Source organism: Coregonus clupeaformis, unplaced genomic scaffold (genome assembly GCF_020615455.1).
Source record: "Coregonus clupeaformis isolate EN_2021a unplaced genomic scaffold, ASM2061545v1 scaf0651, whole genome shotgun sequence".
Classification (NCBI taxonomy): Eukaryota; Metazoa; Chordata; class Actinopteri; order Salmoniformes; family Salmonidae; genus Coregonus; species Coregonus clupeaformis.
In genome coordinates, this window is record NW_025534106.1 from 147,788 (window position 1) to 277,799 (window position 130,012).

A 130,012-nucleotide genomic window follows, 5' to 3' on the forward strand; every position below is an offset into this window, starting at 1 on the left:
CAATGCTCCCAGTCTCCTTGACAGGGATTCCACCCACAGTGTGGATCTGGTCAATGCCCCCAGTCTCCTTGACAGGGATTCCACCCACAGTGTGGATCTGGTCAATGCCCCCAGTCTCCTTGACAGGGATTCCACCCACAGTGTGTGGATCTGGTCAATGCACCCAGTCTCCTTGACAGGGATTCCACCCACAGTGTGGATCTGGTCAATGCCCCCAGTCTCCTTGACAGGGATTCCACCCACAGCGTGGATCTGGTCAATGCTCCCAGTCTCCTTGACAGGGATTCCACCCACAGTGTGGATCTGGTCAATGCCCCCAGTCTCCTTGACAGGGATTCCACCCACAGTGTGGATCTGGTCAATGCCCCCAGTCTCCTTGACAGGGATTCCACCCACAGTGTGTGGATCTGGTCAATGCCCCCAGTCTCCTTGACAGGGATTCCACCCCCAGTGTGGATCTGGTCAATGCCCCCAGTCTCCTTGACAGGGATTCCACCCACAGTGTGGATCTGGTCAATGCCCCCAGCTCCTTGACAGGGATTCCACCCACAGTGTGTGGATCTGGTCAATGCACCCATCCTCCTTGACAGGGATTCCACCCCCAGTGTGGATCTGGTCAATGCCCCCAGTCTCCTTGACAGGGATTCCACCCACAGTGTGGATCTGGTCAATGCTCCCAGTCTCCTTGACAGGGATTCCACCCACAGTGTGGATCTGGTCAATGCTCCCAGTCGCCTTGACAGGGATTCCACCCACAGTGTGTGGATCTGGTCAATGCCCCCAGTCTCCTTGACAGGGATTCCACCCACAGTGTGTGGATCTGGTCAATGCTCCCAGTCTCCTTGACAGGGATTCCACCCACAGTGTGTGGATCTGGTCAATGCCCCCAGTCTCCTTGACAGGGATTCCACCCACAGTGTGTGGATCTGGTCAATGCCCCCAGTCTCCTTGACAGGGATTCCACCCACAGTGTGTGGATCTGGTCAATGCCCCCAGTCTCCTTGACAGGGATTCCACCCACAGTGTGTGGATCTGGTCAATGCCCCCAGTCTCCTTGACAGGGATTCCACCCAGTGTGTGGATCTGGTCAATGCCCCCAGTCTCCTTGACAGGGATTCCACCCACAGTGTGTGGATCTGGTCAATGCACCCAGTCTCCTTGACAGGGATTCCACCCACAGTGTGGATCTGGTCAATGCCCCCAGTCTCCTTGACAGGGATTCCACCCACAGTGTGTGGATCTGGTCAATGCCCCCAGTCTCCTTGACAGGGATTCCACCCACAGTGTGTGGATCTGGTCAATGCCCCCAGTCTCCTTGACAGGGATTCCACCCACAGTGTGTGGATCTGGTCAATGCCCCCAGTCTCCTTGACAGGGATTCCACCCACAGTGTGTGGATCTGGTCAATGCCCCCAGTCTCCTTGACAGGGATTCCACCCACAGTGTGGATCTGGTCAATGCTCACAGTCTCCTTGACAGGGATTCCACCCAGTGTGTGGATCTGGTCAATGCTCCCAGTCTCCTTGACAGGGATTTCACCCACAGTGTGTGGATCTGGTCAATGTCCCCAGTCTCCTTGACAGGGATTCCACCCACAGTGTGGATCTGGTCAATGCCCCCAGTCTCCTTGACAGGGATTCCACCCACAGTGTGTGGATCTGGTCAATGCCCCCAGTCTCCTTGACAGGGATTCCACCCACAGTGTGTGGATCTGGTCAATGCCCCCAGTCTCCTTGACAGGGATTCCACCCACAGTGTGGATCTGGTCAATGCTCCCAGTCTCCTTGACAGGGATTCCACCCACAGTGTGTGGATCTGGTCAATGCACCCAGTCTCCTTGACAGGGATTCCACCCACAGTGTGTGGATCTGGTCAATGCCCCCAGTCTCCTTGACAGGGATTCCACCCACAGTGTGTGGATCTGGTCAATGCACCCAGTCTCCTTGACAGGGATTCCACCCACAGTGTGTGGATCTGGTCAATGCACCCAGTCTCCTTGACAGGGATTCCACCCACAGTGTGTGGATCTGGTCAATGCCCCCAGTCTCCTTGACAGGGATTCCACCCAGAGTGTGTGGATCTGGTCAATGCGCCTAGTCTCCTTGACAGGGATTCCACCCACAGTGTGTGGATCTGGTCAATGCCCCCAGTCTCTATGACAGGGATTCCACCCACAGTGTGGATCTGGTCAATGCGCCCAGTCTCCTTGACAGGGATTCCACCCACAGTGTGTGGATCTGGTCAATGTGCCCAGTCTCCTTGACAGGGATTCCACCCACAGTGTGGATCTGGTCAATGCCCCCAGTCTCCTTGACAGGGATTCCACCCACAGTGTGTGGATCTGGTCAATGCACCCAGTCTCCTTGACAGGGATTCCACCCACAGTGTGTGGATCTGGTCAATGCCCCCAGTCTCCTTGACAGGGATTCCACCCACAGTGTGTGGATCTGGTCAATGTGCCCAGTCTCCTTGACAGGGATTCCACCCACAGTGTGGATCTGGTCAATGCCCCCAGTCTCCTTGACAGGGATTCCACCCACAGTGTGTGGATCTGGTCAATGCCCCCAGTCTCCTTGACAGGGATTTCACCCACAGTGTGTGGATCTGGTCAATGCTCCCAGGCTCCTTGACAGGGATTCCACCCAGTGTGTGGATCTGGTCAATGCGCCCAGTCTCCTTGACAGGGATTCCACCCAGTGTGTGTGGATCTGGTCAATGCGCCCAGTCTCCTTGACAGGGATTCCACCCACAGTGTGTGGATCTGGTCAATGCGCCCAGTCTCCTTGACAGGGATTCCACCCAGTGTGTGGATCTGGTCAATGCCCCCAGTCTCCTTGACAGGGATTTCACCCACAGTGTGTGGATCTGGTCAATGCCCCCCCCTTCTCCTTGACAGGGATTTCACCCACAGTGTGTGGATCTGGTCAATGCCCCCAGTCTCCTTGACAGGGATTTCACCCACAGTGTGTGGATCTGGTCAATGCCCCCAGTCTCCTTGACAGGGATTTCACCCACAGTGTGTGGATCTGGTCAATGCACCCAGTCTCCTTGACAGGGATTCCACCCACAGTGTGTGGATCTGGTCAATGCACCCAGTCTCCTTGACAGGGATTTCACCCACAGTGTGTGGATCTGGTAAATGTGCCCAGTCTCCTTGACAGGGATTCCACCCACAGTGTGTGGATCTGGTCAATGCCCCCAGTCTCCTTGACAGGGATTCCACCCACAGTGTGGATCTGGTCAATGCGCCCAGTCTCCTTGACAGGGATTCCACCCACAGTGTGTGGATCTGGTCAATGTGCCCAGTCTCCTTGACAGGGATTCCACCCACAGTGTGGATCTGGTCAATGCCCCCAGTCTCCTTGACAGGGATTCCACCCACAGTGTGTGGATCTGGTCAATGCCCCCAGTCTCCTTGACAGGGATTCCACCCACAGTGTGTGGATCTGGTCAATGCCCCCAGTCTCCTTGACAGGGATTCCACCCACAGTGTGTGGATCTGGTCAATGTGCCCAGTCTCCTTGACAGGGATTCCACCCACAGTGTGGATCTGGTCAATGCCCCCAGTCTCCTTGACAGGGATTCCACCCACAGTGTGTGGATCTGGTCAATGCCCCCAGTCTCCTTGACAGGGATTTCACCCACAGTGTGTGGATCTGGTCAATGCTCCCAGGCTCCTTGACAGGGATTCCACCCAGTGTGTGGATCTGGTCAATGCTCCCAGTCTCCTTGACAGGGATTCCACCCAGTGTGTGTGGATCTGGTCAATGCGCCCAGTCTCCTTGACAGGGATTCCACCCACAGTGTGTGGATCTGGTCAATGCGCCCAGTCTCCTTGACAGGGATTCCACCCAGTGTGTGGATCTGGTCAATGCCCCCAGTCTCCTTGACAGGGATTTCACCCACAGTGTGTGGATCTGGTCAATGCCCCCAGTCTCCTTGACAGGGATTTCACCCACAGTGTGTGGATCTGGTCAATGCCCCCAGTCTCCTTGACAGGGATTTCACCCACAGTGTGTGGATCTGGTCAATGCACCCAGTCTCCTTGACAGGGATTCCACCCACAGTGTGTGGATCTGGTCAATGCGTCCAGTCTCCTTGACAGGGATTCCACCCAGTGTGTGGATCTGGTCAATGCGCCCAGTCTCCTTGACAGGGATTTCACCCACAGTGTGTGGATCTGGTCAATGCCCCCAGTCTCCTTGACAGGGATTTCACCCACAGTGTGTGGATCTGGTCAATGCCCCCAGTCTCCTTGACAGGGATTTCACCCACAGTGTGTGGATCTGGTCAATGCCCCCAGTCTCCTTGACAGGGATTCCACCCACAGTGTGTGGATCTGGTCAATGCACCCAGTCTCCTTGACAGGGATTTCACCCACAGTGTGTGGATCTGGTCAATGCGCCCAGTCTCCTTGACAGGGATTTCACCCACAGTGTGTGGATCTGGTCAATGCACCCAGTCTCCTTGACAGGGATTCCACCCACAGTGTGTGGATCTGGTCAATGCACCCATCCTCCTTGACAGGGATTCCACCCACAGTGTGTGGATCTGGTCAATGCACCCAGTCTCCTTGACAGGGATTTCACCCACAGTGTGTGGATCTGGTCAATGCACCCAGTCTCCTTGACAGGGATTCCACCCACAGTGTGTGGATCTGGTCAATGCGCCCAGTCTCCTTGACAGGGATTCCACCCAGTGTGTGGATCTGGTCAATGCGCCCAGTCTCCTTGACAGGGATTTCACCCACAGTGTGTGGATCTGGTCAATGCCCCCAGTCTCCTTGACAGGGATTTCACCCACAGTGTGTGGATCTGGTCAATGCGCCCAGTCTCCTTGACAGGGATTCCACCCAGTGTGTGGATCTGGTCAATGCATCCAGTCTCCTTGACAGGGATTCCACCCACAGTGTGTGGATCTGGTCAATGCACCCATCCTCCTTGACAGGGATTCCACCCACAGTGTGTGGATCTGGTCAATGCACCCAGTCTCCTTGACAGGGATTTCACCCACAGTGTGTGGATCTGGTCAATGCACCCAGTCTCCTTGACAGGGATTCCACCCACAGTGTGTGGATCTGGTCAATGCGCCCAGTCTCCTTGACAGGGATTCCACCCAGTGTGTGGATCTGGTCAATGTGCCCAGTCTCCTTGACAGGGATTTCACCCACAGTGTGTGGATCTGGTCAATGCCCCCCGTCTCCTTGACAGGGATTTCACCCACAGTGTGTGGATCTGGTCAATGCGCCCAGTCTCCTTGACAGGGATTCCACCCAGTGTGTGGATCTGGTCAATGCCCCCAGTCTCCTTGACAGGGATTCCACCCAGTGTGTGGATCTGGTCAATGCTCCCAGTCTCCTTGACAGGGATTTCACCCAGTGTGTGGATCTGGTCAATGCGCCCAGTCTCCTTGACAGGGATTCCACCCAGTGTGTGGATCTGGTCAATGCACCCAGTCTCCTTGACAGGGATTCCCCCCAGTGTGTGGATCTGGTCAATGCCCCCAGTCTCCTTGACAGGGATTCCACCCACAGTGTGTGGATCTGGTCAATGCGCCCAGTCTCCTTGACAGGGATTTCACCCACAGTGTGTGGATCTGGTCAATGCGCCCAGTCTCCTTGACAGGGATTTCACCCACAGTGTGTGGATCTGGTCAATGCACCCAGTCTCCTTGACAGGGATTCCACCCACAGTGTGTGGATCTGGTCAATGCACCCATCCTCCTTGACAGGGATTCCACCCACAGTGTGTGGATCTGGTCAATGCACCCAGTCTCCTTGACAGGGATTTCACCCACAGTGTGTGGATCTGGTCAATGCACCCATCCTCCTTGACAGGGATTCCACCCACAGTGTGTGGATCTGGTCAATGCGCCCAGTCTCCTTGACAGGGATTCCACCCAGTGTGTGGATCTGGTCAATGCGCCCAGTCTCCTTGACAGGGATTTCACCCACAGTGTGTGGATCTGGTCAATGCCCCCAGTCTCCTTGACAGGGATTTCACCCACAGTGTGTGGATCTGGTCAATGCCCCCAGTCTCCTTGACAGGGATTTCACCCACAGTGTGTGGATCTGGTCAATGCACCCAGTCTCCTTGACAGGGATTCCACCCACAGTGTGTGGATCTGGTCAATGCACCCAGTCTCCTTGACAGGGATTTCACCCACAGTGTGTGGATCTGGTCAATGCGCCCAGTCTCCTTGACAGGGATTTCACCCACAGTGTGTGGATCTGGTCAATGCACCCAGTCTCCTTGACAGGGATTCCACCCACAGTGTGTGGATCTGGTCAATGCACCCATCCTCCTTGACAGGGATTCCACCCACAGTGTGTGGATCTGGTCAATGCACCCAGTCTCCTTGACAGGGATTTCACCCACAGTGTGTGGATCTGGTCAATGCATCCAGTCTCCTTGACAGGGATTCCACCCACAGTGTGTGGATCTGGTCAATGCGCCCAGTCTCCTTGACAGGGATTCCACCCAGTGTGTGGATCTGGTCAATGTGCCCAGTCTCCTTGACAGGGATTTCACCCACAGTGTGTGGATCTGGTCAATGCCCCCAGTCTCCTTGACAGGGATTTCACCCACAGTGTGTGGATCTGGTCAATGCGCCCAGTCTCCTTGACAGGGATTTCACCCAGTGTGTGGATCTGGTCAATGCGCCCAGTCTCCTTGACAGGGATTCCACCCAGTGTGTGGATCTGGTCAATGCACCCAGTCTCCTTGACAGGGATTCCCCCCAGTGTGTGGATCTGGTCAATGCCCCCAGTCTCCTTGACAGGGATTCCACCCACAGTGTGTGGATCTGGTCAATGCGCCCAGTCTCCTTGACAGGGATTACACCCCAGTGTGTGGATCTGGTCAATGTCCCCAGTCTCCTTGACAGGGATTCCACCCACAGTGTGTGGATCTGGTCAATGCGCCCAGTCTCCTTGACAGGGATTTCACCCACAGTGTGTGGATCTGGTCAATGTTCCCAGTCTCCTTGACAGGGATTCCACCCAGTGTGTGGATCTGGTCAATGCACCCAGTCTCCTTGACAGGGATTTCACCCACAGTGTGTGGATCTGGTCAATGCACCCAGTCTCCTTGACAGGGATTCCACCCAGTGTGTGGATCTGGTCAATGCGCCCAGTCTCCTTGCAGTAGGCTACCGCACAGTGAGGCAGCAGCGGGCCAAGTAGACCGGCCAATCACCGGTGGCGAGTCCACCCGGCGGGGGTATCCTGGGCTAGGAAGCCCAGCGTATCTAGACGTTACGTCACAGCGTAGATACCGACCTCAGGCTTCCACCACACAGCACAGCAAGGCAGTAGTGGAGTCAGAAGACTCCGGTAGATTGATGGAACACAGATGAAAAACCTGACCGTCGAGGAGTATCCAAGGCTAGTCGGCCCAACGTGTCTAGACAGTCAGTCACAGCACAGATGTATCCTCTCTCGGCTTTCAGGGAGGGCACCACACAGGCACCATCTCCTCGTGTAGAGGAGTTTGCAAGCCCTGCCAAATCCGACGAGCATCAGAACCGGTGTCGTAGGATTCAATCTTAGTCCTGTATTGACGCTTTGCCTCTTTGATGGTCCGTCTGAGGGCATAGCGGGATTTCTTATAAGCGTCTGGATTAGTGTCCCGCTCCTTGAAAGCGGCAGCTCTAGCCTTTAGCTCAGTGCGGATGTTGCCTGTAATCCATGGCTTCTGGTTGGGATACGTATGTATGGTCACTGTGGGGACGTCGTCGTCGATGCACTTTTGGAGCCGGTGACTGAGGTGGTGTACTCATCAATGCCATTGGATGAATCCCGGAACATATTCCAGTCTGTGCAAAACAGTCCTGTAGTGTAGCATCCACATCATCTGACCACTTCCGTATTGAGAGAGTCACTGGTACTTCCTGCTTTAGTATTTGCTTGTAAGCAGGAGGATATAATTATGGTTAGATTTGCCAAATGGAGGGCGAGGGAGAGCTTTGTATGAGTCTCTGTGTGTTGAGTAAAGGTGGTCTAGAGTTTTTTTTTTTCCCCTCTGGTTGCACATGTTACATGCTGGTAGAAATGAGGTAAAACGGATTTCAGTTTTCCAGATTTTAAAGTCCCCGGCCACTAGGATCGTCCGGAACAGCTGGTGCTCTCATGCATACTTCAGTGTTGCTTGCCTGTCCCGCTCCTTGAAAGTGGCAGCTCTAGCCTTTAGCTCGGTGCGGATGTTGCCTGTAGTCAATGGCTTCTGGTTGGGATATGTACGTACGGTCACTGTGGGGACGACGTCGTTGATGCACTTATTGATGAACCCGGTGACTGAGGTGGTATACTCCTTAATGCCATTGGATGAATCCCAGAACATATTCCAGTATGTGCTAGAAAAACAGTCCTGTAGTGTAGCATCCGCATCATCTGACCACTTCCGTATTGAGCGAGTCACTGGTACTTCCTGCTTTAGTTTTTGCTTGTAAGTAGGAATCAGGAGGATAGAATTATGGTCAGATTTGCCAAATGGAGGGAGAGCTTTGTATGCGTCTCTTTGTGTGGAGTAAAGATGGTCTAGAGTTATTTTTGCTCTGGTTGAACATGCTGGTAGAAATGAGGTAAAACAGATTTAAGTTTGCCTGCATTAAAGTCCCCGACCACTAGGAGCGCCGCTTCTGAATGAGCATTTTCCTGTTTGCTTATGGCCTTATACAGCTCGTTGAGTGCAGTCTTAGTGCCAGCATCGGTTTGTGGTGGTAAATAGACGGCTACGAATAATATAGATGAGAACTCTCTTGGTAGATAGTGTGGTCTACAGCTTATCATAAGGTACTCTACCTCAGGCGAGCAATACCTCGAGACTTCTTTAATATTAGACATCGGGCACCAGCAGTTATTGACAAATAGACACACACCCCCACCCCTCGTCTTACCAGACGTAGCTGCCCTGTCCTGCCGATGCACGGAAAGCCCAGCCAGCTCTATATGACTCGGTGAAACATAAGATATTACAGTTTTTAATGTCCCGTTGGTAGGATAGTCTTAATCGTAGATCATCCAGTTTATTTTCCAATGATTGCACGTTGGCCAATAGTACGGAGGGTAGTGGTGGTTTACCTACTCGCCGGCGAATCCTCATTTACATTTACATCATTTAGCAGACGCTCTTATCCAAGGCTAGTCGGCCCACCGTGTCTAGACAGTCAGTCACAGCATGCATGTATCCTCTCTCGGCTTTCAGGGAGGGCACCACACCGGCACTTTTATTTTATTTTCATACTGCCCCCCGTGGGAATCGAACCCACAACCCTGGCATTGCAAACGCCATGCTCTACCAACTGAGCTACATCCCTGCCGGCCATTCCTTCCCCTACCCTGGAAGACGCTGGGCCAATTGTGCGCCGCCCCATGGGTCTCCCGGTCTCGGCCGGCTACGACAGAGCCTCACAGGCACCCTGCACTTCTCCCCCTTTTATACCATATTTTCTTCATGCGGATGACGGGGATTTGGGCCTGGTCTCGAGAAAGCAGTATATCCTTGGCGTCGGACTCATTAAATAACAAATCTTTGTCCAGTTCGAGGTGAGTAATCGCTGTTCCGATGTCCAGAAGCACTTTTTGGTCATAAGCATCACCTGAAGAAGAACGTTTAGCACAACCATCAACAAAATAGATTAGATCACTGTTAGGAATTGGCACAGGAGATCAGGGCGTGGTTTACACAAGAGGTCAACCACCTCACTGCAGTCAAGTGCATCACCGTCACACTGTGTGGGGAGTAAGGTTGTAGGGTTTAAGACAGTGCAGCGTTTCAGAGTAACATGAGACATTGTAAGTAACACGTTCTGCCAATGTAGCGGCCTTGCGGGGGTGACTGTCCTCGCCTGTGAGATAAGGGAGAAGACACGAATGAGGCACATGACAGTTAAGGGCCGCATAGCTACAATGTCAACACAGGCCAACACTGCCTCCGTTGGTGTTGCCACAGAGCGGAGGCAAGGGAGCAGTGCACGCACAACAGTATCAAGACGTTTAGAGTAGAAACCAACAGTATGGAGACGTTTAGAGTAGAAACCAACAGTATCGAGACGTTTAGAGTAGAAACCAACAGTATCGAGACGTTTAGAGTAGAAACCAACAGTATCGAGACGTTTAGAGTAGAAACCAACAGTATCGAGACGTTTACAGTAGAAACCAACAGTATGGAGACTTTTACAGTAGAAACCAACAGTATGGAGACGTTTAACCAATATTCTTTATTTCTGAGCTCAGAGAGAATAACAGAGTTACACAGTGCACTAGGAGAAGTAATTATTCTCTCCTGTGTGGATTCTCACATGACTTTTAAGTGACTGTGATGAGGAATATGTCTTCCCACAGTCTGAGCATTTGTAACGCTTCTCCCCTGTGTGTATTCGCTCATGAGCTTTCAGGTTTCCTAAATGACTAAAACTCTTGCCACACTGGGAGCAGTGGTAAGGCTTCTCCCCTCTGTGTATTCGCTCATGAGCATTCAGCTTTCCTAACTCCTTAAAACTCTTTCCACACTGGGCGCAATGGTGTAGCTTCGCCCCTGAGTGTATTCGCTCATGAGATTTCATGTTTCCTAAGTGGTTAAAACTCTTTCCACACTGGGCGCAATGGTATGGCTTCTCCCCTGTGTGTACGCGCTCGTGAGCCTTCAGGATGTCTAGCCGGTGAAAACTCTTTCCACAATGGGAGCAGTGGTAAGGCTTCTCCCTTGTGTGTATTCGCTCATGAGCTTTCAGGGTGTCTAACAGGTTAAAACTCTTTCCACACCGGTCGCAATGGTGTGGCTTCGCTCCTGTGTGTGTCCTCTCATGTATTTTTAAGGTTCCTAACTTGGCAAACCTAGTTCCACACTGGGAGCAGTGGTAAGAATTCTCCCCTGTGTGTATTCGCTCATGAGATTTCATGTTTCCTAACTGGTTAAAACTCTTTCCACACTGGGCACAATGGTATGGCTTCTCCCCTGTGTGTACTCGCTCGTGAGCTTTCAGGTTCTCTAACCGGTTAAAACTCTTGCCACAATGGGAGCAATGGAAAGGCTTCTCTCCTGTGTGTGTCCTCTCATGTCTTTTCAGGCTTCCTAACTTGGTAAAACTCTTTCCAATCTGGGAGCAGAGGGGTTGTCTTGCTGGTTTGGACGTCTCTGGTTCCTCTGACTTTGGTTTTTCTCCTGCCAAAGACAGTGTTTATTTAAAGAGAGTGAATGAAACCTCCACTTGATAAAACTGCCTTGCTATGAAATGTAATCAGATCCCTCAATAACCTGAGGACAGTTTTCAAACATTTCATCAGTTAAAACAATCTTCGTGAGATTTTAAAACAAATGATGTTGTAGAGCTTCCTGGTAATTACTGATAATATGTTTACATGACTTATTTTATTCATTCTGTTTTATGAGTCAGAACACAAAAAACTAGACAGTTCTAGGACACTCAAGACAGACATCTCTGGATTCCTATCGTGCAGGTGGTTGTAAATGTATAACCTTAACAGCTGTATGATACAGAATGAGACCTACACATTTCCTTAAACCTAAAATAAGTTTTAAAAAAAGTAATTTTGTGTGGAAGTCCAAAACGTATTTACTTATTTGTTTTTACATTTGAGACAGACACAAAGTACATCAGTAACATCTCCCCGTTGTCGAAAGGGTCCGACACATGATTATTAAATGGCAATGTTTCTAATTTAGACATTCAACATTTTTTACATTTTGACTATCACTAATGTCATGATATTTTGGGTAAAGTAAAAGAGAATGTGAAATATTTTGTTCCTAAAAATATAAACGCAACATGTAAAGTGTTGGTCCCATGTTACATGAGCTGAAATAAAAGATCACAGAATTTTTCCAAGCGCACGAAAGCTTATTTCTCTCAAATGTTGTGCACTAATTTGTTTACATCCCTGTTAGTGAACATGTCTCCTTTGCCAAGATAAGGCATATCAAGAAGCTGACTAAACAGCATGATCATTACACAGGTGCACCTTGTTCTGGGGACAATAAAAGGCCACTCTAAAATGTGCAGTTTTGTCACATAACACAATGCCACAGATGTCTCAAGGTTTGAGGGAGCGTGCAATTGGTATGCTGACTGCAGAAATATCCACTGAAGCTGTTACCAGAGAATCTAATGTTAATTTCTCTACCATAAGCCGCCTCCAACGTCGCTTTAGAGAATTTGGCAGAACATCCAACCGGCCTCACAACCGCAGACCACGTGGGGGACCGAGTGGCGCAGCGGCAAAAGGCGTCACTACAGACCCAGGTTCGATCCCGGGCTGTATCACAACCGGCCGTGATCGGGAGTCCCAAAGGGCGGAGTACAATTGGCCCAGCGTTGTCCTGGTTAGGGGAGGGTTTGGCCGGGGTAGGCTGTCATTGTAAATAAGAATTTGTTCTTAACTGACTTGCCTAGTTAAATAAACAAATACACATACATATACATTTACATATGTAAAGAAGGTATTTATGTTTCTATATACATTTGCAAAAATTCTAAAAACCTGTTTTCACTTTGTCATTAAGGGGTATTGTGTGTAGATTGACGAGATTTTTTAAAATATTTATCCATTTTAGAATCAGGCTGTAATGGAACAAAATATGGAAAAAGTCAAGGGGTCTGAATACTTTCTGAAGGCACTGTATAGAGCTATATTATAAAGTATGAAAGAAAGGCTTGTTCATTGACATATCATTAATTCACTATGACATCATCATATACACTACCAGTCAAAGGTTTGGACACACCTACTCATTCAAGGGTTTTACTTTATATTTACAATTGTTTACATTGTAGAATAATAGTGACGACATCACAACTATGAAAGAACACATATGGAATCATGTAGTAACCCAAAAAGTGTTAAACAAATCTAAATATATTTGAGATTCTTCAAAGTAACACCCTTTGCCTTGATGACAGCTTTGCACACTCTTGACATTCTCTCAACAAGCTTCATGAGGTGGAATGCATTTCAATTAACAGATGTGCCTGGTTAAAAGTTAATTTGTGGAATGTATTTCCTTCTTAATGCGTTTGAGCCAATCAGTTGTGTTGTGACAAGGTAGGGAGGGGTATACAGAAGATAGCCCTATTTGGTAAAAGACCAAGTCCATATTATGGCAAGAACGGCTCAAATAAGCAAAGAGAAACGACAGTCCATCATTACTTTAAGACATGAAGGTCAGTCAGTACGGAACATTTCAAGAACTTTGAACGTTTCTTCAAGTGCAGTCGCAAAACCATCAAGCACTATGATGAAACTGGCTCTCATGAGGACCGTCACAGGAATGGAAGACCCAGAGTTACCTCTGCTGCAGAGGATAAATTCATTAGAGTTACCAGCCTCAGATTGCAGCCCAAATAAATGCTTCACAGAGTTCAAGTAACAGAAACATATCAACATCAACTGTTCAGAGGAGACTGCGTGAGTCAGGCCTTCATGGTCGAATTGCTGCAAAGAAACCACTGCTAAAGGACACCAATAAGAAGAAGAGACTTGCTTGGGCCAAGAAACACGAGCAATGGACATTAGACCGGTGGAAATCTGTCCTTTGGTCTGATGAGTACAAATTGGAGATTTTTGGTTCCAACCGCCGTGTCTTTGTGAGACACAGAGCAGGTGAATGGATGATCTCCGTATGTGTGGTTCCCACTGTGAAGCATGGAGGAGGAGGTGTGATGGTGCTTTGCTTGTGACACTGGCGTGATGTATTTACAATTCAAGGCACACTTAACCAGCATGGCTACCACAGCATTCTGCAGCGATACGCCATCCCATCTGGTTTGCGCTGAATGGGACTATCATTTGTTTTTCAACAGGACAATGAACCAATACACCTCCAGGCTGTGTAAGGTCTATTTGACCAAGAAGGAGAGTGATGGAGTGCTGCATCAGATGACCTGGCCTCCACAATCAGCCAACCTTAACCCAATTGAGATGGTTTGGAATGAGTTGGAGCGCAGAGTAAAGGAAAAGCAGCCAACAAGTGCTCAGCATATGTGGGAACTCCTTCAAGACTGTAGGAAAAGCATTGTGCAAGTGTGCAAAGCTGTCATCAAGGCAAAGGGTGGCTACTTTGAAGAATCTCAAATATAAAATATATTTTGATTTGTTTAACTCTTTTTTGGTTACTACATGATTCCATTTGTGTTATTTCAGTTTTGATGTCTTCACTATAATTCTACAATGTAGAAAATAGTAAAAATAAAGAAAAACCCTGGAATGAGTAGAAGTGTCCAAACTTTTGACGTGTACTGTATATATATATATATATATAATGTATATAAATCAAATACAAATATCTCAAATGAATATGCAACCATTTAAACAACTGCATTAGCATGAGAAGCAAAAACGTATTTTATTTACTGATCTAAAAGTGGATATTTTCCTTCCAAAAACATTTATTCTGCGCTGGAATCAAAACTGTGCTCACTCAGTGCTCATCCATTCGTTCTGTGTCAATCTACCTGTCAATGTCTGCAATAATATCATCAACATGGATACTTGGACTTCGATTTAGTAGCCATGATTTACTTTTTCAGTTTTGAGAAAAGTTTGAAGAATAGAATGAACCGCTGCGTGACGTAAACTACCGTGCTTCCTGTTTCCTTTCACCAGAGAATGAACCGCTGGGTAACGTAAACTACCGTGCTTCCTGTTTCCTTTCACCAGAGAATGAACCGCTGGGTAACGTAAACTACCGTGCTCCCTGTTTCCTTTCACCAGAGAATGAACCGCTGCGTAACGTAAACTACCGTGCTTCCTGTTTCCTTTCACCAGAGAATGAACCGCTGGGTAACGTAAACTACCGTGCTTCCTGTTTCCTTTCACCAGAGAATGAACCGCTGGGTAACGTAAACTACCGTGCTTCCTGTTTCCTTTCACCAGAGAATGAACCACTGTGTAACGTAAACTACCGTGCTTCCTGTTTCCTTTCACCAGAGAACGAACCGCTGCGTAACGTAAACTACCGTGCTTCCTGTTTCCTTTCACCAGAGAATGAACACTGCTGCGCACAGCTCTAGAATGATGGCTGTTTGTCGTACAAATGGTGTTCACATACTGCTGGAAAGCCCAGCTCAAAACGATAGGTGGTCATTGGACCAAGACACTGTCAATCAAGTGAACACTGCTCTTCTCATTGGTGAGTAATGATGGCTGACCTTCATGGGCTAATTGATATGTTGTGTAGCAAATACATAATGTAAAATGATGAAACAAGTTTGGTTGCCTTCTAGAGTGTCTGAGGATTGCACAGAAACCGAACTTGACCGGGTTAACCAACGTTTTGCCGATTAGATTTCATAAATTGTTTTGTTGCAAGTTGAAACAGTCGGAATTCACGCAAAACGCTGTATACAACATGGATCGTGTTAGGATATAAAAATGGATTTTATCAAACAAAACTATGATACATTTTAACTCTGGGACCCTCAGGATGACAAATCAGAGCAAGATTACTGAAGGTCAGTACATTCTTTACCATCTACAGTGGGGAAAAAAAGTATTTAGTCAGCCACCAATTGTGCAAGTTCTCCCACTTAAAAAGATGAGAGGCGCCTGTAATTTTCATCATAGGTACACGTCAACTATGACAGACAAAATGAGAAAAAAAATCCAGAAAATCACATTGTAAGATTTTTTATGAATTTATTTGCAAATTATGGTGGAAAATAAGTATTTGGTCAATAACAAAAGTTTCTCAATACTTTGTTATATACCCTTTGTTGGCAATGACACAGGTCAAACGTTTTCTGTAAGTCTTCACAAGGTTTTCACACACTGTTGCTGGTATTTTGGCCCATGCCTCCATGCAGATCTCCTCTAGAGCAGTGATGTTTTGGGGCTGTCGCTGGGCAACACGGACTTTCAACTCCCTCCAAATATTTTCTATGGGGTTGAGATCTAGAGACTGGCTAGGCCACTCCAGGACCTTGAAATGCTTCTTACGAAGCCACTCCTTCGTTGCCCAGGCGGTGTGTTTGGGATCATTGTCATGCTGAAAGACCCAGCCACGTTTCATCTTCAATGCCCTTGCTGATGGAAGGAGGTTTTCACTCAAAATCTCACGATACATGGCCCCATTCATTCTTTCCTTTACACGGATCAGTCGTCCTGGTCCCTTTGCAGAAAAACAGCCCCAAAGCATGATGTTTCCACCCCCATGCTTCACAGTAGGTATGGTGTTCTTTGGATGCAACTCAGCATTCGTTGTCCTCCAAACACGACGAGTTGAGTTTTTACCAAAAAGTTCTATTTTGGTTTCATCTGACCATATGACATTCTCCCAATCCTCTTCTGGATCATCCAAATGCACTCTAGCAAACTTCAGACGGTTCTGGACATGTACTGGCTTAAGCAGGGGGACACGTCTGGCACTGCAGGATTTGAGTCCCTGGCGGCGTAGTGTGTTACTGATGGTAGGCTTTGTTACTTTGGTCCCAGCTCTCTGCAGGTCATTCACTAGGTCCCCCCCGTGTGGTTCTGGGATTTTGCTCACCGTTCTTGTGATCATTTTGACCCCACGGAGTGAGATCTTGCGTGGAGCCCCAGATCGAGGGAGATAATCAGTGGTCTTGTATGTCTTCCATTTCCTAATAATTGCTCCCACAGTTGATTTCTTCAAACCAAGCTGCTTACCTATTGCTGATTCAGTCTTCCCAGCCTGGTCCAGGTCTACAATTTTGTTTCTGGTGTCCTTTGACAGCTCTTTGGTCTTGGCCATAGTGGAGTTTGGAGTGTGACTGTTTGAGGTTGTGGACAGGTGTCTTTTATACTGATAACAAGTTCAAATAGGTGCTATTAATACAGGTAACGAGTGGAGGACAGAGGAGCCTCTTAAAGAATAAGTTACAGGTCTGTGAGAGCCAGAAATCTTGCTTGTTTGTAGGTGACCAAATACTTATTTTCCACCATAATTTGCAAATAAATTCATTAAAAATCCTACAATGTGATTTTCCGGAATTTTTTTTCTCAGTTTGTCTGTCATAGTTGACGTGCACCTATGATGAAAATTACAGGCCTCTCTCATCTTTTTAAGTGGGAGAACTTGCACAATTGGTGGCTGACTAAATACTTTTTTCCCCCCACTGTATGGACATTTTACCAATCGATTGGTCGAAAGAACAGGTGACTAGGTCGACCAAGATTTTTATTAGTCGAGGACAGCCCTACTGGGAACAGATTCCAGTCGATCTTCATGTCAACTAACAGAACTCTGCTGGTTGTCCTGGTAACAGATACCAGTGGGCAGATCTATTTTATTTGTTCAAACTAAACTACAGCACTTACTTTGATGAGTCAAATCTGCTCCTTTCTTCTCTTCTCCTCCTCTCACAGTTCCACTCAGCCCCGTTGTTTTCCTGCAGTCCACCAGCCGCACAGACAACCTCTTCAGACCCAGCAGTAAGGTGCTATTGGGAGAGGTACGACACAGGGACTCCGGGAGGGCGAAAGGGCTTGCGTTGTCCTGTTAACCATAAAGCGGAGACACAGACAAATATCATTATGGATGCTGATGTCTCTGTTGTCATAAAGTGCTTTACAGAAACCCAGACCCCGATAGAGCAAGCTGTATGCTAGACCAGACCAAGCTGTACCAACTGGTGTTCTGATCTGGAGAGACTCTTCTCTGCCTCGTCAGCATCAGGATGTTGTTGAGGCTCCCCAGAGGATCCATGATAGTCATGTCTCTCTCCTGTGTGAACGAGAACATCAAACAGATGGTAAACGTATGATCTTCTATTACAATCATAGGGTCTTCCAAGAGGCATTATTATATCTAAACAGGGCCTAAAACGGTCACTTTCATCATGATTTTATAAAATATTGTTTATGATGCAAATGTGAAAAGGTAGTTCCACAAATTGGGTGCCTTTTGCGTCCATTTGATATTTTAAGTAGAAATTATTAAGCCTGTTTTATTAGATGAGGTGCACTTTAATGTAGAACACATGAAGAATTCATTAAAGCTTATTTAAATGTCTGAAAAATATATGTACTAATTGCAGATTTACTCTTTAACAATTTATACAGTACTGAACAACATATTGAAGTATATAACTTCAGTAGAATGCCCCCTTAAAAACCACACATTAGTTCAAGAACTGCATAGTTTGTGCCCCTGTTTTTAAGACAGTACTCACTGGTGTTAATCTGATATTCTGTCTCCTCCTCCTGCTCTTTCACTCCCAATACATCTTCCTCTTTCACCTTTATTGAGATAGCATCCTCTTCCTCTCTAAAAGGTTCTTCCTCTTTTTTCACTATAACATCCTCCTCTTCTTCTTCTTTCAATACACCAGCATCCTCTTCCTCCTTTATCATTCTGAAAGCTTCTATCTCCTCCTCTTCCACTGTGACAGCCTCTATCCCCTCTTCCTCTTTCACTCCAAACGGACCTTTCTCTCCCTTCACTGTAACATCCTCTTCTTCTTTCAGTGTAATAGCCTCCTCTTCCTCCTTTATCATTCTGAAAGCTTCTTCCTCTCCTTTCACTGTAACATCCTCCTCTTCTTGTTTCACGGCAATGTTCAGCCCCAGAGCTTCTTTCTCCATACACCAGACCTCCTCTTCTTTAGCAGGGGGAGGGGTAGTTTAGTGAGCTCATGGTCAGGGATGTAAGCTAGTTAGCTAGTTAGTTAGCATTAGCGACTAGCCTAGTGGTAGGCTCAGTATCAGTTTGCAAATTAGGTTAAAGTTAACCAGTAGATAATGTTCGTCAACAGAAATGTGTTTAAAACACTGAGATTACCTAATGTACATAAACATGGTCTTAAGCCTCAATCTTTCGGTTTTATGTTGACTAGCATGCTACCGAGGTGGTTGAAAGAGTAGCCGTGTGGTTGTTGCTGAAGAAGTGTCCCGTCCAGTCCATTATACGTCACGCAAGAATCATCACCTGAAAGACGCACATCGCCATCTGCTGACTGGAGTGGGTAACGCAGTTTGGAAACAATATTTACTACATCGTTCGTATTGGCAAAGAATGTCGTAATAATTGAACAATAAGCTGATATATTTTCTCCTACGTCTTACAAATAAGACTTTCCTGTACACAGACATAGAAGCTTAATATTAATATTTAGATTTAGGTTCCTGTCTCTCCATTGGGATTCTCTGCCTCTGACCCTATTACGGGGCTGTTTCCCTGGCTTACTGGTGCTTTCCATGCCGTCCCTAGGAGGGGTGCATCACTTGAGTTGGTTGAGTCACTGACATTATCTTCCTGTCCGGTTTGTCGCTCCCTCGGGCTCGTGCAGTGGAGGAGATCTTCGTGGGCTATGCTCAGCCTTGTCTCAGGGTAGTAGGTTGGTGGTCTGTTGATATCCCTCTGGTGGTGTGGGGGCTGTGCTTTGGCAAAGTGGGTGGGGTTATATCCTGCCTGGTTGGCCCTGTCTGGGGGTATCGTCAGACGGGGCCACAGTGTCTCCCGAATCCCCCTGTCTCAGCCTCCAGTATCTATGCTGCAATAGTCTATGTGCTGGGGGATAGGGTCTGTCTGTTATATCTGGTGTTATTCTCTTGTCTTATCCGGTGTCCTGTGTGAATGTAAGTATGCTCCCTCTAATTCTCTCTCTCTCCCTCTCTCCCTCCCATCCCGGAGGACCTGAGCCCTAGGACCATGCCTCAGGACTACCTGTCCTGATGACTCCTTGCTGTCCCCAGTCCACCTGGTCGTGCTGCTGCTCCAGTTTCCACTCTTCTGCCTGCGGCTATGGAACCCTGACCTGTTCACCGGACATGCTACCTTGTCACAGACCTGCTGTTTTCAACTCTCTCTCTCTACCACACCTGCTATTTCAACCTCTAAATGCCCGGCTATGAAAAGCCAAGTGATGTTTACTCCTGATGTACTGACCTGTTGCAACCTCTACAACCACTGAGATTATTATTTGACCCTGCTGAACATATATGAACGTTTGAACATCTTGGAGAAAAATCTGGCCTTAATGGCCATGTACTGTTATAATCTCTACCGGTCACAGCCAGAAGGGGACTGGCCACTCCTCAGAGCCTGGTTCCTCTGTAGGTTTCTTCCTAGGTTTCTGCCTGTCTAGGGAGTTTTTCCTAGCCACCGTGCTTCTACATCTGCATTGCTTGCTGTTTGGGGTTTTAGGCTGGGTTTCTGTATAGCACTTTGTGACATCTGCTGATGTAAAAAGGGCTTCATAAATAAAATTTGATTGATTGAATTTGATTAATAAATTTTTCTATGAATAGGTAATGTGTTAATACACATTTTCTGTTCATTTTTCACATTCGTTTTTTATCTAGATGTGACCATAATATTCCCTTAAAGCCACGCTCTATAAGATACAAATCATTCTGTAAACAATAGAGCAAATGCATCACATGCAAATAGCACTTGATTATCTGTAGTGATATACACTGAGTATACAAAACATTAAGAATACCTTCTCCTTCCATGACATAGACTGACTAGGTGAATCCAGGTGAAAGTTATGATCCAACTATTGGTGTCACTTGTTAAATCCACTTCAATCAGTGTAGATGAAGGGGAGGAGACCGGTTAAAGAAGGATGTTTAAGCCTTGAGACAATTGAGACATGGATTGTGAATGTGTGCCATTCAGAGGGTGAATGGGGGAGACAAAATATTTAAGTGCCTTTGAACTGGGTATGGTAGTAGGTTCCAAGCGCACCGGTTTGTGTCAAGAACTGCAACGCTGCTGGGTTTTTCCAGCTCAGCAGTTTCCCATGTGTACCAAGAATGGTCCACCACCCAAACAGTGGAGGTTGGTGCCGTTTAAGATGAGGGATGACAAAAAACTAAATAATGAGCATGGCCTTATTTCTATTACAGCACATTGGATGACTGTCATTCATATTCCATTCACCCTGTTCAATGTAACAGCGATAGGTTTATGCTACTACATGATACTTTTCCCTATACCCATCATGAGGTTGCTACAACCTAGCCTATGAATGAAAGTTTAGAATGTAGGTGCACACAGGTGGAGAGAAACATTTGAGGTGACCAACAGTGACACATTCAATACTGCCTTGCAAACTGTTGCCTGTATCTAGCTGACATAGTGTGTAATCATTAGTCCAACTGTTGCAAACGAGAGTTTCTATTGGACAAATTCAGGTACATTTATCCCGGTTTTCTTCCATTAAAAAAAAAAATTCCCAACAGAATCGGCGGAATGAATACACCCCTGATCACGCGGAAACACAGTTCACTTTCATAACAGCCACCTTGTATTCCTTCTCGCATCTATGCGCTCTCCTCCTCTCACCTTTTCCCTTTGCTTCTGGACTTCAATGCAAACCACATCAGCTGTATGTGACAAGGCGAAAAAAACCTTTCCAAGCCAAACCATATCATAACTGCTACCCGGAACATATCCCAGTCCGTGTGATCAAAACAATCTTGAAGTGTGGATTCCGATTGGTCAGACCAGCGTTGAATAGTCCTCAGCACGGGTACTTCCTGTTTGAGTTTCTGCCTATAGGAAGGGAGGAGCAAAATGGAGTCGTGGTCAGATTTGCAGAAAGGAGGGCGGGGTAGGGCCTTGTAAGCATCCCGGAAATTCGAATAGCAATGGTTGAGTGTTTTAGCAGCGCGAGTACAACAGTCGATATGTTGATAGAATTTCGGCAGCCTAGTCCTCAAATTTGCTTTGTTAAAATCCCCAGCTACAATAAATGCAACCTCAGGATATGTGGTTTCCAGTTTGCATAAAGTCCAGTGAAGTTATTTGTGGTATCGGCGTGAGGGGGGATTTTTAACGGCCGTGGCTATAACCAAGGAAAATTATCTTGGGAGATAATACGGTCCGCATTTGATTTTGAGGTATTCTAGGTCGGGTGAACATAAGGACTTGAGTTCCTGTATGTCTCTCTGGATAGAAAACCTTGCCCTGAGCTCATCAACTTTGTTATCCAAAGACTGAACATTAGCAAGTAATATACTCGGAAGTGGTGTGCGCGCCTCCTAAGTCAAACCAGCAGGCCGCTCCGAGTGCCTCTCCTCCGCCGACGATGTTTTGGGTCGGCCTCTGGAACCAGTTTAATTGCCCTGGGGAGAGCGAACAAAGGCTCTGCTTCGAGAAAGTCGTATTCCTGGACGTAATGCTGGTAGCTCTGGTGAGTTGCCAATAGTTTTTCCCGGCTGTATGTAATGACACAAAACATTTTCTGAGCTAATAATGTAAAAAATAACACATAAAACAACTAAATACCGCAAAGTTTCCTAAGAGCTAGTCGCGAGGCCGCCATCTCCGTCGGTGCCATCACTTACTTACAGACACCAGATTGGCAGTAGAAAGGAGCCTGTTCCCCGCATGCTTCCTCCCAACCATTGGCTGGCTCGACCTCTCCCCCACATGACCGCAGGACCAGCACCGCTGTCAAATCTTCATTCCCACAGCCTTCATCACCGTCCATGGAGTCTCTTCACTGTCTAATCTTCATTCCCACAGCCTTCATCACCGTCCCTGGAGTCTCTTCACTGTCTGATCTTCATTCCCACAGACTTCATCACCGTTCCTGGAGTGTCTTCACTGGGCGGCAGGTAGCTTAGTGGTTAAGAGCGTTGTGCCAGTAACCGAAAGGTCACTGGTTCTAATCCCCGAGCCGACTAGGTGAAAAATCTGTCGATGTGCCCTTGAGCAAGGCACTTAACCCTAATTGCTCCTGTAAGTTGCTCTGGATAAGAGCATCTGCTAAATGACTAAAATGTAAGTTCTGAAGAGTTGCAGAAGCTGTGATTGAAACACGATGTACTTCATCTCCTTGTTAGGACCAGAGTTTTCAGACTCTCTAAAATAATATTATTAAAATGTCAATACATCAACAGCGATGTAGCGTCTATGTCCAATAATGTGTAGCCAATAAGAAACCTGTCCCATTCTACTTGTCTATTATCTTAACAATGTTAAGAAATAGTCATTTGTGATGACTTACTGATGCTTCTAGTGTGCTGTCTCAATGAAGAGAGCTGTGTGGCCATGTGACACCATCCTTGATGTGGGGAAGAGTGTTGGGCAGGCACATCCTGTTCCTATTAAGACCTGACCAGCTGAGTGCAGGTGGGCTCTCCTGTCAACATGAGGCTCCTGCTGCTGCCCTCAAAGGCACATTGACAGATTTTTCACCTAGTCGTCTCTGGGATTCAAACCAGGGACCTTTCGGTTACTGGCCCAACACTCTTAACCGCTAGGCTACCTGCAGCAGGAGCCTCATGTTGACAGGTGAGCACACCTTTATTTTCCCCTCATTATTAAACATTCATATTGGACTGGACAGCTAGCTAACTGGCTACAGATCAACCTATTGTGTGTATTGAACATTCATATTGGAATATACAGCCTCATCTATAGAGTTTTAAAAATGTATTTAACCTTTATTTAACTAGGAATTCTTATTTACAATGACGGCCTACCCGGCCAAACCCGCCCAATAATGGGCCAATTGTGCGCCGACCTATGGGACTCCCAATCATGGCCGGTTGTGATACAACCCGAGATTGAACCAAGGGATGCCTCTAGCACATTAGAGAGTAGCTTTGTTAAGATGTAGCAGCTAGCTAACTGGCTACCGATCAACCTATTGTGTGTATTGAACAATCATATTGGACAGGACAGCTAGCTAACTGGCTACAGATCAACCCATTGTCTTGGTTTCTCAAATGACTGCCTCGCCTGGTTCACCAACTACTTCTCAGATAGAGCCGACTCTATTGTCAGAAGGGAACCGATGTGGATGTGGTGGAGGAGTCAGGTGCAGGACACAGAGGTTAAGTCCAACAGACTTTAATAATCCAAAGTAACCGACCAAAAATAACACGACCTCGACAAAACAAGAGGCGAGGGAGAATTACGCAAACACGCGTAAACACTAAACATAAAACAAACAGAGTGCAAACACGTAGCTCCGAACAACATGACAGTGAAAACAACACACAATAATACTAACACAAAACAAGGAACTTATAGGGCACGCAATCAACACACAATTGGCCACAGGTGAAACAGACAGACAAAAGCAATCGACTGCAGAAACATAGAGCGGTGGCAGCTAGTACTCCGGGGGACGGCGCTCGCCGAAGCCTGCCCGAACCAGGAGGAGGAGCAGTCTCGGCCGAAACCGTGACAGTACCCCCCCCTTGACGCGCGGCTCCAGCCGTGCGCCGACCCCGGCCTCGGGGACGGCCAGGAGGACGCGGACCCGGGCGCGTGGGATGCCCATGGTGAAACTCAGTCAGGAGGGATGGATCGAGTATGTCCCTCCTGGGCACCCAGCACCGTTCCTCCGGACCGTACCCCTCCCACTCCACGAGATACTGGAGACCACTCATCCGGCGCCTTGAGTCCAAGATGGTCCGGACCCTGTACGCCGGGGCCCCTCGATGTCCAAAGGGGGCGGAGGGGTCTCTCCTATCTCATCCTCTTGGAGTGGGCCAGCTACCACCGGCCTGAGAAGAGACACATGGAACGAGGGGTTAATATTTTTATACTCTATAGGCAGTTGTAACCTGTAACACACCTCGTTCAATCTTCTCAGGACTTTGAAGGGCCCCACAAACCGCCCGACCCAGCTTCCGGCAGGGCAGGCGGAGGGGCAGGTTTCGAGTCGAGAGCCAGACTCGATCTCCCGGTGCGTACACCGGTCCCTCACTGCGGTGGCGGTCGGCGCTCGCCTTCTGTTGACGGATGGCACGCTGCAGATGGACATGGGCAGCGTCCCACGTCTCCTCCGAGCGCCGAATCCACTCGTCCACCACAGGGGGCCTCGATCTGGCTCTCGTGCCATGGTGCCAGGACCGGCTGATAACCTAAAACACACTGGAAGGGTGTTAAATTGGTGGAGGAGTGGCGGAGAGAGTTCTGGGCCATCTCTGCCCAGGGGATGAACCTAGACCACTCCTCCGGCCGGTCCCGGCAATAGGACCTCAAAAACCTACCCACATCCTGGTTGACACGTTCCACCTGCCCATTGCTCTCTGGGTGGTACCCCGAGGTAAGGCTTACCGAGACCCCCAACCGTTCCATGAACGCCCCCCAAACTCTGGAGGTGAACTGGGGACCTCGGTCAGACACTATATCCTCGGGTACCCCATAGTGCCGGAAAACATGGGTGAATAGGGCCTCAGCGGTTTGTAGGGCAGTAGGGAGACCCGGCATGGGAAGGAGACGACAGGCCTTGGAAAACCGATCCACAACGACCAAAATGGTGGTATTCCCCTGGGAGGGGGGAAGGTCGGTTACGAAATCCACCGATAGGTGGGACCATGGTCGTTGTGGAACGGGCAGGGGATGTAGCTTACCCCTGGGCAAATGTCTAGGCGCCTTACACTGGGCACACACCGAGCAGGAGGAAACATAAACCCTCACATCCCTGGCTAACGTTGGCCACCAGTATTTCATGCTAAGACAGTGCAATGTCCGGCCAATACCTGGATGTCCAGAGGAGGGTGATGTATGAGCCCAATAAATAAGTCGATCACGAATCTCGAGCGGAACGTACGTCCGCCCCACAGGACACTCGGGGGGAGTAGGGTCGGTACGCAGTGCCCGCTCAATTTCTGAATCGACCTCCCATACCACCGGAGCCACCAAACAAGACTCCGGCAGTATGGAAGTAGGCTCGTTGGACCTCTCCTCTGTGTCATACCGCCGGGACAGGGCATCTGCCTTACCATTCTGGGACCCAGGGATGTATGTGATCTTAAAAACGAACCGGGTTAGGAACATGTTCCACCTAGCCTGACGAGGGTTCAATCTCCTAGCTGCCCGGATGTACTCCAGGTTACGGTGATCCGTCAGAATGAGGAAAGGGTGTTGAGCCCCCTCAAGCCAATGCCTCCACACCTTTAGGGCCTGGACTACGGCTAACAGCTCCCTGTCCCCAACATCATAGTTACTCTCCGCCGAGCTGAGCTTCTTGGAGTAGAACGCACAGGGGCAGAGTTTAGGTGGCGTGCCGGACCGTTGTGATAGAACTGCCCCAATACCGGTCTCGGACGCGTCTACCTCTACTTGGAATGGTAAAGAGGGATCCGGATGCGCCAGCACAGGAGCCGAGGTGAACAGGTTCTTTAGTTTGACAAATGCCCTGTCCGCCTCAGCCGACCACTGCAACGCACCGGACCCCCCTTTAGCAGGGACGTAATGGGAGCTGCAACCTGTCCAAAACCCCGAATAAACCTCCGGTAGTAATTAGCAAAACCCAAGAACTGCTGCACCTCTTTTACAGTGTTTGGAGTTTGCCAATTACGCACAGCCGATACCCGGTCTACCTCTATCTCCACGCCATACGCGGACAACCGATAACCCAAAAAGGAGACGGACTCCTGGAAGAACAGGCATTTCTCTGCCTTGACATACAAGTCATGCTCCAACAGTCGTCTCAACACTCGGCGCACCTGGGCTACATGCTCGGCTCGTGTAGAAGAATACACTAGGATGTCGTCGATGTACACCACTACACCCTGCCCATGCATGTCCCGGAAAATCTCGTCAACAAAGGATTGGAAGACTGAAGGAGCATTCATTAACCCGTATGGCATGACGAGATACTCGTAATGACCCGAGGTGGTGCTAAATGCTGTTTTCCATTCATCCCCCTCCCTAATGCGCACCAGATTGTACGCGCTCCTGAGATCCAACTTTGTGAAGAACCGCGCTCCGCGTAATGACTCCGTCATCGTCGCAATCAGTGGAAGTGGGTAACTGTATTTCACTGTGATCTGATTGAGACTACGGTAATCAATACACGGGCGCAATCCCCGTCCTTCTTCTTCACAAAGAAGAAACTCGAGGAGACCGGAGAAGTGGAGGACCGTATGTATCCCTGTGCCAAGGACTCGGCTATGTAAGTCTCCATAGCCGCAGTTTCCTCTTGAGACAGGGGATACACATGACTCCAGGGAAGAGCTGCTCCTGTCTGGAGATTTATCGCACAGTCCCCCTGTCTATGAGGAGGTAGCCGTGTTGCCCTCGATTTGCTAAACACGAGTGCTAAATCCTCATACTCAGGGGGAATGCGCAGTGCGGGCACTTGGTTCGGACTCTCTACCGAGGTCGCCCCTATGGAAACACCTAGACATCTCCCTACACACTGGGCAGACCACTCCATAAGAGCCCTCTGTTGCCACGCTATGGTAGGATCATGGGTGCTTAACCAGGGAAGGCCCAACACCACTGGGTACGCAGGAGAGTCAATCAGATAGAACTGAATGATTTCCTCATGACCCCCCTGCGTCGTCATCGTCAGCGGTGCTGTGACATCCCTGATCAGACCCGACCCCAACGGCCGGCTGTCTAATGCGTGGACAGGGAATGGAACTTCTACCGGCCGAAGGGGAATTCCTAACCTAGCACAAAATGCCCGATCAATAAAGTTCCCAGCTGCGCCTGAATCTACTAGCGCCTTATGCTGGGAATGAGGTGCCACCTGTGGAAATCTCACAGGAATACTCATGTGACCAACAGAGAGCTCTGGGTAAGTGGGGCGCCTACTCACCTGAAATGACTCCCCAGTGCGTGGCCTGCTGTCACCTCTCCCAGGAGACCCTCCCCAGCACCTGGCCGCGGTGTGTCCTCCACGACCACAGGTGGTGCAGGGGATGGCCTCCCTCGGGTTCCCTCTCCTCCTCTCTCTAGCACCAGCACCTCCGAGCTCCATAGGAATCGGCTCGGAGGTGCTGGAGGGTGGAATGGACGACCCCCACTCGGGACGTCCGCGGGTAGCCAGCAGGGTGTCTAGACGGATGGAGATGTCCACCAACTGGTCGAACGACAGGTTGGTGTCCCTGCAGGCCATCTCACGACGAACGTCCTCTTGTAGGCTACACCGGTAGTGGTCGATGAGGGCCCTCTCATTCCACCCCGCATCCGCTGCTAGTGTCCGGAACTCCAGTGCGAACTCCTGTGCGCTCCTCTTCCCCCTGTCGGAGGTGGAATAGACGCTCTCCCGCCGCTTTCCCCTCAGGTGGATGATCGAAGACAGTCCTGAAGCGGCGGGAAAACTCCGCGTAGGTGATGGTTGCGGCGTCTATTCCCCTCCATTCGGCGTGGCCCATTCCAACGCCTTGCCGGAGATACAGGAGATGAGGGCGGAGACGCTCTCGTATCCCGAGGGCGCCGGGTGTATAGTGGCAAGGTAAAGTTCTACCTGCAGGAGGAAGCCCTGACACCCGGCTGCAGAACCGTCATATGCCCTCGGGAGCGAGAGCCGAATGCCACTGGGTTCCGGTGCTGAGAGAGGAGGACTGGCCGTTGGTGCTGGGATGGTGTGAGAAGGCGTGGGCACCTCCCGATTCACCAAACGGCGCAGTGTGTTGGACACCTCGTCCATGGCGGCCCCGAGTTGCCGGATCATGGTGTCCTGGTAATTGATCCGGTATTCCAGGGATTCGGGTGCCGCCGCTGTTCCTGCTGACTCCATGATGGTGTGTTGTTCTGTCAGAAGGGAACCGATGTGGATGTGGTGGAGGAGTCAGGTGCAGGACACAGAGGTTAAGTCCAACAGACTTTAATAATCCAAAGTAACCGACCAAAAATAACACGACCTCGACAAAACAAGAGGCGAGGAGAATTACGCAAACACGCGTAAACACTAAACATAAAACAAACAGAGTGCAAACACGTAGCTCCGAACAACATGACAGTGAAAACAACACACAATAATACTAACACAAAACAAGGAACTTATAGGGCACGCAATCAACACACAATTGGCCACAGGTGAAACAGACAGACAAAAGCAATCGACTGCAGAAACATAGAGCGGTGGCAGCTAGTACTCCGGGGACGGCGCTCGCCGAAGCCTGCCCGAACCAGGAGGAGGAGCAGTCTCGGCCGAAACCGTGACATCTATTCTCTGTATATTTCAATGATGTCGCTCTTGCTACTGGTGACTCTCAGATCCACCTCTACGCAGACGACACCATTTTGTATACATCTGGCCCTTCATTGGACACTGTGTTAACAAACCTCCAAACGAGCTTCAATGCCATACAACACTCCTTCCGTGGCCTCCAACTGCTCTTAAACGCTAGTAAAACTAAATGCATGCTCTTAAATCGAACGCTGCTTGCACCCGCCCGCCCGACTAGAATCACTACTCTCGGAGGGTCTGACTTAGAATATGTGGACAACTACAAATACCTAGGTCTGGTTAGACCATAAACTCTCCTTCCAGACTTACATTAAGCATCTCCAATCCAAAGTTAAATCTAGAATCGGCTTCCTATTTCGCAACAAATCCTCCTTCACTCATGCTGCTAAACATGGTCTCGTAAAACGGACTATCCTACCAATCCTTGACTTCAGCGATGTCATTTACAAAATAGCTTCCAACACTCTACTCAGCAAATTGGATGTAGTCTATCACAGTGCCATCCGTTTTGTCACCAAAGCCCCATATACTACCCACCACTGTGACCTGTAAGCTCTTGTTGGCTGGTCCTCACTACATGTTCGTCGCCAAACCCACTGGCTCCAGGTCATCTATAAATCACTTCTAGGCAAATCCCCGCCTTATCTTAGATCATTGGTCACCATAGCAACACCCACCCGTAGTATGCGTTCCAGCAGGTATATCTCACTGGTCATCCCCCAAGCCAACACCTCCTTTGGCCGCCATTCCTTCCAGTTCTCTGCTGCAAATGACTGGAACGAACTGCAAAAATCTATGAAGCTGGAGACACTTATCTCCCTCACTAACTTTAAGCATCAGCTGTCAGAGCAGCTTACTGATCACTGCACCTGTACACAGCCCATCTGTAATTAGCCCACCCAACTACCTCATCCCCATATTGCCCTGCCTTTCGAAAGTTTTTGAAAGCCAAGTTAACAAACAGATCACCAACCATTTCGAATCCCACCGTACCTTCTCCGCTATGCAATCCGGTTTCCGAGCTGGTCATGGGTGCACTTCAGCCACGCTCAAGGTCCTAAACAATATTATAACCGCGATCGATAATAGACAGTACTGTGCAGCCGTCTTCATCGACCTGGCCAAGGCTTTCGACTCTGTCAACCACCGCATTCTTATTGGCAGACTAAATAGCCTTGGTTTCTCAAATGACTGCCTCGCCTGGTTCACCAACTACTTCTCAGATAGAGTTCAATGTATGAAATCGGAGGGCCTGTTGTCTGGACCTATGGCAGTCTCTATGGGGGTGCCACAGGGTTCAATTCTTGGGCCGACTCTTTTCTCCGTGTATATCAATGATGTCGCTCTTGCTGCTGGTGACTCTCAGATCCACCTCTACGCAGACGACACCATTTTGTATACATCTGGCCCTTCATTGGACACTGTGTTAACAAACCTCCAAACGAGCTTCAATGCCATACAACACTCCTTCAGTAGCCTCCAACTGCTATTAAACACTAGTAAAACTAAATGCATGCTCTTCAATCGAACGCTGCTGGCACCCGCCCACCCGACTAGAATCACCACTCTCGACGGGTCTGACCTAGAGTATGTGGACAACTACAAATACCTAGGTGTCTGGTTAGACTGTAAACTCTCCTTCCAGACTCACATTAAGAATCTCCAATCCAAAGTTAAATCTAGAATCGGCTTCCTATTTCGCAACAAAGCCTCCTTCACTCATGCTGCCAAACATGCCCTCGTAAAACTGACTATCCTACCGATCCTTGACTTCGGCGATGTCATTTACAAAATAGCCTCCAACACTTTACTCAGCAAATTGGATGTAGTCTATCACAGTGCCATCCGTTTTGTCTCCAAAGCCCCATACACTACCCACCACTGTGACCTGTACGCTCTTGTTGGCTGGTCCTCACTACATGTTCGTCGTCAAACCCACTGGCTCCAGGCCATCTATAAATCACTGCTAGGCAAATCCCCGCCTTATCTTAGCTCATTGGTCACCATAGCAGCACCCACCCGTAGTCTGCGCTCCAGCAGGTATATCTCACTGGTCATTCCCAAAGCCAACACCTCCTTTGGCCGCCATTCCTTCCAGTTCTCTGCTGCCAATGACTGGAACGAATTGCAAAAATCTCTGAAGCTGGAGACTCTTATCTCCCTCACTAACTTTAAGCATCAGTTGTCAGAGCACCTTACCGATCACTGCACATGTACACAGCCCATCTGAAATTAGCCCACCCAACTACCTCATCCCTATATTGTTATTTATTTTGCTCTTTTGCACCCCAGTATCTCTATTTGCACATCATCTCTTGCACATCTAGCATTCCAGTGTTAATACTAATTGTAATTATTTTGCACTATAGCCTATTTATTGCCTTACCTCCATAACTTGCTACATTTGCACACACTGTATATATATTTTCTGTTGTATTTTATGACCTTATGTTTTGTTTACCCCATTTGTAACTCTGGGTTGTTGTTTTTATCGCACTGCTTTGCTTTATCTTGGCCAAGTCGCAGTTGTATATGAGAACTTGTTCTCAACTGGCTTACCTGGTTAAATAAAGGTGAAATAAAAAAGAAATGGTGTGTATTGAACATTCCTATTGGACTGGACAGCTAGCTAACTGGCTACCGATCAACCTATTGTGTGTATTGAACATTCATATTGGACTGGACAGCTAGCTAACTGGCTACAGATCAACCTATTGTGTGTATTGAACATTCATATTGGACTGGACAGCTAGCTAACTGGCTACCGATCAACCTATTGTGTGTATTGAACATTCATATTGGACTGGACAGCCTTACCTATAGAGTAGCACCACCACCCATCAGCCAGTTCTCTTCTTGACATCAAAGCCTCAGTGTATTGTTGCTATAGGAGTTTTTGATTAATAATCCTATTTATTTCAAGCCACACTAAGACGTCACCATACTATTCCTTTAAAGCCCCACTCTGTAAGATATAAATCATCAGAGTGGGTCACCAACTTAAATGTAAACAATGGAGCAAATGCATCACATATAAATATCACTTGATTATCAGAGGGGTAAACTACGGAGCCAGATAGAACTACTGAGACATTCCAAATCAGGCTTCATCCATATCATGAAGGTGGATGTTGATCCAACCATTTCAAAAGTAATGACGGGGCTGATGGAAACAGGATTGTATAAATGCCGACAGACAATTTGTTCATTTGTTTTACATGGTGGGATCTTTATGTGTCTGTAAAAATGTATAAGCGAGAAATGGCGGTGGAAACTCCTTTAATAGAAAATATTGATATAATAACCATCATATCGAAGTTAGCTTGGAGTCATGCGATGATATGTTGTGTGGTCCTCCCACTACGACTTGGGAACCCATGCAGTTTATTAGGCTACAGATGAAATAAGTTATGAACTTCACAGGGTGGTGAAAGTGCACGTGATGAGCTTGATGCTCCGTTCCAATACATTTTGAGGGTCTTATTCTGGTGAAATGATGATCGATGCTTGGTTGCCATTTGACATATAAAATAATTTCTCTCTTCTCCATAATAATCTCATCATGTAGGTAGCCTACCCGCACTGTATCTGGGAGCTGTTGGCTACAGTGCACGTGCCAAGAGCACGTTTGCTACGTAACACAACAGTTTTTTCAAACCATCAGTAGAGTTGAAAATGCGATGGAAACCCATTTAACTTCTATTTTTATTTGGTACATGGAAATTTAACAGCAAAAGTAAAAAAAGTTGTGCACTACGTCATAACGCAAAGCCTTTGATCCGCAATAAGTCTGTTTGATAGAAACATAATGCATTTATTGTTTTAGGTAGATTAGAATATTCACATGAAAATGTCAAATGTCATTGGATTTAGGTTGGAAGTTTGGATTTGTTTTGTTGAAATGACGTGGAAACAACGTTTATTCAACCAGTGGGAGGCTTGTAAATGCCCCCAGGAAAGTCGAACGAGGAACTCTTCATTGAGACAATGATGAAACAGCAATAGGTCGGCAAATATCACTTGATTACCTGTAGTGCTGAAGGAATGACACACCCAGATAAACACACACAGTCAGAGTTTTAAAAAGGACCATTTAAACACATGGAATCTGACATACTCTATATTCAAACTGACACACTCCATATTCAATTCATGTTTTCTAATAAAAACAATATATGTTTGAGTATACTTTGTATCATTCAATTTCATATGGTATGAACAAGTAAACACAATCTCAGTCAACAATATAAGACAATGGGAGCACTGTGTATGTTCTCTGATTAACTTTAAGTCAATGTGATGTGAAATATCAATTTACACACTAGGATAAGTAATTATTCTCTCCTGTGTGGATTCTCACATGACTTTTAAGTGACTGTGATGAGTAATATGTCTTCCCACAGTCTGAACATTTGTAAGGCTTCTCCCCTGTGTGACGTCTCATGTGTTCTTTCAGCTTTCTTAACTGGTTAAAACGCTTTCCACACTGTGAGCAGTGGTAAGGCTTCTCCCCTGTGTGTATTCGCTCATGAGCTTTCAGGTTTCCTAAATGCCTAAAACTCTTTCCACACTGGGAGCAGTGATAAGGCTTTTCCCCTGTGTGTATTTGCTGATGAGATTTCAGGTTTCCTAAATGGTTGAAACTCGTTCCACACCGGGCGCAGTGGAAAGGCTTCTCCCCGGTGTGTATTCGCTCATGAGCTTTCAGCTTTCCGAAATGGACAAAACTCTTTCCACACTGGGAGCAGTGGTAAGGCTTCTCCCCTGTGTGTGTTCGCTCATGAGATTTCATGTTTCCTAAGTGGTTAAAACGCTTTCCACACTGGGCGCAATGGTATGGCTTCTCCCCAGTGTGTATTCGCTCATGAGTTTTCAGGGTGTCTAACCGGTTAAAACTCTTTCCACAATGGGAGCAGTGGTAAGGCTTCTCCCCTGTGTGTATTCGCTCATGAGCTTTCAGCTTTCCTAACTCCTTAAAACTCTTTCCACACTGTGCGCAATGGGGTGACTTCGCTCCTGTGTGTGTCCTCTCATGTCTTTTCAGGCTTCCTAACTTGGCAAACCTAGTTCCACACTGGGAGCAGAGGTGTCGTCTTGCTGGTTTGGACGTCTCTGGTTCCTCCGACTTTGGTTTTTCTCCTGCCAAAGACAGTGTTTATTTAAAGAGAGACCTGAATGAAACCTCCACTTGATAAAACTGCCTTGCTATGAAACAAATAATGTAAAGATCCCTGGTAATTACTGATAATATATTTACATGACTTATTTTATGCATTCTGTTTATAAGTCAGAACACAAAAAAATAGACAGTTCTAGGACACTCATGACACAAACATCTCTGGATTCCTATCGTGCAGATGGTTGTAAATGTATAACCTTAATAGCTGTATGATACAGAATGAGACCTACACATTTCCTTCAACCTAAATTAAGTAAAAAAAGTAATTTTGTGTGGAAGTCCAAAACGTATTTACTTATTTGTTTTTACATTTGAGACAGATACAAAGCACATCAGTAACATCTCCGCGTTGTCGAAAGGGTCCGACACATGATGTTTCAATGGCAATGTTTCTAATTTAGACATTCAACATTATTTACATTTTGACTATCACTATTGTCATGATATTTTGGGTAAAGTAAAAAAGAATGTGAAATATTTTGTTCCTAAAAATATAAACGCAACATGTAAAGTGTTGGTCCCATTTTTCGAAGAGCACGAAAGCTTATTTCTCTCAAATGTTGTGCACTAATTTGTTTACATCCCTGTTAGTGAACATGTCTCCTTTGCCAAGATAAGGCATATCAAGAAGCTGATTAAACAGCATGATCATTACACAGGTGCAACTTGTTCTGGGGACAATAAAAGGCCACTCTAAAATGTGCAGTTTTGTCACATAACACAATGCCACAGATGTCTCAAGGTTTGAGGGAGCGTGCAATTGGTATGCTGACTGCAGGAATATCCACTGGGGCTGTTACCAGAGAATCTAATGTTAATTTCTCTACCATAAGCCGCCTCCAACGTCGTTTTAGAGAATTTGGCAGAACATCCAACTGGCCTCACAACCGCAGACCACGTGGGGAACCGAGTGGTGCAGCAGCCTAAGGCGTCACTACAGACCCAGGTTCGATCCCGGGCTGTATCACAACCGGCCGTGATCGGGAGTCCCAAAGGGCGGAGCACAATTGGCCCAGCGTTGTCCTGGTTAGGGGAGGGTTTGGCCGGGGTAGGCCGTCATTGTAAATAATAATTTGTTCTTAACTGACTTGCCTAGTTAAATAAACAAATACACATACATTTACATATGTAAAGAAGGTATTTATGTTTCTATATACATTTGCAAAAATTTCTAAAAACATGTTTTCACTTTGTCATTAAGGGGTATTGTGTGTAGATTGACGAGATTTTTAAAAATATTTATCCATTTTAGAATCAGGCTGTAATGGAACAAAATATGGAAAAAGTCAAGGGGTCTGAATACTTTCCGAAGGCACTGTATAGAGCTATATTATAAAGTATGAAAGAAAGGCTTGTTCATTGACATATCATGAATTCACTATGACATCATCATATACCCTACAAGTCAAAGGTTTGGACACACCTACTCATTCAAGGGTTTTACTTTATATTTACAATTGTTTACATTAATAATAGTGACGACATCACAACTATGAAAGAACACATATGGAATCATGTAGTAACCCAAAAAGTGTTAAACAAATATATAAATATATTTGAGATTTGAGATTCTTCAAAGTAACCACCCTTTGCCTTGATGACAGCTTTGCACACTCTTGGCATTCTCTCAACAAGCTTCATGAGGTGGAATGCATTTCAATTAACAGATGTGCCTGGTTAAAAGTTAATTTGTGGAATTCATTTCCTTCTTAATGCGTATGAGCCAATCAGTTGTGTTGTGACAAGGTAGGGGGGTATACAGAAGATAGCCCTATTTGGTTAAAGACCAAGTCCATATTATGGCAAGAATGGCTCAAATAAGCAAAGAGAAATGACAGTCCATCGTTACTTTAAGACATGAAGGTCAGTCAATACGGAACATTTCAAGAACTTTGAACGTTTCTTCAAGTGCAGTCGCAAAAACCATCAAGCGCTATGATTAAACTGGCTCTCATGAGGACCGCCACAGGAACGGAAGACCCAGAGTTACCTCTGCTGCAGAGGATACATTCATTAGAGTTAACTGCAACTCAGATTGCAGCCCAAATAAATGCTTCACAGAGTTCAAGTAACAGAAACATATCAACATCAACTTTTAAGAGGAGACTGCGTGCGTCAGACCTTCATGGTCGAATTGCAGCAAAGAAACCACTACTAAAGGACACCAATAAGAAAAAAGAGACTTGCTTGGGCCAAGAAACACAAGCAATGGAAATTAGACCGGTGGAAATCTGTCCTTTGGTCTGATGAGTCCAAATTTGAGATTTTTGGTTCCAACCGCCGTGTCTTTGTGAGAAGCAGAGCAGGTGAATGGATGATCTCTGCATGTGTGGTTCCCACTGTGAAATATGGAGGAGGAGGTGTGATGGTGTGGGGGTGCTTTGCTGGTGACACTGGCGTGATGTATTTACAATTCAAGGCACACTTAACCAGCATGGCTACCTCAGCATTCTACAGCGATACACCATCCCATCTGGTTTGCGCTGAATGGGACTATCATTTGTTTTTCAACAGGACAATGAACCAATACACCTCCAGGCTGTGTAAGGTCTATTTGACCAAGAAGGATAGTGATGGAGTGCTGCATCAGATGACCTGGCCTCCACAATCACCCGACCTCAACCCAATTGAGATGGTTTGGAATGAGTTGGACCGCAGAGTAAAGGAAATACAGCCAACAAGTGCTCAGCATATGTGGGAACTCCTTCAACACTGTTGGAAAAGCATTCCTCAAAAAGCTGGTTGAGAGAATGTCAAGAGTGTGCAAAGCTGTCATCAAGGCAAAGGGTGCCTACTTTGAAGAATCTCAAATATATAAAATATATTTTGATTTGTTTAACACTTTTTTGGTTACTACATGATTCCATTTGTGTTATTTCAGTTTTGATGTCTTCACTATTATTCTACAATGTAGAAAATAGTAAAAATAAAGAAAAACCCTGGAATGAGTAGAAGTGTCCAAACTTTTGACGTGTACTGTATATACAGTGGGGAGAACAAGTATTTGATACACTGCCGATTTTGCAGGTTTTCCTACTTACAAAGCATGTAGAGGTCTGTAATTTTTATCATAGGTACACTTCAACTGTGAGAGACGGAATCTAAAACAAAAATCCAGAAAATCACATTGTATGATTTTTAAGTAATTAATTTGCATTTTATTGCATGACATAAGTATTTGATCACCTACCAACCAGTAAGAATTCCGGCTCTCACAGACCTGTTAGTTTTTCTTTAAGAAGCCCTCCTGTTCTCCACTCATTACCTGTATTAACTGCACCTGTTTGAACTCGTTACCTGTATAAAAGACACCTGTCCACACACTCAATCAAACAGACTCCAACCTCTCCACAATGGCCAAGACCAGAGAGCTGTGTAAGGACATCAGGGATAAAATTGTAGACCTGCACAAGGCTGGGATGGGCTACAGGACAATAGGCAAGCAGCTTGGTGAGAAGGCAACAACTGTTGGCGCAATTATTAGAAAATTGAAGAAGTTCAAGATGACGGTCAATCACCCTCGGTCTGGGGCTCCATGCAAGATCTCACCTTGTGGGGCATCAATGATCATGAGGAAGGTGAGGGATCAGCCCAGAACTACACGGCAGGACCTGGTCAATGACCTGAAGAGAGCTGGGACCACAGTCTCAAAGAAAACCATTAGTAACACACTATGCCGTCATGGATTAAAATCCTGCAGCGTACGCAAGGTCCCCCTGCTCAAGCCAGCGCATGTCCAGGCCCATCTGAAGTTTGCCAATGACCATCTGGATGATCCAGAGGAGGAATGGGAGAAGGTCATGTGGTCTGATGAGACAAAAATAGAGCTTTTTGGTCTAAACTCCACTCGCCGTGTTTGGAGGAAGAAGAAGGATGAGTACAAACCCCAAGAACACCATCCCAACCGTGAAGCATGGAGGTGGAAACATCATTCTTTTGGGATGCTTTTCTGCAAAGGGGACAGGACGACTGCACCATATTGAGGGGAGGATGGATGAGGCCATGTATCGCGAGATCTTGGCCAACAACCTCCTTCCCTCAGTAAGAGCATTGAAGATGAGTCGTGGCTGGGTCTTCCAGCATGACAACGACCCGAAACACACAGCCAGGGCAACTAAGGAGTGGCTCCGTAAGAAGCATCTCAAGGTCCTGGAGTGGCCTAGCCAGCCCCGAAACCTGAAGGATCTGGAGAAGGTCTGTATGGAGGAGTGGGCCAAAATCCCTGCTGCAGTGTGTGCAAACCTGGTCAAGACCTACAGGAAACGTATAATCTCTGTAATTGCAGACAAAGGTTTCTGTACCAAATATTAAGTTCTGCTTTTCTGATGTATCAAATACTTATGTCATGCAATAAAATGCAAATTAATTACTTAAAAATCATACAGTGTGATTTTCTGGATTTTTGTTTTAGATTACGTCTCTCACAGTTGAAGTGTACCTATGATAAAAATTACAGACCTCTACATGCTTTGTAAGTAGGAAAACCTGCAAAATCGGCAGTGTATCAAATACTTGTTCTCCCCACTGTATATATGGAAATACACGTTAAAAAAATTACCAATCGATTGGTCGACAAAGATTTTTTACCTACTGTGAACAGGTACAAGTGTATCTTAATGTCAACTAATAGAACTCTGCTGGTTGTCCTGGTAACAGATACCAGTGGGCAGATCTATTTTATTTGTTCGAACTAAACTACAGCACTTACTTTGATGAGTCAAATCTGCTCCTTTCTTCTCTTCTCCTCCTCTCACAGTTCCACTCAGCCCCGTTGTTTTCCTGCAGTCCACCAGCCGCACAGACAACCTTTTCAGACCCAGCAGTAAGGTGCTACTGGGAGAGGTACGACACAGGGACTCTGGGAGGGAGGAAGGGCTAGCGTTGTCCTGGTAACCATATAGAGGGGACACAGACACATATCATTATGGATGCTGATGTCACTGTTGTCATGAAGTGCTTTACAGAAACCCAGCCCAGACCCCGACAGAGCAAGCTGTATGCTAGACCAGACCAAGCTGTACCATCTGGTGTTCTGATCTGGAGAGACTCTTCTCTGCCTCGTCAGCATCAGGATGTTGTTGAGGCTCCCCAGAGGATCCATGATAGTCATGTCTCTCTCCTGTGTGAACGAGAACATCAAACAGATGGTAAACGTATGATCTTCTATTACAATCATAGGGTCTTCCAAGAGGCATTATTATATCTAAACAGGGCCTAAAACGGTCACTTTCATCATGATTTTATAAAATATTGTTTATGATGCAAATGTGAAAAGGTAGTTCCACAAATTGGGTGCCTTTTGCGTCCATTTGATATTTTAAGTAGAAATTATTAAGCCTGTTTTATTAGATGAGGTGCACTTTAATGTAGAACACATGAAGAATTCATTAAAGCTAATTTAAATGTCTGAAAAATATATGTACTAATTGCAGATTTACTCTTTAACAATTTATACAGTACTGAACAACATATTGAAGTATATAACTTCAGTAGAATGCCCCTTAAAAACCACACATTAGTTCAAGAACTGCATAGTTTGTGCCCCTGTTTTTAAGACAGTACTCACTGGTGTTAATCTGATATTCTGTCTCCTCCTCCTGCTCTTTCACTCCCAATACATCTTCCTCTTTCACCTTTATTGAGATAGCATCCTCTTCCTCTCTAAAAGGTTCTTCCTCTTTTTTCACTATAACATCCTCCTCTTCTTCTTCTTTCAATACACCAGCATCCTCTTCCTCCTTTATCATTCTGAAAGCTTCTATCTCCTCCTCTTCCACTGTGACAGCCTCTATCCCCTCTTCCTCTTTCACTCCAAACGGACCTTTCTCTCCTTTCACTGTAACATCCTCTTCTTCTTTCAGTGTAATGTCCTCCTCTTCCTCCTTTATCATTCTGAAAGCTTCTTCCTCTCCTTTCACTGTAACATCCTCCTCTTCTTGTTTCACGGCAATGTTCAGCCCCAGAGCTTCTTTCTCCATACACCAGACCTCCTCTTCTTTAGCAGGGGAGGGGTAGTTTAGTGAGCTCATGGTCAGGGATGTAAGCTAGTTAGCTAGTTAGTTAGCATTAGCGACTAGCCTAGTGGTAGGCTCAGTATCAGTTTGCAAATTAGGTTAAAGTTAACCAGTAGATAATGTTCGTCAACAGAAATGTGTTTAAAACACTGAGATTACCTAATGTACATAAACATGGTCTTAAGCCTCAATCTTTCGGTTTTATGTTGACTAGCATGCTACCGAGGTGGTTGAAAGAGTAGCCGTGTGGTTGTTGCTGAAGAAGTGTCCCGTCCAGTCCATTATACGTCACGCAAGAATCATCACCTGAAAGACGCACATCGCCATCTGCTGACTGGAGTGGGTAACGCAGTTTGGAAACAATATTTACTACATCGTTCGTATTGGCAAAGAATGTCGTAATAATTGAACAATAAGCTGATATATTTTCTCCTACGTCTTACAAATAAGACTTTCCTGTACACAGACATAGAAGCTTAATATTAATATTTAGATTTAGGTTCCTGTCTCTCCATTGGGATTCTCTGCCTCTGACCCTATTACGGGGCTGTTTCCCTGGCTTACTGGTGCTTTCCATGCCGTCCCTAGGAGGGGTGCATCACTTGAGTTGGTTGAGTCACTGACATTATCTTCCTGTCCGGTTTGTCGCTCCCTCGGGCTCGTGCAGTGGAGGAGATCTTCGTGGGCTATGCTCAGCCTTGTCTCAGGGTAGTAGGTTGGTGGTCTGTTGATATCCCTCTGGTGGTGTGGGGGCTGTGCTTCGGCAAAGTGGGTGGGGTTATATCCTGCCTGGTTGGCCCTGTCTGGGGGTATCGTCAGACGGGGCCACAGTGTCTCCCGAATCCCCCTGTCTCAGCCTCCAGTATCTATGCTGCAATAGTCTATGTGCTGGGGGGATAGGGTCTGTCTGTTATATCTGGTGTTATTCTCTTGTCTTATCCGGTGTCCTGTGTGAATGTAAGTATGCTCCCTCTAATTCTCTCTCTCTCCCTCTCTCCCTCCCATCCCGGAGGACCTGAGCCCTAGGACCATGCCTCAGGACTACCTGTCCTGATGACTCCTTGCTGTCCCCAGTCCACCTGGTCGTGCTGCTGCTCCAGTTTCCACTCTTCTGCCTGCGGCTATGGAACCCTGACCTGTTCACCGGACATGCTACCTTGTCACAGACCTGCTGTTTTCAACTCTCTCTCTCTACCACACCTGCTATTTCAACCTCTAAATGCCCGGCTATGAAAAGCCAAGTGATGTTTACTCCTGATGTACTGACCTGTTGCAACCTCTACAACCACTGAGATTATTATTTGACCCTGCTGAACATATATGAACGTTTGAACATCTTGGAGAAAAATCTGGCCTTAATGGCCATGTACTGTTATAATCTCTACCGGTCACAGCCAGAAGGGGACTGGCCACTCCTCAGAGCCTGGTTCCTCTGTAGGTTTCTTCCTAGGTTTCTGCCTGTCTAGGGAGTTTTTCCTAGCCACCGTGCTTCTACATCTGCATTGCTTGCTGTTTGGGGTTTTAGGCTGGGTTTCTGTATAGCACTTTGTGACATCTGCTGATGTAAAAAGGGCTTCATAAATAAAATTTGATTGATTGAATTTGATTAATAAATTTTTCTATGAATAGGTAATGTGTTAATACACATTTTCTGTTCATTTTTCACATTCGTTTTTTATCTAGATGTGACCATAATATTCCCTTAAAGCCACGCTCTATAAGATACAAATCATCCTGTAAACAATAGAGCAAATGCATCACATGCAAATAGCACTTGATTATCTGTAGTGATATACACTGAGTATACAAAACATTAAGAATACCTTCTCCTTCCATGACATAGACTGACTAGGTGAATCCAGGTGAAAGTTATGATCCAACTATTGGTGTCACTTGTTAAATCCACTTCAATCAGTGTAGATGAAGGGGAGGAGACCGGTTAAAGAAGGATGTTTAAGCCTTGAGACAATTGAGACATGGATTGTGAATGTGTGCCATTCAGAGGGTGAATGGGGGAGACAAAATATTTAAGTGCCTTTGAACTGGGTATGGTAGTAGGTTCCAAGCGCACCGGTTTGTGTCAAGAACTGCAACGCTGCTGGGTTTTTCCAGCTCAGCAGTTTCCCATGTGTACCAAGAATGGTCCACCACCCAAACAGTGGAGGTTGGTGCCGTTTAAGATGAGGGATGACAAAAAACTAAATAATGAGCATGGCCTTATTTCTATTACAGCACATTGGATGACTGTCATTCATATTCCATTCACCCTGTTCAATGTAACAGCGATAGGTTTATGCTACTACATGATACTTTTCCCTATACCCATCATGAGGTTGCTACAACCTAGCCTATGAATGAAAGTTTAGAATGTAGGTGCACACAGGTGGAGAGAAACATTTGAGGTGACCAACAGTGACACATTCAATACTGCCTTGCAAACTGTTGCCTGTATCTAGCTGACATAGTGTGTAATCATTAGTCCAACTGTTGCAAACGAGAGTTTCTATTGGACAAATTCAGGTACATTTATCCCGGTTTTCTTCCATTAAAAAAAAAAATTCCCAACAGAATCGGCGGAATGAATACACCCCTGATCACGCGGAAACACAGTTCACTTTCATAACAGCCACCTTGTATTCCTTCTCGCATCTATGCGCTCTCCTCCTCTCACCTTTTCCCTTTGCTTCTGGACTTCAATGCAAACCACATCAGCTGTATGTGACAAGGCGAAAAAACCTTTCCAAGCCAAACCATATCATAACTGCTACCCGGAACATATCCCAGTCCGTGTGATCAAAACAATCTTGAAGTGTGGATTCCGATTGGTCAGACCAGCGTTGAATAGTCCTCAGCACGGGTACTTCCTGTTTGAGTTTCTGCCTATAGGAAGGGAGGAGCAAAATGGAGTCGTGGTCAGATTTGCAGAAAGGAGGGCGGGGTAGGGCCTTGTAAGCATCCCGGAAATTCGAATAGCAATGGTTGAGTGTTTTAGCAGCGCGAGTACAACAGTCGATATGTTGATAGAATTTCGGCAGCCTAGTCCTCAAATTTGCTTTGTTAAAATCCCCAGCTACAATAAATGCAACCTCAGGATATGTGGTTTCCAGTTTGCATAAAGTCCAGTGAAGTTATTTGTGGTATCGGCGTGAGGGGGGATTTTTAACGGCCGTGGCTATAACCAAGGAAAATTATCTTGGGAGATAATACGGTCCGCATTTGATTTTGAGGTATTCTAGGTCGGGTGAACATAAGGACTTGAGTTCCTGTATGTCTCTCTGGATAGAAAACCTTGCCCTGAGCTCATCAACTTTGTTATCCAAAGACTGAACATTAGCAAGTAATACAGTGGGGAAAAAAAGTATTTAGTCAGCCACCAATTGTGCAAGTTCTCCCACTTAAAAAGATGAGAGAGGCCTGTAATTTTCATCATAGGTACACGTCAACTATGACAGACAAATTGAGAGAAAAAAATCCAGAAAATCCCATTGTAGGATTTTTAATGAATTTATTTGCAAATTATGGTGGAAAATAAGTATTTGGTCACCTACAAACAAGCAAGATTTCTGGCTCTCACAGACCTGTAACTTCTTCTTTAAGAGGCTCCTCTGTCCTCCACTCGTTACCTGTATTAATGGCACCTGTTTGAACTTGTTATCAGTATAAAAGACACCTGTCCACAACCTCAAACAGTCACACTCCAAACTTCACAATGGCCAAGACCAAAGAGCTGTCAAAGGACACCAAAAACAAAATTGTAGACCTGCACCAGGCTGGGAAGACTGAATCTGCAATAGGTAAGCAGCTTGGTTTGAAGAAATCAACTGTGGGAGCAATTATTAGGAAATGGAAGACATACAAGACCACTGATAATCTCCCTCGATCTGGGGCTCCACGCAAGATCTCACCCCGTGGGGTCAAAATGATCACAAGAACGGTGAGCAAAAATCCCAGAACCACACGGGGGGACCTAGTGAATGACCTGCAGAGAGCTGGGACCAAAGTAACAAAGCCAACCATCAGTAACACACTACGCCGCCAGGGGACTCAAATCCTGCAGTGCGAGACGTGTCCCCCTGCTTAAGCCAGTACATGTCCAGGCCCGTCTGAAGTGCATTTGGATGATCCAGAAGAGGATTGGGAGAATGTCATATGGTCAGATGAAACCAAAATATAACTTTTTGGTAAAAACTCAACTCGTCATGTTTGGAGGACAAAGAATGCTGAGTTGCATCCAAAGAACACCATACCTACTGTGAAGCATGGTGTTGGAAACATCATGCTTTGGGGCTGTTTTTCTGCAAAGGGACCAGGACGACTGATCCGTGTAAAGGAAAGAATGAATGGGGCCATGTATCGTGAGATTTTGAGTGAAACCCTCCTTCCATCAGCAAGGGCATTGAAGATGAAACGTGGCTGGGTCTTTCAGCATGACAATGATCCCAAACACACCGCCCGGGCAACGAAGGAGTGGCTTCGTAAGAAGCATTTCAAGGTCCTGGAGTGGCCTAGCCAGTCTCCAGATCTCAACCCCATAGAAAATCTTTGGAGGGAGTTGAAAGTCTGTGTTGCCCAGCGACAGCCCCAAAACATCACTGCTCTAGAGGAGATCTGCATGGAGGAATGGGCCAAAATACCAGCAACAGTGTGTGAAAACCTTGTGAAGACTTACAGAAAACGTTTGACCTGTGTCATTGCCAACAAAGGGTATATAACAAAGTATTGAGAAACTTTTGTTATTGACCAAATACTTATTTTCCACCATCATATGCCAATAAATTCATAAAAAATCCTACAATGTGATTTTCTGGATTTTTTTTTCTCATTTTGTCTGTCATAGTTGACGTGTACCTATGATGAAAATTACAGGCCTCTCTCATCTTTTTAAGTGGGAGAACTTGCACAATTGGTGGCTGACTAAATACTTTTTTTCCCCACTGTATACTCGGAAGTGGTGTGCGCGCCTCCTAAGTCAAACCAGCAGGCCGCTCCGAGTGCCTCTCCTCCGCCGACGATGTTTTGGGTCGGCCTCTGGAACCAGTTTAATTGCCCTGGGGAGAGCGAACAAAGGCTCTGCTTCGAGAAAGTCGTATTCCTGGACGTAATGCTGGTAGCTCTGGTGAGTTGCCAATAGTTTTTCCCGGCTGTATGTAATGACACAAAACATTTTCTGAGCTAATAATGTAAAAAATAACACATAAAACAACTAAATACCGCAAAGTTTCCTAAGAGCTAGTCGCGAGGCCGCCATCTCCGTCGGTGCCATCACTTACTTACAGACACCAGATTGGCAGTAGAAAGGAGCCTGTTCCCCGCATGCTTCCTCCCAACCATTGGCTGGCTCGACCTCTCCCCCACATGACCGCAGGACCAGCACCGCTGTCAAATCTTCATTCCCACAGCCTTCATCACCGTCCATGGAGTCTCTTCACTGTCTAATCTTCATTCCCACAGCCTTCATCACCGTCCCTGGAGTCTCTTCACTGTCTGATCTTCATTCCCACAGACTTCATCACCGTTCCTGGAGTGTCTTCACTGGGCGGCAGGTAGCTTAGTGGTTAAGAGCGTTGTGCCAGTAACCGAAAGGTCACTGGTTCTAATCCCCGAGCCGACTAGGTGAAAAATCTGTCGATGTGCCCTTGAGCAAGGCACTTAACCCTAATTGCTCCTGTAAGTTGCTCTGGATAAGAGCATCTGCTAAATGACTAAAATGTAAGTTCTGAAGAGTTGCAGAAGCTGTGATTGAAACACGATGTACTTCATCTCCTTGTTAGGACCAGAGTTTTCAGACTCTCTAAAATAATATTATTAAAATGTCAATACATCAACAGCGATGTAGCGTCTATGTCCAATAATGTGTAGCCAATAAGAAACCTGTCCCATTCTACTTGTCTATTATCTTAACAATGTTAAGAAATAGTCATTTGTGATGACTTACTGATGCTTCTAGTGTGCTGTCTCAATGAAGAGAGCTGTGTGCCCATGTGACACCATCCTTGATGTGGGGAAGAGTGTTGGGCAGGCACATCCTGTTCCTATTAAGACCTGACCAGCTGAGTGCAGGTGGGCTCTCCTGTCAACATGAGGCTCCTGCTGCTGCCCTCAAAGGCACATTGACAGATTTTTCACCTAGTCGTCTCTGGGATTCAAACCAGGGACCTTTCGGTTACTGGCCCAACACTCTTAACCGCTAGGCTACCTGCAGCAGGAGCCTCATGTTGACAGGTGAGCACACCTTTATTTTCCCCTCATTATTAAACATTCATATTGGACTGGACAGCTAGCTAACTGGCTACAGATCAACCTATTGTGTGTATTGAACATTCATATTGGAATATACAGCCTCATCTATAGAGTTTTAAAAATGTATTTAACCTTTATTTAACTAGGAATTCTTATTTACAATGACGGCCTACCCCGGCCAAACCCGCCCAATAATGGGCCAATTGTGCGCCGACCTATGGGACTCCCAATCATGGCCGGTTGTGATACAACCCGAGATTGAACCAAGGGATGCCTCTAGCACATTAGAGAGTAGCTTTGTTAAGATGTAGCAGCTAGCTAACTGGCTACCGATCAACCTATTGTGTGTATTGAACAATCATATTGGACAGGACAGCTAGCTAACTGGCTACAGATCAACCCATTGTCTTGGTTTCTCAAATGACTGCCTCGCCTGGTTCACCAACTACTTCTCAGATAGAGCCGACTCTATTGTCAGAAGGGAACCGATGTGGATGTGGTGGAGGAGTCAGGTGCAGGACACAGAGGTTAAGTCCAACAGACTTTAATAATCCAAAGTAACCGACCAAAAATAACACGACCTCGACAAAACAAGAGGCGAGGGAGAATTACGCAAACACGCGTAAACACTAAACATAAAACAAACAGAGTGCAAACACGTAGCTCCGAACAACATGACAGTGAAAACAACACACAATAATACTAACACAAAACAAGGAACTTATAGGGCACGCAATCAACACACAATTGGCCACAGGTGAAACAGACAGACAAAAGCAATCGACTGCAGAAACATAGAGCGGTGGCAGCTAGTACTCCGGGACGGCGCTCGCCGAAGCCTGCCCGAACCAGGAGGAGGAGCAGTCTCGGCCGAAACCGTGACAGTACCCCCCCACTTGACGCGCGGCTCCAGCCGTGCGCCGACCCCGGCCTCGGGGACGGCCAGGAGGACGCGGACCCGGGCGCGTGGGATGCCCATGGTGAAACTCAGTCAGGAGGGATGGATCGAGTATGTCCCTCCTGGGCACCCAGCACCGTTCCTCCGGACCGTACCCCTCCCACTCCACGAGATACTGGAGACCACTCATCCAGCGCCTTGAGTCCAAGATGGTCCGGACCCTGTACGCCGGGGCCCCCTCGATGTCCAAAGGGGGCGGAGGGGTCTCTCCTATCTCATCCTCTTGGAGTGGGCCAGCTACCACCGGCCTGAGAAGAGACACATGGAACGAGGGGTTAATATTTTTATACTCTATAGGCAGTTGTAACCTGTAACACACCTCGTTCAATCTTCTCAGGACTTTGAAGGGCCCCACAAACCGCCGACCCAGCTTCCGGCAGGGCAGGCGGAGGGGCAGGTTTCGAGTCGAGAGCCAGACTCGATCTCCCGGTGCGTACACCGGTCCCTCACTGCGGTGGCGGTCGGCGCTCGCCTTCTGTTGATGGATGGCACGCTGCAGATGGACATGGGCAGCGTCCCACGTCTCCTCCGAGCGCCGAATCCACTCGTCCACCGCAGGGGCCTCGATCTGGCTCTCGTGCCATGGTGCCAGGACCGGCTGATAACCTAAAACACACTGGAAGGGTGTTAAATTGGTGGAGGAGTGGCGGAGAGAGTTCTGGGCCATCTCTGCCCAGGGGATGAACCTAGACCACTCCTCCGGCCGGTCCCGGCAATAGGACCTCAAAAACCTACCCACATCCTGGTTGACACGTTCCACCTGCCCATTGCTCTCTGGGTGGTACCCCGAGGTAAGGCTTACCGAGACCCCCAACCGTTCCATGAACGCCCCCCAAACTCTGGAGGTGAACTGGGGACCTCGGTCAGACACTATATCCTCGGGTACCCCATAGTGCCGGAAAACATGGGTGAATAGGGCCTCAGCGGTTTGTAGGGCAGTAGGGAGACCCGGCATGGGAAGGAGACGACAGGCCTTGGAAAACCGATCCACAACGACCAAAATGGTGGTATTCCCCTGGGAGGGGGGAAGGTCGGTTACGAAATCCACCGATAGGTGGGACCATGGTCGTTGTGGAACGGGCAGGGGATGTAGCTTACCCCTGGGCAAATGTCTAGGCGCCTTACACTGGGCACACACCGAGCAGGAGGAAACATAAACCCTCACATCCCTGGCTAACGTTGGCCACCAGTATTTCATGCTAAGACAGTGCAATGTCCGGCCAATACCTGGATGTCCAGAGGAGGGTGATGTATGAGCCCAATAAATAAGTCGATCACGAATCTCGAGCGGAACGTACGTCCGCCCCACAGGACACTCGGGGGGAGTAGGGTCGGTACGCAGTGCCCGCTCAATTTCTGAATCGACCTCCCATACCACCGGCGCCACCAAACAAGACTCCGGCAGTATGGAAGTAGGCTCGTTGGACCTCTCCTCTGTGTCATACCGCCGGGACAGGGCATCTGCCTTACCATTCTGGGACCCAGGGATGTATGTGATCTTAAAAACGAACCGGGTTAGGAACATGTTCCACCTAGCCTGACGAGGGTTCAATCTCCTAGCTGCCCGGATGTACTCCAGGTTACGGTGATCCGTCAGAATGAGGAAAGGGTGTTGAGCCCCCTCAAGCCAATGCCTCCACACCTTTAGGGCCTGGACTACGGCTAACAGCTCCCTGTCCCCAACATCATAGTTACTCTCCGCCGAGCTGAGCTTCTTGGAGTAGAACGCACAGGGGCGGAGTTTAGGTGGCGTGCCGGACCGTTGTGATAGAACTGCCCCAATACCGGTCTCGGACGCGTCTACCTCTACTTGGAATGGTAAAGAGGGATCCGGATGCGCCAGCACAGGAGCCGAGGTGAACAGGTTCTTTAGTTTGACAAATGCCCTGTCCGCCTCAGCCGACCACTGCAAACGCACCGGACCCCCCTTTAGCAGGGACGTAATGGGAGCTGCAACCTGTCCAAAACCCCCGAATAAACCTCCGGTAGTAATTAGCAAAACCCAAGAACTGCTGCACCTCTTTTACAGTGTTTGGAGTTTGCCAATTACGCACAGCCGATACCCGGTCTACCTCTATCTCCACGCCATACGCGGACAACCGATAACCCAAAAAGGAGACGGACTCCTGGAAGAACAGGCATTTCTCTGCCTTGACATACAAGTCATGCTCCAACAGTCGTCTCAACACTCGGCGCACCTGGGCTACATGCTCGGCTCGTGTAGAAGAATACACTAGGATGTCGTCGATGTACACCACTACACCCTGCCCATGCATGTCCCGGAAAATCTCGTCAACAAAGGATTGGAAGACTGAAGGAGCATTCATTAACCCGTATGGCATGACGAGATACTCGTAATGACCCGAGGTGGTGCTAAATGCTGTTTTCCATTCATCCCCCTCCCTAATGCGCACCAGATTGTACGCGCTCCTGAGATCCAACTTTGTGAAGAACCGCGCTCGCGTAATGACTCCGTCATCGTCGCAATCAGTGGAAGTGGGTAACTGTATTTCACTGTGATCTGATTGAGACTACGGTAATCAATACACGGGCGCAATCCCCCGTCCTTCTTCTTCACAAAGAAGAAACTCGAGGAGACCGGAGAAGTGGAGGACCGTATGTATCCCTGTGCCAAGGACTCGGCTATGTAAGTCTCCATAGCCGCAGTTTCCTCTTGAGACAGGGGATACACATGACTCCAGGGAAGAGCTGCTCCTGTCTGGAGATTTATCGCACAGTCCCCCTGTCTATGAGGAGGTAGCCGTGTTGCCCTCGATTTGCTAAACACGAGTGCTAAATCCTCATACTCAGGGGGGAATGCGCAGTGCGGGCACTTGGTTCGGACTCTCTACCGAGGTCGCCCCTATGGAAACACCTAGACATCTCCCTACACACTGGGCAGACCACTCCATAAGAGCCCTCTGTTGCCACGCTATGGTAGGATCATGGGTGCTTAACCAGGGAAGGCCCAACACCACTGGGTACGCAGGAGAGTCAATCAGATAGAACTGAATGATTTCCTCATGACCCCCCTGCGTCGTCATCGTCAGCGGTGCTGTGACATCCCTGATCAGACCCGACCCCAACGGCCGGCTGTCTAATGCGTGGACAGGGAATGGAACTTCTACCGGCCGAAGGGGAATTCCTAACCTAGCACAAAATGCCCGATCAATAAAGTTCCCAGCTGCGCCTGAATCTACTAGCGCCTTATGCTGGGAATGAGGTGCCACCTGTGGAAATCTCACAGGAATACTCATGTGACCAACAGAGAGCTCTGGGTAAGTGGGGCGCCTACTCACCTGAAATGACTCCCCAGTGCGTGGCCTGCTGTCACCTCTCCCAGGAGACCCTCCCCAGCACCTGGCCGCGGTGTGTCCTCCACGACCACAGGTGGTGCAGGGGATGGCCTCCCTCGGGTTCCCTCTCCTCCTCTCTCTAGCACCAGCACCTCCGAGCTCCATAGGAATCGGCTCGGAGGTGCTGGAGGGTGGAATGGACGACCCCCACTCGGGACGTCCGCGGGTAGCCAGCAGGGTGTCTAGACGGATGGAGATGTCCACCAACTGGTCGAACGACAGGTTGGTGTCCCTGCAGGCCATCTCACGACGAACGTCCTCTTGTAGGCTACACCGGTAGTGGTCGATGAGGGCCCTCTCATTCCACCCCGCATCCGCTGCTAGTGTCCGGAACTCCAGTGCGAACTCCTGTGCGCTCCTCTTCCCCTGTCGGAGGTGGAATAGACGCTCTCCCGCCGCTTTCCCCTCAGGTGGATGATCGAAGACAGTCCTGAAGCGGCGGGAAAACTCCGCGTAGGTGATGGTTGCGGCGTCTATTCCCCTCCATTCGGCGTGGCCCATTCCAACGCCTTGCCGGAGATACAGGAGATGAGGGCGGAGACGCTCTCGTATCCCGAGGGCGCCGGGTGTATAGTGGCAAGGTAAAGTTCTACCTGCAGGAGGAAGCCCTGACACCCGGCTGCAGAACCGTCATATGCCCTCGGGAGCGAGAGCCGAATGCCACTGGGTTCCGGTGCTGAGAGAGGAGGACTGGCCGTTGGTGCTGGGATGGTGTGAGAAGGCGTGGGCACCTCCCGATTCACCAAACGGCGCAGTGTGTTGGACACCTCGTCCATGGCGGCCCCGAGTTGCCGGATCATGGTGTCCTGGTAATTGATCCGGTATTCCAGGGATTCGGGTGCCGCCGCTGTTCCTGCTGACTCCATGATGGTGTGTTGTTCTGTCAGAAGGGAACCGATGTGGATGTGGTGGAGGAGTCAGGTGCAGGACACAGAGGTTAAGTCCAACAGACTTTAATAATCCAAAGTAACCGACCAAAAATAACACGACCTCGACAAAACAAGAGGCGAGGGAGAATTACGCAAACACGCGTAAACACTAAACATAAAACAAACAGAGTGCAAACACGTAGCTCCGAACAACATGACAGTGAAAACAACACACAATAATACTAACACAAAACAAGGAACTTATAGGGCACGCAATCAACACACAATTGGCCACAGGTGAAACAGACAGACAAAAGCAATCGACTGCAGAAACATAGAGCGGTGGCAGCTAGTACTCCGGGGACGGCGCTCGCCGAAGCCTGCCCGAACCAGGAGGAGGAGCAGTCTCGGCCGAAACCGTGACATCTATTCTCTGTATATTTCAATGATGTCGCTCTTGCTACTGGTGACTCTCAGATCCACCTCTACGCAGACGACACCATTTTGTATACATCTGGCCCTTCATTGGACACTGTGTTAACAAACCTCCAAACGAGCTTCAATGCCATACAACACTCCTTCCGTGGCCTCCAACTGCTCTTAAACGCTAGTAAAACTAAATGCATGCTCTTAAATCGAACGCTGCTTGCACCCGCCCGCCCGACTAGAATCACTACTCTCGGAGGGTCTGACTTAGAATATGTGGACAACTACAAATACCTAGGTCTGGTTAGACCATAAACTCTCCTTCCAGACTTACATTAAGCATCTCCAATCCAAAGTTAAATCTAGAATCGGCTTCCTATTTCGCAACAAATCCTCCTTCACTCATGCTGCTAAACATGGTCTCGTAAAACGGACTATCCTACCAATCCTTGACTTCAGCGATGTCATTTACAAAATAGCTTCCAACACTCTACCCAGCAAATTGGATGTAGTCTATCACAGTGCCATCCGTTTTGTCACCAAAGCCCCATATACTACCCACCACTGTGACCTGTAAGCTCTTGTTGGCTGGTCCTCACTACATGTTCGTCGCCAAACCCACTGGCTCCAGGTCATCTATAAATCACTTCTAGGCAAATCCCCGCCTTATCTTAGATCATTGGTCACCATAGCAACACCCACCCGTAGTATGCGTTCCAGCAGGTATATCTCACTGGTCATCCCCCAAGCCAACACCTCCTTTGGCCGCCATTCCTTCCAGTTCTCTGCTGCAAATGACTGGAACGAACTGCAAAAATCTATGAAGCTGGAGACACTTATCTCCCTCACTAACTTTAAGCATCAGCTGTCAGAGCAGCTTACTGATCACTGCACCTGTACACAGCCCATCTGTAATTAGCCCACCCAACTACCTCATCCCCATATTGCCCTGCCTTTCGAAAGTTTTTGAAAGCCAAGTTAACAAACAGATCACCAACCATTTCGAATCCCACCGTACCTTCTCCGCTATGCAATCCGGTTTCCGAGCTGGTCATGGGTGCACTTCAGCCACGCTCAAGGTCCTAAACAATATTATAACCGCGATCGATAATAGACAGTACTGTGCAGCCGTCTTCATCGACCTGGCCAAGGCTTTCGACTCTGTCAACCACCGCATTCTTATTGGCAGACTAAATAGCCTTGGTTTCTCAAATGACTGCCTCGCCTGGTTCACCAACTACTTCTCAGATAGAGTTCAATGTGTGAAATCGGAGGGCCTGTTGTCTGGACCTATGGCAGTCTCTATGGGGGTGCCACAGGGTTCAATTCTTGGGCCGACTCTTTTCTCCGTGTATATCAATGATGTCGCTCTTGCTGCTGGTGACTCTCAGATCCACCTCTACGCAGACGACACCATTTTGTATACATCTGGCCCTTCATTGGACACTGTGTTAACAAACCTCCAAACGAGCTTCAATGCCATACAACACTCCTTCAGTAGCCTCCAACTGCTATTAAACACTAGTAAAACTAAATGCATGCTCTTCAATCGAACGCTGCTGGCACCCGCCCACCCGACTAGAATCACCACTCTCGACGGGTCTGACCTAGAGTATGTGGACAACTACAAATACCTAGGTGTCTGGTTAGACTGTAAACTCTCCTTCCAGACTCACATTAAGAATCTCCAATCCAAAGTTAAATCTAGAATCGGCTTCCTATTTCGCAACAAAGCCTCCTTCACTCATGCTGCCAAACATGCCCTCGTAAAACTGACTATCCTACCGATCCTTGACTTCGGCGATGTCATTTACAAAATAGCCTCCAACACTTTACTCAGCAAATTGGATGTAGTCTATCACAGTGCCATCCGTTTTGTCTCCAAAGCCCCATACACTACCCACCACTGTGACCTGTACGCTCTTGTTGGCTGGTCCTCACTACATGTTCGTCGTCAAACCCACTGGCTCCAGGCCATCTATAAATCACTGCTAGGCAAATCCCCGCCTTATCTTAGCTCATTGGTCACCATAGCAGCACCCACCCGTAGTCTGCGCTCCAGCAGGTATATCTCACTGGTCATTCCCAAAGCCAACACCTCCTTTGGCCGCCATTCCTTCCAGTTCTCTGCTGCCAATGACTGGAACGAATTGCAAAAATCTCTGAAGCTGGAGACTCTTATCTCCCTCACTAACTTTAAGCATCAGTTGTCAGAGCACCTTACCGATCACTGCACATGTACACAGCCCATCTGAAATTAGCCCACCCAACTACCTCATCCCTATATTGTTATTTATTTTGCTCTTTTGCACCCCAGTATCTCTATTTGCACATCATCTCTTGCACATCTAGCATTCCAGTGTTAATACTAATTGTAATTATTTTGCACTATAGCCTATTTATTGCCTTACCTCCATAACTTGCTACATTTGCACACACTGTATATATATTTTCTGTTGTATTTTATGACCTTATGTTTTGTTTACCCCATTTGTAACTCTGGGTTGTTGTTTTTATCGCACTGCTTTGCTTTATCTTGGCCAAGTCGCAGTTGTATATGAGAACTTGTTCTCAACTGGCTTACCTGGTTAAATAAAGGTGAAATAAAAAAGAAATGGTGTGTATTGAACATTCCTATTGGACTGGACAGCTAGCTAACTGGCTACCGATCAACCTATTGTGTGTATTGAACATTCATATTGGACTGGACAGCTAGCTAACTGGCTACAGATCAACCTATTGTGTGTATTGAACATTCATATTGGACTGGACAGCTAGCTAACTGGCTACCGATCAACCTATTGTGTGTATTGAACATTCATATTGGACTGGACAGCCTTACCTATAGAGTAGCACCACCACCCATCAGCCAGTTCTCTTCTTGACATCAAAGCCTCAGTGTATTGTTGCTATAGGAGTTTTTGATTAATAATCCTATTTATTTCAAGCCACACTAAGACGTCACCATACTATTCCTTTAAAGCCCCACTCTGTAAGATATAAATCATCAGAGTGGGTCACCAACTTAAATGTAAACAATGGAGCAAATGCATCACATATAAATATCACTTGATTATCAGAGGGGTAAACTACGGAGCCAGATAGAACTACTGAGACATTCCAAATCAGGCTTCATCCATATCATGAAGGTGGATGTTGATCCAACCATTTCAAAAGTAATGACGGGGCTGATGGAAACAGGATTGTATAAATGCCGACAGACAATTTGTTCATTTGTTTTACATGGTGGGATCTTTATGTGTCTGTAAAAATGTATAAGCGAGAAATGGCGGTGGAAACTCCTTTAATAGAAAATATTGATATAATAACCATCATATCGAAGTTAGCTTGGAGTCATGCGATGATATGTTGTGTGGTCCTCCCACTACGACTTGGGAACCCATGCAGTTTATTAGGCTACAGATGAAATAAGTTATGAACTTCACAGGGTGGTGAAAGTGCACGTGATGAGCTTGATGCTCCGTTCCAATACATTTTGAGGGTCTTATTCTGGTGAAATGATGATCGATGCTTGGTTGCCATTTGACATATAAAATAATTTCTCTCTTCTCCATAATAATCTCATCATGTAGGTAGCCTACCCGCACTGTATCTGGGAGCTGTTGGCTACAGTGCACGTGCCAAGAGCACGTTTGCTACGTAACACAACAGTTTTTTCAAACCATCAGTAGAGTTGAAAATGCGATGGAAACCCATTTAACTTCTATTTTTATTTGGTACATGGAAATTTAACAGCAAAAGTAAAAATGTTGTGCACTACGTCATAACGCAAAGCCTTTGATCCGCAATAAGTCTGTTTGATAGAAACATAATGCATTTATTGTTTTAGGTAGATTAGAATATTCACATGAAAATGTCAAATGTCATTGGATTTAGGTTGGAAGTTTGGATTTGTTTTGTTGAAATGACGTGGAAACAACGTTTATTCAACCAGTGGGAGGCTTGTAAATGCCCCCAGGAAAGTCGAACGAGGAACTCTTCATTGAGACAATGATGAAACAGCAATAGGTCGGCAAATATCACTTGATTACCTGTAGTGCTGAAGGAATGACACACCCAGATAAACACACACAGTCAGAGTTTTAAAAAGGACCATTTAAACACATGGAATCTGACATACTCTATATTCAAACTGACACACTCCATATTCAATTCATGTTTTCTAATAAAAACAATATATGTTTGAGTATACTTTGTATCATTCAATTTCATATGGTATGAACAAGTAAACACAATCTCAGTCAACAATATAAGACAATGGGAGCACTGTGTATGTTCTCTGATTAACTTTAAGTCAATGTGATGTGAAATATCAATTTACACACTAGGATAAGTAATTATTCTCTCCTGTGTGGATTCTCACATGACTTTTAAGTGACTGTGATGAGTAATATGTCTTCCCACAGTCTGAACATTTGTAAGGCTTCTCCCCTGTGTGACGTCTCATGTGTTCTTTCAGCTTTCTTAACTGGTTAAAACGCTTTCCACACTGTGAGCAGTGGTAAGGCTTCTCCCCTGTGTGTATTCGCTCATGAGCTTTCAGGTTTCCTAAATGCCTAAAACTCTTTCCACACTGGGAGCAGTGATAAGGCTTTTCCCCTGTGTGTATTTGCTGATGAGATTTCAGGTTTCCTAAATGGTTGAAACTCGTTCCACACCGGGCGCAGTGGAAAGGCTTCTCCCCGGTGTGTATTCGCTCATGAGCTTTCAGCTTTCCGAAATGGACAAAACTCTTTCCACACTGGGAGCAGTGGTAAGGCTTCTCCCCTGTGTGTGTTCGCTCATGAGATTTCATGTTTCCTAAGTGGTTAAAACGCTTTCCACACTGGGCGCAATGGTATGGCTTCTCCCCAGTGTGTATTCGCTCATGAGTTTTCAGGGTGTCTAACCGGTTAAAACTCTTTCCACAATGGGAGCAGTGGTAAGGCTTCTCCCCTGTGTGTATTCGCTCATGAGCTTTCAGCTTTCCTAACTCCTTAAAACTCTTTCCACACTGTGCGCAATGGGGTGACTTCGCTCCTGTGTGTGTCCTCTCATGTCTTTTCAGGCTTCCTAACTTGGCAAACCTAGTTCCACACTGGGAGCAGAGGTGTCGTCTTGCTGGTTTGGACGTCTCTGGTTCCTCCGACTTTGGTTTTTCTCCTGCCAAAGACAGTGTTTATTTAAAGAGAGACCTGAATGAAACCTCCACTTGATAAAACTGCCTTGCTATGAAACAAATAATGTAAAGATCCCTGGTAATTACTGATAATATATTTACATGACTTATTTTATTCATTCTGTTTATAAGTCAGAACACAAAAAAATAGACAGTTCTAGGACACTCATGACACAAACATCTCTGGATTCCTATCGTGCAGATGGTTGTAAATGTATAACCTTAATAGCTGTATGATACAGAATGAGACCTACACATTTCCTTCAACCTAAATTAAGTAAAAAAAAGTAATTTTGTGTGGAAGTCCAAAACGTATTTACTTATTTGTTTTTACATTTGAGACAGATACAAAGCACATCAGTAACATCTCCGCGTTGTCGAAAGGGTCCGACACATGATGTTTCAATGGCAATGTTTCTAATTTAGACATTCAACATTATTTACATTTTGACTATCACTATTGTCATGATATTTTGGGTAAAGTAAAAAAGAATGTGAAATATTTTGTTCCTAAAAATATAAACGCAACATGTAAAGTGTTGGTCCCATTTTTCGAAGAGCACGAAAGCTTATTTCTCTCAAATGTTGTGCACTAATTTGTTTACATCCCTGTTAGTGAACATGTCTCCTTTGCCAAGATAAGGCATATCAAGAAGCTGATTAAACAGCATGATCATTACACAGGTGCAACTTGTTCTGGGGACAATAAAAGGCCACTCTAAAATGTGCAGTTTTGTCACATAACACAATGCCACAGATGTCTCAAGGTTTGAGGGAGCGTGCAATTGGTATGCTGACTGCAGGAATATCCACTGGGGCTGTTACCAGAGAATCTAATGTTAATTTCTCTACCATAAGCCGCCTCCAACGTCGTTTTAGAGAATTTGGCAGAACATCCAACTGGCCTCACAACCGCAGACCACGTGGGGGAACCGAGTGGTGCAGCAGCCTAAGGCGTCACTACAGACCCAGGTTCGATCCCGGGCTGTATCACAACCGGCCGTGATCGGGAGTCCCAAAGGGCGGAGCACAATTGGCCCAGCGTTGTCCTGGTTAGGGGAGGGTTTGGCCGGGGTAGGCCGTCATTGTAAATAATAATTTGTTCTTAACTGACTTGCCTAGTTAAATAAACAAATACACATACATTTACATATGTAAAGAAGGTATTTATGTTTCTATATACATTTGCAAAAATTTCTAAAAACATGTTTTCACTTTGTCATTAAGGGGTATTGTGTGTAGATTGACGAGATTTTTAAAAATATTTATCCATTTTAGAATCAGGCTGTAATGGAACAAAATATGGAAAAAGTCAAGGGGTCTGAATACTTTCCGAAGGCACTGTATAGAGCTATATTATAAAGTATGAAAGAAAGGCTTGTTCATTGACATATCATGAATTCACTATGACATCATCATATACCCTACAAGTCAAAGGTTTGGACACACCTACTCATTCAAGGGTTTTACTTTATATTTACAATTGTTTACATTAATAATAGTGACGACATCACAACTATGAAAGAACACATATGGAATCATGTAGTAACCCAAAAAGTGTTAAACAAATATATAAATATATTTGAGATTTGAGATTCTTCAAAGTAACCACCCTTTGCCTTGATGACAGCTTTGGACACTCTTGGCATTCTCTCAACAAGCTTCATGAGGTGGAATGCATTTCAATTAACAGATGTGCCTGGTTAAAAGTTAATTTGTGGAATTCATTTCCTTCTTAATGCGTATGAGCCAATCAGTTGTGTTGTGACAAGGTAGGGGGGTATACAGAAGATAGCCCTATTTGGTTAAAGACCAAGTCCATATTATGGCAAGAATGGCTCAAATAAGCAAAGAGAAATGACAGTCCATCGTTACTTTAAGACATGAAGGTCAGTCAATACGGAACATTTCAAGAACTTTGAACGTTTCTTCAAGTGCAGTCGCAAAAACCATCAAGCGCTATGATTAAACTGGCTCTCATGAGGACCGCCACAGGAACGGAAGACCCAGAGTTACCTCTGCTGCAGAGGATACATTCATTAGAGTTAACTGCAACTCAGATTGCAGCCCAAATAAATGCTTCACAGAGTTCAAGTAACAGAAACATATCAACATCAACTTTTAAGAGGAGACTGCGTGCGTCAGACCTTCATGGTCGAATTGCAGCAAAGAAACCACTACTAAAGGACACCAATAAGAAAAAGAGACTTGCTTGGGCCAAGAAACACAAGCAATGGAAATTAGACCGGTGGAAATCTGTCCTTTGGTCTGATGAGTCCAAATTTGAGATTTTTGGTTCCAACCGCCGTGTCTTTGTGAGAAGCAGAGCAGGTGAATGGATGATCTCTGCATGTGTGGTTCCCACTGTGAAATATGGAGGAGGAGGTGTGATGGTGTGGGGGTGCTTTGCTGGTGACACTGGCGTGATGTATTTACAATTCAAGGCACACTTAACCAGCATGGCTACCTCAGCATTCTACAGCGATACACCATCCCATCTGGTTTGCGCTGAATGGGACTATCATTTGTTTTTCAACAGGACAATGAACCAATACACCTCCAGGCTGTGTAAGGTCTATTTGACCAAGAAGGATAGTGATGGAGTGCTGCATCAGATGACCTGGCCTCCACAATCACCCGACCTCAACCCAATTGAGATGGTTTGGAATGAGTTGGACCGCAGAGTAAAGGAAATACAGCCAACAAGTGCTCAGCATATGTGGGAACTCCTTCAACACTGTTGGAAAAGCATTCCTCAAAAAGCTGGTTGAGAGAATGTCAAGAGTGTGCAAAGCTGTCATCAAGGCAAAGGGTGCCTACTTTGAAGAATCTCAAATATAAAATATATTTTGATTTGTTTAACACTTTTTTGGTTACTACATGATTCCATTTGTGTTATTTCAGTTTTGATGTCTTCACTATTATTCTACAATGTAGAAAATAGTAAAAATAAAGAAAAACCCTGGAATGAGTAGAAGTGTCCAAACTTTTGACGTGTACTGTATATACAGTGGGGAGAACAAGTATTTGATACACTGCCGATTTTGCAGGTTTTCCTACTTACAAAGCATGTAGAGGTCTGTAATTTTTATCATAGGTACACTTCAACTGTGAGAGACGGAATCTAAAACAAAAATCCAGAAAATCACATTGTATGATTTTTAAGTAATTAATTTGCATTTTATTGCATGACATAAGTATTTGATCACCTACCAACCAGTAAGAATTCCGGCTCTCACAGACCTGTTAGTTTTTCTTTAAGAAGCCCTCCTGTTCTCCACTCATTACCTGTATTAACTGCACCTGTTTGAACTCGTTACCTGTATAAAAGACACCTGTCCACACACTCAATCAAACAGACTCCAACCTCTCCACAATGGCCAAGACCAGAGAGCTGTGTAAGGACTTCAGGGATAAAATTGTAGACCTGCACAAGGCTGGGATGGGCTACAGGACAATAGGCAAGCAGCTTGGTGAGAAGGCAACAACTGTTGGCGCAATTATTAGAAAATTGAAGAAGTTCAAGATGACGGTCAATCACCCTCGGTCTGGGGGCTCCATGCAAGATCTCACCTTGTGGGGCATCAATGATCATGAGGAAGGTGAGGGATCAGCCCAGAACTACACGGCAGGACCTGGTCAATGACCTGAAGAGAGCTGGGACCACAGTCTCAAAGAAAACCATTAGTAACACACTATGCCGTCATGGATTAAAATCCTGCAGCGTACGCAAGGTCCCCCTGCTCAAGCCAGCGCATGTCCAGGCCCATCTGAAGTTTGCCAATGACCATCTGGATGATCCAGAGGAGGAATGGGAGAAGGTCATGTGGTCTGATGAGACAAAAATAGAGCTTTTTGGTCTAAACTCCACTCGCCGTGTTTGGAGGAAGAAGAAGGATGAGTACAAACCCCAAGAACACCATCCCAACCGTGAAGCATGGAGGTGGAAACATCATTCTTTTGGGATGCTTTTCTGCAAAGGGGACAGGACGACTGCACCATATTGAGGGGAGGATGGATGGGGCCATGTATCGCGAGATCTTGGCCAACAACCTCCTTCCCTCAGTAAGAGCATTGAAGATGAGTCGTGGCTGGGTCTTCCAGCATGACAACGACCCGAAACACACAGCCAGGGCAACTAAGGAGTGGCTCCGTAAGAAGCATCTCAAGGTCCTGGAGTGGCCTAGCCAGCCCCGAAACCTGAAGGATCTGGAGAAGGTCTGTATGGAGGAGTGGGCCAAAATCCCTGCTGCAGTGTGTGCAAACCTGGTCAAGACCTACAGGAAACGTATAATCTCTGTAATTGCAGACAAAGGTTTCTGTACCAAATATTAAGTTCTGCTTTTCTGATGTATCAAATACTTATGTCATGCAATAAAATGCAAATTAATTACTTAAAAATCATACAGTGTGATTTTCTGGATTTTTGTTTTAGATTACGTCTCTCACAGTTGAAGTGTACCTATGATAAAAATTACAGACCTCTACATGCTTTGTAAGTAGGAAAACCTGCAAAATCGGCAGTGTATCAAATACTTGTTCTCCCCACTGTATATATGGAAATACACGTTAAAAAATTACCAATCGATTGGTCGACAAAGATTTTTTACCTACTGTGAACAGGTACAAGTGTATCTTCATGTCAACTAATAGAACTCTGCTGGTTGTCCTGGTAACAGATACCAGTGGGCAGATCTATTTTATTTGTTCGAACTAAACTACAGCACTTACTTTGATGAGTCAAATCTGCTCCTTTCTTCTCTTCTCCTCCTCTCACAGTTCCACTCAGCCCCGTTGTTTTCCTGCAGTCCACCAGCCGCACAGACAACCTCTTCAGACCCAGCAGTAAGGTGCTACTGGGAGAGGTACGACACAGGGACTCTGGGAGGGAGGAAGGGCTAGCGTTGTCCTGGTAACCATATAGAGGGGACACAGACACATATCATTATGGATGCTGATGTCACTGTTGTCATGAAGTGCTTTACAGAAACCCAGCCCAGACCCCCGACAGAGCAAGCTGTATGCTAGACCAGACCAAGCTGTACCATCTGGTGTTTGATCTGGAGAGACTCTTCTCTGCCTCGTCAGCATCAGGATGTTGTTGAGGCTCCCCAGAGGATCCATGATAGTCATGTCTCTCTCCTGTGTGAACGAGAACATCAAACAGATGGTAAACGTATGATCTTCTATTACAATCATAGGGTCTTCCAAGAGGCATTATTATATCTAAACAGGGCCTAAAACGGTCACTTTCATCATGATTTTATAAAATATTGTTTATGATGCAAATGTGAAAAGGTAGTTCCACAAATTGGGTGCCTTTTGCGTCCATTTGATATTTTAAGTAGAAATTATTAAGCCTGTTTTATTAGATGAGGTGCACTTTAATGTAGAACACATGAAGAATTCATTAAAGCTAATTTAAATGTCTGAAAAATATATGTACTAATTGCAGATTTACTCTTTAACAATTCCTACAGTACTGAACAACATATTGAAGTATATAACTTCAGTAGAATGCCCCTTAAAAACCACACATTAGTTCAAGAACTGCATAGTTTGTGCCCCTGTTTTTAAGACAGTACTCACTGGTGTTAATCTGATATTCTGTCTCCTCCTCCTGCTCTTTCACTCCCAATACATCTTCCTCTTTCACCTTTATTGAGATAGCATCCTCTTCCTCTCTAAAAGGTTCTTCCTCTTTTTTCACTATAACATCCTCCTCTTCTTCTTCTTTCAATACACCAGCATCCTCTTCCTCCTTTATCATTCTGAAAGCTTCTATCTCCTCCTCTTCCACTGTGACAGCCTCTATCCCCTCTTCCTCTTTCACTCCAAACGGACCTTTCTCTCCCTTCACTGTAACATCCTCTTCTTCTTTCAGTGTAATAGCCTCCTCTTCCTCCTTTATCATTCTGAAAGCTTCTTCCTCTCCTTTCACTGTAACATCCTCCTCTTCTTGTTTCACGGCAATGTTCAGCCCCAGAGCTTCTTTCTCCATACACCAGACCTCCTCTTCTTTAGCAGGGGAGGGGTAGTTTAGTGAGCTCATGGTCAGGGATGTAAGCTAGTTAGCTAGTTAGTTAGCATTAGCGACTAGCCTAGTGGTAGGCTCAGTATCAGTTTGCAAATTAGGTTAAAGTTAACCAGTAGATAATGTTCGTCAACAGAAATGTGTTTAAAACACTGAGATTACCTAATGTACATAAACATGGTCTTAAGCCTCAATCTTTCGGTTTTATGTTGACTAGCATGCTACCGAGGTGGTTGAAAGAGTAGCCGTGTGGTTGTTGCTGAAGAAGTGTCCCGTCCAGTCCATTATACGTCACGCAAGAATCATCACCTGAAAGACGCACATCGCCATCTGCTGACTGGAGTGGGTAACGCAGTTTGGAAACAATATTTACTACATCGTTCGTATTGGCAAAGAATGTCGTAATAATTGAACAATAAGCTGATATATTTTCTCCTACGTCTTACAAATAAGACTTTCCTGTACACAGACATAGAAGCTTAATATTAATATTTAGATTTAGGTTCCTGTCTCTCCATTGGGATTCTCTGCCTCTGACCCTATTACGGGGCTGTTTCCCTGGCTTACTGGTGCTTTCCATGCCGTCCCTAGGAGGGGTGCATCACTTGAGTTGGTTGAGTCACTGACATTATCTTCCTGTCCGGTTTGTCGCTCCCTCGGGCTCGTGCAGTGGAGGAGATCTTCGTGGGCTATGCTCAGCCTTGTCTCAGGGTAGTAGGTTGGTGGTCTGTTGATATCCCTCTGGTGGTGTGGGGGCTGTGCTTTGGCAAAGTGGGTGGGGTTATATCCTGCCTGGTTGGCCCTGTCTGGGGGTATCGTCAGACGGGGCCACAGTGTCTCCCGAATCCCCCTGTCTCAGCCTCCAGTATCTATGCTGCAATAGTCTATGTGCTGGGGGGATAGGGTCTGTCTGTTATATCTGGTGTTATTCTCTTGTCTTATCCGGTGTCCTGTGTGAATGTAAGTATGCTCCCTCTAATTCTCTCTCTCTCCCTCTCTCCCTCCCATCCCGGAGGACCTGAGCCCTAGGACCATGCCTCAGGACTACCTGTCCTGATGACTCCTTGCTGTCCCCAGTCCACCTGGTCGTCCCCAGCTACAATAAATGCAACCTCAGGATATGTGGTTTCCAGTTTGCATAAAGTCCAGTGAAGTTATTTGTGGTATCGGCGTGAGGGGGGATTTTTAACGGCCGTGGCTATAACCAAGGAAAATTATCTTGGGAGATAATACGGTCCGCATTTGATTTTGAGGTATTCTAGGTCGGGTGAACATAAGGACTTGAGTTCCTGTATGTCTCTCTGGATAGAAAACCTTGCCCTGAGCTCATCAACTTTGTTATCCAAAGACTGAACATTAGCAAGTAATATACTCGGAAGTGGTGTGCGCGCCTCCTAAGTCAAACCAGCAGGCCGCTCCGAGTGCCTCTCCTCCGCCGACGATGTTTTGGGTCGGCCTCTGGAACCAGTTTAATTGCCCTGGGGAGAGCGAACAAAGGCTCTGCTTCGAGAAAGTCGTATTCCTGGACGTAATGCTGGTAGCTCTGGTGAGTTGCCAATAGTTTTTCCCGGCTGTATGTAATGACACAAAACATTTTCTGAGCTAATAATGTAAAAAATAACACATAAAACAACTAAATACCGCAAAGTTTCCTAAGAGCTAGTCGCGAGGCCGCCATCTCCGTCGGTGCCATCACTTACTTACAGACACCAGATTGGCAGTAGAAAGGAGCCTGTTCCCCGCATGCTTCCTCCCAACCATTGGCTGGCTCGACCTCTCCCCCACATGACCGCAGGACCAGCACCGCTGTCAAATCTTCATTCCCACAGCCTTCATCACCGTCCATGGAGTCTCTTCACTGTCTAATCTTCATTCCCACAGCCTTCATCACCGTCCCTGGAGTCTCTTCACTGTCTGATCTTCATTCCCACAGACTTCATCACCGTTCCTGGAGTGTCTTCACTGGGCGGCAGGTAGCTTAGTGGTTAAGAGCGTTGTGCCAGTAACCGAAAGGTCACTGGTTCTAATCCCCGAGCCGACTAGGTGAAAAATCTGTCGATGTGCCCTTGAGCAAGGCACTTAACCCTAATTGCTCCTGTAAGTCGCTCTGGATAAGAGCATCTGCTAAATGACTAAAATGTAAGTTCTGAAGAGTTGCAGAAGCTGTGATTGAAACACGATGTACTTCATCTCCTTGTTAGGACCAGAGTTTTCAGACTCTCTAAAATAATATTATTAAAATGTCAATACATCAACAGCGATGTAGCGTCTATGTCCAATAATGTGTAGCCAATAAGAAACCTGTCCCATTCTACTTGTCTATTATCTTAACAATGTTAAGAAATAGTCATTTGTGATGACTTACTGATGCTTCTAGTGTGCTGTCTCAATGAAGAGAGCTGTGTGCCCATGTGACACCATCCTTGATGTGGGGAAGAGTGTTGGGCAGGCACATCCTGTTCCTATTAAGACCTGACCAGCTGAGTGCAGGTGGGCTCTCCTGTCAACATGAGGCTCCTGCTGCTGCCCTCAAAGGCACATTGACAGATTTTTCACCTAGTCGTCTCTGGGATTCAAACCAGGGACCTTTCGGTTACTGGCCCAACACTCTTAACCGCTAGGCTACCTGCAGCAGGAGCCTCATGTTGACAGGTGAGCACACCTTTATTTTCCCCTCATTATTAAACATTCATATTGGACTGGACAGCTAGCTAACTGGCTACAGATCAACCTATTGTGTGTATTGAACATTCATATTGGAATATACAGCCTCATCTATAGAGTTTTAAAAATGTATTTAACCTTTATTTAACTAGGAAAGTCTGTTAAGAACAAATTCTTATTTACAATGACGGCCTACCCCGGCCAAACCCGCCCAATAATGGGCCAATTGTGCGCCGACCTATGGGACTCCCAATCATGGCCGGTTGTGATACAACCCGAGATTGAACCAAGGGATGCCTCTAGCACATTAGAGAGTAGCTTTGTTAAGATGTAGCAGCTAGCTAACTGGCTACCGATCAACCTATTGTGTGTATTGAACAATCATATTGGACAGGACAGCTAGCTAACTGGCTACAGATCAACCCATTGTCTTGGTTTCTCAAATGACTGCCTCGCCTGGTTCACCAACTACTTCTCAGATAGAGCCGACTCTATTGTCAGAAGGGAACCGATGTGGATGTGGTGGAGGAGTCAGGTGCAGGACACAGAGGTTAAGTCCAACAGACTTTAATAATCCAAAGTAACCGACCAAAAATAACACGACCTCGACAAAACAAGAGGCGAGGGAGAATTACGCAAACACGCGTAAACACTAAACATAAAACAAACAGAGTGCAAACACGTAGCTCCGAACAACATGACAGTGAAAACAACACACAATAATACTAACACAAAACAAGGAACTTATAGGGCACGCAATCAACACACAATTGGCCACAGGTGAAACAGACAGACAAAAGCAATCGACTGCAGAAACATAGAGCGGTGGCAGCTAGTACTCCGGGGACGGCGCTCGCCGAAGCCTGCCCGAACCAGGAGGAGGAGCAGTCTCGGCCGAAACCGTGACAGTACCCCCCCACTTGACGAGCGGCTCCAGCCGTGCGCCGACCCCGGCCTCGGGGACGGCCAGGAGGACGCGGACCCGGGCGCGTGGGATGCCCATGGTGAAACTCAGTCAGGAGGGATGGATCGAGTATGTCCCTCCTGGGCACCCAGCACCGTTCCTCCGGACCGTACCCCTCCCACTCCACGAGATACTGGAGACCACTCATCCAGCGCCTTGAGTCCAAGATGGTCCGGACCCTGTACGCCGGGGCCCCCTCGATGTCCAAAGGGGGCGGAGGGGTCTCTCCTATCTCATCCTCTTGGAGTGGGCCAGCTACCACCGGCCTGAGAAGAGACACATGGAACGAGGGGTTAATATTTTTATACTCTATAGGCAGTTGTAACCTGTAACACACCTCGTTCAATCTTCTCAGGACTTTGAAGGGCCCCCACAAACCGCCGACCCAGCTTCCGGCAGGGCAGGCGGAGGGGCAGGTTTCGAGTCGAGAGCCAGACTCGATCTCCCGGTGCGTACACCGGTCCCTCACTGCGGTGGCGGTCGGGCGCTCGCCTTCTGTTGACGGATGGCACGCTGCAGATGGACATGGGCAGCGTCCCACGTCTCCTCCGAGCGCCGAATCCACTCGTCCACCGCAGGGGCCTCGATCTGGCTCTCGTGCCATGGTGCCAGGACCGGCTGATAACCTAAAACACACTGGAAGGGTGTTAAATTGGTGGAGGAGTGGCGGAGAGAGTTCTGGGCCATCTCTGCCCAGGGGATGAACCTAGACCACTCCTCCGGCCAGTCCCGGCAATAGGACCTCAAAAACCTACCCACATCCTGGTTGACACGTTCCACCTGCCCATTGCTCTCTGGGTGGTACCCCGAGGTAAGGCTTACCGAGACCCCCAACCGTTCCATGAACGCCCCCCAAACTCTGGAGGTGAACTGGGGACCTCGGTCAGACACTATATCCTCGGGTACCCCATAGTGCCGGAAAACATGGGTGAATAGGGCCTCAGCGGTTTGTAGGGCAGTAGGGAGACCCGGCATGGGAAGGAGACGACAGGCCTTGGAAAACCGATCCACAACGACCAAAATGGTGGTATTCCCCTGGGAGGGGGGAAGGTCGGTTACGAAATCCACCGATAGGTGGGACCATGGTCGTTGTGGAACGGGCAGGGGATGTAGCTTACCCCTGGGCAAATGTCTAGGCGCCTTACACTGGGCACACACCGAGCAGGAGGAGACATAAACCCTCACATCCCTGGCTAACGTTGGCCACCAGTATTTCATGCTAAGACAGTGCAATGTCCGGCCAATACCTGGATGTCCAGAGGAGGGTGATGTATGAGCCCAATAAATAAGTCGATCACGAATCTCGAGCGGAACGTACGTCCGCCCCACAGGACACTCGGGGGAGTAGGGTCGGTACGCAGTGCCCGCTCGATTTCTGAATCGACCTCCCCATACCACCGGAGCCACCAAACAAGACTCCGGCAGTATGGAAGTAGGCTCGTTGGACCTCTCCTCTGTGTCATACCGCCGGGACAGGGCATCTGCCTTACCATTCTGGGACCCAGGGATGTATGTGATCTTAAAAACGAACCGGGTTAGGAACATGTTCCACCTAGCCTGACGAGGGTTCAATCTCCTAGCTGCCCGGATGTACTCCAGGTTACGGTGATCCGTCAGAATGAGGAAAGGATGTTGAGCCCCCTCAAGCCAATGCCTCCACACCTTTAGGGCCTGGACTACGGCTAACAGCTCCCTGTCCCCAACATCATAGTTACTCTCCGCCGAGCTGAGCTTCTTGGAGTAGAACGCACAGGGGCGGAGTTTAGGTGGCGTGCCGGACCGTTGTGATAGAACTGCCCCAATACCGGTCTCGGACGCGTCTACCTCTACTTGGAATGGTAAAGAGGGATCCGGATGCGCCAGCTCAGGAGCCGAGGTGAACAGGTTCTTTAGTTTGACAAATGCCCTGTCCGCCTCAGCCGACCACTGCAAACGCACCGGACCCCCCTTTAGCAGGGACGTAATGGGAGCTGCAACCTGTCCAAAACCCCGAATAAACCTCCGGTAGTAATTAGCAAAACCCAAGAACTGCTGCACCTCTTTTACAGTGTTTGGAGTTTGCCAATTACGCACAGCCGATACCCGGTCTACCTCTATCTCCACGCCATACGCGGACAACCGATAACCCAAAAAGGAGACGGACTCCTGGAAGAACAGGCATTTCTCTGCCTTGACATACAAGTCATGCTCCAACAGTCGTCTCAACACTCGGCGCACCTGGGCTACATGCTCGGCTCGTGTAGAAGAATACACTAGGATGTCGTCGATGTACACCACTACACCCTGCCCATGCATGTCCCGGAAAATCTCGTCAACAAAGGATTGGAAGACTGAAGGAGCATTCATTAACCCGTATGGCATGACGAGATACTCGTAATGACCCGAGGTGGTGCTAAATGCTGTTTTCCATTCATTCCCCTCCCTAATGCGCACCAGATTGTACGCGCTCCTGAGATCCAACTTTGTGAAGAACCGCGCTCCGCGTAATGACTCCGTCATCGTCGCAATCAGTGGAAGTGGGTAACTGTATTTCACTGTGATCTGATTGAGACTACGGTAATCAATACACGGGCGCAATCCCCCGTCCTTCTTCTTCACAAAGAAGAAACTCGAGGAGACCGGAGAAGTGGAGGACCGTATGTATCCCTGTGCCAAGGACTCGGCTATGTAAGTCTCCATAGCCGCAGTTTCCTCTTGAGACAGGGGATACACATGACTCCAGGGAAGAGCTGCTCCTGTCTGGAGATTTATCGCACAGTCCCCCTGTCTATGAGGAGGTAGCCGTGTTGCCCTCGATTTGCTAAACACGAGTGCTAAATCCTCATACTCTGGGGGAATGCGCAGTGCGGGCACTTGGTTCGGACTCTCTACCGAGGTCGCCCCTATGGAAACACCTAGACATCTCCCTACACACTGGGCAGACCACTCCATAAGAGCCCTCTGTTGCCACGCTATGGTAGGATCATGGGTGCTTAACCAGGGAAGGCCCAACACCACTGGGTACGCAGGAGAGTCAATCAGATAGAACTGAATGATTTCCTCATGACCCCCCTGCGTCGTCATCGTCAGCGGTGCTGTGACATCCCTGATCAGACCCGACCCCAACGGCCGGCTGTCTAATGCGTGGACAGGGAATGGAACTTCTACCGGCCGAAGGGGGAATTCCTAACCTAGCACAAAATGCCCGATCAATAAAGTTCCCAGCTGCGCCTGAATCTACTAGCGCCTTATGCTGGGAATGAGGTGCCACCTGTGGAAATCTCACAGGAATACTCATGTGACCAACAGAGAGCTCTGGGTAAGTGGGGCGCCTACTCACCTGAAATGACTCCCCAGTGCGTGGCCTGCTGTCACCTCTCCCAGGAGACCCTCCCCAGCACCTGGCCGCGGTGTGTCCTCCACGACCACAGGTGGTGCAGGGGATGGCCTCCCTCGGGTTCCCTCTCCTCCTCTCTCTAGCACCAGCACCTCCGAGCTCCATAGGAATCGGCTCGGAGGTGCTGGAGGGTGGAATGGACGACCCCCACTCGGGACGTCCGCGGGTAGCCAGCAGGGTGTCTAGACGGATGGAGATGTCCACCAACTGGTCGAACGACAGGTTGGTGTCCCTGCAGGCCATCTCACGACGAACGTCCTCTTGTAGGCTACACCGGTAGTGGTCGATGAGGGCCCTCTCATTCCACCCCGCATCCGCTGCTAGTGTCCGGAACTCCAGTGCGAACTCCTGTGCGCTCCTCTTCCCCTGTCGGAGGTGGAATAGACGCTCTCCCGCCGCTTTCCCCTCAGGTGGATGATCGAAGACAGTCCTGAAGCGGCGGGAAAACTCCGCGTAGGTGATGGTTGCGGCGTCTATTCCCCTCCATTCGGCGTTGGCCCATTCCAACGCCTTGCCGGAGATACAGGAGATGAGGGCGGAGACGCTCTCGTATCCCGAGGGCGCCGGGTGTATAGTGGCAAGGTAAAGTTCTACCTGCAGGAGGAAGCCCTGACACCCGGCTGCAGAACCGTCATATGCCCTCGGGAGCGAGAGCCGAATGCCACTGGGTTCCGGTGCTGAGAGAGGAGGACTGGCCGTTGGTGCTGGGATGGTGTGAGAAGGCGTGGGCACCTCCCGATTCACCAAACGGCGCAGTGTGTTGGACACCTCGTCCATGGCGGCCCCGAGTTGCCGGATCATGGTGTCCTGGTAATTAATCCGGTATTCCAGGGATTCGGGTGCCGCCGCTGTTCCTGCTGACTCCATGATGGTGTGTTGTTCTGTTAGAAGGGAACCGATGTGGATGTGGTGGAGGAGTCAGGTGCAGGACACAGAGGTTAAGTCCAACAGACTTTAATAATCCAAAGTAACCGACCAAAAATAACACGACCTCGACAAAACAAGAGGCGAGGGAGAATTACGCAAACACGCGTAAACACTAAACATAAAACAAACAGAGTGCAAACACGTAGCTCCGAACAACATGACAGTGAAAACAACACACAATAATACTAACACAAAACAAGGAACTTATAGGGCACGCAATCAACACACAATTGGCCACAGGTGAAACAGACAGACAAAAGCAATCGACTGCAGAAACATAGAGCGGTGGCAGCTAGTACTCCGGGGACGGCGCTCGCCGAAGCCTGCCCGAACCAGGAGGAGGAGCAGTCTCGGCCGAAACCGTGACATCTATTCTCTGTATATTTCAATGATGTCGCTCTTGCTACTGGTGACTCTCAGATCCACCTCTACGCAGACGACACCATTTTGTATACATCTGGCCCTTCATTGGACACTGTGTTAACAAACCTCCAAACGAGCTTCAATGCCATACAACACTCCTTCCGTGGCCTCCAACTGCTCTTAAACGCTAGTAAAACTAAATGCATGCTCTTAAATCGAACGCTGCTTGCACCCGCCCGCCCGACTAGAATCACTACTCTCGGAGGGTCTGACTTAGAATATGTGGACAACTACAAATACCTAGGTCTGGTTAGACCATAAACTCTCCTTCCAGACTTACATTAAGCATCTCCAATCCAAAGTTAAATCTAGAATCGGCTTCCTATTTCGCAACAAATCCTCCTTCACTCATGCTGCTAAACATGGTCTCGTAAAACGGACTATCCTACCAATCCTTGACTTCAGCGATGTCATTTACAAAATAGCTTCCAACACTCTACTCAGCAAATTGGATGTAGTCTATCACAGTGCCATCCGTTTTGTCACCAAAGCCCCATATACTACCCACCACTGTGACCTGTAAGCTCTTGTTGGCTGGTCCTCACTACATGTTCGTCGCCAAACCCACTGGCTCCAGGTCATCTATAAATCACTTCTAGGCAAATCCCCGCCTTATCTTAGATCATTGGTCACCATAGCAACACCCACCCGTAGTATGCGTTCCAGCAGGTATATCTCACTGGTCATCCCCCAAGCCAACACCTCCTTTGGCCGCCATTCCTTCCAGTTCTCTGCTGCAAATGACTGGAACGAACTGCAAAAATCTATGAAGCTGGAGACACTTATCTCCCTCACTAACTTTAAGCATCAGCTGTCAGAGCAGCTTACTGATCACTGCACCTGTACACAGCCCATCTGTAATTAGCCCACCCAACTACCTCATCCCCATATTGCCCTGCCTTTCGAAAGTTTTTGAAAGCCAAGTTAACAAACAGATCACCAACCATTTCGAATCCCACCGTACCTTCTCCGCTATGCAATCCGGTTTCCGAGCTGGTCATGGGTGCACTTCAGCCACGCTCAAGGTCCTAAACAATATTATAACCGCGATCGATAATAGACAGTACTGTGCAGCCGTCTTCATCGACCTGGCCAAGGCTTTCGACTCTGTCAACCACCGCATTCTTATTGGCAGACTAAATAGCCTTGGTTTCTCAAATGACTGCCTCGCCTGGTTCACCAACTACTTCTCAGATAGAGTTCAATGTGTGAAATCGGAGGGCCTGTTGTCTGGACCTATGGCAGTCTCTATGGGGGTGCCACAGGGTTCAATTCTTGGGCAGACTCTTTTCTCCGTGTATATCAATGATGTCGCTCTTGCTGCTGGTGACTCTCAGATCCACCTCTACGCAGACGACACCATTTTGTATACATCTGGCCCTTCATTGGACACTGTGTTAACAAACCTCCAAACGAGCTTCAATGCCATACAACACTCCTTCAGTAGCCTCCAACTGCTATTAAACACTAGTAAAACTAAATGCATGCTCTTCAATCGAACGCTGCTGGCACCCGCCCACCCGACTAGAATCACCACTCTCGACGGGTCTGACCTAGAGTATGTGGACAACTACAAATACCTAGGTGTCTGGTTAGACTGTAAACTCTCCTTCCAGACTCACATTAAGAATCTCCAATCCAAAGTTAAATCTAGAATCGGCTTCCTATTTCGCAACAAAGCCTCCTTCACTCATGCTGCCAAACATGCCCTCGTAAAACTGACTATCCTACCGATCCTTGACTTCGGCGATGTCATTTACAAAATAGCCTCCAACACTCTACTCAGCAAATTGGATGTAGTCTATCACAGTGCCATCCGTTTTGTCTCCAAAGCCCCATACACTACCCACCACTGTGACCTGTACGCTCTTGTTGGCTGGTCCTCACTACATGTTCGTCGTCAAACCCACTGGCTCCAGGCCATCTATAAATCACTGCTAGGCAAATCCCCGCCTTATCTTAGCTCATTGGTCACCATAGCAGCACCCACCCGTAGTCTGCGCTCCAGCAGGTATATCTCACTGGTCATTCCCAAAGCCAACACCTCCTTTGGCCGCCATTCCTTCCAGTTCTCTGCTGCCAATGACTGGAACGAATTGCAAAAATCTCTGAAGCTGGAGACTCTTATCTCCCTCACTAACTTTAAGCATCAGTTGTCAGAGCACCTTACCGATCACTGCACATGTACACAGCCCATCTGAAATTAGCCCACCCAACTACCTCATCCCTATATTGTTATTTATTTTGCTCTTTTGCACCCCAGTATCTCTATTTGCACATCATCTCTTGCACATCTAGCATTCCAGTGTTAATACTAATTGTAATTATTTTGCACTATAGCCTATTTATTGCCTTACCTCCATAACTTGCTACATTTGCACACACTGTATATATATTTTCTGTTGTATTTTATGACCTTATGTTTTGTTTACCCCATTTGTAACTCTGGGTTGTTGTTTTTATCGCACTGCTTTGCTTTATCTTGGCCAAGTCGCAGTTGTATATGAGAACTTGTTCTCAACTGGCTTACCTGGTTAAATAAAGGTGAAATAAAAAAGAAATGGTGTGTATTGAACATTCCTATTGGACTGGACAGCTAGCTAACTGGCTACCGATCAACCTATTGTGTGTATTGAACATTCATATTGGACTGGACAGCTAGCTAACTGGCTACAGATCAACCTATTGTGTGTATTGAACATTCATATTGGACTGGACAGCTAGCTAACTGGCTACCGATCAACCTATTGTGTGTATTGAACATTCATATTGGACTGGACAGCCTTACCTATAGAGTAGCACCACCACCCATCAGCCAGTTCTCTTCTTGACATCAAAGCCTCAGTGTATTGTTGCTATAGGAGTTTTTGATTAATAATCCTATTTATTTCAAGCCACACTAAGACGTCACCATACTATTCCTTTAAAGCCCCACTCTGTAAGATATAAATCATCAGAGTGGGTCACCAACTTAAATGTAAACAATGGAGCAAATGCATCACATATAAATATCACTTGATTATCAGAGGGGTAAACTACGGAGCCAGATAGAACTACTGAGACATTCCAAATCAGGCTTCATCCATATCATGAAGGTGGATGTTGATCCAACCATTTCAAAAGTAATGACGGGGCTGATGGAAACAGGATTGTATAAATGCCGACAGACAATTTGTTCATTTGTTTTACATGGTGGGATCTTTATGTGTCTGTAAAAATGTATAAGCGAGAAATGGCGGTGGAAACTCCTTTAATAGAAAATATTGATATAATAACCATCATATCGAAGTTAGCTTGGAGTCATGCGATGATATGTTGTGTGGTCCTCCCACTACGACTTGGGAACCCATGCAGTTTATTAGGCTACAGATGAAATAAGTTATGAACTTCATAGGGTGGTGAAAGTGCACGTGATGAGCTTGATGCTCCGTTCCAATACATTTTGAGGGTCTTATTCTGGTGAAATGATGATCGATGCTTGGTTGCCATTTGACATATAAAATAATTTCTCTCTTCTCCATAATAATCTCATCATGTAGGTAGCCTACCCGCACTGTATCTGGGAGCTGTTGGCTACAGTGCACGTGCCAAGAGCACGTTTGCTACGTAACACAACAGTTTTTTCAAACCATCAGTAGAGTTGAAAATGCGATGGAAACCCATTTAACTTCTATTTTTATTTGGTACATGGAAATTTAACAGCAAAAGTAAAAATGTTGTGCACTACGTCATAACGCAAAGCCTTTGATCCGCAATAAGTCTGTTTGATAGAAACATAATGCATTTATTGTTTTAGGTAGATTAGAATATTCACATGAAAATGTCAAATGTCATTGGATTTAGGTTGGAAGTTTGGATTTGTTTTGTTGAAATGACGTGGAAACAACGTTTATTCAACCAGTGGGAGGCTTGTAAATGCCCCCAGGAAAGTCGAACGAGGAACTCTTCATTGAGACAATGATGAAACAGCAATAGGTCGGCAAATATCACTTGATTACCTGTAGTGCTGAAGGAATGACACACCCAGATAAACACACACAGTCAGAGTTTTAAAAAGGACCATTTAAACACATGGAATCTGACATACTCTATATTCAAACTGACACACTCCATATTCAATTCATGTTTTCTAATAAAAACAATATATGTTTGAGTATACTTTGTATCATTCAATTTCATATGGTATGAACAAGTAAACACAATCTCAGTCAACAATATAAGACAATGGGAGCACTGTGTATGTTCTCTGATTAACTTTAAGTCAATGTGATGTGAAATATCAATTTACACACTAGGATAAGTAATTATTCTCTCCTGTGTGGATTCTCACATGACTTTTAAGTGACTGTGATGAGTAATATGTCTTCCCACAGTCTGAACATTTGTAAGGCTTCTCCCCTGTGTGACGTCTCATGTGTTCTTTCAGCTTTCTTAACTGGTTAAAACGCTTTCCACACTGTGAGCAGTGGTAAGGCTTCTCCCCTGTGTGTATTCGCTCATGAGCTTTCAGGTTTCCTAAATGGCTAAAACTCTTTCCACACTGGGAGCAGTGATAAGGCTTTTCACCTGTGTGTATTTGCTGATGAGATTTCAGGTTTCCTAAATGGTTGAAACTCGTTCCACACCGGGCGCAGTGGAAAGGCTTCTCCCCGGTGTGTATTCGCTCATGAGCTTTCAGCTTTCCGAAATGGACAAAACTCTTTCCACACTGGGAGCAGTGGTAAGGCTTCTCACCTGTGTGTGTTCGCTCATGAGATTTCATGTTTCCTAAGTGGTTAAAACGCTTTCCACACTGGGCGCAATGGTATGGCTTCTCCCCAGTGTGTATTCGCTCATGAGTTTTCAGGGTGTCTAACCGGTTAAAACTCTTTCCACAATGGGAGCAGTGGTAAGGCTTCTCCCCTGTGTGTATTCGCTCATGAGCTTTCAGCTTTCCTAACTCCTTAAAACTCTTTCCACACTGTGCGCAATGGGGTGACTTCGCTCCTGTGTGTGTCCTCTCATGTCTTTTCAGGCTTCCTAACTTGGCAAACCTAGTTCCACACTGGGAGCAGAGGTGTCGTCTTGCTGGTTTGGATGTCTCTGGTTCCTCCGACTTTGGTTTTTCTCCTGCCAAAGACAGTGTTTATTTAAAGAGAGACCTGAATGAAACCTCCACTTGATAAAACTGCCTTGCTATGAAACAAATAATGTAAAGATCCCTGGTAATTACTGATAATATATTTACATGACTTATTTTATTCATTCTGTTTATACAGTGGGGGAAAAAAGTATTTAGTCAGCCACCAATTGTGCAAGTTCTCCCACTTAAAAAGATGAGAGAGGCCTGTAATTTTCATCATAAGTACACGTCAACTATGACAGACAAATTGAGGAAAAAAAATCCAGAAAATCACATTGTAGGATTTTTTATGAATTTATTTGCAAATTATGGTGGAAAATAAGTACTTGGTCACCTACAAACAAGCAAGATTTCTGGCTCTCACAGACCTGTAAATTCTTCTTTAAGAGGCTCCTCTGTCCTCCACTCGTTACCTGTATTAATGGCACCTGTTTGAACTTGTTATCAGTATAAAAGACACCTGTCCACAACCTCAAACAGTCACACTCCAAACTCCACTATGGCCAAGACCAAAGAGCTGTCAAAGGACACCAGAAACAAAATTGTAGACCTGCACCAGGCTGGGAAGACTGAATCTGCAATAGGTAAGCAGCTTGGTTTGAAGAAATCAACTGTGGGAGCAATTATTAGGAAATGGAAGACATACAAGACCACTGATAATCTCCCTCAATCTGGGGCTCCACGCAAGATCTCACCCTGTGGGGTCAAAATGATCAGAAGAACGGTGAGCAAAAATCCCAGAACCACACGGGGGGACCTAGTGAATGACCTGCAGAGAGCTGGGACCAAAGTAACAAAGCCTACCATCAGTAACACACTACGCCGCCAGGGACTCAAATCCTGCAGTGCCAGACGTGTCCCCCTGCTTAAGCCAGTACATGTCCTTGCCCGTCTGAAGTTTGCTAGAGTGCATTTGGATGATCCAGAAGAGGATTGGGAGAATGTCATATGGTCAGATGAAACCAAAATATAACTTTTTGGTAAAAACTCAACTCGTCGTGTTTGGAGGACAAATAATGCTGAGTTGCATCCAAAGAACACCATACCTACTGTGAAGCATGGGGGTGGAAACATCATGCTTTGGGGCTGTTTTTCTGCAAAGGGACCAGGACGACTGATCCGTGTAAAGGAAAGAATGAATGGGGCCATGTATCGTGAGATTTTGAGTGAAAACCTCCTTCCATCAGCAAGGGCATTGAAGATGAAACGTGGCTGGGTCTTTCAGCATGACAATGATCCCAAACACACCGCCCGGGCAACGAAGGAGTGGCTTCGTAAGAAGCATTTCAAGGTCCTGGAGTGGCCTAGCCAGTCTCCAGATCTCAACCCCATAGAAAATCTTTGGAGGGACTTGAAAGTCTGTGTTGCCCAGCGACAGCCCCAAAACATCACTGCTCTAGAGGAGATCTGCATGGAGGAATGGGCCAAAATACCAGCAACAGTGTGTGAAAACCTTGTGAAGACTTACAGAAAATGTTTGACCTGTGTCATTGCCAACAAAGGGTATATAACAAAGTATTGAGAAACTTTTGTTATTGACCAAATACTTATTTTCCACCATAATTTGCAAATAAATTCATAAAAAAATCCTACAATGTGATTTTCTGGATTTTTCTTCCTCATTTTGTCTGTCATAGTTGACGTGTACCTATGATGAAAATTACAGGCCTCTCTCATCTTTTTAAGTGGGAGAACTTGCACAATTGGTGGCCGACTAAATACTTTTTTTCCCCACTGTAAGTCAGAACACAAAAAAATAGACAGTTCTAGGACACTCATGACACAAACATCTCTGGATTCCTATCGTGCAGATGGTTGTAAATGTATAACCTTAATAGCTGTATGATACAGAATGAGACCTACACATTTCCTTCAACCTAAATTAAGTAAAAAAAAGTAATTTTGTGTGGAAGTCCAAAACGTATTTACTTATTTGTTTTTACATTTGAGACAGATACAAAGCACATCAGTAACATCTCCGCGTTGTTGAAAGGGTCCGACACATGATGTTTCAATGGCAATGTTTCTAATTTAGACATTCAACATTATTTACATTTTGACTATCACTATTGTCATGATATTTTGGGTAAAGTAAAAAAGAATGTGAAATATTTTGTTCCTAAAAATATAAACGCAACATGTAAAGTGTTGGTCCCATTTTTTCGAAGAGCACGAAAGCTTATTTCTCTCAAATGTTGTGCACTAATTTGTTTACATCCCTGTTAGTGAACATGTCTCCTTTGCCAAGATAAGGCATATCAAGAAGCTGATTAAACAGCATGATCATTACACAGGTGCAACTTGTTCTGGGGACAATAAAAGGCCACTCTAAAATGTGCAGTTTTGTCACATAACACAATGCCACAGATGTCTCAAGGTTTGAGGGAGCGTGCAATTGGTATGCTGACTGCAGGAATATCCACTGGGGCTGTTACCAGAGAATCTAATGTTAATTTCTCTACCATAAGCCGCCTCCAACGTCGTTTTAGAGAATTTGGCAGAACATCCAACTGGCCTCACAACCGCAGACCACGTGGGGGAACCGAGTGGTGCAGCAGCCTAAGGCGTCACTACAGACCCAGGTTCGATCCCGGGCTGTATCACAACCGGCCGTGATCGGGAGTCCCAAAGGGCGGAGCACAATTGGCCCAGCGTTGTCCTGGTTAGGGGAGGGTTTGGCCGGGGTAGGCCGTCATTGTAAATAATAATTTGTTCTTAACTGACTTGCCTAGTTAAATAAACAAATACACATACATTTACATATGTAAAGAAGGTATTTATGTTTCTATATACATTTGCAAAAATTTCTAAAAACATGTTTTCACTTTGTCATTAAGGGGTATTGTGTGTAGATTGACGAGATTTTTAAAAATATTTATCCATTTTAGAATCAGGCTGTAATGGAACAAAATATGGAAAAAGTCAAGGGGTCTGAATACTTTCCGAAGGCACTGTATAGAGCTATATTATAAAGTATGAAAGAAAGGCTTGTTCATTGACATATCATGAATTCACTATGACATCATCATATACCCTACAAGTCAAAGGTTTGGACACACCTACTCATTCAAGGGTTTTACTTTATATTTACAATTGTTTACATTAATAATAGTGACGACATCACAACTATGAAAGAACACATATGGAATCATGTAGTAACCCAAAAAGTGTTAAACAAATATATAAATATATTTGAGATTTGAGATTCTTCAAAGTAACCACCCTTTGCCTTGATGACAGCTTTGCACACTCTTGGCATTCTCTCAACAAGCTTCATGAGGTGGAATGCATTTCAATTAACAGATGTGCCTGGTTAAAAGTTAATTTGTGGAATTCATTTCCTTCTTAATGCGTATGAGCCAATCAGTTGTGTTGTGACAAGGTAGGGGGGGTATACAGAAGATAGCCCTATTTGGTTAAAGACCAAGTCCATATTATGGCAAGAATGGCTCAAATAAGCAAAGAGAAATGACAGTCCATCGTTACTTTAAGACATGAAGGTCAGTCAATACGGAACATTTCAAGAACTTTGAACGTTTCTTCAAGTGCAGTCGCAAAAACCATCAAGCGCTATGATTAAACTGGCTCTCATGAGGACCGCCACAGGAACGGAAGACCCAGAGTTACCTCTGCTGCAGAGGATACGTTCATTAGAGTTAACTGCAACTCAGATTGCAGCCCAAATAAATGCTTCACAGAGTTCAAGTAACAGAAACATATCAACATCAACTTTTAAGAGGAGACTGCGTGCGTCAGACCTTCATGGTCGAATTGCAGCAAAGAAACCACTACTAAAGGACACCAATAAGAAAAAAGAGACTTGCTTGGGCCAAGAAACACGAGCAATGGAAATTAGACCGGTGGAAATCTGTCCTTTGGTCTGATGAGTCCAAATTTGAGATTTTGGTTCCAACCGCCGTGTCTTTGTGAGAAGCAGAGCAGGTGAATGGATGATCTCTGCATGTGTGGTTCCCACTGTGAAATATGGAGGAGGAGGTGTGATGGTGTGGGGGTGCTTTGCTGGTGACACTGGCGTGATGTATTTACAATTCAAGGCACACTTAACCAGCATGGCTACCTCAGCATTCTACAGCGATACACCATCCCATCTGGTTTTGCGCTGAATGGGACTATCATTTGTTTTTCAACAGGACAATGAACCAATACACCTCCAGGCTGTGTAAGGTCTATTTGACCAAGAAGGATAGTGATGGAGTGCTGCATCAGATGACCTGGCCTCCACAATCACCCGACCTCAACCCAATTGAGATGGTTTGGAATGAGTTGGACCGCAGAGTAAAGGAAATACAGCCAACAAGTGCTCAGCATATGTGGGAACTCCTTCAACACTGTTGGAAAAGCATTCCTCAAAAAGCTGGTTGAGAGAATGTCAAGAGTGTTCAAAGCTGTCATCAAGGCAAAGGGTGCCTACTTTGAAGAATCTCAAATATAAAATATATTTTGATTTGTTTAACACTTTTTTGGTTACTACATGATTCCATTTGTGTTATTTCAGTTTTGATGTCTTCACTTTTATTCTACAATGTAGAAAATAGTAAAAATAAAGAAAAACCCTGGAATGAGTAGAAGTGTCCAAACTTTTGACGTGTACTGTATATACAGTGGGGAGAACAAGTATTTGATACACTGCCGATTTTGCAGGTTTTCCTACTTACAAAGCATGTAGAGGTCTGTAATTTTTATCATAGGTACACTTCAACTGTGAGAGACGGAATCTAAAACAAAAATCCAGAAAATCACATTGTATGATTTTTAAGTAATTAATTTGCATTTTATTGCATGACATAAGTATTTGATCACCTACCAACCAGTAAGAATTCCGGCTCTCACAGACCTGTTAGTTTTTCTTTAAGAAGCCCTCCTGTTCTCCACTCATTACCTGTATTAACTGCACCTGTTTGAACTCGTTACCTGTATAAAAGACACCTGTCCACACACTCAATCAAACAGACTCCAACCTCTCCACAATGGCCAAGACCAGAGAGCTGTGTAAGGACATCAGGGATAAAATTGTAGACCTGCACAAGGCTGGGATGGGCTACAGGACAATAGGCAAGCAGCTTGGTGAGAAGGCAACAACTGTTGGCGCAATTATTAGAAAATTGAAGAAGTTCAAGATGACGGTCAATCACCCTCGGTCTGGGGCTCCATGCAAGATCTCACCTTGTGGGGCATCAATGATCATGAGGAAGGTGAGGGATCAGCCCAGAACTACACGGCAGGACCTGGTCAATGACCTGAAGAGAGCTGGGACCACAGTCTCAAAGAAAACCATTAGTAACACACTATGCCGTCATGGATTAAAATCCTGCAGCGTACGCAAGGTCCCCCTGCTCAAGCCAGCGCATGTCCAGGCCCATCTGAAGTTTGCCAATGACCATCTGGATGATCCAGAGGAGGAATGGGAGAAGGTCATGTGGTCTGATGAGACAAAAATAGAGCTTTTTGGTCTAAACTCCACTCGCCGTGTTTGGAGGAAGAAGAAGGATGAGTACAACCCCAAGAACACCATCCCAACCGTGAAGCATGGAGGTGGAAACATCATTCTTTTGGGATGCTTTTCTGCAAAGGGGACAGGACGACTGCACCATATTGAGGGGAGGATGGATGGGGCCATGTATCGCGAGATCTTGGCCAACAACCTCCTTCCCTCAGTAAGAGCATTGAAGATGAGTCGTGGCTGGGTCTTCCAGCATGACAACGACCCGAAACACACAGCCAGGGCAACTAAGGAGTGGCTCCGTAAGAAGCATCTCAAGGTCCTGGAGTGGCCTAGCCAGCCCCGAAACCTGAAGGATCTGGAGAAGGTCTGTATGGAGGAGTGGGCCAAAATCCCTGCTGCAGTGTGTGCAAACCTGGTCAAGACCTACAGGAAACGTATGTTCTCTGTAATTGCAAACAAAGGTTTCTGTACCAAATATTAAGTTCTGCTTTTCTGATGTATCAAATACTTATGTCATGCAATAAAATGCAAATTAATTACTTAAAAATTATACAGTGTGATTTTCTGGATTTTTGTTTTAGATTACGTCTCTCACAGTTGAAGTGTACCTATGATAAAAATTACAGACCTCTACATGCTTTGTAAGTAGGAAAACCTGCAAAATCGGCAGTGTATCAAATACTTGTTCTCCCCACTGTATATATGGAAATACACGTTAAAAAAATTACCAATCGATTGGTCGACAAAGATTTTTTACCTACTGTGAACAGGTACAAGTGTATCTTCATGTCAACTAATAGAACTCTGCTGGTTGTCCTGGTAACAGATACCAGTGGGCAGATCTATTTTATTTGTTCGAACTAAACTACAGCACTTACTTTGATGAGTCAAATCTGCTCCTTTCTTCTCTTCTCCTCCTCTCACAGTTCCACTCAGCCCCGTTGTTTTCCTGCAGTCCACCAGCCGCACAGACAACCTCTTCAGACCCAGCAGTAAGGTGCTACTGGGAGAGGTACGACACAGGGACTCTGGGAGGGCGGAAGGGCTAGCGTTGTCCTGGTAACCATATAGAGGGGACACAGACACATATCATTATGGATGCTGATGTCACTGTTGTCATGAAGTGCTTTACAGAAACCCAGCCCAGACCCCGACAGAGCAAGCTGTATGCTAGACCAGACCAAGCTGTACCATCTGGTGTTCTGATCTGGAGAGACTCTTCTCTGCCTCGTCAGCATCAGGATGTTGTTGAGGCTCCCCAGAGGATACATGATAGTCATGTCTCTCTCCTGTGTGAACGAGAACATCAAACAGATGGTAAACTTATTATCTTCTATTGCAATCATAGGGTCTTACAAGAGGCATTAATATATCTAAACAGGGCCTAAACGGTCACTTTCATCATGATTTTATAAAATATTGTTTATGATGCAAATGTGAAAAGATAGTTCCACAAATTGGGTGCCTTTTGCGTCCATTTGATATTTTAAGATTTACTCTTTAACAATTCCTACAGTACAGAAAATCACATTGTATGATTTTTAAGTAATTAATTTGCATTGTATTGCATGACATAAGTATTTGATACATCAGAAAAGCAGAACTTAATATTTGGTACAGAAACCTTTGTTTGCAATTACAGAGAACATACGTTTCCTGTAGGTCTTGACCAGGTTTGCACACACTGCAGCAGGGATATTGGCCCACTCCTCCATACAGACCTTCTCCAGATCCTTTATTGTGTGTATTGAACATTCATATTGGCCTGTACAGCCTTACCTATAGAGTACTATGAAGCTAAAACTACTCAGACTTTCCAAATCAGGGAAGCCACACTAAGATGTCACCATACTATTCCTTTAAAGCCCAACTCAGTAAGATATAAATCATCAGAGTGGCCCACCAACTTAAATGTAAACAATGGAGCAAATGCATCACATGTAAATATCACTTGATTATCAGAGGGGTGTACTACGAAGCCAGATAGAACTTCTGAGACATTCCAAATCAGGCTTCATCCATATCATGAAGGTGGATGTTGATCCAACCATTTCAAAAGTAATGACGGGGCTGATGGAAACAGGATATGCGGGTACAATTTTATAAATGCCGACAGACAATTTGTTCGGTCGTTTTACATGGTGGGATAATAACCATCAAATCAAAGTTAACTTGGAGTCATGCGATGATATGTTGTGTGGTCCTCCCACTACGACTTGGGAACCCATGCAGTTTATTAGGCTACAGATGAAATAAGTTCTGAACTTCACAGAGTGGTGAAAGTGCACGTGATGAGCTTGATGCTCCATTCCCAAAAAAATGGAGGGTCTTATTCTGGTGACATGATGATCGATGCTTGGTTGCCATTTGACAAATAAAATAATATCGCTCTTATCCATAATAATCTCATAATGTAGAAAGCCTACCCGCACTGTATCTGTGAGCTGTTGGCTACAAGAGAACGTTTGCTATTTAAACGCAACCCTTTTTAAAACCATCAGTAGAGTTGAAAATGCGATTGGAACCCATTTAACTTGTAATTTTCATTCGGTACATGGGAATTTAACCTCTACGGGATCGGTGTCCCGTATACGGGATGGTTGAGCTAACCTGCGCTTATGTGAAGCCTTTGATCCGCAATAAGTCTGTTGGATGGAAACATTTCTGGTGGGAAAATCCATATATTGTTTTATGCAGAATTGAGAATAATCACATGAAAATCTGTGGCAATTTGCATGGAAACTTTGCTACTAAGGTGGATATTGATCCAACACCTGCCGCTTATTCAAACCAGCCCACTGGGTACAGACGTCAGTTCAACATCTAGTTTTTATTGACATTTGTTTGAGTCGTCAACAAAAGTGAATTCAACATGAAATAAACACAAAATATCACCTGTCATACCTCATGTTGAGTTTTCCACATTTATCTAACATCACATGGATTTGTTTTGTTGAAATGATGTGGAAACAACATTTATTCAACCAGTGGGAGGCTTGTAAATGCCCCCAGGAAAGTCGAACAAGGAATCCGTGGGCGAGTCAGTGAACATTTTCATTTAATTAAACAATAGAGAGAACGCATCACATCCAAATATCACTTGATTATCTGTAGTGCTAGAGGAATGACACACCCAGATAAACACACACAGTCAGAGTTTAAAAAAAGGACAATTTAAACACATGGAATCTGATCTACTCTATATTCAAACTGACATACTCCATATTCAATTCTTGTTTTCTCAATGTGATGTGAATATCAATTTACACACTAGGAGAAGTAATTATTCTCTCCTGTGTGGATTCTCATATGACTTTTAAGTGACTGTGATGAGTAATATGCCTTCCCACAGTCTGAACATTTGTAAGACTTCTCCCCTGTGTGGAGTCTCATGTGTTCTTTCAGCTTTCCTAACCGGTTAAAACGCTTTCCACACTGGGAGCAGTGGTGAGGCTTCTCCCCTGTGTGGATTCGCTCATGAGCTTTCAGGCTTCCTAACTGGCTAAAACTCTTTCCACACTGGGAGCAATGGAAAGGCTTCTCCCCTGTGTGTATTCGCTCATGAGCTTTCATGTTTCCTAACTGGTTAAAACTCTTTCCACACTGGGTACAATGGTGTTGCTTTGCTCCTGTGTGTGTCCTCTCATGTCTTTTCAGGCTTCCTAACTTGGTAAACCTAGTCCCACACTGGGAGCAGTGGTAAGGCTTCTCCCCTGTGTGTATACGCTCATGAGATTTCATGTTTCCTAACTTGTTAAAACTCTTCCCACACTGGGCGCAATGGAAAAGCTTCTCCCCTGTGTGTACTCGTTCGTGAACTTTCAGCCTTCCTAACTGGTTAAAACTATTTCCACACTGGGCACAATTGTATGGCTTCTCTCCTGTGTGTGTTCTCTCGTGTCTTTTCAGGCTTCCTGACTTGGCAAAACTCTTTCCAATCTGGGAGCAGAGGCGTCGTCTTGCTTGTTTGGACGTCTCTGGTTCCTCCGAGTTTGGTTTTTCTCCTGCCAAAGACAGCGTTTATTTAAAGAGAGACCTGAATGAAACCTCCACATGATAAAACGGTCCCTATGAAATTTAATCAGATCCCTCAATAACCTGAGGCCAGTTTTCAAACATTTCATCATTTAAAACTATGTTGTAGAGTAATTCCTGGTATTTACTGATAATATGTTTACATTACTTATTTAATTCATTCTGTTTTATGAGTCAGAACACAAAAAACTAGACAGTTCTAGGACACTCAAGACACAGACATTGCTGGATTCCTATCGAGCAGGTGGTTGTAAATGTATAACCTTCATGGCTGTATGACCGCACACTTCCTTAAACCTAAAATAAGTAAATAAGTAATTTTGTGTGGAAGTCCTAAACTATACACAAAGTACATCAGTAACATCTCACCGTTGTCAAAAGGGTCCGACACTGCTGTTTAAATAGCTTTTTTTTTTTTTTTCTTCGATTTTCACACATTTTTTACATTCTGACTCACTAATGTCATTATATTTTGGGTGAAGTAAAAAATAATGTGGAACCTTTTGGATGTTAGATGTTCCAAAAATATAAATGCAACATGTAAAGTGTTGGTCCAATGTTTCATGAGCTGAAATAAAAGATCCCAGGATCTTTCCATACGCACGAAAGCTTATTTCTCTCAAATGTTGTGTACAAATTCGTTTACATCCCTGTTAGTGAACATGTCTCCTTTGCCAAGGTAAGGCATATCAAGAAGCTGATTAAACAGCATGATCATTACACAGGTGCACCTTGTGCTGGGGACAATAAAAGGCCACTCTAAAATGTGCAGTTTTGTCACACAACACAATGCCACAGATGTCTCAAGTTTTGATGGAGCGTGCAATTGGCATGCTGAATGCAGGAATATCCACTGGAGCTGTTGACAGAGATTGAATGTTAATTTCTCTACAACGTCATTTTAGAGAATTTGGCAGTACATCCAACCGGTCTCACAACCACAGACCACATATAACAACACCAGCCCAGGACCTCCACATAGTCTGAGACCAGCCATCCGGACAGCTGAGGAAACTGGAGTATTTCTAACTGTAATAAAGCCCTATAAAATGGGGAGAAACTGATTCTGATTGGCTGGGCCTGGCTCCCAAGAGGGTGGGATTATGCCCTCCCAGGCCCACCAATGGCTGTGCCACTGCCCAGTCATGTTAAATCCATAGATTAGTGCCTAATTTATTTATTTACATTGACTGATTTGCTTATATGAACTGTAAATTGCTGAAATTGTTGCATGTTGCGTTTATATTTTTTTCAGTATACACTACCAGTCAAAAGTTTGGACACACCTACTCATTCAAGGGTTTCACTATTTTTAATATTTTTTTACTTTGTAGAATAATAGTGAACTGTAAATAGTTGAAATTGTTGCAGTACTTTGTTGAAGCACATTTGGCAGCGATTACAGCCTGGAGTCTTCTTGGGTATGACGCTACAAGCTTGGCACACCTGTATTTGGGGAGTTTCTCCCATTCTTCTCTTTCAGAGGGACCATCGGGTTCTTGGTCACCTCCCTGACCAAGGCCCTTCTCCCCCGATTGTTCAGTTTGGTCGGGCGGACAGTTCTAGGAAGAGTCTTGGTAGTTCCAAACTTCTTCCATTTAAGAATGATGGAGGCCACTGTGTTCTTGGGGACCTTCAATGCTGCATAATTTTTTTTGGTACCCTTCCAAATCATGTCCAATCAGTGCCTCGACACAATCCTGTCTCAGACGTCTACGGAGAACTCCTTCGGCCTCATGGCTTGGTTTTTGCTCTGACATGCACTGTCAACTGTGGGACCTTATATAGACAGGTGTGTGCCTTTCCCAAATCATGTCCAATCAATTGAATTTACCACAGGTGGACTCCAATCAAGTTGTAGAAACATCTTAAGGATGATCAATGGAAACATAATGCACCTGAGCTCAATTTCGAGTCTCTTAGCAAAGGGTCTAAATATGTAAATATATAAATAAGGTATTTCTGTTTTTTTTTTTTTTTTACATTTGCAAAAATGTATAAAAACCTGTTTTTGCTTTGTCATGAAACTAGTCCACTGGACTAGTTTCATAGTATGGAATCACTTCAGAGTTTCTGGATTTTGGGTAAACTTCTCCTTTAAAGCATCATTGAGAAATAATTAATTGAAGTTGGAACATTTGTAGACTAGCGGTTAAGAGTGTTGGGCCAGTAACTGAAAGCTCGCTGGTTCGAATCCCCCGCAAGGTGGAACAATCTGCCATTCTGCCATTGAGCAAGGCAGTTAACCCCCAACAACAACTGCTCCCCGGACGCTGATGGCGTGGAACGTCGATTAAGGCAGCCCCCTCACCTCTCTGATTCAGAGGTGTTGGGTTTAATGAGGAAGACACATTTAGGGTGAATTAATTCAGCTGTGACTGACTAGATATCCCCTTTCCTTTCCCTTTTCATCCCAGTCCTCCTTTAAGACTCCATAATATTTTATCATTAGATGCTACAGTCCTCCTTTAAGACTCCATAATGTTTCATCATTAGATGCTACAGTCCTCCTTTAATACTCCATAATGTTTCATCATTAGATGCTACTGGCCTCCTTTAAGACTCCATAATGTTTCATCATTAGATGCTACAGTCCTCCTTTAAGACCATAATGTTTCATCATTAGATGCTACAGTCCTCCTTTAAGACTCCATAATGTTTCATCATTAGATGCTACAGTCCTCCTTTAAGACCATAATGTTTCATCATTAGATGCTACAGTCCTCCTTTAAGACTCCATAATGTTTCATCATTAGATGCTACAGTCCTCCTTTAATACTCCATAATGTTTCATCATTAGATGCTACAGTCCTCCTTTAAGACTCCATAATGTTTCATCATTAGATGCTACTGGCCTCCTTTAAGACTCCATAATGTTTCATCATTAGATGCTACAGTCCTCCTTTAATACTCCATAATGTTTCATCATTAGATGCTACAGTCCTCCTTTAAGACTACATAATGTTTCATCATTAGATGCTACTGGCCTCCTTTAAGACTCCATAATGTTTCATCATTAGATGCTACAGGCCTCCTTTAAGACTCCATAATGTACTTATTTTGGGTGCTGGTACTGTTTATATTTAGAAGCTGGAGATCCACAATACTTTTTGAGCTAATATTCTATAAGAGGAACAGGAGCTCAAGCATTAGAACATTTGAGGTGCCGGTACTCAGCTACGGTGAACTCCTGCCCAAGTAAAGCACTGCTTCTTATCCCTTGGTGTAAATAGCCTGCAGATGTGTCTGTCCCTGTTTCCTGGTGCAGGAAACTCTGAGGGCCCAGAATATTTTATACAATGTTGCAAGTTCACTAGCCAGAGCTTCAGGCCAGACTCAAGTTAATAGTTGATACAATGTTTTCAAGTTCGTTGCAGACAGGTCAAGCATAGCCAATGTGATTTATAGGATATTTATTTATATCAGGATATTTTCTACCTGCAGGTTGCAATGTTTTATTTGTAGGCTTTATAAAAGCTATTTTTACAAAGTTGGCAATGGCAATAGAAGTAACTTTTTAGGTTTGTATCATTTTAATTTTGATTTAGATATAATTTTGATTAACCACATGACAATACTTTTGAGATATGAAGAGACGTTATTATAAAATGAAATGAAAATGTTCCACGAAAATGTGCACATGAAAACCATAACTGGCACGCAGATCGGTAGAAATGGTAAGATAAATATGCATTCCACATGAGAAAGGTTGCAGACTCCTCGTTTAGCCTATTACCGGGCAACTTCAGGAGAGTAACGGCAGAATCTGTGAAAGCCAGCAGGACAGGGAGGAGAATGGTTGGGTCAGGTTAAGCAGGACAGGGAGGAGAATGGTTGGGTCAGGTTAAGCAGGACAGGGAGGAGAATGGTTGGGTCAGGTTAAGCAGGACAGGGAGGAGAATGGTTGGGTCAGGTTAAGCAGGACAGGGAGGAGAATGGTTGGGTCAGGTTAAGCAGGACAGGGAGGAGAATGGTTGGGTCAGGTTAAGCAGGACAGGGAGGAGAATGGTTGGGTCAGGTTAAGCAGGACAGGGAGGAGAATGGTTGGGTCAGGTTAAGCAGCACAGGGAGGAGAATGGTTGGGTCATGTTAAGCAGGACAGGGAGGAGAATGGTTGGGTCAGGTTAAGCAGGACAGGGAGGAGAATGGTTGGGTCAGGTTAAGCAGGACAGGGAGGAGAATGGTTGGGTCAGGTTAAGCAGGACAGGGAGGAGAATGGTTGGGTCAGGTTAAGCAGGACAGGGAGGAGAATGGTTGGGTCAGGTTAAGCAGCACAGGGAGGAGAATGGTTGGGTCAGGTTAAGCAGGACAGGGAGGAGAATGGTTGGGTTAAAACATCTTCTGGGTAGGTAACAACACATCTGCCACACTGATCCTCAACACGGGGGCCCCTCAGGGGTGCGTGCTCAGTCCCCTCCTGTACTCTCTGTTCACCCATGACTGCATGGCCAGGCACGACTCCAACACCATCATTAAGTTTGCCGACGACACAACAGTGGTAGGCCTGATCACCGACAACGATGAGACAGCCTATAGGGGAGGAGGTCAGAGATCTGGCCGTGTGGTGCCAGGACAACAACCTCTCCCCTCAACGTGACCAAGACAAAGGAGATGATTGTGGACTACAGGAAAAAAAAGAGGACTGAGCACGCCCCCATTCTCATCGACGGGGCTGTAGTGGAACAGGTTGAGAGCTTCAAGTTCCTTGGTGTCCACATCACCAACGAACTATCTTGGTCCAAACACACCAAGACAGTCGTGAAGAGGGCACGACAAAGCCTATTCCCCCTCAGGAGACTAAAAAGATTTGGCATGGGTCCTCAGATCCTCAAAAAATTCTACAGCTGCACCATCGAGAGCATCCTGACTGGTTGCATCACCGCCTGGTATGGCAACTGCTTGGCCTCTGACCGCAAGGCACTACAGAGGGTAGTGCGTACGGCCCAGTACATCACAGGGGCAAAGCTCCCTGCCATCCAGGACCTCTATACCAGGCGGTGTCAGAGGAAGGCCCTCAAAATTGTCAAAGACTCCAGTCACCCTAGTCATAGACTGTTCTCTCTGCTACCGCACGGCAAGCGGTACCGGAGTGCCAAGTCTAGGTCCAAAAGACTTCTCAACAGCTTCTACCCCCAAGCCATAAGACTCCTGAACAGCTAATCATGGCTACCCGGACTATTTGCACTGCCCCCCACCCCATACTTTTTACGCTGCTACTACTCTGTTAAGTATTTATGCATAGTCACTTTAACTCTACCCACATGTACATATTACCTCAACTACCTCAACTAGTCGGTGCCCCCGCACATTGACTATGCAACGGTACCCCCCTGTATATATAGCCTCCCTACTGTCACTTTATTCCATTGTATATATAGCCTCCCTACTGTCACTTTATTTTTACTTCTGCTCTTTTTTTCTCAACACTTTTTTGTTGTTGTTTTATTCTTACTTTTTTGTTTAAAATAAATGCACTGTTGGTTAAGGGCTGTAAGTAAGCATTTCACTGTAATGTCTGCACCTGTTGTATTCGGCGCATGTGACCAATAAAATTTGATTTGATTTGATTTGATTTGATTTGATCTTCTGGGTAGGACCCTTCATCTCAATTTCCGCCTAAAATGACCCAAATCTAACTGCCTGTAACTCAGGACCTAAAGCAAGGATATGCATATTCTTGATAGTATTTTAAAGGAAACACTGGACAGGGAGGAGAATGGTTGGGTCAGGTGAAGTTTTTTCTTCTTCTGGTTATTAAAGTCGATAGAAATGGTAAGATAAATTGTCAAGATAAAAAGTTGCCGACTCTTCGTGTTTCCTGTTACCTTCAGGAGAGTAACAGCAGGAGTGGGAGGAGCTTGGTAATTGATCTCTGGCTCCCTCTTGTGTCATTTGTGTCTTATTTCATCAAACGTTGAGCTTAAAGCATCAGACAAAGCTCAATGCATATAGTTGATTTTATTAAAAACACATAGTGTATGTCTATATATGGAAAAATAGACGTTTAAAAATGTCTACCAATCGATTGACCAAGATTGTTATTAGTCGAGGACAGCCCTACTGGGAACAGATACCAGTGTATCTTCATGTCAACTAACAGAACTCTGCTGGTTGTCCTGGTAACAGATACCAGTGGGCAGATCTATTTTATTTGTTCAAACTAAACTACAGCACTTACTTTGATGAATCAAATCTGCTCCTTTCTTCTCTTCTCCTCCTCTCACAGTTCCACTCAGCCCCGTTGCTTTCCTGCAGTCCACCAGCCGTACAGACAACCTCTTCAGACCCAGCAGTAAGGTGCTACTGGGAGAGGTACGACACGGGGACTCTGGGAGGGCGGAAGGGCTGGTGTTGTCCTGGTAACCATATAGAGGGGACATAGACGCATATCATTATGGATGCTGATGTCACTGTTGTCATAAAGTGCTTTACAGAAACCCAGACCAGACCCCGATAGAGCAAGCTGTATGCTAGACCAGACCAAGCTGTACCATCTGGTGTTCTGATCTGGAGAGACTCTTCTCTGCCTCGTCAGCATCAGGATGTTGTTGAGGCTCCCCAGAGGATCCATGATAGTCGTATCTCTCTCCTGTGTGAACGAGAACATCAAACAGATGGTAAACTTATGACCGTCTATTACAATCATAGGGTCTTACAAGAGCCATTAATGTGTCTAAAAAGGGTCTAAAATGGCCACTTTCATCATGATTTTGTAAAACATTGTTTCTGATGCAAATGTAGAAGGGTCGTTCCACAAATTGGGTTCCTTTTGCATCCCTTTGATATTTTAAATATAAATTATGCACAAACATTGAATTTTAAAAGCCTGTTATATTAGATGAAGTGCACTTTAATGTAGACCACATGGAAAATTCATTAAAGCTAATTTAAAAAGTCCAAAAAATATATGTACCAATTGCAGATTGAACCTTTAACAATTTATACAGTACTGAACAACATATTGAAGTATATAACTTCAGTAGAATGCCCCTTAAAAACCACACATTAGTTCAAGAACTGCATACAGTACCAGTTAAAGGTTTGGACACACCTACTCATTCAATGATTTTTCTTTATTTTTTACTATTTTCTACATTGTAGAATAATAGTGAAGACATCAAAACTATGAAATAACACATATGGAATCATGCAGTAAGCAAAAAAAGTGTTAAACAAATCAAAATATATTTTATATTTGAGATTCTTCAAATAGCCACCCTTTGCCTCCAAACTTTTGACTGGTAGTGTAGTTTGTGCCCGTTTAAGACAATACTCACTGGTGTTAATCTGATCTCCAGTCTCCTCCTCCTCCTTTTTCACTCCCAAAACGTCTTCCTGCTTCTCTATTATTGAGATAGCCTCCTCTTCCTCTTTTACTCCAAAAGGTTCTTCCTCTTCTTTCACTACATTCTCTTCTTCTTTCCATGTTATGGCATCTTCCTCCTTTTTGATTCTGAAAGCTTTTACCTCCTCCTCTTCCACTCTGACAACCTCTTTTCCATCTTCCTCTTTCACTGTAATATCATCCTCTTCTTCTTTCAATGTGATAGCCTCCTCTTCCTCCTTTTTCATTCTAAAAGCTTCTTCCTCTCCTTTCACCAGAGCTTCTTTCTCCGTCTAGTTTAGTGAGCTCAAGCTCCGGGCGATTAACCTAGTGCAGTAGCAATTTAACACATTTGATAATTTAACAAGCAAATTACGTTTAAATGAACTAGTAGACACGTAAACATTATGTGCTAAACACTAAGATTAAATACACAAGATTGGTCTAAAGAGCTTCAATGTTTCGGTGTTATGTTCGCTAGCAAGCTACGGTCAAATCAGTACCCTTTTGTCGCTGTTGAAGAAGCCTCCCGTCCCGTCCACTAGATTACACGTCACGCAAGAAGCATCACCTGAAAGACTCACATCGCCATCTGCTGACTGGAGTGGGTAACGCAGATTGGAAAATAATTTCCATTACAATGTCTATTCTGGCAAACAATTTCATAAAAAGTCATTTAAAAACAACCACATGTTATGTTTTCTCTTACTTATTACAGCCAATACTTTCATCCAGGGCTGACCTGGCCATTAGGCAGGATTAGGAGACAGATTGACTAGGGTGGCATATTCCGAGCTAAATTGACCAAGGCTCATCGCTAACAACACATAATAACACCTCATATAATATTGCCCAAAATCAATGAAAACTTCTCTCACCCAGTTGCATATAGGCTATTTAGGTGAGTGTTGGTGTTGCCACATGACGCAGTGCCCACTTACCCAAAGGCAACGTGGACAGATAGGGCTTTACCTGTGTAGAGCACATGCCCCTTTGCCCTTCCAGTGGTGGTATAATTTGTATTCATTTTTTGTCTTCGTTTTTCTGAACCCACAAGTCATCGTTAAATTTGCTTAAGTGATTTGTGTTTTCCTTCAACTTTCTGAAGAGGAAACAACACAGAAATGCCCCGTCTGTATTTATCTACCACTATGTGTAGCCGTTAGCGATGATGCTAATGACAACCGTCTTCTGGTTGATGGAAAGGCTTTCCCAAAAACCTTGTCAATTAAATGTTAACTACTATCTGTTCACACTATTCCCTTAAAGCCACACTCTGTAAGATACAACACCGATGTAAACAATTACGCAAATGCTTCACATTGAAATAGCACTTGACATACACACACGCACACACACAAAAACACAGAAACCACAGTGAGATTTAAAAAAATACTATTTAATTAGCGTGTACATTGAATCTGATACTCTATATTCAAACTGACATACTCAATATTGAATTAATGTATTGAGATTGTTTTTAAAACAACATACAAATGTATTTTTGAGTAGGCTTTATCCAATTTGATTTAATATGGCAATAATGGCGCAAACAAAACCACATCTTTCAGCAAGGGTGTAGCGCTGGCGGAGCGCAGAGGAGCGGCTCTCCCTCACTTTTTTCAATTTGAGAATACAAGGAGCTGGTCAAACAATTTCTGGACAAATTAATTCGGTTAAATTCTAAAGAAATGATTTAATTACCCCTAAAATCCCATGAAAAACGGCAGAATGACAAACCAAATAAATATAGAGTATATAGCAGCCTAGAGGTAAATGGTGGTTTCTTCCCTGTCTTCTCTTTGGCGGTGGCGAGAATGATGAACAACTATAAGCTATGTGTGGGGCACTGCAGATGCCCGTCGGAGGCTTGACCACTTTGGCCAATCAGAACGTTGAAAAAAGATCCAAAATTCACCGTGTGTTTGCCTTGATGTTCATAAAACTCCACGGACCCTTCTGGCGCAGTGGAACCCATAACGATATGTGACCACTTGGTTACAGCGACATCGTTCTGCCGAGGACACCCAAACCAGAGTGGTCACCGCAACGCCCAAGGAGCCTGACCCTCTCTGGAACGCCCAAGGAGCCTGACCCTCTCTGGAACGCCCAAGGAGCCTGACCCTCTCTGGAACGCCCAAGGAGCCTGACCCTCTCTGCAACGCCCAAGGAGCCTGACCCTCTCTGCAACGCCCAAGGTGCCTGACCCTCTCTGCAACGCCCAAGGAGCCTGACCCTCTCTGCAACGCCCAAGGAGCCTGACCCTCTCTGCAACGCCCAAGGAGCCTGACCCTCTCTGGAACGCCCAAGGAGCCTGACCCTCTCTGGAACGCCCAAGGAGCCTGACCCTCTCTGGAACGCCCAAGGTGCCTGACCCTCTCTGCAACGCCCAAGGAGCCTGACCCTCTCTGGAACGCCCAAGGAGCCTGACCCTCTCTGCAACGCCCAAGGAGCCTGACCCTCTCTGGAACGCCCAAGGAGCCTGACCCTCTCTGGAATGCCAAAGGAGCCTGACCCTCTCTGGAACGCCCAAGGAGCCTGACCCTCTCTGGAACGCCCAAGGAGCCTGACCCTCTCTGCAACGCCCAAGGAGCCTGACCCTCTCTGGAACGCCCAAGGAGCCTGACCCTCTCTGGAACGCCCAAGGAGCCTGACCCTCTCTGCAACGCCCAAGGAGCCTGACCCTCTCTGGAACGCCCAAGGAGCCTGACCCTCTCTGCAACGCCCAAGGAGCCTGACCCTCTCTGCAACGCCCAAGGAGCCTGACCCTCTCTGCAACGCCCAAGGAGCCTGACCCTCTCTGGAACGCCCAAGGAGCCTGACCCTCTCTGGAACGCCCAAGGAGCCTGACCCTCTCTGGAACGCCCAAGGAGCCTGACCCTCTCTGGAACGCCCAAGGAGCCTGACCCTCTCTGGAACGCCCAAGGAGCCTGACCCTCTCTGGAACGCCCAAGGAGCCTGACCCTCTCTGGAACGCCCAAGGAGCCTGACCCTCTCTGGAACGCCCAAGGAGCCTGACCCTCTCTGGAACGCCCAAGGAGCCTGACCCTCTCTGGAACGCCCAAGGAGCCTGACCCTCTCTGGAACGCCCAAGGTGCCTGACCCTCTCTGCAACGCCCATGGAGCCTGACCCTCTCTGGAACGCCCAAGGAGCCTGACCCTCTCTGCAACGCCCAAGGAGCCTGACCCTCTCTGGAACGCCCAAGGAGCCTGACCCTCTCTGGAATGCCAAAGGAGCCTGACCCTCTCTGGAACGCCCAAGGAGCCTGACCCTCTCTGGAACGCCCAAGGAGCCTGACCCTCTCTGCAACGCCCAAGGAGCCTGACCCTCTCTGGAACGCCCAAGGAGCCTGACCCTCTCTGCAACGCCCAAGGAGCCTGACCCTCTCTGGAACGCCCAAGGAGCCTGACCCCTCTGCAACGCCCAAGGAGCCTGACCCTCTCTGGAACGCCCAAGGAGCCTGACCCTCTCTGGAACGCCCAAGGAGCCTGACCCTCTCTGCAACGCCCAAGGAGCCTGACCCTCTCTGCAACGCCCAAGGAGCCTGACCCTCTCTGGAACGCCCAAGGAGCCTGACCCTCTCTGCAACGCCCAAGGAGCCTGACCCTCTCTGGAACGCCCAAGGAGCCTGACCCTCTCTGCAACGCCCAAGGAGCCTGACCCTCTCTGGAACGCCCAAGGAGCCTGACCCTCTCTGGAACGCCCAAGGAGCCTGACCCTCTCTGCAACGCCCAAGGAGCCTGACCCTCTCTGCAACGCCCAAGGAGCCTGACCCTCTCTGCAACGCCCAAGGAGCCTGACCCTCTCTGGAACGCCCAAGGAGCCTGACCCTCTCTGCAACGCCCAAGGAGCCTGACCCTCTCTGCAACGCCCAAGGAGCCTGACCCTCTCTGCAACGCCCAAGGAGCCTGACCCTCTCTGGAACGCCCAAGGTGCCTGACCCTCTCTGCAACGCCCAAGGAGCCTGACCCTCTCTGGAACGCCCAAGGAGTCTGACCCTCTCTGGAAGTTTCTGTAGCCCTGCTTGGGATATTTAACCTACATTGGCTATTGGTTGAGACGCAGGGCCTGCTCTAGCTTGGTGTGTCAGGGTGGGCAACTGGAAATGTGAAATGGGCCAAGTTGGAGGTAATAATGCATTTAGGTTATTGAGATGCACGAATATACCAAAACCAAAAGCTTGATTATATGGCTGTTTTAAAACGAATTTCCTGCAATTCTATGTAGTAATGATTTATGTTCACTACTGGGTCAATAGGCCCTTTTCACGATGACGTCATCTAACTTCCGCCTTTCCGCGTAGCAGGTTAACTTCACTTCCGTTCGCCGTAACCTGAGACTTCTCAACGAAAATACAACTGTTGACCACTAACTAGCAAGCTAGCTACTTGAAGAAATTCCAAAAGGTACGTTTAAGTTAAATTAGTAAAGTTAAGAGTAATAATGTTTTACGTATATGCAATGGTTTGTAACTTGCTAACGTTATTGTTAATTCATAATTGTTCACTGCCTTAGTTACTTAAAAGTGGGCTAACGTTAGCTAACAACAACTTAGTACCAGATACCGATAACGTTAAAGGTAGCGTTACATTGCTGCCTGGCTGTAATGTAACAAGTTTACTTAGCTAGCTATCTAACCCTTTGTTAGGCAGTTAGTTTATTCATGAATGTATAGTAACTCACCTATTCAAATACTGTTGTGCATGATAGCTAGATAAATATTGATTCCTGGTCAAAGCTGAATGTTAATTTAGCTGTTTCTTTTCTCTCGGTGTCTGTATCGCAACAGTATCCCATCCAACACCGAAGCATGGCACAATCTTCGAGAAGATGCTATTGCAGTGTACCATTTTGTTCAAACAACAAACAGAAATTCCCGTATCTGAGTTTTCACGATTTCCCTGTTGATGGAGAAATACGTGCCCGTTGGGTGAGGGCGATCAGGAGAGATGAGGGACCAAGTTTTAAGATTCTTCGTGGGAGCAACTTTGTTTGCAGTCAGCACTTTCCCCCTGAGGATAGATACACATCGGCCAGTGGACGGATCCGTATTAAACAGGGATCAGTGCCGTCTAGATTCCACTGGAATGATTGGGGTAAGGATAGGTAGACAGCGTTAAACGTAATACTACTGTAATCCAATAATATATTACTTGTACAAAATGTTTAATAATTTAATCCTGATGCAATATAGCTGCTACATTTTGTCATTTTAGGGACTGAAAAGTGATTACCAAAATGTATCATGACAAGCATATGGTTAATTTCACACATATAGGAGGCGGCTCACAAGCTCGGGAGTCAGTTTACCAGCGAGCAAGAAAGCGTCTTGGTGTTGCTGTCCTGGATGATTCTGATCATGAGATGCCTGACAGCACAGAGGGTGCTTTGCCTGCAGTGACAAACGATCACGACTATGCCTGCCGTCCTTCTCCTGGTTAGTATTACAAATAAGAGTAACCATGTATCTGTTTGGCAAAAAAGTAAAAGTATATGGCAGTTAAGTAAAAATACTATTTTATACTACGATTTGGAGTAACTGGTCTCTCTGTGAAAAGACTTGGCGTTTTAAACCTCATCCATCTTAGAAGCTTCTTCAGTTTTATTTATTGAAAATGGGATGGGATAGATGAGTAATAACTAACCTACCAACATGTATGCTTTTTCTTCCCCTTAAGGTAAACTGGACAGTGCTACTCAAAGAATTCGAGAGTTGGAGCTGCAAGTGTTGTCCCTAGAAATTGAGATCCAGCACCTGACAGTTAAGAAGCAGCATCCACTCCTTTTTAATTTTTGTGTCACAGATGAGGACTATCGCTACTACACACGATTCAGCTCAAAGGAGGTCTTCACCGTGTTTTGGGATTCTGTTTATCCCTCTGCTTCACGGCTTGTATACTGGTCTAAGGCACAGCAAACGGCACATGTGACACCTAGCCCTCACCGAAAACTTCCACTTATTGATGAACTATTTATGTTTCTGTGTCGTGTTGCAGCTGGGCTTCAGGAGAAAACCTTGTCTACCATCTTTGAGGTCAGCCTGTCCACAGTTAGCCGCATCATTTTAACATGGACTAGCTACCTTTACCAGGTTCTTGGCTCACTGCCGGTGTGGATGACAAGAGAGCAGGTGCAGGCCACAATGCCTGATAAGTTCAAGCTCTACTGCCCTCAGGTGAGAGTTATAGTAGACTGCACCGAGATCCGCTGTGAAACACCATCCTCCCTCTCACTACAGTCAGAAACCTTTTCGAGCTACAAAAATCACACCACCTTTAAAGGGCTGATTGGTGTAGCTCCATGTGGTGTTATCACATTTGTATCAAAGCTCTACACAGGCTCCATCTCCGACATGGAAATAACACGGAAATGTCAGATCTTGCATTTACTTCAGCCCGGAGATGAATTAATGGCGGACAAGGGTTTCCTGATCGAGAGGATGTTGTCAGAAGTGGGGGCAACACTCGTCATCCCTCCACTGAAAAAAATCTCCTCAGCTCAGCAGGGAGGACACTCTTAAGACCCAGGCCATCGCCCGGCTGAGGATTTTAGTCGAGAGGGCCATACGGAGGGGGTGAAGGAGTACCATATCTGGGATGGGCTTGTTCCTCTTTCCACAGTGGGTTCAGTGAATCAGCTGTGGGCCATCTGCTGCCTCATGTCGAACTATCAGGGACCTCTTGACATTAAAGGAGACAAACCAGTCTGATGTTTTTGTCAACTGGAAGTTGTATATTTCCTGAGTAAGCTAGATGGGCTGTAAATAGAAGTACTTTTATATTACTGTATTGTATGTACAAAAAATGTAAATATGAATTAACTTTGTTGGTAATTTAATTGATCTAATGTTATACTGTATGTTTTTGTTAAGGGTAATAACTTTTTCATAGCTATTAATGAACCTAATGTGATATATTGTAAAAATATCCAACTATTAACCATGTTATGTGCTTATGTGTCATGGCACTGATGGAACTATTAAATATATGTTTGCAAGCAACTGCTTCCAATCCTTTTTGATTTTGGTAAGAGCATTTACAACATCGCAATCCTTTTCAAAATTTGTATTTCAATACATAGATATACAGTATATAACACAATGAAGTTCATTTGCAGTTAAAGAAAAACATGTCGACATTTACATCACAATCCTTTTCAAAATGTGTGTTTCAGTACATAGGAGATATACAGTATATGACAAGTTAATTTGCAGTTAAAGAAAAAAATGTCAAAGGTTCACCTTCCACATTTACCTTAACACTATTTACACATAAAATTCTGCCTTATGTTTTATAACTTAAGAAGACATCCATGTAGATGTTATAATAGAAATGATCAAGCTTCTGTCGCATTGAGTGGATAATCTCCTCATCCCTAAAGATTCTCTCAACTGTGAAGTCAGTGCGGGTATCTGTAATGAAGTCACACCACTGAAGTCCGCTTAAGGCGAGTTGGCCTTGAACCTGATAGTAGTATTTGTGGCTCTTCTTAAGGCAGGCCTGGCCTTTAACTGTGATCAGGTGTTTAACTTGGGTAACATTTTCAACATCGCAACTCTTAACCTCAGCAAGACCAAATGGTGGTGCTTCTGTTGGGCAGAAGACTTTAGCATCCGGGCTGGCTGCAAGGTGAGGTGAATCAGGGTGGATGATGACCCCGCATTGTTTCAGAGAGACATCACAAAAATCAGAATATTGCCTCAGTATCTCAGGTTCCAGATCCAACCCTCTTCTCATAGCAGCTGTCTGAGGAGTTCCTCTCAGAATGCGGGTTGCCAAAGCCTTGGCAGACAACTCCCCACGAACATGGCATATTTCACGGAATCTGCTGGCTGTCAGTCGGGGTTTGCGTACCTGGCTCCACAGCTGGCATTCTGACTGCATTCTTGTTTCTGCTTCAATAGCAGCAGACATCTCCTCTGACACAATCAGGCTGTCCAAATGACATTGTTGTATGTAGTTGGGCTCAAAATCAATGGGAAATTTAAAGTTGTAACCTTCAATAGGCAACTGAGGAAACTCACTGGCACCAGGGTGTTTAATAATATCTCTACTTAATTCTAGAGGGCACTGGTAAGAAAGCACAGACCCAAATGGCACAGGGCCAAATTTAGAGTCCACCAAATTAAGGCCCTCAAGCCCGTGCAGCAATTTGCAAATCCCTGGTTGTGGACGGATGTCTTTCAGTTTCTCAGCACTGGCCATGACGTGAGGATCCGGAATAGGCCCTGGCATGAAAGTGAGATATGTCAAGTTTAGATTTCATTAAATGCCACCTTATCTTTTCACTAAAAAAGACAACCACACTCATCCAGTCTCGTACATGCTTCTAATACAAATAAAAAATATCCACTGAAAGTCTATATAAAAAGTAACAAATAATAATCACTTTTATGTTTGTATTATTTTAGAAATGCACTAAAGTCTTTGTGCTCTAGTACAGGCGGGGGCTCATTCAGACTCACCATCATAGGCTCGGTACAGTGTGCACTTCACACCAGCTCTGACACTTGTTTTTTTCTTAGCCGCTGGTTTACACACCGCCATATCATTGGTGGCCTCTGGTACAATTCCCTGTGATATAATAATGATGAACAATACATTGTCAAAAGTCAATACAAACTGCAAAGTTCTGCATCAGTGTAACAAATAATGTCTGACCTGTGTCCTAGGCCGGTGCCAGGTCTGCAGTGCGCTGGTGCATGACAGAGGCAATGGCACTGTCTTAAAGCCCATGGTAACATAGTGAGCACTTTGAAAAGAAGTGCTACTATGTGATTACATAGTGCTTTCCCAGCAGAGCAGGAACATGACATGTGATTGAGTACCACAGGAACCTCTGCAGAGTCTAGTGTAACCTGTTCATAGAGACATAACAATTAGTGCTGTACTTACAAAACATTTTTTCTGCGTTTCATTATAAACTACTGTACACAATTTTCAAAACCCAATTTCTTTTTTTAATTAAGAAAAATTGGCTGTTCTGAAACCTTTGACAAGTAGTGCCAACACTTATCGAAAATTTGAACATTTTGAGTTATCACAGAATCTTTCCCAGTCTTTATTGCCGTCAACAACCCACATCGGTTTGTAAGAATTTCGTTGTGTATTAAGTTTAATGATACAAAATCAGAGCTCAGACTGAGAAACAAACTGATCCACAGTGGAACTTTGTGGAATCATTCTTATTAAATCTGCAACCGCAGCAAAACACAACAAAAAGAAAACTTATCTATCTTAACCTATCTTATCATAATGTTAGAGAACTGTTTATCTGAGAAACCTGAAGCCGATGAGCCTCCTCATTTTTCTTCATGGACCTGTAACATCGCCCTCTCACTGTCACCTCACCGTTAACTACACTTGAGACTGTTTCAATACAGTGATTGGGAGAAAGGGCGCAGCATTAGCCATTAATACATTACTGACTCTTATTTTACGGTCGATACAAACAGCAGTAATATTAAAAAGAGGCTGCAAAACAGAAACTCGTCAGCTCATAACCTTCGCTAGCATAGGGCTAATTTAAGCTAAATAAAGATAAACACGTACCTTCATAATCAAACAGGTAACCTTCAACGAAGAACTTGTAGCCTTTATCAAGCTTCGATCTTGAAGTAAGGGACCACTTGTCAGCAAGTCGTTCTACGTCGTTAAGTCGTATTGGTGGCAGATGTGAAAGGGACTGGGTGAACTCCATAATGATGTGCTACTAGCTAAGCGTTCCTAAGCGACACCGGATGTAAACATAACCTGCATCGCGGCAGAACGGAAGTTGTCTGACGTCACGTGAAAAGGGCCTATTGAATTGATGGCATGTTTAATCTATGCAAATAAATTATATGAATTGATAGTTCACCTCTCTATTTTATTATATTATGTAATAGCATATATTGTAACCATGTTTTGTTTTATTTTGTAATAGGGTATATTGTAACCATGTGTTCAAGCTAATCAAATCAAAGTGTATTTATGATACAGCATAGTGTGAGCTACACAATACAATGAAATGCCAATAAATAAAATAACATTTTATTGGTCACATACACGTATTTAGCGATATGTGAAATGCTTGTGCTTCTAGCTCCGACAGTGCAGTAATATCTAACAAGTAATATCTAACCATTTCACAACATATACCCAATACACACGAATCTAAGTAAGGAATTAATTAAGAATATATACATATATGGACAAGCGATGTCAATAAAGCTCTCCTCGCACTGCAATGATATTAAACTATATGGACAGTGCCGTGAAAAAGTATTTTCCCCCTTTCTAATTTTCTCTACTTTTGCCTATTTTTGATACTGAATGTTATCAGTTCTTCAACCAAAACCTAATATTAGATCAAAGGAACCTGAGTGAACTAATAACACAACAATGACATATTTATTTAATTTATTTCATAAACAAAGTTATGCAACACCCAATTCCCCTGTGTGAAAAAGTAATTGCCCCCTTGCACTCAATAACTGGTTGTGCCATCTTTAGCTGCAATGACTCCAACCAAATGCTTCCTGCAGTTGTTGATCAGTCTCTCACGTCGCTGTGGAGGAATTTTGTCCCAGCAGAACTGCTGTAACTCAGCGACATTTGTGGGTTTTCAAGCATGAACTGCTTGTTTCAAGTCCTGCCTCAACATCTCAATTGGGATTAGGTCTGGACTTTGACTAGGCCATTCCAAAACTTCAAATGTGTTGCTTTTTAGCCATTTTCATGTAGACTCGATTGTGTGTTTTGGATCATTGTCTTGCTGCATGACCCAGCTGCGCTTCAGCTTCAGCTCAGACGGATGGCCTGACATTCTCCTGTTGAATTCTCTGATACAGAGCAGAATTAATGGTTCCTTCTATTGAGGAAAGTCGTCCAGGTCCTGAGGCAGCAAAGCATCCCCAAATCATCACATTACCAACACCATGCTTGACCGTTTGTATATTGATGATTCTCCTTTGGTCTTGATGATCATCCTGGTGCTTTGCAAACCAGAGTCAACTTCTTGGACGACTTGGGTCCCATTATGAACACTACACAAACTAACTAAATGAAACACAACAACTCAGTTCAAGAGGGTTCAAGGTGAGAATCAAGAAATGCACATTCTATTCATCAAAAAATAATTTACATTTTGAAATACAAATATCCAAATAATACAATGAACATCTAAGGGGGTTTATACCTATATACAATCAATCAAAATTCATAATACAAATAAAATACATGTAAAATATATTCTAATTAAATCAAATATTCTGATTTTAGATGTGATCATGTCTTGAGAAGAAAAACTAAAACAAAAGCCTATTTTAGAGTAAACTTTCATACAAACAATATATGATTTCATGTAGCATAAACCAAAAGCACAAATTCTTAGTCAAAAACATGAGTCAGAACCACAGCCTCTCTATTCTCTCATGTGATTTCAGGTCCTCTGACTGGGAAAATGTCTTTCCACACTGAGAACATTGGAAAGGCTTCTATCCTGTGTGCGTTCCTTCATGCCTTTTCAGGCTCGCTAACTGGGTAAAACTCTTTCCACATTGGGAGCATTGGAAAGGCTTCTCTCCTGTGTGCGTTATCTCATGCTTTTTCAGTGTCCCTAAATAGGTAAAACACTTTCCACACAGGGAACAGTGGAAAGGCTTCTCTCCTGTGTGTATTCTCTCATGCATTTTCAAGTTCCCTAACCAGGCAAAACTTTTTCCACACTGAGAGCATTGGAAAGGCTTATCTCCTGTGTGTGTCCGCTTATGTGATTTCAGATCCCCTAGCTGGGTAAATCTTTTTCCACAGTCTGAGCAGCGGTAGGGCTTCTCCCCTGTGTGTGTTCTCAAATGTCTTTTCAGGCTCCCTAACCGGGTAAAACTATTTTCACACTGAGAGCATTGGAAAGGCCTCTCTGCTAAGTGTGTTCTCTCATGTGATTTCAGGTCCCCTGATGAGAAAAATGTATTCTCACACTGGGAGCATTGATATGGCTTCTCTCCAGTGTGTGTTCTTTCATGCACTTTTAGATGCCCTGAGTGTCCAAAACCCTTTCCACACTGGGAGCAGTGAAAAGGCTTCTCTCCTGTGTGTGTCATCTCATGCATTTTCAGGTTCCCTAAATGGGTAAAACTCTTTCCACACAGGGAGCAGTGAAAAGGCTTCTCTCCTGTGTGTGTCATCTCATGCCTTTTCAAGCTCCCTAACTGGGTAAAACTTTTTCCACAATGAGGGCATTGGAATGGTTGTTCTCCTGTGTGTATTTTCTTGTGTTTTTTCAGATGTGATGACTGAATAAAACTATTTTCACACTGAGAGTATTGGAAAGGTCTCTCTACTAAGTGTGTTCTCTCATGTTTTTTCAAGTCCCCTGATGAGAAAAAAATATTTTCACACTGGGAGCAATGATATGGCTTCTCTCCAGTGTGTGTTCTTTCATGCACTTTTAGATGCCCTGAGTATCTAAAACACTTTCCACACTGAGAGCATTGGAAAGGCTTCTCTCCTGTGTGTATTCTTTCATGCACTTTCAGATGCGATAACTGGCTAAATCTCTTTCCACACTGAGAGCATTGGAAAGGCCTCTCTAAAGAGTGTGTGTGTGTTCTCTCATGTGACTTCAGGTCCCCTGATGAGAAACATTTATTTTCACATTGGGAGCATTGATATGGCTTCTCTCCAGTGTGTCTTCTTTCATGCACTTTTAGATGCCCTGACTGTCCAAACCCCTTTCCACACTGGGAGCAGTGATAAGGCTTCTCCCCTGTGTGTGTTTTCTTATGTTCTTTCAGGTTTCCTAACGGGATACATTTTTTCCCACATTGGGAGCAGTGGTGTGGTCTTGCTGGTTTGGATGTCTCTGGGTCTGGTTCCCCTGAAAGACTCTTCCCGCTCTCAGGGTGAGTGTCTGGTCTCTCTTCTGTCAAAGAAAAACAGAGTATTTGGTTAACAAGAGACCTGAATGAAACCTCCACATGATAAAACTGTCTATGAGGTTTAATCTAGACTAGATCCCTCAATAAATCAGAAGAGCGTGTCATCACAGAGTTGCTGTAGTTCTTTGGAGGCTAATAAAAACACTATTAAACTTAGTGTTGTTATGCATTTATTAGACCTAATGGATAAATAGACTAGTCAGTATAGGATACATTTATTGGACCTAATGGATAAATAGACTAGTCAGTATAGGATACATTTATTAGACCTAATGGATAAATAGACTAGTCAGTATAGGATACATTTATTAGACCTAATGGATAAATAGACTAGTCAGTATAGGATACATGTATTAGACCTAATGGATAAATAGACTAGTCAGTATAGGATACATTTATTAGACCTAATGGATAAATAGACTAGTCAGTATAGGATACATTTATTAGACCTAATGGATAAATAGACTAGTCAGTATAGGATACATTTATTAGACCTAATGGATAAATAGACTAGTCAGTATAGGATACATGTATTAGACCTAATGGATAAATAGACTAGTCAGTATAGGATACATTTATTAGACCTAATGGATAAATAGACTAGTCAGTATAGGATACATGTATTAGACCTAATGGATAAATAGACTAGTCAGTATAGGATACATTTATTAGACCTAATGGATAAATAGACTAGTATAGGATCCATTTATTAGACCTAATGGATAAATAGACTAGTCAGTATAGGATACATTTATTAGACCTAATGGATAAATAGACTAGTCAGTATAGGATACATTTATTAGACCTAATGGATAAATAGACTAGTATAGGATCCATTTATTAGACCTAATGGATAAATAGACTAGTCAGTATAGGATACATGTATTAGACCTAATGGATAAATAGACTAGTCAGTATAGGATACATTTATTAGACCTAATGGATAAATAGACAAGTATAGGATCCATTTATTAGACCTAATGGATAAATAGACTAGTCAGTATAGGATACATTTATTAGACCTAATGGATAAATAGACTAGTCAGTATAGGATACATTTATTAGACCTAATGGATAAATAGACTAGTATAGGATCCATTTATTAGACCTAATGGATAAATAGACTAGTCAGTATAGGATACATGTATTAGACCTAATGGATAAATAGACTAGTCAGTATAGGATACATTTATTAGACCTAATGGATAAATAGACTAGTATAGGATCCATTTATTAGACCTAATGGATAAATAGACTAGTCAGTATAGGATACATTTATTAGACCTAATGGATAAATAGACTAGTCAGTATAGGTGTCACGCTCTGGCTCCGGGACTTTGTATGTTGAGCCAGGGTGTGTTCGTTTTGTTGTGTTTTGGTGTGTTGTCTTGGTTGTTCGTGTGACTCCCAATCAGTGGTAACGAGTGTCAGCTGTCGGCTCGTTATCTCTGATTGGGAGCCATATTTAAACTGTGTGTTTTCACCTTGGGGTTGTGGGTTTTTGTTCCATGTTCTGTCAGTGTCACAGAGGACTTCACGTCTCGTCATTTGTTTTGTTGTTTCGTGGTTGCTTTAATTTAATAAAGTCAACATGTTCGCTCAACACGCTGCGCCTTGGTCCGCTTCCTTAGACGATCGTGACAGAAAAACCCACCAAAAAAGGACCAAGCAGCGTGTCCAGGAGCAAAGAGACTGGACATGGGAGGAAGCGCCGGGTAAGGAGATCGAGAGGCTGGCGATGGCCCAGGTGGGCAAATCGTGGTCCTGGGAGGACATGCTCGGGGGCAAGGGACCTTGGGGGAGGATCAAGGCCCTGGCGAGAGAGGAGCAACGGCGTCAGCAGGGCCATCGTCGGAGGGACGAGAGGCAACCCCAAAAAGTTTTTTGGGGGGGGCACATGGCTTGGGCGGCTGGGCAGCAGGAGGCTGCCACAGGGAGACGTGGAGAGAAGGCTACCGGATTACGGAAGCCATTGGCGAGTAGAGGGAGGGAAGCAGTTGAGGCACGGCGTGAGAGACTGAGGTGTGTTACCAGTCCGGTCCGGCCCGTTCCTGATCCCCGGTTAAGGCCAGTGGTGTGTGTTCCCAGTACGGACCGGCCTGTTCCTACTCCACGTACTAAGCCTACGGTGTACGTCGCCAGCCCAGCCCGGCCTGTTCCTGCTCCACGTACTAAGCCTACGGTGTACGTCGCCAGCCCAGCCCGGCCTTTTCCTGCTTCTCGCATCAAGCCTACGGTGTGCGTCGCCAGCCCAGCCCGGCCTGTTCCTGCTCCACGTACTAAGCCTACGGTGTACGTCGCCAGCCCAGCCCGGCCTGTTCCTGCTTTACGCACCAAGTCTACGGTGTGCGTCGCCAGCCCTGCCCGGCCTGTTCCTGCTCTACACACCAAGTCTACGGTGTGCGTCGACAGCCCTGCCCGGCCTGTTCCTGCTCTACGCATCAAGTCTACGGTGTGCGTCGACAGCCCTGCCCGGCCTGTTCCTGCTCTACGCACCAAGTCTACGGTGTGCGTCGACAGCCCTGCCCGGCCTGTTCCTGCTCTACGCATCAAATCTACGGTGTGCGTCGACAGCCCTGCCCGGCCTGTTCCTGCTCTACGCACCAAGTCTACGGTGTGCGTCGACAGCCCTGCCCGGCCTGTTCCTGCTCTACGCATCAAGTCTACGGTGTGCGTCGACAGCCCTGCCCGGCCTGTTCCTGCTCTACGCACCAAGTCTACGGTGTGCGTCGACAGCCCTGCCCGGCCTGTTCCTGCTCCTCGCACCAAACCTACGGTGCGCGTCGCCAGCCCGGTCCGGCCTGTTCCTGCCACCCGCACCAAGTCTACGGTGCGCGTCGCCAGCCCGACCCGGCCTGTTCCTGCCACTCGCACCAAGCCAAGGGTGCGAGTCGTCAGCCTGGTCCAGCCCGTTCCTGCTACTCGCACCAAGCCAGGGGTACGAGTCGTCGGCCTGGTCCAGCCCGTTCCTGCTACTCGCACCAAGCCAAGGGTGCGAGTCGTCAGCCTGGTTCAGCTCGTCCCTGCTACTCGCACCAAGCCAAGGGTGCGAGCCGTCAGCCTGATCCAGCCCATTCCTGCTACTCGCACCAAGCCAGGGATGCGAGTCGTCAGCCTGGTGAGGCCCGTTCCGGCTCCACGCATCAAGCCTAGGGTGCGTATCGTCAGCCAGGTCCGGTCCGTTTCTGCCTCACGCGCCAAGCCAGGGGTACGCGTCGTCAGTCCAGATCCTACCAGCTGGGTCGGATCGGACCGGGGCGCTACGGGGGATTGAGGAAGGGTGGTGGTCAAGCCCGAAGCCGGAGCCGCCTCCGAGGAGCAACACCCACCCAGCCCTCCCCTGTTTGGGGTTTTGAGGCGCGGTCGCAGTCCGCGCCTTTAGGGGGGGGTACTGTCACGCTCTGGCTCCGGGACTTTGTATGTTGAGCCAGGGTGTGTTCGTTTTGTTGTGTTTTGGTGTGTTGTCTTGGTTGTTCGTGTGACTCCCAATCAGTGGTAACGAGTGTCAGCTGTCGGCTCGTTATCTCTGATTGGGAGCCATATTTAAACTGTGTGTTTTCACCTTGGGGTTGTGGGTTTTTGTTCCTTGTCAGTCTTTGTTACTGTGGACTTTACGATTCGTCTATTTGTTTTGGTACTTTAATTAAATAAAGTCTATCATGTTCGCTCAACGCGCTGCGCTTTGGTCTCCCTCATTTGACGATCGTGACAATAGGATACATTTATTAGACCTAATGGATAAATAGACTAGTCAGTATAGGATCCATTTATTAGACCTAATGGATAAATAGACTAGTCAGTATAGGATACATTTATTAGACCTAATGGATAAATAGACTAGTCAGTATAGGATACATTTATTAGACCTAATGGATAAATAGACTAGTCAGTATAGGATACATTTATTAGACCTAATGGATAAATAGACTAGTCAGTATAGGATACATGTATTAGACCTAATGGATAAATAGACTAGTCAGTATAGGATCCATTTATTAGACCTAATGGATAAATAGACTAGTCAGTATAGGATACATTTATTAGACCTAATGGATAAATAGACTAGTCAGTATAGGATACATTTATTAGACCTAATGGATAAATAGACTAGTCAGTATAGGATACATTTATTAGACCTAATGGATAAATAGACTAGTCAGTATAGGATACATGTATTAGACCTAATGGATAAATAGACTAGTCAGTATAGGATACATTTATTAGACCTAATGGATAAATAGACTAGTATAGGATCCATTTATTAGACCTAATGGATAAATAGACTAGTCAGTATAGGATACATTTATTAGACCTAATGGATAAATAGACTAGTCAGTATAGGATACATGTATTAGACCTAATGGATAAATAGACTAGTCAGTATAGGATACATTTATTAGACCTAATGGATAAATAGACTAGTATAGGATCCATTTATTAGACCTAATGGATAAATAGACTAGTCAGTATAGGATACATTTATTAGACCTAATGGATAAATAGACTAGTCAGTATAGGATACATTTATTAGACCTAATGGATAAATAGACTAGTATAGGATCCATTTATTAGACCTAATGGATAAATAGACTAGTCAGTATAGGATACATGTATTAGACCTAATGGATAAATAGACTAGTCAGTATAGGATCCATTTATTAGACCTAATGGATAAATAGACTAGTATAGGATCCATTTATTAGACCTAATGGATAAATAGACTAGTCAGTATAGGATACATTTATTAGACTTAATGGATAAATAGACTAGTCAGTATAGGATACATGTATTAGACCTAATGGATAAATAGACTAGTCAGTATAGGATACATTTATTAGACCTAATGGATAAATAGACTAGTCAGTATAAGATACATGTATTAGACCTAATGGATAAATAGACTAGTCAGTATAGGATCCATTTATTAGACCTAATGGATAAATAGACTAGTCAGTATAGGATACATGTATTAGACCTAATGGATAAATAGACTAGTCAGTATAGGATACATTTATTAGACCTAATGGATAAATAGACTAGTCAGTATAGGATACATTTATTAGACCTAATGGATAAATAGACTAGTCAGTATAGGATACATGTATTAGACCTAATGGATAAATAGACTAGTCAGTATAGGATACATGTATTAGACCTAATGGATAAATAGACTAGTCAGTATAGGATACATTTATTAGACCTAATGGATAAATAGACTAGTCAGTATAGGATACATGTATTAGACCTAATGGATAAATAGACTAGTCAGTATAGGATACATTTATTAGACCTAATGGATAAATAGACTAGTCAGTATAGGATACATGTATTAGACCTAATGGATAAATAGACTAGTCAGTATAGGATACATTTATTAGACCTAATGGATAAATAGACTAGTCAGTATAGGATCCATTTATTAGACCTAATGGATAAATAGACTAGTCAGTATAGGATACATTTATTAGACCTAATGGATAAATAGACTAGTCAGTATAGGATCCATTTATTAGACCTAATGGATAAATAGACTAGTCAGTATAGGATACATGTATTAGACCTAATGGATAAATAGACTAGTCAGTATAGGATACATTTATTAGACCTAATGGATAAATAGACTAGTCAGTATAGGATACATTTATTAGACCTAATGGATAAATAGACTAGTCAGTATAGGATACATGTATTAGACCTAATGGATAAATAGACTAGTCAGTATAGGATACATTTATTAGACCTAATGGATCAATAGACTAGTATAGGATACATGTATTAGACCTAATGGATAAATAGACTAGTATAGGATACATTTATTAGACCTAATGGATAAATAGACTAGTCAGTATAGGATACATTTATTAGACCTAATGGATAAATAGACTAGTCAGTATAGGATACATTTATTAGACCTAATGGATCAATAGACTAGTATAGGATACATGTATTAGACCTAATGGATAAATAGACTAGTATAGGATACATTTATTAGACCTAATGGATAAATAGACTAGTCAGTATAGGATGCATTTATTAGACCTAATGGATAAATAGACTAGTCAGTATAGGATACATGTATTAGATCTAATGGATAAATAGACTAGTCAGTATAGGATACATGTATTAGACCTAATGGATAAATAGACTAGTCAGTATAGGATACATTTATTAGACCTAATGGATAAATAGACTAGTCAGTATAGGATACATGTATTAGACCTAATGGATAAATAGACTAGTCAGTATAGGATACATTTATTAGACCTAATCGATAAATAGACTAGTCAGTATAGGATACATTTATTAGACCTAATGGATAAATAGACTAGTCAGTATAGGATACATGTATTAGCCCTAATGGATAAATAGACTAGTCAGTATAGGATACATGTATTAGACCTAATGGATAAATAGACTAGTCAGTATAGGATACATGTATTAGACCTAATGGATAAATAGACTAGTCAGTATAGGATACATGTATTAGACCAAATGGATAAATAGACTAGTCAGTATAGGATACATTTATTAGACCTAATGGATAAATAGACTAGTCAGTATAGGATACATGTATTAGACCTAATGGATAAATAGACTAGTATAGGATACACTTATTAGACCTAATGGATAAATAGACTAGTCAGTATAGGATACATTTATTAGACCTAATGGATAAATAGACTAGTCAGTATAGGATACATGTATTAGACCTAATGGATAAATAGACTAGTATAGGATACATGTATTAGACCTAATGGATAAATAGACTAGTCAGTACAGGATACATGTATTAGACCTAATGGATAAATAGACTAGTCAGTATAGGATACATTTATTAGACCTAATGGATAAATAGACTAGTCAGTATAGGATACATGTATTAGACCTAATGGATAAATAGACTAGTCAGTATAGGATACATTTATTAGACCTAATGGATAAATAGACTAGTCAGTATAGGATACATGTATTAGACCTAATGGATAAATAGACTAGTCAGTATAGGATCCACTTTAAGTGTACATTATTGTTATTTGGTAGGCTACTAGAACTAAAAGGGGCAATTTGCGGTTCAAACAACAACAAAGCGGCACCCTGCCACTGTTTTGGTATAAAGCTGGAGGGACGGGGGTTGGAGAAATGTAACCCCTCAAATTCATAGACAAAGTTATGGATGCAAGGACTGACCATGCATGAGATCAAAATTATAGTTTTAATTTAATTTTTTTATTTAGTTTTAACCCTGTTTTGAAACTCTACGTCTTTGTTTACAATTAGGTCTATATTGTTTACAAACAATGTTTAAAAGAAGCTTTTATTTTTGGTTTGGATGGAATAGCTACAACACAGCGCCCCCTATCGGTCATATTGGGTATGTATATAAATCATTGGGTACGACAGTTGAACAAAGCTCATTGGGCATTTTATCAATTAGGCTATATTCTCCAACAATTAATGGCTAGGCCTCTATGTCACTAATTTTTAAAATTACAAAAATGCATGGACCAATTGCAGATTTCTTCAGACAGAACAACATAATCAAGTATAGAACTTCAGTAGAATGCCCCTTAAAAACCACACATTAGTTCAAGAACTGCATAGTTTGTGCCCCTGTTTTTAAGACAGTACTCACTGGTGTTAATCTGATATTCTGTCTCCTCCTCCTGCTCTTTCACTCCAAAAACGTCTTCCTTCTTCACCTTTATTGAGATAGTGTCGTATCGGGTGAATGGTGGCATATTATTGCTGTCAACAAAGAGTCCGTTTATGCTGCATCGTGTTAGAGGCTTTTATTAAAATCACGAGGTTACAGCATAAGTGACAGGTGACATGACACCCGGAGAGCGACGCCTCAGAATGGCTGCTCGTTCTGACTTTCTTCTTCGTTTTCCCCCCTATTTATAAACACTGATGCTCCCTCTTCTGGCCAATCACCAGTCTCCCCTGGGGCGTCACCCTAAAACATTCCCTTTTGATACTAACATAAACAACATTCCATTTCTTCATGAAAAATATTTAACACCATCATAATCTTAATACACCACATTTCCCCCCTTCGAGACGAACTAAACGTCTCGAAAACAAACAGAATAGGATTATGACCAATAACAATTTATCTTATTGAGTATCTTTAACATTAAACCAAAAACATTCTCCTCTAGAGTGTAAATACCTTTCTATGAAATATGAATAACTGTTTATGAAGTGTGAATACATTACTATGAAATATGAACAAATCTCTATGGAGTGTAAGAGCGAAAAACTGTCCGGCAACCTTCCATCCATCAATCAAGACAGTAAAATTCTCTCACGGTCCCTCTGCCCCAGGCAACCACCTTCGGTACTCCAGATAACCTCATAAACCATGTAAATGCATTTGAAACTATGATGCAATTAAATACACATGTAAGCCCCTGCAAACAAAATCCTATCCAAAAACATCCACTTGTAAGGCTGGTCAACCCATTGGACCTTACAGTGAACCTCTCCCTGCCTAGACTTTCTCTGTCCCTAAGCATCACCGAAATAAACAAAAACATCTAAGTTCCTCACATGTATTCAATAACATCAAACATCATTCTACAAAAATTAATCCCTAAGAATATGACACAATTATGTATTACACATGTCTATATTTCATTGCAGACACTGGAATGTAATCCACTACACTTCATCTCCCTGTAGTCTCCTCTTCCAATGGACTGTTGATGATGGAATCGGCCACACCCTCCTTGTTTCATCTCCTCCAGTCATATTGTCCCTTCCCATGTTCCTGTTTGAGTATTTGACTCTCCATATGTTCCCCCAAATGCTTCTGGAAGAAAAGGAAAGACCAAACAGTATCTTTTGCAAAACAAACACTTTCAAATTAAACATCAATATCAACTAAGAATATAAAACTGATATATAAATGATGCATGAATCACATAAACCTATTCCCCCCTTGATTCATAAAATCATCCCAACATCACCCCAATATTGAATTTTTTTTGAAAAATGATCAAATAATCAAAAATGATATTTATCCATTCAGTTCCACTTGTCCATCTTTATCCAGATCAGGAACAGTCAACACCGGCATCTGAGTGTTGTCTCCAGGCATCACTCTCCAACCTATCTCAATCTCATAGCTTTCTCAAAGATCAGTAACCAATTACAAACATCACACAGTGTTATCAAAGCTGCCATTAAATGTAACCCATCACTGCCCCTACTGGCCTACCTGATCTTGCAACCAAATCTTCTCAGATCTCCCAAACACATCCCTTATATTCTTCAATGCATATATAACTATCTGAACTATCTGGACTCAAAGTATAACTATTATCATCAATAGGATCTTCCCAAATGTTACACCATACCATGGAGAAAAAAATAATCCCCCCTTCTCCCTTAGATTTATCCTTCAATGATAGGCTTGAAGACTATGACATGTAGCCATGTCACCCTTTTAACCCTAGATTTAGCTGTGTCCGGTGCTATCCCTCTTATAATGGTAAAAACCTCATATGGAAGCTTCAACGTTGACATGTAACAACATCCTGTCCATCCATAGGGTAAGAATATATATGCTTTATCACCACAAACCCTCCAAATATCTCTAAAATTCCCCATAGTCACATTGTCAGGCAAAAGCTAATCTTTTAACCATCAAAGTCCTGCTGTTCCTACTACCTGGTACATAAAAAGTTACATTATATTTGTCCTCTCTAACCTTAAGTTCGTGCTTATCTAAAGTCATCATATAATCATCACAATCTGATATTCCCATAAACATACCCCTTATATCATATGTTTTATTAGAACAAAAACAACTTTTAGCCCTCCATGGTTACACCTCAAATGCTTCAGGGTTTGCTTGTTACCTGATTTTACTTTCCATCTAACAAATGCACCCAAATTAATTCACTTAACCCAATTACACCTAACCCTAGGCTTAAACAAATGTTTTGACAACGACATTATTTTATCTGTTACTGACTGTTGCTGCTGATACAACAGTCATGACAACGCATAAGATTGACACATACTTGATAGAGGTCGAACGACCGTCTCTAACATGTTTGACTGGAATTCTAACCAGACATGGACCCTCAAGATTCCTCACTGATATTACAGAATGAGCTGCTGGAACCTGCCCATCTATCTCTAATTTTCACAACAGAAGAATCAAACCACTCCCTTTAGTTTCTCTCTCCCCTAACGAGCGGTACTGATCAGATACCTCTCCTTGTCTGTCATTAAAATCAAAGACCTCATCCTGTCCTCCATGATAGTATCCTTCACTATTCTCTCTACTACTATCTGCTCTCCTATTTTAACCCTATTCGTACTATCATTGACAGCACTCTCCATCCGTAACATAACCCATGAGTCCTTCTTGCTACCCCCTTTAATTTCAGAAAAGTTGTTGTCGATGTCATACTCCCTACATTTGCTATTGCCATCGTATCATTAATCCCTTCCAAAGTTACCATTAAAGTAGTTGATGTATTAACCTTAATTATTTCTAGTGGCAAAGTTACCAATATCCTATGTGTATTATTCACTGTTGGAGTGACTACTGTAACATATTCTTCCTGAACTCCCTTGGTGACTGTGAAACTTCAACAGATTTGAAATCTTCCATCATAAGCGTCACTTTACGAATTACATAGCCTTTTAACCAATAATTCTTAACCGGAACAACTTCTAATGCTTGCCCTAGAGTATACTTCTTCTCCATAATTATCTCTCCATATGAGAGAAACGTCCCCATCCTAACCCTAATAAGTATTTTTTCCCTAAAATTGGTGCTGTATTGGTTGTCTTCGCTTGTACTTCCATCTATCACCACTAGTGTCACTTTTTCCCCAAATCTCAGTCCTATCTCTAATCCCTGACTTTCAAACTTTTGATTATAAACAATACACCTATAATTACCTTGATCTCCCTGCTGGGAACTGTAACTATAGATACTCAATCACCCTCAATCTTCTCTTATCATTCAGCAACACATACTTTCTCAATGCATCTGCTCCTAACAGCTCCTAACTTATTTTAATCTAATCTTTTCCCCTAACCTTTAAAAACATTTTCCACTGATTTATTCACAAAATCCCTTTACCACCAAATTGTAGAATATGTGATTGGGAAAGTCCCCACCTGCCTTTGACTTTTTTCACACACACTTGGCAAACGTCTAAACACCTTTTAGCCTAGCCTGAAATCCCTTGGTGTAAGAATGTAACCCAGACTCTTTAAAATCCTCTACCAGACAGCCGTTTAGTGCACATCCTATTGTACCATTCAATTTACACCATGCATCTCTTCCCAACACTGCAACCGATTTATGTCCTAATATTAGTATGTCTATTTTAATTTCTCTTTGATTTTTATAGCAGAGCTCCATTGGTTCCCTAAGAGTACTTAACTGTTTACTACCTCAAATCCCTATCCTAATTAGTCAATTTTACATAGTGAGATGTTTAACCTCTTTAGGCTGAACACAGATAAGTTTTTCCACTATTCACCATCACTTCTAATGGTCGGTTTTACTTCAATTGTTAGATATTTTCTCTTCTTCTCTAATCGATGCTATCAGCTAACACCCCCCTTCCGGATCTTCTAGGCACTCTAGAATCTTTAAGGTTCACCTGGAGAACAGGTGATCTTGAATTGCCCCTGTATCTTCCTTAAAAATGTTCTCTGTTTTTCCTCCTGACTTGTTGCACTCACAGGTAAAGTACCCAATCTGTCCACAATTATAACAGTCTTCTGAAAGTTGCTGGAAGTGTAGCTGAAATCTTCATCCTTCTTCTAAGTCTTCTCGTCCTCTTCCTCTCCCATTCTGTGTCTGTCCAGAAACTGGCTGTGGATATGGAACCGTTGGTACCCCCTTTGGCTGGTACAATTGCATTTGATATTGTTCAGTTGAAGCTGTAACAGTGATTGTTGATTTGGTTCACTCTGATTCTTCATAACCAAAGCTTCTCTTCTCCACCAGTTGTATGATTGAGTTTTCTCCAAACAATGCATCTCTTCGTCCTGTTCTTTCTTGCTGTTGACATATCAGGATTCTTCAACAGCTTATATTCTAAATTCTGTCCTCAAAATATCATCTTCCATCATCTTCTTACTTTTCTTCAGCATCTTGGCCTCAATGTATTCTTCTTCTCCTCCAATTCTTGGGATTAAAAATGTTCTCAGCAGTTTCTCCTCTTCTGTATCTTCAGCTGTGTTACTTCTTCTAAACTATTTGCTTTATCCAGGCATGATAAACATCGGTCTATATCTCTATTTCTTCTTTGCTAGTCATTGTAGGATAAAATCCTCTTGAACATAAAGCACCTTTAATCTCCAAATCTTCATCGCTTTCTTCATTTTTGCTTTCATCAGAGATCAAATCTCGTGTATCCTTCTTCCTTCAACTTCCTTCTGATCACAGAGTCATATCCACCCATGCATGACCTCTTCATCATCACTCTCATCTTCATCATCCTCGTCTTCTTTAACCTCACTCTTCTCTTCCAGACATCTCATTTTCTTCCTTCTGGAGTTTTGGATTCACCTTTATCGTCGTTTCTGCTTGTCCTCTATCTATTATTCGTTCATCTCTGATGCAACAATCACCCTCCTGGATGATCCCTAGAAGCTGAGGATAAACATCCCTAAGCTCTACTTTTTGCTGAATCCGTATGTGAGAAAGGTGTACTAACTTCTGCCATTAGTTTTTCTAACACTACTTTCTAACACTACTTTAGTTAAAGGATTACTATTTTTTCCCTATATCAATCGGTGTAATCACCTTCATCTAGCCTTGCTGTCCTTTCTCCCCATTGTAACAACCCTTTTATATTCCTTTATCGTGAATTATTTTATTTTAGACTGTATAGCCTATGACTTCCCCCCTGTAATTATTAATATAAAACTAACAACATCCATTAAAAATCCTGAATAATTAAAACCAATTTTTATTCCTATATCCTATGTCACCAATTTATCAATTAGTGTTGGCTATCTTACCACAACCCATCAAATGCAAGTAAGTTAGTCAACTTCAAAGCAATCCCAAAAACAAAGCCTGTAACCCTACCATTACTCCAATTCCCATAACCCCTTGCTCTATCAGCACCTAATTATCTTAAATTCACAGAATAATGTCAGTCCTTGATTTCCAACACAATTCCAATCAAACCCCAGTGATGCACAGAGCCTCCAAAATGCAATTTTTAATGAATCATTTGCCAAGCCTATGTAAAATTGTCATAACATCACATATTTTGTAAAGGATGATTTTGTGAACTAGCCTGATATCTGATCCGATCGTCTGCCTCTGCCGCGTCACACCTTGTCACGTGACGCACGTCAGTCACACGTTAGCCCCTCCTCTCTCCTGTCGTATCGTATTGCTCCTCTCATATGACAGAAAAACAGAGACACAGAATCACATTTTAGTAGTTAATGGAATCACTGAGTTATTTCAACCATATTCAATATTCCTTCGTTCACCCATTATTCACTCTAAGACTAACCTCAGAACTAAATAGATCGCTCAAAAACATTTTATTTAATTTTAATCTGTCATTTAATTCAATTCATTATAATCCGTTAACATATATTTAATTTATAAATTCAATAGGTCACAAAACAAGTTTCATCTTTAACCATCGCCGATGTAACAACTAGAATACTCGTGTCCAAATATCTCTTTGTCTGTGTGTTTCTCTGTCTCCCCCTGCAGCCCCCAGATGGGACCTATGACCTTTACCCACCATTTTGTTTTGTAGGCTTAGCACAACCGCATGTCGTAGTTTTAGCCCCGTAAAATCAAGCACATGCGCACATCCACTTAACCCCATGCTTACCACATCATAGAACGCCCGCGTTCTACCTCAGTTTCTCTATTTTACACTTATAGCCAGACAATAACACATAACAGAACTCACATTTGCGTAGAACTTTCAGTTCCACCCACATACAAACAAGTTTAAGAGGCTTGAATCCATCGCAATGGGACCTCTAAGGATACATTAGCATGTAGCACACCACACAATTAGCATTTAGCATTAGCCGCCCTGTACCATGTAGCATGAAACACACTCCCATTTAGCATTAACATTAGCCTTAGCCTTTAGCTAACTGCGGCCTACCCAGCCCTAAGTAACCTGCACTGCCCTTATTCCTTTTAAACATATTTATCCTACCGTTTTTGCTACCGTGGCTTAATGACCATTACACCGAGAAATTAGACCCAATCAGACATCCCGTCGGACGAAAGTCGAATCATAATCACAATCAGATAAACCCCATTAAACCGAGTTCTCTTAAAAAAAAAAACACACAGTCTGCCCATTCTATCGTGCAAACGGATTTGCCGGCCCAACATCTAAAATGGCCCCCCCTGGGGGTCTTAAGCGGTACAGTTCCCTAAAGAATGCGCATATCTGCCTTAATTGTACACTTCAATACTTAAATCCTACCGTTTAATGCTCTAAAAACTTCCAATTATCTGCCGTTTCCAATGGAATAAATTATAACAGACTCTAGTCGACCGCAATAACGCCACCCGAGGCAAGGTCGTAATGGTACGTCTCTCCAGTGTACACAAGTCGTATCCAATCTAACAAACTCCGAAGCGGTAAGAAAAACTCACCCTTGTTTGGCCATGCTTCAAAGCGAGTTAGCCTGGCGGTTGACTGAAACAAAGAAGAGGCGCAAACCAGCCCCACGTTGGGCGCCATTATGTCGTATCGGGTGAATGGTGGCATATTATTGCTGTCAACAAAGAGTCCGTTTATGCTGCATCGTGTTAGAGGCTTTTATTAAAATCACGAGGTTACAGCATAAGTGACAGGTGACATGACACCCGGAGAGCGACGCCTCAGAATGGCTGCTCGTTCTGACTTTCTTCTTCGTTTTCCCCCCTATTTATAAACACTGATGCTCCCTCTTCTGGCCAATCACCAGTCTCCCCTGGGGCGTCACCCTAAAACATTCCCTTTTGATACTAACATAAACAACATTCCATTTCTTCATGAAAAACATTTAACACCATCATAATCTTAATACACCACAATAGCATCATCTTCCTCTCTAAAAGGTTCTTCCTCTTTTTTCACTATAACATCCTCTTCTTCTTCTTTCAATATACCAGCGTCCTCTTCCTCCTTTTTCATTCTGAAAGTTTCTACCTCCTCCTCTTCCACTGTGACAGCCTCTATCCCCTCTTCCTCTTTCACTCCAAACGGATCTTTCTCTTATTTCACTGTAACATCCTCTTCTTCTTTCAATGTAATAGCCTCCTCTTCCTCCTTTATCATTCTGAAAGCGTCTACCTCCTCCTCTTCCACTGTGACAGCCTCTATCCCCTCTTCCTCCTTTATAATTCTGAAAGCTTCTTCCTCTCCTTTCACTGTAACATCCTCCTCTTCTTCTTTCACGGCAATGTTCAGCCCCAGAGCTTGTTTCTCCATACAGCAGACCTCCTCTTCTTTAGCAGGGGAGGAGTAGTTTAGTGAGCTCATGGTCAGGGATGTTCGTTAGCTAGCTAGTTAGCATTAGCGACTAGCCTAGTGCTAGGCTCAGTCTCAATCTTTAACAAGTTTGCAAATTATGTTAAAGTTAACCAGTAGATACGTCAACAGAAATGTGTTTAAAACACTGAGATTAGCTAATGTATATAAACATGGTCTAAAGCCTCAATCTTTCGGTTTTATGTTGACTAGCAAGCTACCGAGGTGGTTGAAAGAGTAGCCGTGTGGTTGTTGCTGAAGAAGAGTCCCGTCCAGTCCATTATACGTCACGCAAGAATCATCACCTGAAAGACGCACATCGCCATCTGCTGACTGGAGTGGGAAACGCAGTTTGGAAACAATATTTACTACATCGTTCGTATTGGCAAAGAATGTCGTAATAATTGAACAGTAAGCTGATATATTTTCTCCTACGTCTTACAAATAAGACTTTCCTGTACACAGACGTAGAAGCTTAATATGAATATGTAGATTATTAATAAATACTTATATGAATAGGTAATGTGTTAATACACATTTGCTCAGTTCATTTTTCACATTCGTTTTTATCTAGATGTGACCATAATATTCCCTTAAAGCCACGCTCTATGAGATACAACTCATCCTGCAAACAATAGCGCAAATGCATCACATGCAAATAGCACTTGATTATCTGTAGTGATATACACTGAGTATACAAAACATTAAGAATACCTTCTCCTTCCATGACATAGACTGACCAGGTGAATCCAGGTGAAAGCTATGATCCAACTATTGATGTCACTTGTTAAATCCACTTCAAATCAGTGTAGATGAAGGGGAGGAGACCGGTTAACCTCTTCATCACTAGGCACCTGGCTAAAGTGCCTGCCTCGAAAATGCATGCCCAAATTGAATAGAGTGCATCTCCAAAACGACAAGGGCTATCAACATAATATTGGTAGCAAAAGAAAGGTAACACGTGGGAGATGTATCTTGAAGTGAAATAATTAATGTGGGTATTACTGTGACAGAGTACATGAAGCCAGAACACAGCATCAATTGGGAGGTTTTGATTCCGCCTGAAAGTAACTTCAGGTTCTATAGGGAATAATGTATTGGACTTATGCAGCTGCAGCCCCTAAACACTATGGGACCATATATCAGCCCAATATCTGACGAGTACTTAATGTGAAGTTTGATGCCAATAAAGTAAAGGAAACCAAAGCTGTTAAGAACACCTGCTCCGTCCATGCCATAGACTGACTAGGTGAATCCAGGTGAAAGCTATGATCCAACTATTGATGTCACTTGTTAAATCAACATCAAACAGTGTAGATGAAGGGAAGGAGACAGGTTAAATAAGGATTGTTAAGCTTTGAGACCTGTGAGACATGGATTGTGTATTCAGATGGTGAATGGGCAAGACAAAATATTTAAGTGCCTTTGAACGGTGCTGCTGGGTTTTTCCCGCTCAACAGTTACCCATGTGTACCAAGAATGGTCCACATCCCAAAGGACATCCAGCCAACTTGAAACAATTTTGGGAAGCATTGGAGTCAACATTGGCCAGCATTCCTGTGGAACGCTTTCCACACCTTGTAGAGTCCACGTCCCGACGAATTGAGGCTTTCCTGAAGGAAAAAGGGGAGGGTGCAACTCAATATTAGGACGGTGTTACAAATGTTTGGTATAATCAGGGTATATACAGTGGGGAGAACAAGTATTTGATACACTGCCGATTTTTGCAGGTTTTCCTACTTACAAAGCATGTAGAGGTCTGTAATTTTTATCATAGGTACACTTCAACTGTGAGAGACGGAATCTAAAACAAAAATGTTCCAAATGTTTGGTGTAAATCAGTGCCTTGCAAAAGTTTGGACACACCAAAAAAGTGTTAAACAAATCAAAATATATTTTACATTTGAGATTCTTCAAATAGCCACCCTTTGCCTTGATGACAGCTTTGCACACTCTTGACATTCTCACTTAACACTTTTTTGGTTACTACATGATTCCATATGTGTTATTTCATAGTTTTGATGTCTTCACTATTATTCTACAATGTAGAAAATAGTAAAATAGTAAAAATAAAGAAAAACCTTTGAATGAGGTGTGTCCAAACGTTTGACTGGTAGTGCATTTATACAGTTGAAGTCGGAAGTTTACATACACCTTTAGCCAAAAACATTTAAACTCAGTTTTTCACAATTCCTGACATTTAATCCTAGTAAAAATTCCCTGTCTTAGGTCAGTTAGGATCACCACTTTATTATAAGAATGTGAAATGTCAGAATAATAGTAGAGAGAATGAATTAGTTAAGCTTTTATTTCTTTCATCACATTCCCAGTGGGTCAGAAGTTTACATACACTCAATTAGTATTTGGTAGCATTGCCTTTAAATTGTTTAACTTGGGTCAAATGTTTCGGGTAGCCTTCCACAAGCTTCCCACAATAAGTTGGGTGAAGGCCCATTCCTCCTGACAGAGCTGGTGTAACTGAGTCAGGTTTGTAGGCCTACTTGCTCGCACACGCTTTTTCAGTTCTGCCCACATATTTTCTATAGGATTGAGGTCAGGGCTTTGTGATGGCCACTCCAATACCTTGACTTTGTTGTCCTTAAGCCATTTTGCCACAACTGTGGAAGTATGCTTGGGGTCATTGTCCATTTGGAAGACCCATTTGCGAACAAGCTTTAACTTCCTGACTGATGTCTTGAGATGTTGCTTCAATATATCCACATAATTTTCCTTCCTCATGATGCCATCTATTTTGTGAAGCACCAGTCCCTCCTGCAGCAAAGCACCCCCACAGCATGATGCTGCCACCCCCATGCTTCACGGTTGGGATGGTGTTCTTTGGCTTGCAAGCCACACCCTTTTTCCTCCAAACATTATTATGGCCAAACAGTTCTATTTTTGTTTAATCAGACCAGAGGACATTTATCCAAAAAGTACGTTCTTTGTCCCCATGTGCAGTCGCAAACCGTAGTCTGGATTTTTGTATGGCAGTTTTGGAGCGGTGGCTTCTTCCTTGCTGAGCAGCCTTTCAGGTTATGTTGATATAGGACTTGTTCTACTGTGGATATAGATACTTTTGTACCTGTTTCCTCCAGCATCTTCACAAGGTCCTTTGCTGTTGTTCTGGGATTGATTTGCACTTTTCGCATCAAAGTACGTTCATCTCTAGGAGACAGAACGCGTCTCCTCCTGAGCGGTATGACGGCTGTGTGGTCCCATGGTGTATATACTTGCGTACTATTGTTTGTAAAGATGAACGTGGTACCTTCAGGCGTTTGGAATTTGCTCCCAAGGATGAACCAGACTTGTGGAGGTCTACAATTGTCTTTCTGAGGTCTTGGCTGATTTATTTAGATTTTCCCTTGATGTCAAGCAAAGAGTCACTGAGTTTTATGGTAGGCCTTGAAATACATCCACAGGTATACCTCCAATTGACTCAAATGATGTCAGAAGCTTCTAAAGAAGCTTCTAAAGCCATTACATCATTTTTTGGAATTTTCCAAGCTGTTTAAAGGCACAGTCAACTAAGTGTATGTGAACTTCTGACCCACTGGAAATGTGATACAGTGAATTATAAGTGAAATAATCTGTCTGTAAACAATTGTTGGAAAAAATTACTTGTGTCATGCACAAAGTAGATGTCCTAACCGACTTGCCAAAACCATAGTTTGTTAACAAGAACTTTGTGGAGTAGGAAAACGAGTTTTAATGACTCCAACCTAAGTGTATGTAAACTTCCGACTTCAACTGTATATGAGACAAGTGTACGAGCAGTATATATGTTCGCTCATGAACTTTAAGTAGCCTATATTTCATGTGATATATTCCTTTCCACACTGAGAGCAGTGGTAATACATAGAACTTTAGAACCAACAAGACTCTTCCTAGAGCTGGCCGCCCGCAAACTGAGCAATCGGGGGAGAAGGGGCCTTGGTAGGAGGTGACCAAGAAACCGATGGTCACTCTGACAGAGCTCCAGAATACCTCTGTGGAGATGAGAGAACCTTCCAGAAGAAACAACCATCTCTGAGCACTCCACCAATCTGACCTTTGTGGTAGAGTGGCCAGACGGAAGCCACTTTTCCGTAAAAGGCACATCACAGCCCACTTTGAGTTTGCCTAAAGGCACCTAAAGCACTCTCAGACCATGAGAAACAAGATTGAACTCTTTGGCCTGAATGCCAAGCGTCACGTCTGGAGGAAAGTTTGGCACCATCCCTACGGTGAAGAATGGTGGTGGCAGCATCATGCTTTGGGGATGTTTTTCAGCGGCAGGGACTGGGAGACTAGTCAGGATCGAGGGAAAGATGAACAGAGCAAAGAGAGAGATCCTTGATGAAAACCTGCTCCAGAAAGCTCAGGACCTCAGACTGGGGCGAAGGTTCACCTTCCAACAGGACAACGACCCTAAGCACACAGCCAAGACAACGCAGGAGTGACTTTGGGAGAAGACTCTGAATGTCCTTGAGTGACCCAGCCAGAGGCCGGACTTGAACCCGATCGAACATCTCTGGAGAGACCTGAAAATAGCTGTGCAGCAACGCTCCCCATCCAACCTGACAGCGCTTGAGAGGATCTGCAGAGAAGAATGGGAGAAACTCCCCAAATACAGGTGTGCCAAGCTTGTGGCGTCATACCCAAGAAGACTCAAGGCTGTTATCGCTTCCAAAGCTGCGTCAACAAAGTACGGAGTAAAGGGTCTGAATACTTATGTAAATGTTATATTCCCGTTTAGTATTTTTCATAAATTAGCAAACATTTCTAAAAACCTGTTTTGCTTTGTAGAAAAATGAACATTCAATTATTTGTTAACAGCTCAGGTGGAAATTCCTGCATTCAGCATGCCAATTGCACACTCCCTCAAAGCGTAAGACATCTGTAGCATTGTGTTGTGACAAAGCTGCACATTTTAGAGTGGCCTTTTATTGTCCCCAGCACAAGGTGCACCTGTGTAATGATCATGCTGTTTAATCAGCTTCTTGATATGCCACAACTGTCAGGTGGATGGATTATCTTGGCAAAGGAGAAATGCTCACTAACAGGGATGTAAACAAATGTGTGCACAAAATTTGAAAGAAATACGCTTTTTTGTGCGTATGGGAAATTTCTGGTTTCTTTTATTTCAGCTCAAACATGGGACCAACACTTTAAATGTTACGTTTATATTTCTTGTTCAGTATACAATGAGTAAAATAGGACTAAAATGACTAAAACGACACTCAAATTGTCTAGAGTTTTAGTCGACTGATAATAACTAAAGCTAAGAAGGATGAAATTACTAAAATGGGACTAAGACTAAAAGGTATTTTAGTCATAAAGACTAAAACTACATCCAAAAATAGGTGACAGAATGAACACTGCCCCAACCCTCCTCCGACCTCCTCTGACCTCAGTGTGTTGCTCCCAGAGAGCCTCATAACTACAGCCCTCCCCCATTGAACCTCATCATTTCACTGGTCCATGCAAAAAGATTGAGGGTTCCTGACTCAGTGAATCTCTTCCGCACATTGATCACAACTAAAAGCCATCTCTCCTGTGTGTTCTCTTGTGACAGTCAGTTTAGTTGACTGAGTGAATTTACTTCCCACATTGATCACATTTAAAAGGCTTCTCTCCTCTGTGTACGCTGGTGTGATTGCAGACTGCTCTTCATAGTGAAACTCTTGTCACACTGATCACAGCTGTGAGGTTTCTCTCGGTGTGAATCCTCCTGTGGTATGTCAACCCCCACTCTGAGTGAATCTCTTCCGCAGTCGGTGCAGACGAACGGTTTCTCTCCCGTGTGTCTCATCTGGTGGTACTTCAGATGCTGTGGGGAGCTGAAGCTGCGCTGCAGAGTGCAATGGTAGGTGTCCCACTGTGTTTGCGCTGAACGTAGGATCTCAGGTCCACTAAACACTTGAAGCTCTTGCCGCACTCAGAGCAGTAGTGAGGTTTCTCCGCTGTGTGTCTCTGTTGGTGGTCAGTCAGTTGACCTTTAGTGATGAAACCCCTTCTTACAGTCAGAGCAGTGGTAAGGCTTCTCTCCTGTGTGTGTTAACTGATGTGTTTTTAGGTTGCCTGAGAGAGTGAAACTCTTCCCGCAGTCAGAGCAGTGGTGAGATTTCTCCCCTGTGTGTGTCAGCTGGTGTCTAGTAAGGTGACCCTTAATGGTGAAACACTTGTCACACACTGAGCAGCTGTACGGCCTCTCTCCTGTGTGGATTCTCTGGTGATTCTTTAAGGAATCAGATCTGGAGAAACAAAAAAATCAATTTTCAGTATGATTTCATATACACAATTTGATTTCATGTGGCATAAACAAAACACAAATGATCAGTCAAAAACACAAGTCAGAACTCTATTCTCATGTGATGTCTTCTCTCATGTACTGTGTGTTTTCTCTCATGCTGATCCCCGCTCGCCATCACGTCAATGGAGCAATGGTGAGGCTTCTCTCCAGAGTGCATTGTCTTATGTATTTTTATGTTCCCCTAACTTAGTAAAACTCTTTCACACTGGGAGCAGTGGTGTGGTCTTGCTGGTTTGGACGTCTCTGGCTCTGGTTCCTCTGAGTCTGGTTCTCTTCTGTCAAAGACAAACATAGTATTTGGTTAAACAGAGAAACCTGAATGAAACCTCCACGTGATAAAACTGTCTTCCGTTGGGCTAATAAAGCCATAGCCATGGATTCTTGGAGAATATGGATATATAAATATATTGGGCTAGGCCTAAATATACAGTGGGGGTAAAAAAGTATTTAGTCAGCCACCAATTGTGCAAGTTCTCCCACTTAAAAAGATGAGAGAGGCCTGTAATTTTCATCATAGGTACACGTCAACTATGACAGACAAATGAGAAAAAAAATCCAGAAAATCACATTGTAGGATTTTTAATGAATTTATTTGCAATTATGGAGGAAAATAAGGGGGAGGGGAGATTGTATTGTCAAGCCTTTTGCGAGAGATTGTTTGGCGAGGTCAAGCCTTTGTGCGGGGAGACTGTATTGGCGGTCAATTGCCTTTGTGCGAGGGGAGATTGAATTGGCGGTCTTGCCAACAAGCGTGGGGAAAACTAATTATGCGCCTATTATAATGTGCGTCAAACGCTATTAAGTAATACTTTAAATACTACTGTAAGTAGTTTTTTGTGTATAGTGTCTTTACTATTATATTTTGACAACTTATACTTTTACTTCACTCATTCAAAGAAAATAATGTGCTACTCATACATTTTTCCCTGACACCCAGGAGTACTCGTTACATTTTTATGTAGCAGGACAGGAAAATGGTCCACTTGACACCTTATCAAGAGAGAACATCCTGGTCATCCCCTACTGCTCTGATCTGGCGGACTCACTAAACACACATGCTTTGTTTGTAAATGATGTCTGAGATGTTGGAGTGTGCCCTGGCTTTCCATCAATTTTTTTTTACATACATACATTTCTTTCCATTAAATAATAATAATAATAATAATACTTATTAATCATAATAATAATAATAATATTAATGGCGCCATCTGTTTTTTGCTTAATATAAGGAATTTGAAATGATTTGTACATTTACTTTTTGATACTTAAGTAAATTTAGAAACCAAATACTTTTACTCAAGTAGTATTTTACTGTGATTTCTGGGTCATTTTCTGGGTCATTTTCTGTTACTTTTGCTCTAAGTATGACGATTGGGTCCTTTTTTCCACCACTGGGCAAACGATATCCGAACTCGAAAGGTTTGTGCTAGCTACTGTGTGTGCTTGGTTATCCCGGAAAGGCTGGCTGGAACCGGAAGAGCTAGCGGTCCTATGTAAAGGAATATTCATGCGAATCGTTCATTTGTAAAGCGGATATCCAACCACCGAGGGTGCCGGGGAGCTGAGCAGCCCCTTCATTATAGAAGTATAATAATAATAATAGATAGTGCCATTTAGCAGTCACGCTATCCAAAGCGACTTACAGTCTGCGTGATGGTGTATGGGTGGTCCCGGGGATCGAACCCACTACCTAGCGTTACAACGCTGTGCTCTACCAGCTGAGCCAGAGGACCACTGCTTCGTGCAACACATCAAAACAGCCGTTCCAACCTCTCAAGTCAAGGACGTAGGTGGCTGGGTGTTAGCAAGACTAGAACTTCAATAGAATGCCCCTTAAAAAACACATATAGTTCCGAAAGTGTTTGTGCCTCTGTTTTTAA

At 44.7% G+C, this 130,012-nt stretch overlaps 1 protein-coding gene and 1 pseudogene across 1 annotated transcript; both read right to left on the bottom strand.

Annotated features, from left to right (window-relative positions):
• Positions 1 to 10,199: 10,199 nt before the first annotated feature.
• Positions 10,200 to 83,293, bottom strand: LOC121560165 (zinc finger protein 721-like). Its single transcript, XM_045216254.1, has 13 exons — positions 83,259 to 83,293; positions 82,946 to 83,123; positions 75,774 to 76,590; positions 75,480 to 75,487; positions 61,825 to 62,010; positions 56,261 to 57,077; positions 55,959 to 55,974; positions 39,073 to 39,105; positions 38,760 to 38,937; positions 33,195 to 34,011; positions 32,893 to 32,908; positions 17,294 to 17,471; positions 10,200 to 11,162 (listed from the first exon to the last, which is right to left on the bottom strand). Exons 1-13 carry the CDS (start codon positions 83,259 to 83,261, stop codon positions 10,261 to 10,263), a joined length of 4,149 nt encoding a protein of 1,382 aa, XP_045072189.1. The 5' UTR covers positions 83,262 to 83,293; the 3' UTR covers positions 10,200 to 10,260.
• Positions 83,294 to 84,878: 1,585 nt separating this feature from the next.
• On the bottom strand, positions 84,879 to 114,085 carry LOC121560162 (annotated as a pseudogene).
• Positions 114,086 to 130,012: the final 15,927 nt, after the last annotated feature.

Coding starts and splice junctions, on each gene's coding strand:
- LOC121560165 (XM_045216254.1), bottom strand. Junction 57,078..61,824: donor AGCAGATTTGACTCATCAAA/GTAAGTGCTGTA, acceptor TGTCTTTGGCAG/GAGAAAAACCAAAGTCGGAG. Junction 38,938..39,072: donor CCAGATCAGAACACCAGATG/GTACAGCTTGGT, acceptor TATGGTTACCAG/GACAACGCTAGCCCTTCCTC.